Source organism: Medicago sativa, chromosome 8 (genome assembly GCF_051527215.1).
Source record: "Medicago sativa cultivar Bolivia chromosome 8, Bolivia_mono, whole genome shotgun sequence".
NCBI classification, from domain to species: Eukaryota; Viridiplantae; Streptophyta; class Magnoliopsida; order Fabales; family Fabaceae; genus Medicago; species Medicago sativa.
The window spans coordinates 81,755,705-81,895,922 of record NC_140756.1 but is presented as its reverse complement, the minus strand read 5'-3'; the positions used below and the strand labels follow the sequence as shown (position 1 = coordinate 81,895,922).

The window sequence follows — 140,218 nt, the reverse complement described above, 5'->3', positions numbered from 1 at the left end:
TCAAGGTCAAGTGAGTTTCACTCGACTCATTTTCAGCTCTAGTTGGAAGGCTTAAAGCATCTAAGTGTGTACCTATGTGTAACCTTATTGTGAAGGTACTCGACACCTCTTGGCACATCCAAGGCAATGAACGAGCCTATTATCCCAGTTAGATTAAATGGTTGGAGTCATCAGGTCTCTCAATCAAAAACATGTCTATTTAGAAGGAGCAAATAAATTAAAAAACCTCAAATCATGAACACTAAAATTAAAAATCACAACTTAGCAGGGAGAGGCGATGTGGTTTCAAGAGACATGGAGGGGTTCTTCGATGGGGTTTTCGTAAAGATGGGTTCACGTTGAGAGATAAGGGTTTCGAGAGAGATAGGTTAGAGGGAAAACAAGTGGGAGAGTGAGAAAAAAAGGGAAAGTTGGCTTCAATTTTGCGGAGGTTTTTGAAATGCTACAAGGTATAATGAACATTTGTCCGTAGTCATCACTTTTTAACTAAACTGCGGGATTTTTCTAAAACCACCTTTAAAAAATTGCCGCAATCAAGCGTATTTTTTGTAGTGATCTTGGTACCCCTTGATAGGCCAAACCGCAAGTGCACGGTCTATCGAAGTAATAGTAGTAAAAGAGTATCGTTCCGCTAGAGAGTTGGTCAATCTAATTAACTTTTAGAAAATGATTAGAGGAGATAAAATTAAAATAGTATTAGAAAACTTTATTTAAAATTAATATTGTCTCAACAAAGATTTTAAATCAAATGATTTTATCATCAATTTAAAAATAGTCTTAGGGACTTTAAAAATGCTTCATTTTGTTCATGTTAGTTAACTCGCTAATATGACAATGTATAATTTATGTATGAGTCGGGATTCGAACACCAAACATCTCATTTATTTGTTTTAAAAAGATAAATTTTTAACTACTAAACTACTTGATCAAGAAAAAATACATCATTTTTTAATTTGTCGTATTCCTCTCGATGTGTTCCATCGACCCCGCTCTAAATACACACCCTTGTTTTTTAAAAAAGAAAATACACGTTCTTGTAATAAGACATATGCTTTTGAGATTTTATTGTCTCATGATATAAAATAGATCATCAATTTAGTTTTAAAATTATCCTTATTTCATCATTTTTCCTAAATTAGTACTCTCTCCAATCATTTTTATTATAGACGAGTGGATTAGTCAAAATTGATGTATTTGGTCCATAAATTTTTATTGACTCGTAATACATCACTTATAAAAAGAACTAAATATATTCTCTTTGATCTCAAATATAAACAAAAGCTGGTAAAAGAAAGTTGATGGATTTGACACGAACTTTGAGCAAACGACTTACTTTTTTAAACAAAAAATTGGACAATTTTAAATGTGTTTGAAATATTATATGATCATTTATCGTATTGCTTTTTTATTTTTTTCAATAACAAATATATTTTAAAATATAGATTTAACCCTCCAAAATACTTGAAAACCCTCTCTCGAGCATATCCTTATCCTTATATTTTAGATCGGAAAGACTAATAAGTAGTCCTTCTTGGTCAAAGATAACAAAATCATAAGTAGTGTAAGTCATAGTTTTCACATAATATTCTTAATCAAGAAAACTAACATAATTAAAAGACATACATTCATTCATGATGATGGGAAGTTGAAGTAATAATTCCCTAAATTTCAATCTATCTCTTTCTCATTCGTTCTTTCTCGCAAACCGTTTTTGATGATTTTGTAAATTAGCTTATAGAAGAGTAGGGCTCATAATGAACGAAGCCAACTCCAACAAATTTCCTAGTTCGAGACGATAATTAATGCGTTCAATTTGGTTCATGAACCAAATAAGCTTAATTTTAGCTGAAAAATTAAGTTCATTAACAAAATGGGTTCAACTTTAATTGTGTGTGTGTGAAATCACATGTACTAATTTTGTATTTTTTTTTTTTTGCACATTTATGTATGTATGAACTTTGTATTTGTGTTTGTACTTTAAACAATAATATGTTTGTGCTAAATTTTATTTTAATTCATTTTTTTCTTTTTAAAAGAAAAATTAAAAGGTCAAAAAGAAGATTTTTGCGTTATATGATTCGAACATACGTATTGAACCTAACGAGCCTAAGCTGAAATTTGCTTGTGAACTTTAAACGAGCCGATCAATCTAAATAAAAAATGCTTGAACTCAAGTCGAGTTTACTCAAGTCGAGTTTCACTCGACTCATTTTCAGCTCTAGTTGGAAGGCTTAAAGCATCTAAGTGTGTACCTATGTGTAACCTTATTGTGAAGGTACTCGACACCTCTTGGCACATCCAAGGCAATGAACAACCTATTATCCCAGTTAGATTAAATGGTTGGAGTCATCAGGTCTCCCAATCAAAAACATGTCTATTTAGAAGGAGCAAATAAATTAAAAAACCTCAAATCATAAACACTAAAATTAAAAATCACAACTTAGCAGGGAGAGGCGATGTGGTTTCAAGGGGAGGGATTCTTCGATGGGGTTTTCGTAAAGATGGGTTCACGTTGAGAGATAAGGGTTTCGAGAGAGATAGGTTAGAGGGAAAACAAGTGGGAGAGTGAGAAAAAAAAAGGGAAAGTTGGCTTCAATTTTGCGGAGGTTTTTTTAAATGCTACGGTATAATGAACATTTGTACGTAGTCATCACTTTTTATGCGGGATTTTTCTAAAACCACCTTCAAAAAACTACCGCAATCGAGCGTACTTTTTGTAGTGATCTTGGTGCCCCTCTCGTAGCCGAGAAAGAGCAAAATGATGTTAGTAATTTTCCCGAGTTAAGAGGGACATGTGGGAATCAATTCGTAAGTACAAACCAAAATTTGTAGCCGTTCTACATACTTTCAATTTTCACTAAAAAAGATGAAACATAATAGACCTTTTTTTTAATGAAGGAATACTAGACCTGCTATTTATGATAATATAGATCTGCTATTTATGATAAGATAGATCGTGCAAACGAAAAATAAAAAAATAAAAAGGTTATCTAGTCCCCGTCCTTTTCCCGCTCCCCATTATCATTCTTGTTCTGCTCCCGTTCTACATATCATTCTTATTGAGTTTGGAGGGAGGAGTTGAATTTTGCTTAGTTTTGAAACACAATGGGTATATTGGGTTGCTATTTTGTTGTAAAACGAGACCATAGTGTGAGTTAACTCACGCCGGTACCGAGCGGGAGTTAACTTGCGTTGGATTTCTATGTATGTTAAGTCACGATAGGTCTATTAAGCATGAGTTAACTTGCGTTAGAGTTATTTTTTAAACTCTAGGGTGAGAATGAGCAAAATGATTCGAGAGAATAGTAATTTTCCCGAGTTAAGAGGGACATGTGGGAATCAATTCGTACGTACGGACCAAAATTTGTATTCGTTCTACATACTTTCAATTTTAACTAAAATAGAGGAAACATAATAGACTATTTATGATACGCTAGATCGTACAAACAGGAAGAAAAAAAAGGGTATATAGTACCCATCCAAAATTTTTTTATTATACATTATTTGTTTTTTTTATAATGCTTTTATCATTGGTTTTTTTTTTTGCAAAGCTAAAGATTATAATTAGTGGGCCTTAAAGCCCTTGTCACTAAGCCCAAAAAAACTTAATTTTCGTGGGTTGGGGCCAAACAAATTAATTTTAGACAAAATTACTTCAAGGGTCCTTTATCTTATTTATTTGTAACGCTTGAGTCCTTTATCTTTTTATTTTTCCACATTGGTCCTTTATTTTATTTATTTGTAACACTTAAGCTTTTTTTTCATTTTTTATTAAAAACTGATGAGTTGGCAAGCCATGGAATCATTTTTAATTTTTTTTATGAGTAATATGATAAAACCCAAAAATAATAACGAACATTCATCTTCATTTTCTTCTTGTTTTTTTTTTTTTTTTTTTTGATAAGGCAAAAGAAAGCAATAAAATTTAAGAGAGGGCTTGAACCCTTATACAGCCAGAGTATAAAGTTCATCTTCATTTTCTTCATCTTCATAAAGTTCATCTTCTTCCTAAAACAAAAAATAATCCACTCAAACCCACTTCAAAATTGCATGAATCTTTGTATTTTATTTACTTCAATCTTAATCTAAACTCTAAAATCAAAAACACAATTAGAGCACAGCTGATTTATTTACACCTCTACTTCTGGGTGGTTGTTATCAACTGATTTTCTTTCGATTATCAGCTTTATCAATATGACATCAAAGTTGTACACGTCAAAACTAGGTGCAACACGACCTTCAGGTGCAATAAGATATGATTCATGAAAATATCACGGTTATAAAGTTCTTTTGTTTTTTATTATTCATTCTACATAAGTGGAACATTTAGGGCAGGGCCGGCCCATAGCCCGTCGAGGCTGGGCTACGGCACCGGGCCTCCAATTTTTTGGGGCCCAAAATTTTTTAAAATATTTAAGACACTAAATAATGGTTATATATGTATTAAAAGCAAATAATATCAATCTAGCAGCGTGCTTCTGTGGCGTGGGTAGCTTTTGGTGAATGACATGTCATGTGTTCAAGTCCCACCAAAGTAAGTGTAATTTTTAATTTTTTTTTAAATGATAATTTTTTTTAAATGATTTTTAAATGACTTGTGTAATTTTTTTTTTTTTAAAAGATTTTTAAATGACTTGTGTAATTTTTTTTTTCGGGCCCATAATTTAATTTTTTTTGCATCCCTTATAAAACTAAACGGGGCTATGAATTTGTTAAGACGGCCCCGATTTAGGGTAAATAACAGAGTGAAAATGGGTTGTAGATTTTTGTCCGTGTAGCTTTAATCACAAAATTAGTAAGTTTTATGATATGTGTTATACTTCAAAGTCAGAAAACTGTTTCCGGTTGAATATATCTTTCCATGTATTCCCTTCCATTTTTGTTTACTCATTGATCATTTTAAAAAAGAAAACAACTTAATGCTGACTTAAAATTATGATTAATACAACAACTTTCTTCAAAAACTAGTACACTAAATGCAAAGATCATTTTAAAAAGAAAAAAAAAGATAAAATCAACGTATCAGTTAATTTTGCCATAAAAAGATGCATATGCATATTCTGGCGCCAAATATCCAAAATTTTCTCGTTGGTTTATGAGTTATTTTATTTATGATAAAACAAATTAAGAAATTCAATACCTGATGTATCTACTGGTAGTTCTTCCACAGCCAAAACACCACCACCAAGCAGAATGTAGAAAGACCCACGGCCAACATAGGGCCCGCTACCTCCAAGGCTGATTCCGTTTGCGTGCGATTGGATCAGTGATAGTCGTAGTGGGAAAGGTTACGTCTGTTTCAGGCGGGGTTGGCGGAGCCAACACGGGGCGTGGAAACCCCGGTCCTGCGTGCAAAACAAAATTATATCAAGGTCGCAGATAAGCTGAAAATCAAACTCATAAACCAAATGAGCTAAACTTAAATTATATATAGTTCGGCTCGTTTGGTTCACAAGTTAGCTCAATTATATGTATATGTAGATGCGCGTGTGTGTGCATGCACGGTGGCGGAGCCCTTCATGGGCCGAGGTGGGCCACGGCCCACCCTCAAAAATTAAAAAATCAACGATTATAGGTCTACTTTGCGAGATTTTATACAATTTTGTGTTGGTTTTAGGTTTCGGTTGATCCAAATTCCCGTAAAGTGGTGTAGTGGCTCACCCAAAAATTTAAATAATTCAATTATAGGTGTATTTTGCGAGATTTTATACAATTTTATGTCGATTTTAGGTTTTGGTTGATCCAAAAATAAAACTCCTTTACGCGGTAAATTTGCACATGAAATAATTGGTCACTTGAATGGATAAAAAATAATTTGGCCCACCCCCAGAATATTTTCTAGCTCCGCCACTGCGCATGCATGCACGTGCGTGCGTGTTTATGAAATTACATGAACTAGTTTTAGTGTGCATCTTGTATTATTGTTTTTGTTTATTTGTAGTTTGCTATATGATTAATATAAACCCATCATATTTTACTACACGGGTTCTGCTTGCACCTTTTGCACAGTCGGTATAAACTTCAATTTTACTCCCTTACCAGTTTAAGTGTTTGCATGGGTTCACAAAAATGGTTTTTGACATGTCTATTTTCAGTATGCTATTCAAGAATGCCTATAAAAATAATATACAAACTTTTATGAAGGCATTAACCTTATTGACTTATTTTATCTTTGAATATAAAAATAGCTTAAATTTATGTATAAGTTCTTGTATGACAACAATTATCAAATAAGAACTTAATTAAATTGTTTATCTAAACTCACCTTAAATGTCTAAATTAGGTTACTACACTTATGTAAGAAATTATGCCCAGTAAATCAAATCACACCAATGAAATTAGGTTCTCTCTATGTGTTTTCTAACATGTAAAACGACTTTAGTCAACATAAATTAATACGAGGGACAACTTACTTCAATTCTATTTTTCATTTTTCTACTAACTTTTCATTTGGTCACGCGAGAATGAGAAACACTTTTCCATATTCCACAATGTATGGATAAATCGGCAGGTATATATATATCTTAGCAAATGTAACATGTGTCCCAAAGACATGTCAAAGTTTTGTTCTTTTCCATGAAAAATCTAGGGTCATGTTAACCCGTGTCTCAAGATTGGTTAAGGGAGTTAAAAGAAGAAATTGCAAGTCAAAAAAGACACTTTTTAAGATTTTTATGCATTGATTACACAACTTTCAATGCAAAAATTACTATATTTGCTCTCTTAACCGGTGCCCCCGGGCATTAGTTAACATTTTCTAAAATTTATAGTTTTAGATTTCTTAACTTCGCGCCTTTAAGACACAAGATAACAAGACTCATATATGATACAATGTCATACTTGCTAACCAATAGCTATTAATGCTTTCATAGTGCTATAGGACAAGTTGAAATGATCAAGTAAGAAACTGACAAGTTCAACACACACTTTTTTAATATTTAAGGTTTGTAACATAAGGTTATATTTACCGACCAAAATGGTTCAACAACATAAATAGAGGCAATACAAGAAATTTGTTTTCTCCTTGTGACTTATGAGACTTTTTATTAAACGTATACAATGAATTGATGTAGAGTGAAAAGGACAAGGTAAAACATGTGACAATTAGAGCAAAGATAGATAAAATTTAAAGCGCGGTGCTATGTTGCACGACGCCCTTTCCCCCACGAATTTGTACGACAGGCACAAACAACACAGAATTTGCTCTATTATTAAGCTTGGAATATTGATTCTAGTTTATCCTTTTAAAAATACAACAATAAACTAAATATACTAAAACAAAAAGGTAAGCATAAGATAAACAAGGATGCTACAATCACCGTCACAGTTGGTATCACTACAGTCCAAAGCAGTGTCTTCTCCAATGGGATAAAGATTAAAATGTAACCCATTGAAAAGTTTATTTAAATATATTATATTATAGGATTCATATGTTGTAGTACACAACACCCCTAGAAAAGATACGTTTGCAATTTCTCATCAAATAAGAGAGAAAAATTCTGTCGTGCAACATGCACGAAAAATATGTCGTGCATTATATCATTTTCCAAATTTAAAAATACTGCAACAAGTAATCAAAACAAAGAAAAACATATATGAAATTTGCTCGCCTTTGAACCTTGGAAGAGCAGTGAATTGATGCTCACCTTTGGACCTTGGAAGAGCAGTGAATTTATTTTCACAATTAGCACACATACATCATGTATAAATAACGAGGAATATGCGATAAATTCATAAAATCTTCACAAAATTGTTCTTCAGAAGAAAGTTTAAGGTCGAAGTGACATAAATTAAAGAAATAAGAATAAAAAAAGTAATGGAAAATGAAGAAATTGAAAGCTTGGAGTTATGGCCATTGACCAAGTAGGTAATTACCTGCCACTTTGGCAATTGAAGACTTGATTGGTAAAATACTTTGAAAGTGGAGAAAAAATGTTAGTCCAAATTGATGTATCCTCTTTATATATCACTATCATTCAGACACACACTCTGTGTTTGTCGGATTCATCTGTCTGTTCTTTTGATTGCGCTAGCACGTGTAAATTATGAACAATGTATTTTTTTTAATAAAATTTATATATCAGTTAAAATTATATGTATAGATGATTGTTTAAAGGTTCTCTCAAAAAAACGATTGCTTAAGGACATAATTTGAATATTTAAAATTCAGCCCAAAATATCATATTCCCTTCATATTTTGCTATGGATAATATTTTTTTTTTGTTTTTGCTATAGATAATATTGTTTTTAATGGTATTTAACTATTTTTAATCACTAATTTAAATAGTATACAAAAAGGTTAAAATAGTAAATAAAATACTTTAAATGAAAGGTAAAATTTTAAAGGAAGAAATAAGTCTTAAATTCATGTATTTTTTATATATATAATTATAGTGTAACACCTTAGATTTTGATCCAAAATATTACTTAAAAAATATTTATTCTATTGAAAAATGAGGCTATTTATTTAATTTTTAGATAAATTATTAAAAGGAAACAATTAGAAAACTGTCTAGAAGAAAACTGTTAATTGAAAATTATTCTTTAAAGTTGATTATTTTCAAATGAAAGAAGTCCACATATGGATTTTCTAATGAGTTAACGCTAAAAAAATAATACACTTCAAAAATATTTTAAATTTCAATTACATTACATTTCAATACAAACTCATTTTCTCTTTTTATTTTTTTTGAAGAGACTAAAATGATATATATTACCTCAAAAAGGCCTTCCTAGCAAAAAATGTGCCTAGAAAGAAACACCCAAGTCAATACAAAGTTTTGCCAATATTTACAAAACGGAACCAACACCAAATCACAAAACCGTAAAATGACAAACATTAACCTATGCCTAATAAAGTAAACGGGCTAAGCCACCATCCATGATAGTTTAGAGGAAGCGTAACAACTTTCTCTTTCAACCACTTGTATGATAATAACTTAACCTTGTCCACCACCTCGCATAGTTGTGATTTCTTTTTATTTGAAAAACCCAAGTTGCTCATGTTCGCGAGTTCATTATTGATCAAACTTCAAATCTCATCTTTTGTACCTACAACATCAACATTAATGTAAGGGTAAAGTCCCTTATACAAATTGATTTATATTCAAAGCACGAAAAATCATGTCATAAAATATATGATATAAAAACTTCTCGATCAAAAAGAAATATAAACACAAGCAAGTTTATATTTTAAGAGAAATTCATATATTTTTCCTTTTCAATAAAAGAGTGGGTGAGTGTGGTGGAGTGGCCATCATGTTGGTCAAATGAAATTGTGAGAGACAATAAAAATGATATTCATGGCTTATTATTTAGTGTATCAAAACTTGTTGAATTTTTTTAGAGAAACTATAATTGAAATTTGAGATTAGGGGTGTTCGCGGTGCGGTTTGGTTCGGTTTTGAGCATAAAAGTCATCCAAACCGCGACATAAAAAAGCATGCGGTTTGGTTCGGTTCGGTTGATTTTTAAAAAGTCATCCAAACCAAACCAAACCAAACCATTGCGGTTTGGATTGGTTCGGTTGGTGCGGTTTATCGGAAGATAAAAAAATATTACATTAACTCTAATATTGCAAACTTGTTACAAAATAAACATAGGTCATTTTATTTTGTTGTTTACATGATAAAATATGATTTTACATGAATTGCATAGATCCTAAACTTTTAGTTTCAATACCAACATTATATTGTTACTCGCCTTAATATAATCATGTATTACCTATGTCATAAACTGGCGTAACATACCACCAAAGTTATATGACCGATCAAAATAGGTAAAATTATAACTAACCAGATTAAAATCAAACACAACTTATGTCAAAAATCAAATACGACCGATTGAAGCATAATTAAAAAAAATCATGGAATCATTGTCATTCATCACTCAAAAGAGGAAACAAAACAAGTGTATAAAGTTACATACAAATTATAAAGTCACTCATCACAACATATATAGACAATACATAAAGTTACATACAAATTACAACTAACCAGGATTAAAAACCAAGCAAATCTTATATCAAAATAGGTAAAATTGAGAAGAAACATAAGCATGAAACAAATTACCGGGAAGAAAAGAAAACTAATTCACCGAAAATGAATTGAAGGAGATGGAAAGGAATTAGAATCGAACACGATGGTGCAACAATGAGAAAATCGAAATAAAAGAGATTATTCTTGGGCTATGTAATTGGGCTAGTACAAGTTTAAGTAATATTGATTATTCTTGCGGTTTGGTTTGGTTTGGTTCGGTTGTTGAGATGCAAACCGCAAACTAAACCAAACCGCGCGGTTCGGTTCAAAAGTCATCCGAATTCATCCGAACCAAGTGCGGTTTTTTGCGGTTTCGATTTGGATTGGTTTGGTTTGCGGTTTTTCTATTGGGTTAGTTCGGTTTTGAACACCCCTATTTGAGATATTCATAAGGATCGAAAACTTATTTATCCCTTACTATTAGGACTATTAAGTGTACAAATTTGACTATTTTCCCCTACATTTTTTTCTTTTTTGACTGTTCAATACATAAACTCTGTTAGTATTTTAAAAAATAAAATAAAATACAAGAACGTTGTCATATCTCTATTAGATCAACCCAAAATCGTTTAGATGAGATGACCCACATCTTTTTTCGTTTAACAAAGATACCGAATTCGAAATCCAACCTTCAATACGTAACGTTAATACCCACCAATTTGAATCTATAAAACTCGATAGATTAATCTCCACATTTAGGATATTTAAAAAAAAAAAATCTCTACTAGATCCAAGCTATTGGGTATCAAACAAGAAAGCCCAAAATAATGATAAGTTACCAAGTGTCACAATTTAATAAGTATCCCTCACTCTCAATCTCAACTCAAAGTGAGAGAGTCTAGATCTAAAATCCAAAAAACAATACAAAAACGCATCTCTAATCTCAATTACTCCATTATTCCTCAAATTCAATTCAACTTCATCCCTTCCATTTCAACCTTTCGTAGGGTTAGGGTTAGGGTTGACCTTCAAAAATGGCGGTTTCCGATGGCGTTGTGAAGAAGGTTATCCTCTCATACACCTACGTCGCAATCTGGATCTTCCTCAGCTTCACCGTTATCGTTTACAACAAATACATCTTAGATCGTAAGATGTACAATTGGCCTTACCCGATCTCTCTAACCATGATTCACATGGCTTTTTGTTCTTCACTCGCTTACGTTCTCGTTCGTGTTTTCAAGCTTGTTGAACCTGTTTCAATGTCACGCGATCTGTATCTCAAATCTGTTGTTCCAATCGGTGCACTTTACTCGCTTTCGTTATGGTTTTCCAATTCTGCGTATATTTATCTATCTGTTTCGTTTATTCAGATGCTGAAAGCGCTTATGCCTGTTGCTGTTTATTCGATTGGTGTTTTGTTTAAGAAAGAAGGTTTTAAGAATGAAACTATGGCCAATATGATTTCCATTTCTCTTGGTGTTGCTGTTGCTGCTTATGGGGAAGCTAAATTTGATACTTGGGGTGTTACACTTCAGCTTATGGCTGTTGCTTTTGAAGCAACACGTTTGGTTTTGATTCAGATTTTGCTTAATTCGAAGGGGATTTCGTTGAATCCGATTACTTCGTTGTATTACATTGCGCCATGTTGTTTGGTGTTTTTGTCTGTTCCTTGGCTTATTGTTGAGTATCCTTCGTTGAGGGATAACTCAAGTTTCCATTTGGATTTCGCGATTTTTGGGACAAATTCGCTATGTGCTTTTGCTTTGAATCTTGCCGTGTTTTTGTTGGTTGGGAAGACGTCGGCTTTGACTATGAATGTTGCTGGGGTTGTTAAGGATTGGTTGTTGATTGCATTCTCGTGGTCGGTGATTAAGGATACTGTTACACCGATTAATTTGATTGGTTATGGGTTGGCGTTTTTGGGGGTTGCGTATTATAATCATTCGAAGTTGCAGGCTCTTAAGGCTTCCGAGACGCAGAAGAAGGCTCAACAGAGTGATGAAGAGGCTGGAAGGTTGTTGGAACAGAGAGATGGAGAAGGGACTGGAAGGAAGAGCGACAGCCAGAACTGATTCAACTCGATCTCATTTTTGAATACAAAATTTGTTACTTTTGGATGATGCACAATTTGTTTTTGGGTATATGTGGTGGTGTGATGTACTACTATTAGGTAATTTATTAATTATTGTTACTAGTACTATTATCTTTATTTTTATATTACTTTTTTTCTGCCTGTTTCATTTCAGTTTTTTGTTTCATAGTAGTTGTGTATTGTGTCTGAGATTGACTTTTGTCTCGTATATGCTGATTCAGTGTATTGTATTTATGATTAGATAATGAATTTAGCTTCCTTGATGCTATGGAAATTTGTTATTGAATTGCAGTTGTTGATGGTTTTACTGGTTTAACATTGAAAAACTATAAGGATTGCAGTTTTTCATTGTTATTGTCTTACTGAACATACTAAATTTGTGCTGATACTTGTCGCCATTGCTGCATTGGTTTCTGCTGGTGCATGGATCGTTCTATCTGTCTTTCTTATAGATTTCGTTAGATACTTTTGATGGAATTATCTAAAATTTTATAAACCTTGATCAATCATATTACAAGATCATAGTATATTAAACACATTTGATTCAAGAGATATGTAAAAGATGTGTCTATAGATTCCACGAGCACACTGTTATTTAGTGATATGATTAATAGATTTCATTGTACGAGACAAAACCCTGCCAAAATGCTTTGCTCATGCTCAAGAGAATTTTGTCATTGAAGAATGGTTCCAAACATATGACAATGCTCTGATTAATTAGAGATATACATAATAAAAGTGGTATCATAATGCAATAAGCAAGATGTTTAATGTTCTTGTGTGATTAACTAAATCGCATGAGTTGCGTGATTAAGATAATTTTCACGAGGGGCCTTTAGTTATTGAATTAGTTAACATTTTTAATGTAACACAAGATGCTCAATTCAAAATTGAAAAACCTTTTCTCTTGAACAAAAATGCTTTGAGCGAGGAAAGTTCTGATTGCTTGGAGAGAAATGAACTGTAACGATATTGTCACAATATATTATTATAAGTGGTCTAGATGTGCTAAGCGTAAGTCAGAGATTAAGTAGTATAGTCTTTGGGTTTTATTACTTGTTGTTTAAGAAAGTATACGTATCTATGCCGGTGTATGTTTATGATATCTATCAATGGATTACTCTTTCTCATTTACACTAATGAAATGCATCTCATTGTGGGAGTGGTGGAGAAATTTTAGTATGTAAATGCATCTTTGGTTTTGGTTTAGCTCTACACTCTCCATGATATCAACTACTCATTTCTTTTAGAACCACCATTTACATTGTTTCAAATATCAAATAAATTTTAAAGTACAGATTCTAGCCGCTCCTTTGAAGAAGACGAAGAATCTCCTTGTTTGATAGTAATTTTCTTGTTTCTTCACTGTTTTATGTGCATATGATATGCTCATACAAATTTACTCAACTTGTGTGACCTTTGATATACATGCATGATTTTAGCTTTTTTTCTACCGATTGCCATTGATATACATGCATGATTTTAGCTTTTTTTCTACCGATTGCCAGTAAGTAGTAGAAGCAATACATGTGACGACTGACGTGCAATCACCTCTGCTCATTTCCACACGTATATCTTGTTAGTTGTTACCTCTATTGGCTGGTATTGATTGCAACCATTTCACGCTTCATTGTGTTTATCTTGATATGTTGCTTTTCTGAGTATGCAATACTCTGCAATTTACCTGAAGGCACATCTCTCTTTATTTGAACTAAGTGAATTTCATTAATTGTTCTATGAGAGAAATCCAATGTTCTTTTATCATCTCGTCTAGGCAGTTAGTAATCTTATCGCAGTTAGTGATCCTACATGTTTCATTACAATTACTAAAGTATTTTTATCTTATCTTTTGTTAAGCATAGTGGAAAATATTCAAACCTTTTCAATTAAAACCAGGGGATTTACGAAAATTACATCCACGTAATTAAGCAAGGCTAATCTATTAGTTAAAACTTAAAAAGGGGTCAATTCCGTACATTGATTATTTACGATATGATGGACGTACCTTATAAGATTGTTTGGAAAAGGACATGGCTTTAATTAAAGTGGTGGGTAGAGACGTCAAACAATTAATGAAAATCTAATTGTTGTGTCGATTTTTTTTTTTTTTTATTTCCACCGGTTTTGAATACTATCAGTAAATCTTTTAAAATTGACAACCTTTCCAATTTTTTTTCATGGAATTGACAAATTTCTCCAGAATTCACTTTTCTATCTATTTCGAGACACTTGCTCAACACTTAACATACCAGCAAAACCTCCTTTTTGGCGGTTCAAATTCATACATATATTTCATATGAATGACAGCGACAATAAGCAGATATGCAATTTTATTTTAGCTTTGACCTAAATCATTGAAAGAGTTAACTAAACCTACATGAGTTGTTGATTATGAAAAGTTTCAAGAGGGGCATTTAGTTATTGGATCTGATCATTTAGCTAGATGCTTGATTCGAGTTTGAAACTTCAGAATTTTCTCTCTAACAAACATATTTAATATCAAAATGCTTTTAGCAAAAACAGTTCTGCTTGTTTGGAGAGAAATTCACAGCAAGAAGTGCTCTAGATGTGCTCTATGAAAGTCAGAGAGTAAGCATAGTCTGTGTTTTATTATTTATTGACAAAGGATATGCATCAATGCTAGTTTATGTTTCTTATGTCGATTAATATTGTTTCATTCGCACTCTTATGAAATACATTTTATTGTGGGAGTAGTGCAGAATTTCTACATTATCACCGTTTCAATGTTTCTATTTTTGTTTCATTTACACTCTTATCAAATCGATTTTCAAACCCAGACGAAGAAGAAAAAATTAATCTAACAACTAACTACTAATGTTTATCATTCAGAAAATAAATAAGTCGATTTTCAAGTTTGGACTTCCGGTCACAGTTTTATGTGGATTTGCTTTACTCATTCAAATTCAGTGGACTTGTGTGAACTTGACTCATGCATGATTTTAGCTATCTTTTTAGCGATCACCAGCAAGTAGTAGCAATACATGTGACGAGCATTCACCTCAACTCATTTCCTCACGTATATCTTGTTACCTCTATTGGTTGGTAGTGACTGCAACTTTTCACGCTTCATTGTGTTTATCTTGATATGTTGCTTTTCTGAGTATGCGTTGCATATTATGCCCTGCAATCTCATTGTCATTCTTCTAGGAAAGAAATTCAAAGTTTTATCATCATCTCATCTAGGCATCAGTGATCTTGCTACAAGCTTACAAGAAATTCAATAGTACATTTTTTTCGAAATTGACAACCATTCCGCTTTTATACATTTCCATAAAATCGACAAATTTCTCACATCAATTAACGAAAATATCACGGAGACAAAATCTATCTTGAGACTCTTATTCATACTTGATATATGAACAAAATCTTCTCGTTTTTTGTTGTACAAATTCTTTTTTTGACGAAAATTATTGTACAAATTCTTGACACACATGACACATCCTCACCCCCTCTGTTTTGATAGTGGAACCGATTTTCGTGCTGCTAGCTTAGCTTCTAACTTGGATAGGAGCAGTGTTTTGTTGGAGCCTGATTGTCTTTATCTTGTAGAGGAGGGATTCAATCTGGAAGATAAGTTTCCTCACAGGACCGGCAAAGCTTCTATGATATATCTTTTCAATATTTTTCTTTAAATTTGTAGTAACTCTGGTGCTCTTTCTTCTGGAGTTTGAGTTGTAACTTGTAAGCCTCTATAATTTGCCTTAAAACATTTTTTTCTTGCCGATCCTGTTTTTGATCCAAATTATCAGTTCTACGATGATTAATCTTTACCAAAAATTAATTTACTAGGTTTAGTGTGGTCTTTCCTTCCAAGTGCGTTCTATTTTAATCCACAAGCTATCATTGTTAAATAAGCGTTCTATTTTAATCCACAAGCTATCATTGTTAAATAATTTGATTATAGTTTAACTCGAATCAACATAAAGTTGCCTTCAAGCATTTAATAAATCCATAGGAAAAATTGTAAATTATGCCAAGTAAATCATTTTCTTGTAGAGAATCCATTTGGTAAGGTAATTTAAAAGCTGAACATATATACATTTGGTTATGGGATCCTAATATCACTATTGTTGAGTTAAGTGTGAGTGGTCAGTCTTACTTCAATTATAAATGAGCTAAAAGTTCGATATATAGACAAACAATTCATATTTTAATGTTTCATGTTTTTGCATGGAGATGAAGTGTCACAATCTCTTAATGGTCGTGGATCATTAGGCTATTGTTACTCTTGCCACTTCTCAAGACTCCCAACAAATGGTATCATAGTCTTTGTTAGGCTTGATGGGAGAGCGGGATTCGATCCTATTATATTGAATACTTGTATCAAAAGTATTCTTAGTATTGTAGTCGGGAGGTGTATACGACAATTATAAGAAGTGAGAGACTCACACTTGAGAAAGATTGTTAGTCTACATCACTTATGAATGAATTAAATGTTGAATGTAAGATATATGACTCATATGTCCAATACTTTAAAATTATGAGAGCTGAAGTGATGTGGTATATCGATATTTTAAGAGAAATGATATTTGTACAACCATTTGTGACAACTTTTTTGACAACTTTCTCTTTCATACTCACATGATATTCTTTTTCTCCCTCTTCCTTTTTCTCTCTATTGTTTTTGACCAATAAGAGAAGAGAAAAGTAAGGTTGTCATGAAAGTTGTCTTGAAATAAATGTACATATCACTACTCATATTTTAATGGTTTTCAATCATCAACATGTTGTTGCCTTTCTGATGCTGTCTCAAACCCCTCAACAACTATGAATAAGTAACTTGAATTTCGGGTAAAAATGCTAAATTTTATTTGTAAGTTTTTAATATGCAAATATGAGCATAATAACCAAATAAAACTAATTTAAAAAAAAATGAAACTAATAATATGATAAACAATACTCCCTCTTTAAGATATCAATGAAACATTAATCTCTTTTCACCGAAATACCATTATTTTTTGTATTTTGATTCATCTAGCTAATCAATCAACTATAATTAATAAAAAAATTAGTATGTCCCCGTGAGTTTAACTCTGTTGATAAGAACAATGCATAATATATGCAAGGTCCGTGGTTCGAATCCCGGACACCACCAAAAAAAATAAAAAAATTAGCATATAAAATTCATTTTCTCATTAAAATCAACACAACTAACTATTTTATTAAGAATCTTACACAACTCAAATGAGACATTCACGATGAGATGCGTGGACTAAAAAACTATTTGTAAAAAGTATGGTGAGCTATTTTGGTGTAAATGGTAGTAAGGTAGTTCTTGTATTGAAGTCAAATTTGAATTCAATTGCATACGTTTTCATAAAAATTGTATTCGTTTACATTTGTTTTTATATTACATTTGATGATACGTGCTGATAATTAAAAAGCCAATAAAACATAGGTGAAAATTTGACTTGATCATTAATTTAGTGAACTTAGACCATCCACAATAGTGAGTGCTTAACCTATTTAGCACCACATTAAATAGGCATCCCCATTGTGGAGTAAAATATATGGGTGCCTATGGAGAAGGATGGTTATGGAAGCACCCTCTCTCTCTTCATTTTTTGATGGTCATATTTATTAAATCTTAATAAATTAAATAAATTTTGTTGAAATGTAACGATATATAATTATTTGTGGGACCTATTTAATAATTTCTTTTGAGGTGTTGGGTTGGAGAAAATTTGTGCTTATTAAGTATTAGAGTAATATTAATGATGTAGACACATAAGACCCATTTAAGCACCCAATTTGGGGTGCTTTGTTGTGGATGATCTTAGTTCATGAACCAAACAAGATGAGCATAAGCCGAAACTTAAATTTGTTAATTAAATGAGTTGAATTTGAGTTATATACAGTTCAACAAGTTTGATTCATAAGTTGACTCGATTATGTATATAGTACACACACACACCGAGGAGGAATCATATCACACCGATAAAAGTTATACCTGTTAATTAAATGAGTTCCATATTTTTAAAATTGGATCGTTAGATTGTAAGTTATATCATATAGATTAACTAGATAAAACTTTACACAAATCCAAAACCATTTGTTTTTTTTTTTTTGGTGTTAACCATCCGGTTATGAGAGGAAAGAAGCCCCTAATAACTGGAGTTTGATTCGGAGGTATGTAAAGTCTAACCAACAATTATTTCTACCGTAAATCAAACTTAGGTTCTCCCGAACGATTTGTCCTAGAGGGAGCTCATTAACCATTTGGACCTAATCTGGTTAAAATAATTTGAAGATGTTATTTAAACTCACCAAAATTAAGGGTTTTACGTATTTATTCACGTCTAAACTTTGAATTTATTCTATCATTTATACATGTCATTGTTGAGACAACTTCTATTTTAATTCAATATTATTTATCATTTCAGAAAGAATTAATTTAAAATGTCAAAGATCTAAATATTTTTACCTTTTTACAAACAAAAAAAAATTGAATTATGTTATTTGAACAAACAAACTGAATAATTGTTGGTGAAATTAAAACGAGAACGAGATGAGTTTGAGTTAAAAAGATACTCATATCGATTTTAAGTTGAGTTTTGAGCTGAATCGGTTTTTATCGAGTTGAGTTGATCCGAGGCGAGTTCTAATCGACTCCTTATTTTTTTCCCTACATAAGTGCTACCTATATTTGACTTTCTTCCTCTCTCCTCTTTCCCTAAAAGGAAAGTTTTCCCACGACCACAGTCACCAGATACCAAAGCAATGGTTGAGAATAAACGTGCGGCCAATTATGAAATGTCAAATGTGGCTGTTATTTACAACCAGTACTTCGATACATCCCCACATATCATTTCATATATTTCTTCAGTCTCATAACTGAAATGATGCCTATACCGAAGAGTAGAAAATTTGGACCTTATATTATATGAATGTGATGATAAGTATGTTCCTTTCAGATTCTGATCATATCATAGAAAAGCAAAAATGGAAGTTATGTATACCATATCATACCATGCATGTTACTTTGAACCTATGGATATATATTGCTGCGACACTTAAAGTTGAAAGATAAATCAATAAAGTAGCGTGGAAGAAAGAACTGGTGGTCGTAAGAGTATACCAACAAAAGTCGGTGGACCAGCTCGTCTTACATAATTAGAGTTGGATTCCAATCTCTATTTCGATTTTGTTTCTAGCATTCCGTTTATTGCACATTCCAAAATTATTTATTTTTGTTAGAATTATTAATTGTAATTATAATGTGAAAGTTGCCATATAAATTAAAAACATTAGATGATCCGACAATTCTAAAATGTTTTGATTGGTATTGTTTTGGTCCGCCAACCCACCAACATTAAACTCGTCAGTTTTTGGTAAATTCACGAATATTTTTTCTTGAGGGAAATTCCTAGATACCTTAAAGTTTGATTGAGTATCGGTATCCCGTTGGCAAAATTCATTCAATTTTTTCTAAATAAATAAATACAAAAATATAATATGACATTGAATAATTGGATAATGTCCGCATATCAAACGAGCCTTCAAGATATCATTGTGTTCACCTTAACTTTTATGTATTGATAGTGTAATTTTTTTTATTCATGCATTCAATCAAATCACATATTATTAAGCATTTTTTTCTCTTCGGTTTTATCTCTCTATAATTTTTTCTCCTCTCGACCTCTCTCTAGAAATTACATGCTCCTCCCTCCTCAAATCCAAATCTCTTTTTTCCGATGTAGAGCCTTGAGTAGTGGTGCAACGAGGTTCAACCTCCGCACCACCGTAACACCCTTTCCTTTTCGGTGGGTTCGGTCCCTTATCTTCGTCGGATTCGACGATCCGTCAACGGTGTCTCTCTTTTCGTGTGGGTGTGGTCCGAGAGTGTTAGGCGGCGGTGCCTCCACCTCGCGGAGGGTTTGTGGAGTTACAGAAGGCGCGCCGCCGCCGGGCTTTGTAGTTGGTGGTCGCGCCGCCGCATCGGTTTTGGTCCGGTTGTGGTTTGTTCTTCCCTATTGTAAGACTTTGTACGCTTTCCGCCGTTCCATTTTCACCAATATCCGATTCTTCCATTATTTGATCGGCCTTTTCGTATTGGAATCGATTGAAGAGTTAGGTTTTTCGGGATCGTTTTATGGAAAATTGCTTCCATTAACTGTCTTGCGTGGACTTCCTCCTATCTTGTTGTCCGAGCTCGGTGTTTTCGGGTTCGCTAACCTCATTTTTTATGAGATTGTGAGAACTTTCCAACCACCTCTTTCCGTTTCGCTTCACCTACACCAAATTGGTGAGATCGATTGTTTGGTGGTAACGAGGTGGTGTTGGTGAGGAGTTATTGCGTCCGCGGTAACGAGGTTGTTTAGTGGTGATGGTGGCGGCGTGGTGGTGATGTGTGGTGGTGGTGGTTATGTGGTGGTGGTGATGTGTGGCGATGGTGAGGTCGGGTGGTGGTGACGGATGTGTGGTGTAGAGGGGGTGATGTGTGGTGCCGATATGTGTGACATGATTCCGATGGTTGCGGGTGTGGCGGTACCTCTTTCATTCACAATTAATCCTCCTTCAACGAACTCCCGGATCGTTTGTCGTCGTAAGGATCGTGGTGATTGTGGTTGTTCATGCAGGTGGCCGTGGTGTTTCGCATTTCGCTTGTTTTGGTGGCGTACTTCCCCGAGTCACCGTATGTTTGTTATTTTTACCATTTCGATGTTGTTTTATGTTCGTGTGGTGGTGTTGTGGTGCCGGTGGTGGTGGTGTTGTTTCGGTGGAGGTGGTGGATTTAGGTGGGGATCGTGGGATTGTCTTGGTGAGGCTTGGATGGGTGGTTGGGTATTTTTGGTCTTGAATTTGGTGTCGGAACGGTTTACGTACGAGAGCTTTTAGGGGGTCGGTGTTGTTTAGATGAGGAGGCGGGTGTTTGTCGGGGTTAATTTCTTTTGAAGGCCGCTTCGTTACTCGGGTCCTTGTTCGTCGTCACTAGCTTTGTTTGTGTTTTTGGGGTTTTAAGGTGTTTGGAGGAAGCAGGTCTCGTTGAACCGAGCCTTTTTCTTTTGATCTTTTGTTGTTTGCACCACCGCATATCATGTCGTACCGTCATACTTTTTGTGCCGGTTTCCGTGGGCCGGTTAACTTTGCTTCGAGATTGGGAGTCGGTGGCTAGCTGCAATCTTGTTTGGCGTGATTTGGTGTTTCTCTCGGTGTACCGGAATGAGGGGTGCCCTTCGATTTGGTCCTAAAGTCCGGTGGGCCGATCACTTTTGATTCGAGATCGGGAGTCGCTCTTTGGCTCAAGTCCGGTCTTGGGCTTTTTATGGTTTTTTCATGGATCGAGGTCGATAGGTGGTGGAAGCCGAATGATCTTTCGGATAGGAGCTTTTCGAAGGTGGCTCAACTTTGGTGTTCGGGATTGGGAGTTAATTTTGATGAGTGTTTTGTCTTTGGGGTGAGTAGTGACGATGAGCGTTTTTGGATATCGTTTTTACAGATGTCATTTTCGTGAAGGAGTTTGTTTTAGGTGGTGACGTGAGTTTTGGTGGGTGATCTCCTCATGGGTGTTTTTTAGGGTGTTTATTTTCGGGTGTTCCGCCTACATACGACGCCTTTTGTTTGTATGCTCGTTTCACCAATCTCTCGTTCGTCTTGAGCGGGGATGGTTGGTTAATAAAATTTGCCGTTTCAAAAAAAAAAAAATCAAATCACATCAAATCGATATATTTAGACATATTTTTTTATTCATGCTTACTCGTGATATATTCGCTAGATATAGCACTGCCCTTCTTGAAAATATGCAGATTTCAATTTTGTTTTATAATTCAAAATATTGAACTTAAACTAGGACCATCTAATCTTGATCGAATTCCTTCACAAAAAAAAATCTTGATCGAATGATCATCGACATCTAAAATCTATGAATGCATGAATCCCTCCCTATATTTCAAAGAGACGTCTATGTGAATTTGGTGTGCTTATTAATGATTGCAGAGACATTCTTCGGTTCAAACCGGTTTTTTTGGGTAGGTTTGTTACTCCCTCCGTTTCAAAATGAATGTCGCTTTAGCCAATTGCACACAAATTAAGAAATGAAATAAAGTAGTCAAATGTCGTAGTAATTTTACCAAATTATCCTAATCAACTATTGGTTTGTTTTTCATTAAAGAAAAAATAATACTTTGGAAGTAGTGTAACATAGTATTAATTGAAGGGTACAATTGGAAAGAAAAACTTATTATTGCATTGAAAATCGAAAGTGACATTCATTTTGAAACAATTTTTTTTGGCTAAAGCGACACTCATTTTGAAATAGAAGGATTAAGAATCAAGCCAATATGGTTGCCCATAATTAGTTATTGTGGTCATATATTTGTCTAGTCGCTAATCGCTATGATTTTAATTAGTTAAAAACGGAAAAGAATATGTTGACCATGGTTCTAGTGTCCCTTCATTCCTTTCATTTAATTGGAGCTAATTACCGATTATGTCCCCGACCGCACCCCTAAAAGCAATGCTTGATTCATAGTTGCTTTCCTCATTCAATCATTTTTTTTATGTACACTGTTTTTTGTGGATTTGCTCGGTTCCTTCAAACTGATGACTTTATGAGAATAGGAAATCAGATTGCTCGCCGATAAAAATTGGGCATTCATCCACTGTTACATCCGTGTGTCAATGTCGAATGATCCAAGTTTTAATAGAATTTTTTTTTTCGTACAAGTTTTAATAGAAATTTAACTCGATCTAAAGATACTTACATCCGTGTGTCAAGATTGAATGATCCAAATTTTAATAGAGATTTAACTCGATCTAAAGATACAAATGTGGAGAAAACGTATACGCATCTAATATTTGACTACATGCGATCTATGTTCCAAATATATAGTTGACGAGAAACTCTTGTGTGACACAACATTGGACATAAGATTTGGGCACTCTAAAAAAAGGGTAGAAATAAAAAAGAATTATATTTTTTGAAATAATTAAATAATTTGTGTGTCCAAAAACTTGTGTCCATTCAAGTATTTTTCATTGTTAACACTCATAAGAAATGAAATATTGTTGTAATGACAAATAAATTTAATATAAAATTATTTATGTCTGGATACATCCAGATAAAAATGAATTAAACAATTATTAATGTAAAAATCAAGTTTCTAACCTCAAAAGCTACCGTTCATAACTTCAAGTTAGAATTAATTTTAAAGATAAAATAATTCTACGATAAAACAAGCAACTATCAAAATTAATTTTACAAACGAATCAAATATAAACTTCAGAGTCTTCCAACGGCATATAACTGTTTTGGAATGCTTTATTATGAATAGTTATATTCCTTTGATTTGGTCAAAAAAAATAGTTTTATTCCTTTGATGTGATGAAAGAGAAGACACCAAAACATGAATACCATGCCATGCCACTGTAACTATCTTTTGACTCAATAGTAATTGAACTTGAACCATGGAACTAAAGTGGAATCACCTGCAACTGTAGTTTGATATTGATGAGTATTCCAGCACCTTAGGACTATGGAGAGTTTGTCATCATTATTATAATTTGATCCAAACCCCGTCCTCAATTGTGCGCCCCCCCCCCCCCCCCCAAACACCTCATATACCGGTGCATATGTAGAAAGATAGATACTCAAAATTTGACTAATTTCTAGCCTGATTTTATAATAGCTCAAATGTAAATGCACTACAGTACATGCAATACAGTGATACTTTGTAACAAAACAAAAAACTGTGTTAGAACCATGTACTTTGAGATTAGGGTGCGTATGGTCTGATCACTAACCTAACCAACCATGTGTCATAATACGTTAGTAAAATATAACGCCCGTGTTAATCGGTGTTACAAACTCGAAGAAATTGTTTACTTACATCATATGACATGAGTTTCTCTATAAATAGAAACATTTTTCAGGTACAAACATATATGAATTTGACACATTGTAATCTTAAATTCCACCAAAATATTATTTTAATATGTATATTTTTTTCTTTCTAAAGTATGAGAGTAATCAATGAAACTTAAAATATCATTGATTGATACGGTTGAAGTGAATGTGCAATTCACTTTAAGAATTTCAAAGTCTTCTTTGTTGTTATCGTTATTTGTATACACCGGTGGGACGAATCAAACTTAAAGGTTAATGTGGTACATGTTTTGAAATTATTTGTGCAACCATTATCTTGATTTTCTTGTTCAAGTTTGTTAAACATTCCCTAACACAACTTCTAACTGTTTTGCTTTCATAAATATTTCCATTTTACAACATATCCCCCTTAATACTTGCATGTAAATTTGTAAAGCTATCAAATTTTAATCCTTTCGTGAAAATACAAGCTTCTCGTATTATTTTTCATTTTATAATACTAATGTAATATTAATTACATTTACCACTAATATACCTCTATTTATTATATTTCAACTCACCTTTAAGATGAAAAGGAGGTATACTTGACTATCACTTTTATCAAATTGGAACCTTGTATGTGTTTACTTCGGTCATAGAAGTAGAACACATGCTTCTTCCCTAGTTAAATAGATTTGTTATCCATGAAAAAAAGAGTAGCTGCAAAATTTGCTGTGAGAATGTTCTCATTATAAATTGAAACTATATCCCTTAATAATTCATAAGGGAAATATTGCAAAGCAAGCTTGATCGAGAAGAAACAAAAAGTAACAAAGGGCTTTGAAAAGACCATATAATATGTTACAATTTTACACATTGAAGCCAACCTAAACATTATTTCTTTAGTATCATCACCAAGAGTACTAAATCAAACTCAACCCATTCTTTGGATGCATACACATAACTTCCTACCTAGAAATCAAGAAAAGTACCCATAACAATAATAATGATGATGGGACTAATTCCCAATCCTAAGACACTTTTAGCACTTCTCTTCAACTGAGGATCCATTGATTGCCCCCATTTGCATAGATGGCTTAGGTTTCTTAGGCTTATACCAAAATGCACATACCAAAAATGCTACAAAGTTGATGAAACTAAGTATGGTAAGAAGTGCATAGAACAAGTCAAGCCTGCCCTTGTTTATATGGTCAGCTAACCATCCTTGTCCATCTCTAGTCCCAGTTACTTTCTTCACAACTGACACAAGGAAACTGCTGACAAAGAAACCGAGGGATAAAGTTGTTAGGAAGAGACCAGTGCTCATTGTTTTCATTCCTTTCGGTGATTGTGTTATGAAGAAATCAAGTTGTCCTGTGTATATGAATGCTTCACCAGAACCAACCAAGAAGAATTGTGGGACTAGAAGGAAAACACTAATTGGTAGTGTTGTTTGGTTGCCTTTTACGCCTTTTGCCACTGACAACCGTTTCACTTCAATCAGAGAAGCAGCTGCCATTCCTAATGCCGACAACAAAAGTCCAATGGCGATCCTTTGTAGGTTGGAGAAACCTGCGATACATAGAAAACAGGCAGGTCAGTTGGTATAAACTGAGGAACATCAAAGGAGTACTAACTAGCAGGTCCAAGATTTAAACCTCAAAATTAACAGAATCCACTAACATTTGTCATACATATACATATATATGTAATATGTTAGTTTTTATTTTTTCAAAAAGCCAAAATGCAATAAATATTGAGAAAAAAGTGAGTAACATCGGCCGTTGATAATATTAGAATATAAAATATTCATTGTATAAATTATTAAATTAATAGTTGATGTTATATGCATAACAGATCGAGTAGTTTTAAACCTGTTTTTCCATTCAATTTCTTCCAAAGGGGCATGATGATTCGGTCATTGACAGCAAGAGTGAGTAGGATTGCGATGACAAAGAAGACTGTAAGAGATCCTGCAGGGATTTGAAAATTCCCAACATTCCTTTCCATGGTGGTGGCTTGTTCAACTGAAAAGGTGATCATCTGTGCATATGTGGTCCAAAATATAATGGTTGTGGCCCATATTGGTAGAAGTCTAACCATCATTTTCACCTCTTCTACCCTTGTTAGGGAGCATAGCTTCCAAGGGTTTGGACCAGAACCATATAAATCCTTGTCAAAATCACCTTCTACCACAATTGCTGCTTTCTCCAAAAAACTGTAAAAAATTCAAAGTATTAGAAACAGAAAAGAAGAGTGATCCTAACTGTAAAAAAGTCTCCAACTATATCTAACTGAAGGGAGTAATTGATATGCAGTGAATCGTGATAGTGTAAATAGTTATGAGCTTACCGGAACTGTTCAGTGTGTTCTATTCTTGAATCCTCTGGAGTGTCATCATACAAAGATCCAACATTGTATGGAAGTTCCATCTTCCTTTTCTTTATCGATGCAACAATAACTTGGAAAATGTGGACAATAGGGCTTCCCAAACTCTTCTTGTATCTGTATCTTGTAGTTCCTGATAGGAATATCAAAATGGCTATGACCATAGAAATAGAACATATTCCATAAGCCCAACTTCTACTTACTTCATCTTGTATGTAAACAAGTATTGTGACAGCTGCAAGAGTTCCCAAACTGATGAAGAAGAAGAATCTATTGAAGAAAAAAGTCATTTGTGATTTCTCCTTCTCATCTTTCTCATCAAATTGATCAGAACCAAATCCTGAAATACTAGATTTAAGGCCACCAGTTCCTAGTGCAATAAGGTATAGCGACAAGTATAAGACTCCCATTTGGATTCCATTCGCTGGCTTGCAACTTTCACCGGCATGGCAAGGTGGTGGCCTTAGGGATGGCAGTTTTGTTGAGATTGCTAATGCTGCAGTACCCTGAAATCACCATACCCTCCAAGTTAAATTTAATATAGTGAGAAACTAATAACACATACATTGATACTAATGTTTGGTTCGAGTAACCATCAATTTAGTATCTAAACTTAAAATAATAAATGGTCTCGTACATTTTGTCACATGTGTCCTATCTATCAGTCTTTGATGTTACATATTGTCAAAGTATAAGGAACTAATCGCTTCGAAATGTTTGGAACAAATAGTAGAAACTATTTATTGTTTTGACTGAATTTCAGTTTTGGTCCCCTGACTTATTTTTGTCAAATAGTATTTCGGTCTCATATTTTTAATTTCGCAATTTTGGTCCCCTAAGTAGGAGAGACGGTGTAAGTTTATTTCGGTGGAATATAAATGAAGCTTAGAACTAGTAGTAATGTAACTAACCAGTGTTTGTATTGCAGAAAAGATTCCAATTGTTTTATATCTTCCAAGGAAGGAATCTGCTAGAAAACCTCCAAGCAAACAAAGGAGAAATGATGTGCCCATGAAGTCAGTCACAGTATTAGCTGCAGTTGAGCTTGGCAGATGCATGACTCCCATCAGATATGTCACCAAGTTGACTGCAATCCCCATGGTGGAGAGCCTCTCAACAATTTCAATCCCTGTAACAGTTTTGACAAGTCCATTATACTCTAAGATTTCATCATTCACAGTAACTTTTTATTTATTCTAACAACCTCTTCTTAAGAAGATAAAATTGATCTCTTATATTAGGCTTATTGATTCTCCTATTTTATTAAATTCACGAAAATAGTCCTCAATCGAACTTTTTGGTGTCTTTATTTTTACATTTATTGCAATTTTAGTCCCAACCCATGTTTCTTGCCCTATAAATAATGACTTTAGACGCCAAAAAATGTGAATTTCGGTCTCAAAAGTGATATTTTATCCTTAGAATCAATATTTGGCAAATATATCACCTTCTTCTGAGAAAAAAAAATAGACTAACAAGTGAAAAAAAACGAATATTGAAGGACCAACAAGTTCAATTTTTTAAAAGGGACTATTCTTTTTAGCAACCAAAAGTGCAAATATGCCATTATATTATTAACACGGGATATTTTCTTAAGCTTTTCAGTTTTAATGCTCTTTGTTGAGAATCAGGGTGATTAGCTCAGTGCAATATAGTAAGATATTTGTGTTGGTAAGCAGATATTGTAAGTAAAAAGTGAATATTAATCTATTGAAAAAGGACAAAATGTAGGAACAAAGTAGTCCATGCTAAAAGCCACCTAAAGTAAAACTAAATTTTTAGAAAGTGGAACAATAAGATAAGATAAAAAAATAGTGATGATTAAGGTATATTGGTATCTTAATTCACATCTAAAAAGCTTAAATATAATATTATGCTCTTTCCCCCCAATCCAAACAGAAAGTGACAGAAATTGTTTCATGTGCTATAAGACTGTAATTGATACTATTTCACATGGTTTGTCCTTCAATATTCGTTTGGTTTGTCTTCTTCCTCAGATGCAATCATAACCCCCAAAATCATTGCACCCATGTTATCTATTATTAGTAAAATAATTTACATATGATAACAAAATTACTGTCCATAAACAAAAACATTATTATTGGATCAAAAAATAATTGTAATTTTCTGATGTTGTAAAGTCATAAACAGTTTAAGAGAAATCAAAATTATATAAATGTAACACATGTACTAAAACCTTGTTACAGTTAGTTAGTAGCAATTAAAATCATTTATGAGATCCAACTACCTCCTAAAACTTTTTAGGAAAGTTCATGATAATCATGTGTATTAAAGTCAAGCCTTGTCTATGTCTATGTCTCAGGCTACTGTTGCAATGAAGGAGGATTTTTAGAGAAGGAAAAGTTCTCCAAAAAAATGGATCATACATGTAACACCATCACCAAATACACACCGTGTTTCTAATTCTACACCCCCTCATGAACTATAAAGAGTTTGAGTGGTTAACAAACCTAAAATGAGAGCAGCTGGAACCCAGCCACCAGTTTTGGACCTATCAGCAGGGGAGCCTTTATAGTCCACAGCATCTCCAACAGTCCAACTCATTTTCTTCTCCTGAAATATTGAGGACATAAAATATTTTTATATAAAAAAAAGAGAAAATCTCATAAGTTTGTTAAAGCTTCCATTGACCAAAAACTAACCATGTTATGAAGTTTCAGAAAGAAAAGAACTCTAGGTGCTAATGTAGAAAGAAGGTATACTCTTGAGATTCTTGTATATACACTTCAACTCACTTGCTTAGGTTTGTTGTGAGAGCTTTCCTATTTATAGGCAAAAAGTGGACTCAACAAATACCAATAAGAATATGAAAGTGACATGTCCACTATATTCATTTGAGACAGATCACTCTTTCAAATAAAGTTAGGGATTAGGTTTGACACAAAATATACAGTGGAAGGTTCTAGGATAGATTTAAACCATTTATTTTCTGAAATGAGTAAAAAATAAAATAAAAGGTAATGTGGATTGATTGATGAAGAGAGAACAAGAGAAATTAGTGGAATATGGGACATGCAACAATAATAACAACAACATTGCAATATCAATCTGTGATCTCTTCTTTTGTGTTATGAAGTCTGTGATTGTGAGCCACTACATCATTGGACGACTCCTTCAAAGTGCTTTTTATACCCCACATTTGAAAAGGATCCTTAATCTTTACCTTTATTTTTTTGTTGTCAATTGTCATTGTAGTTAGAAATGTAAGGACTCAATTGTGCCTTTGCCAATGGTTAATGTTTTCAATTGAAAACCTTATAAAGTTATAACTGCGTGTGTGATTAACATTATTATGTGGCTTTAACTATAAAGGGCCACATCTTACCCAAATGTCGATTTTTTTCATGTCATAAATGGGGTTACCTGCACTCACATTGCTAATGTGAGGAATAAACTACAATAATTGATTGTTGCATACAGAACACTTTAGTTACTTTAGATTATATTGATGCATGTACATTTTCACTTTTGGAGCAAGTCTTTTTTGTTTTGTTTTGTTTTTTGCCGTACCTCTCATCTCTTTTTAGTTTGGTTTAAAATGTTAAGGTTGGCTGATTTCTTCATATTCCATTACTATACAAACCACAAAAGCATATATGATCAGGTGGTATTTTTAGAATTAACCACTTTAAAGAAAATTCAGAATATTAACTTTTTAAAAAATGGACCAACCATATAAAAGGTATATGTGTTTAATCAAAGAGAATGACTAATAATACACTATCTTGTTTGGTAAAAAAGTGTGAGTTGATACTCCAATGTTGATTATGAATAAGTTACATGTTGGATATATAAGAGATGTGATTTATATACTCACTGTCTTTATATTTTGGGTGGAGTTGTGGAGTCAAGGTCTTTTATGGGTCCTAGAACCTTTAGCCCGTTATTGTTCCCGGTGCTCCCCTAGGTTCCTCAACAAGTGGTATAAAATCCCTAGTTTTTCTTGATGGGGGTGCGAAATTGGATACCGATATTGAATCCTTCTATCAAAAGTCTTCCTCACGGACTAAGATATATGAAAACTCACACTTAAAGTATAGATTGTTGGATTCAAATGTGAGTGGTTAATCTCACATTGATTTTAAATGAGCTTAAATATGTTGAATATACAAAGGAAATTGCTACTTGTCGGGAGAGATATCCTCACGATAATTCCAGAATCAATTGGCCAATAGTGAATAACATTTCTCTCATAATTCACACACCCATCTACTCCATGTTTTGTGGGCCAACAACTCATAAGTCGGTTACTCGATACCATCTCTTATAAACTACACCGCCGTATACCGTGTTTTCGTGCCATCGACAGATTTTATTGGATAAATACATTTCATGACCACTTCATGAAATAATCTCTCGGTGATGAATAACATTACTAATATACAAAAGGGGTGATGGTTATACCCAATGTCTTTAATATATATTTGGATGAAGATGCGGTGTTAATATCTCTTATCGTGCATTGATCGTTTAACTCGTTGTAGCTTTTGCTAAAAAAAAAAAATCTTGTTGTAGCTCCCACCCCTCACCAAAGCTCCCCAATATATCTAACATTTTCTTTCCAACACTCTCGCATTAAAAATTAGTATTACTTCATCATGAAGATGTTGTTCGTATTTAAGAGGATATTGTTCGTATTTAAGAGGATATAATGAGAAAGAAGCATCGTACAATGGAGAAGCGGCGAGAAAACTTTACATGTTAGTGTTTTGACGGATGCAAAGTCCTTGTGAACAATGGTAACTAAACTACTAATTGTTGTTTCATTTTCACATCTAATAATTTCTCACAGTCCCAATATCTTTCTTACCGTGATTTTGTTGAAGCTATATATTCAAGCTTCTCACTAAACGTGTGACATCGTTCAAACAACCTAGTCCAAACACATGCTAAAGTGACTAGCCGATTAAGCGTGTGTTTGGTTTCCCGTTTATAACACACAAAAGCACGTTTGCACTCTTCTCAATGTGTTTTTGTCGTGATTTCCGGAAGCTCTAAATACTAGCTTCTACATGGTTTTCTCGCCGTGATTCCTATCAAACTCAATTTCGCATACGCAGTATCAAACAGTGCACTAAATAATAGAAAATTAATTTGTGTTTTCACTAAAGTCAATGTGACAATGTGTTACACTTTTGAGTAAGTGTCAGAAGGAAGTATGAAAATGGTTGTTTGCCCTTTTCTTATGTTAATTCCCTCATCCTAGGTGATGGTGGATTGTCGTAACTTCCCTTTAGTTCTTTACTTGCTGCAAAAAAACATACAAAGGTTAATCACTATTCTTCCTTAATCGTATCTGATTTTCTTTCACTCAATCATATTGCAAGGTTCAGTACGTGGCGATATTCATCAAATACATTATTAGAAAACTACTACCAAATTAAATAATATGTGTTGACTAAAATAATTCATACCCAGTAGGTCCACAAAGTTGACACAAAATCATCTTTAATTAGCGCCTATATATATATATATATATATATATATATATATATATATATATATATATATATATATATATATATATATATATATATATATATATATATATAGGGTTATGTTACAAGCCACCCTTTGGTGGTGTCTTTTATCAAGTCACACCTTAAGGTGTGATTTTCACTTTTTAGTTATAACTTTGATAAAAGACACCTTCCTAAAAGTAAGTTGGTGTCTTTTCGCAAACGCTCATAGAGTAACTTGATAGAAGACACCTTCATAAAAGGTGTCTTCTATCATAACCCATATATATATAGATACATACATACACACACACATGTGTGTGTGTGTATATATATATATATATACACACACATATATATATAGAAGATATATCAACTTAAATTAATAATGTCCTAGCATTATAAATTTAATATAATAATAATTATTGTTATACCCAAATACCCACACCAGATCCATGTGCATTGTACTGCACGTGCAAAGCCAACAGACAGCACCAAAATATAATTGTGCCGTCCAGCCATTAGACCAACATGCAACATGCAAAAAATGGTTCTCCACTGTCTCAGATTGAGAGTAGTTGTTCAAACATGCTAGCACATAACCACTTTGTTCATAGCCATTCCTCTGCCCAAGCATTTTCTTATATATAAAACTTAGTTTTACCTTTTTATAGCTTCTCATGATTAAGTAGAACAATACTTTAACCCCGCACTTTCAACCTATCATTAACCTATACTCCCTCCGTCTCACAATAATAGTCGTTTAAGGTTTGTGCGCGGTAATTAAGGAAATGATTAATTGTGTTGATTTCAATGGTAAAATCAATATTATTTACTAATATACCCTTATTAATTGTAGTTAGTGGAGTAGTTAAGTTAGATGAAATTCAATAAATAAGGGTATGGTAGTGGAAAAAAGTAATAAATGATGCATTGGTATTCTAAAGTGACTATTATTTTGAGACAAGGAAAAAATGCTAAAGTGACAATTATTGTGAGACGGAGGGAGTAGTATTCTTACATATTATTCACAAAATATTGGTAATTTATTGTATCCACCCACAAATCGCAAAGATAGAGTATATACTAGTGCTTACTAGAATGTATCCTCTAATGATAGATTGATAGTGTACCTCTTTATGCGAAAAATGATTTGAATGATTATTTAAAAACAGGCTACTGCCGAATTAAAAATGAGTCAAATCAAAGACAGTTGAGTTTAGTATAGTCGAATTTTAGCAACTAAGGCTATTTAATTAGTCATTTTAATGCCAAAGTGAACTTCTACTCAAGGCAAGCAGATAATTCAACCCTATTAACTGCTTCCTCCGTTTTAAAATAAGTAACCTTGTTGACTATTGCACGCATATGCATATACGATGTTGTTGGATTTGTCTTGATAAATATTTTTTGAAAATATTAAATTTTTATAATTTTTTCTAATTCATAATTAAATATATTAAAGATTAAAGATGTTTATTGACATGTGTGCAACAGATCAACAAAGTCACTTATTTTAGTACCTTCAATATTCAACTGTTAAAAATTATAGTATATTTCACTCGCTCACGGTGGGAGACCTATCAAGCTCTCCCACCCTATACAGAGCCCGACGTTAGTCGTGTTCTGTTCTTCTAACATTTTTTAGCACGTTAACTTATTTTACTAACATGTATATTTCAAAAGAAAATTTATCAAGCAAACAGCTTAATTGAAAATTGAAAGTAAGCACAAATGAAATCAGGACAACATGAGAACTCATATTTGCAACAAACTCATTTAGAAAAATAATAACGAAGCATACAGTTGCATCCACCTATATAATTTATTTGCTTATTAGTTTTATAACTCCATCACAGTGTACCCCAATTTCCTCAGAAGATCTATCTACATTATTATCATGGCATGATGGGATAGTATATAAGATATCATGATTTTATGGGCAACCCTCATGTGTATATTTTTTTATCGATGACTTTATTGTTGATTTTTTTTTTCATTTACTCTGAAAAATAAGGGGATTTACAATCTTAACGATGATCTACATAACACTTTTTAAGAATCTTAAATAGTATATTTTTATGAAAAAAATTGTTTATGTAATAAATATATTTTTTAATCATGTCTATGTAATATATTAAAAATTGTAGCATTTGACGTTTTTAAAAAATAATTTTTTAATTTAAAATCCTTAAAAAATCCTTAAAAAATCCTACGACATTTGTCAACACAAACCTTTTTTGTTAGACCGTTGACTTTGCCCCATACCTGAGCGTGTGTTGTGGGTTCACTTGTTTTGTTCCCACATAATTCAAGCATGAAGAGTAATTTTGATATCATGGTTGCTAAGTTTTACTCCTATTTCTTATGAAAATTTCATTCTTGGGGGCGAAGAATGATTTTTTTCTTTCCCTTTTGGTCTATTAAAGAACCAATTTATTAAACTAAAGTATATTGATTAGAAATATCTGTGTTACTTAAAGCAGTGAGTTCTAAAGATTATTGTTTGAATAAAAGAAACCAATTGTGAATTAGATTTGTGCAAAAGGAAAGCAACCAGTCATCACCAAGTCTTAACAAGTTGGCATATAGTTGCCTATTATTACCGACATGTGGTTGAACCAAGTATTAAAAGGATTCTGATATCTTGAGTTAGTTTGGAGGGAGGATTTGTTTTGCTTTTCTACAATAAAAAAGTTGTAAAATTTTGCCTTAAATAGGTCTTTCGTCGTTGTAAATATAGACAATTTGAATTTTCGTCTCCGAAGTTACTAATCCTTCCAATCTGCCACCGCAAATATTAATCATTTGAAAAATGGTCCTTATTACATCCGATTAGTAACTTCGGGGACGAAAATTCAAATTATCTATATTTGCAGGGACGAAAGACCTATTTAAGTCAACCACCTCGCCCAATCATCACTTGCCACATGGGCACCACGTCGCTAATGACATGTCACCTCAGCAAAAAAACCTAATTAGGACCAAAAGTCAAATAATTAATATTTGCAAGTGGCGGATTGGAAAGATTAGTAACTTCAGGAACGAAAATTCAAATGACCTATATTTGCGGGGACAAAAGACCTATTTAAGCCTAAAATTTTTAATAAAATGAAGTGTGATTGAATTGCATGGAAAAATTAAATTGATCTCTCCTAAATTTTGTGAAATGTCTCACGCAAACTACTCTCTGATTTTGTAATAGATACCAACCTCTCCTAACACTAACTATGTTAATCAACCATTTTACAATAAAAATAAAGGACAGAAAATTGAATGTTACTTTTGAATTTGATTTGTGGGTTTGCTGCTATTGGTATACAAAACAATGTTTCTTTTTTGCCACAATGGTAGATTAAAAGAGATAGCTTTAATTATGTTAACAAACTTATGTTTAGGTGAGGGGTGGAATGTGACATTTATCACAAAAATAAATAAATAAATAAACAAAGATTTGAAAAGCTTACAGCAATGGCTGAAATATTAGATTCTTTAGCGGAGAATGGTTGTCTTCATCAATAAATAAAAAATGGTGATTTTAGTTTTAGCTTAACATTTATTTTTATTTTTTTTGTTGATGGTCGGAGTTTGAACCAAGACCTTGCATATATTATATATTGTCCTTACCAACTGAGTTAAGATCATGAAAACAACTTAACATTTATTTAACATAACATTAACGGTGTTAAGTTTGAAAGGGATGTGTCTATTTAAAAGATCTTTATAAGGGAGGTTATTGTCCACCGTAAGATTATAGAGAGTGTATATGATATACAAAGAGATTTTAAGGGTGATTAGTGTACTTTTCTTTCATATATATATTACGATATTCTTTCAATTTTTTTAAAATATTTTTTTTAAAGAACTTTTTTTTCTAAAATATAGTTTTGTCTCTCTAAAACTCATCCGAAAAATTTCCCTCAAACATACCCTTAGATAAATGATTAAATGTTCGATCTCTAGCTATTGCATACACAAGTCTTGACACCAAGGGCCGGCCCTGTGCAAGTGAATCTAGACCCTTGACACATGCCCCAAACTTAAAGGCCCCTCCAAATTTGGAAAAAGGAAGAAAAACTTGTCCCTACGGACAAAATCCGTCACTAAATGTCATTTTTCCGCGGGTAAATGTCCAAAATACAACTATTTTACCGTCAATTATACATTGTTTATAGGTAAATGTCTATTTGTCTCAGGTAAAAGTCATGTTTGAACCATTGCTCATATGTTTAACTATAACGTAGATGTGTGTCACTCTAAGTGATGTTCATTTATTTATTTTTTAATACTTTTTAAATTAAAATTCTCAGGATTACAACGGGGCCTCCGAATTGTCGGAGAGATGTACTCGTTGACACTTAAAAGATATCTCAAAGAAAAGAAAAACAAATGGTGCTTATGAAGTAGACATGTTACCTCACATGTTTTAAATATTAAAATAAGCATTCAATGTTAAAATGTGATAAGATAGAGTGGTTTGTGGAATCCACTTAATCGTTTTTACATGTACATGATTGAAGTGATTAGATATTTATTAAAATTATTAAAAACTATAAATGAAAAATATGTATATGTGAGATCTACTCCCTCCGTTTCAAAATGAGTGTCGTTTTAGCAAAAAAAATTGTTTCAAAATAAATGTCACTTTCGGTTTTCAATGCAATAATAACTTTTTCTTTTCAATTGTACCCTTCAATTAATACTATGTTACACTACTTCCAAAGTATTATTTTTTCTTTTATGAAAAACAAATCAATAGTTAATTAGGATAATTTGGTAAAATTGCTATGACATTTGACTACTTTATTCCATTCCTTAATCTGTGTGCAATTGGCTAAAACGACACTCATTTTGAAACGGAGGGAGTACTTTTTTTTTGACAGAATATGTGAGATCTACTTAAATATCCAAAAATGAAGAATTCAATTATAATTACTCTAGATCCACTTAAACATCCAAAAATCAGTTGCATTTCTTTTTATTACCTTTTCGCCAGACCGGCCCCTCTGCTATTATGGAAGCCATTTTTGTTTTTGCTGGAGGATAAATTATCACAACATGGCTAAAAATTAAAATCCAGTATCTTACTGAAATAAAATCCAACATGTTGCCACTCGAATAACAAACATACCTACTTGGTATAGTTGTCTGAATATTCTTCTTTAATTCCGTAAAATAAACAACTATATATACACGATATTTTTTTTTCTTTTCTAAATTATATATACACGATATGCCTAATCACAGTTGGAGACAATGTGTTAGATATTTCTATTTCTATTTCGCATTTACAAGAGTATATCCTTCCAAATCTCTTAATAAAAAAAAGGAGAAATAATATTTGTATAACTATTTTTTTTTAAACTTTTGGACAATTTTTTTGGGGATAAAAATGAAAGAGTTGTCCTAAGAGTTGTCCGTAAAATAAACAACTATATCATTTTTTATTAAAAAAATATATGGTAAGTATACTTTATCCAATCATTCAATATCATGTCACATTTTTATTTGAACTTATTTTAAAACAAATCAAAACGATAAATGAATTTTGGCTATAAAATACCGATACTCAACTAAACTCTAAAGTATATAAGAATTTGTCAAAAAATGACAAAAATGACATTTGTATAACTATTTTGGGATGACTTCCTCTTTCATACTTTCATTGTGTTCTTTCTTTTTATTGTTTTTTATCAATAAAAATAAAGAACAATAATGTTGTCGCAAAATTTATCACAAGATGATCGTACAAATATCATTATTAAAATAAGTACCATTCCAAATTTTTCAATAAAAGATTGGTTCAAATTCCCTCAAAAAAAAGATTTGTTCAAATGTAAATGACGGTAAAAACTCCATACATACATCACGCATCAAGATAAAAAAAAACAAAAAAAAACAAAAGACAATCCTTCTACGTCTATTTCTTTCTTTAGCGTGCATTCATTTATATCTATGGTGGCTGAATATTATATTTAATTATCCACCATTCATCTATTCATCCATAACTACTTTATTGGAAGATTGGAAGAACACAAGTAATTCACGCAGGCAATAGGAGTACTCGTAATTCTGATTAACCAGAAACTAATACTGAAACCATCCACAGGTGGTCGAAACCATCACAAGGCCGTTATAAGTGTAACATTGATGGTTCATTCTCAACCTCATTTAAGAAGGTTGAACTCGGTATTTTCACAAGAGATAATGAAGCACAATTTGTACTGCTGTTTTGTGTTGTTAAAGTGGGAGAAACCATTGGTTTGCACGCCACCTTAGAGTGAGTGGCGGATTTTCAATTTGATAGTGTAGACTTTATTTTGGATTCTAGGAAGATCGTTGAGTATTTTCAGACATGTATATAACAGAATTTGGTTGTACAATGCATGTCTGTAAACAATTGTTCCAAATTTCTTTTCAAAACTCTCGTGTTGAGTTTAGCTAAAGATAAACTAATGAGATCGATCACACATTAGCGAATATAGCCCTATCTTATGTTAACTCTCACTTGTTAACCAATGTACCATCATTTTTTTTAAGGAACCAGTGTACCATCATGTATATATACTTTGATCGCCGATGAAATGAATTGAGTTTGTTTCCTAATTTTTTTTATCTAATTCATCCACATTATTATATATTTTTTAATGGGTTCTATCTAATTCATCTATTTAACAGTAACGATGTTTTTTTGACAAAAATAATAACGACGGTTACTTTCATCCTTTTTTTTTTAAATCCAATGATTTTTTTGTGATTAAATTCAATGGATTATTTTATTTATTTTAAAGAAATTAATCACTTTTATATAAAGACAAAAACTAGTTATTAAGATTTTTTAAAATTAATTATTTTTATTAAATTGAAAACCACATGTGACCGGCAAAAGTTATGGTGCATAAGTCCTTTCCTTATGCACCATGCATAAACATATCACAACCGTCGATCGTGGACACGTGTTATAATCTTGTGCTTAAGCTCTTTGCCTTTGTTTTGCATCACAATCGGATCGCGGCTTCGGCTCTTCCTCTCTCAACCGACCCTCCGGCGATGTCGACGATGAGCGTACCAATCTGTTTCGAACAATTCCGCGACAACGACATGCTTCGTTCTCTCCCATGTTTCCACGCTTCGTTCTCTCTGCCGCGACGTCCTCTCCGATTCCAACACCGACCTCTTGGCCATTCTTCGGTCACGTCCGTTTGACAGTATCACCATCCAAATAGGAAACGTGAGCCTCCGGCGCGAAACCACCACCAATCTCGAATCCGTTTGACGGAGCCATCGGAAGTTCCGTTAAGTGCAACGGCGTCGTTTGGTTGCGGTTTGCAGGTTTGAGGAACTTGACGTAAACAAGTGAAGAGATAAGCGTTTCATTAAAGCTCAGTGAGCTTTGCATTTTCGGATTACGCCACGTCGGACAAATTAGTGCAAAGGAACGTTTGATTTTTCATTTTTGAAGTGTTGGAACCTTGTAAATGGCCGAGTACTTTATGGTTAATGCTTAATACTTGACATGACTTTGGTATCGTATCAAGTGTATGTTTGTTTTAATTGGTTTTGATTCATTTGATTATGATTAAAAATGGATTGAAGATAAAATAATTTGTCTTTAAATGTATGTATTCATATGAATTATAAAATTTTGTATAAAAATCAATTTTAAAATAAAAAGCTTCAAATTTAACATCAATTCATTTCTTGAATTATTCAATTGTTGTGAATTGATGAAAAAGAAAATTCAAAACCATTAAGTACATCTAATGGTTTTGGAGTACAACTCGCGTAAATTATTTCCACAAAGAAATGGTTTTGGAGTACAACTCACGTAAACCATACTCATAGCAAAACCATTAGACAATTATTTTGGTTTCTCATAGAAGACTATCAAAACCATTAAACCATAATTATGGTTTCGGTAATAATTTCAAGTGTATAACATCTTAATCATTATTCAAAACCATCTAACAATAATAATTTCATTAAAAACCATTACACAATTATTTTGGTTTCACATACATGACTATCAAAACCATTAAATCATACTTATGATTTCCTAGAATCGAGCCATTGGTGATAACTAAAACCATTAGACAATTAGTTTGGTTTCGCAATTAAACCGATTCATATCAAGTCTTAGATTCTAAACCAAACAAAGAAATTATTAAAAACAGTTCCAAAGCAAATCAACGCTCCGAAACCATTTCCACAAAGAAATGGTTTCGTAGTAAAACTTGCTAAAGCCATTTACACAAGATATTGGTTTTCGCAGTTAAATGGTTTTCTATATGATTTTTACACAAAGAAATGTATCTGTTGAAGAGATACAAAACTTTGTGTGTACTCGCTTCAAGGCCGAGTTTCCCGTTTTTGACAAGGTAAACTTCGCTCATGGTTTTATTCTATGTATAATCATTAATTTCCATGCCGCTAGAACAAATGCTCGATCATGGCATTGGCCCATTCAATACCTACTTTTTGGGTGTAGCTCAAACACAAATCATGTTTTTGAGGCACATGTGTTTTATGTTAACTCTAAATCTTCGCTTAGGTTCCCTTATACATATTCCGAATTATTACCGCATTCAAATTTATGTGGATATTAGATATAAAATAGGTGATTTGTTTCATGATTTTCCACATGTTCACCCCGGTTGTGTAATGCTTGAAATTTATGTAGATATTAGATATAGAACAGGTGATTTGTTCCATGATTTTCCACATGTTCACCCCGTCGTGTAATGCTTGAAAACCAATGTTATAAGCATAAACGAAATTCTCGCTACGCCGCCGTTAGCTTAATAGATTCTGCATTATATCGCTTTCGGACCTTGTATGAACCACAAACTATGCGAAAAGAATAAACCGATTTCAAGCCTTTGTAGTCAAGCCTTACCCTTATTGCATGAAACTAATTTCGGTAATATGATGATGAATGAACTGTAATGGAAGAGGGGACAGGGTGCTAAAGAGTGGAAGGTTGAAAATCATCTAAACTACGAATTTTTCGGTTATATGTTAGGTCATATTGAAGTATTTTATTGTCACCGGCTTCCCTCAAATCCTATACAAATAAGATTAAACTCAAATGGCGTGGTTTTGAACACGGTCCGGCTAGAACAATATTCCACTTTCCTCTCGTATGTTTTTTGCCGTAATGTTATAAACGCATACTCGGATGATGTTTATTTGGTTTTTAATTAGGTTGATGTGAATGGTGCCACTCTGCTCCAATCTACAAGTATGTGAATGGTGCCAATTTTCTTTGTTTTCGGTTTTGGGGGGTGTAGGAAGCAAATTTGTTGGGCTACATATTAATGGGCCATATTAGCAATCCTTATGCGGCATAAGGAAAATCCTTATGCACCATAACCAGACCCCATGTGACCACTACTACCGTTGACCATCGATATACGGGGGCATGGAAATCGAATCAATGATCCGATGAACTAGTAGATTTAAATCAAATGAATTGAATCGCTTAGGTTTTTTCTTGTTCGTATGTAAACCAATTCAATCAAACTTAACCTCTATTAGTTTAAGTATCGCTTTTGTGTCATTCATAATCGATCATCCGAGACCCAACCAAACCATTAAATTTTCTTATTATGTTTATTATTTCCCATTATATTAGTAACTTTATCTTTAAAGATATTGTAATTTTATATTTAATAATTAAATCTTTTTTTCATTATAAATTATGTACTCATTTTGATTGTATTAAAAGTATATAGTGTTAAAATAAAAGTTACTTTTTTAAGATTTTTTAAATAAATTTTAAAAAAAATTTAAAATATCAAAATCGAACCAAACCAACTCGTTTATTAGCAATTTGTTTTGGTTCGGTTTTGTGACTAAAGATTGTAAATATTGAACAAAATCAATCCGATTAACTTTTATAATTAGTTTGGATTTATGTTTCCTCGCATATCAAATCAAAATGACTTGTTAACCTGCCACCACAGTAGTTCACTACCATTTGATGCCGCCGGACTCCATCGGCACCCTCGGCCACCTCCACTTCCGTAATCATTTATTCAAATTATTAATCAATACATAATTTAAAAACAGATATTTTGAAAATAAAATAAACAAAAGTATTTTTGAAAATAATAAGTTATATTTTTAGTATGATTTTATGAATGAGATGGATATTCATCCACTTAAAAAATATAATAAGTTGCTCAGAAAAAAATATGATAATTGCTAGATTTGATGCTTTTTATGTTTAATGGGACTTGATTTGATTTTTAAAAAAGAAAAACAGTAGATTGAAAATAGATTATTTTAATGCATATTATGATCAAAATCCATTTAATTCATCATCATCGATTTTACGGCTTCTACGACTATATAGCTCCATAATGTTGTCGATATTAACACACGCTAACAAGCTTAGAGAACATTCGATATTGGGTGCCTCGTTATTTACAAGTATTTGTGTATATTAATTTATAATTACGGTGAGTTAAGCAAAATCACGATGATATCTTGATTTTATTAAAGTTTCAAAGTATAATTTTTGCAAAATGATATTTTTTACAAACTAATCTAAACCTACACTAGATAAAAGGCTTCACAAAATAAAATAAAAAATAAAAAATCACTCGATTAAAGGAGTTCTCTTTAACCCATTTAGGTAGGTGTATTGCCTTGACACATTAGAGTTTGTTTTTCTCAAGTTTTCAAATTTGATTTTTCCTTGTACCAATTGCAATGTCAGTGGGCTAATTCTATATAGGATTTTCATCTTCCTTTAAATGGTGCCCTACAAGTGGACAGTAAAATTAAATATTTTTAATTAGTCGATCCTTATACCGATATCAAGTTTAAAAAATAAAATATCTATTTGCTATATTTATATGGCAAATGTTAAAATGTGCCCCAAGGGCATATGCTAAGGAATTTAAAATAGAAATAATTGTCTTAAAAGTTGTGCATTCAACTTTATTCAACTTGTACCCTAAAGGAACAAGATAACAAGACCCTATTTATGTTGTAAAAAAAAAAAAAAGACCCTATTTATATATACACGCGGAAAGTGGTTACCATAAACAATATTATAAATTCATTTAGCTGTGTTGATTTACATACTTCTTCTCATTAGTGTCATGCAAATATCTTTTAATGTGATAAGATTCCCCGTGTTGAGTATCGATCATGCAGAATATGAACAAATGGGGATGGTATAACAAAAAGAAATGATATTTTGACAACCACTTTTCGACAATTTTTGGACAACTTTCTCTCTCATACTCACATGATGTTGTTATCCTCTCTCTTCCTTTTTCTCTCTACATTGTTTTTGACCAATAAGAAGTGAGAAAAACAAGGTTGTCAACAATGTTGTCATCAAATGGATGTCAAAATATCATTACTCTAACAAAAATTGCAATTATAAAAGATAAGATTGATTTCTTTGATTAAGTTGATGATTATGACTTGGTTTTGTCGCAGGTCATGACTATCATAAAAAGTTGAATTAGTGAAGAATGCACTCTCGAGGTTTATCATATGCATAACATTATTTTATTGCCACCGCAAAGGAGTGTGTATTAAATATAAAAATGTCAAATTTGATCTCTAAAATTGTAATGTTGTATCAACCTAATCTCTTTATTAATAATAATACAAAGTGATTTATGAAATTACAAAATGCTAACATATTTGTCCCTCTCTTGGTATTTGTATTGCATTATCAATTTGAAATATAGTGTTGCGCATATTTTTGATACAATAAGATATAGGGCCTCTTTGAAATACTTCTCAAAAACTCTTTTCTAGTTTTTAAAAACTTTAAAATTAAAAATTTGTTTGATAAACTATTTTTAAAGAGAAATTCTTGTGTAGGAACGAACCTAACTATCATTCTTACAAACAACAAATTAAAACATGACACGTTATTTTTATTTCTTTTAACCATGATTGGTGGTGGTGAATACTAACCGCAAATAATGGTTGAGAGAGAGGAGGAGCAGTTATTTTTCATTTACTTAAATTATTTCCAAATTATTTTAAAATAAAACAATGATGTGTCGTGTTTTAATTTGTTGTTTGTAAGAATAATATGTTAGGTTCGTTCCTACACAAGAATTTCTCATTTTTAAAATATAAATTTTGAAAAGAGTTTTGGATTTTTAAGTTTTCGGGACTAAAAACCGAAACAGTAAATTGTGTTTTGGTTTTTAATTTTTGAAACATATTTCGAAAACTAAAAATAAAAAGTGTTTCAAACAGACCTTAAGAATTTGTTTCCTAATAATAATATTTCAATTTGTCACACTATTCATGAAATAAACAACCGAGCAGATTTCATGGGTAATATGGAAGCTTTCGCCGATACATATCTACTTATTTCATGCTTCTTCTTCGAAGGATGTCTTTGATCTTCTTAAGAATGATGCGGTTGGAACTTTCTTCCCAAAAGAGTAGTTTTATGCTTTAGTTTCTTTTTTCTCTATTGTTTGTCTTTTGTTTTGTTCTTTAGCATTGCAACCAAAAAATAATAACACGTTAATGATTATATAGTCAGTTAGACCAACTAACTCCTAACTAATCTAATTAATCTGTAACTAACTTTTACATCTCTAATAAATGAAACATCTCACTTTACAAGTTGGTTTTAGAAGAATGAGTTAAACACAATATATAACCATAATATGATATTAATATTAGAGAATCTTGATTCCGGTTTCGTAAGTAGAAATTAGACGTGTTATATAAAGATATAATAGTGCATAAGCTTATCAATTAGTTGAGATTGGAGCAAGGTGTCTCTATTCATAAGTTATCTTGATGAGAAAAGTCACTTTTAAAAGTCATCTTCAAAATTTTAACTTCAAAAAGTTTATGAAAGTGCATGCAATATTTTTTTCGTGAATATTTAATTGAATCCGTTATTGCTGCAGTAATGGAATGATGTTATCTCGGAAGCGGATTCAGTGCCTTTGGCACTCAGTACCTTTGTGACTTTGACAAACAAAAATTTGACACATGTCAAAAACTTCTAAAACCAGTCCTAGCAAAAACTGACTTAAAAAGTCTAAAATAAAATAAATGCAAAAACATTGGTATATTCAGAATCCAAAAGGAAGAGTTGTTATTCAACCTTGGTATTTAGTCCCAAATTACCAAGATATTACAATAATAAAAGCACAAATTAGATGGTGTGAAGATACGGCAAAATATTATTTAAAAGAAGATTTTGATTATTTTCTTTTCAAATACTTCATAGAAATGACTGAGGCGCTAAGAATAGAACTCAAAAGATTAGCTAGATAAATCATGGATGGTCTTATAAATCCATTTGGAAAAATAATACCACAACCATTTATATTAGAACCTAATTACAATAATATAATTAGAATGAAAAACCAAATTAATTGGTTAAGAGAAACAACATATTGGTTTCTAATAATTGAAAATGATTATTCCACATATTGGGAATATGAAAACTTTGCAAATCTTTTAAGCCTTAAAATACAAAAGTTTATACATGGCTAATAAGGGTGTAAGTGAAAAAATACAAGATATTTTTGAGAATCTAATAGCACTTCGAAACAGTTAGATAAAATAGTAGAGGTTCTACTAGAAAAAGAGTTTGAAGATAAACTCAATGAAAAATTATCTAGTCTAGAGGAGAACCAAAGATTACTAGACGAAAAACTTTGTATAAAAATAGATGATTTAATTGATCTATTAAAACTCTTACCGACAAGAGATAAATGTCTAACCCTAGAACAATTACAAACTTTTGTCAAAAAAGAGAGGGGAGACATGATAGAAATTTCAGAAAATATTGAAAAACCGTAAAAAGAAATTAACTTTTTCGCGCCATTACCCTAATATGGACGAAACGAAGAAGAAATAGCAAACCGGCTAAATGAATTACAAACATTAATGGCTCCTCTAGACATTAATAGGAAAAATCAAATAACCGAAGAATCGATGATGAAAACAAGTTTGTTTACGACTTTGATTCGTAAAGTTCTTTCGGTATGGAAGAAGAACCACAAGTAGGACTTGTAAAAACTAATGAGCAACCGGAATCATCGAACAAGGACGTAAAAGAGGACGTCAAGAGGATAGTGAAAAATTTATTGATCAACAAATCATTCAAAATAAAATGGATGAAAGAAAATTTAAACAAATACCACCTAAATATGTACCGACAATAAATCGCCACAAAGAAGATGATGTTTTAAACATTGACCGTAGTGAGGATGTTAAAAGAGAGTTAAGAAGTTGGTATCATGATCACATGGTAACAATCCAATTAGACCCTACACTTGGGAAACTAAGTCCAAAGAGTATTTTTAACTACTTAAAAACTAAAACCATAGGAAATGCTTGGAGTTTTATGTCCGAACAATCGTATTCGAGCTTCCATCAACAACCGAAGATGTGATAAATCATGTCTATTCAATTTTAAAAAAGAATTTTTAGGTTTTGATGCACCGAAGCTTAATCGGACCTAAAATATACAAACATTCATAGAATCCTTAATTTAAGAATCCGTGATATGTGTTATGTTGAACCATTCATATGCGAGTTTAGCAAATATTACTATGCAATATCTCCACAAGAAAGATTACAATATAATCTTTTAGGATTATTCTACAATAAACTTCCATCATCCGTAGGAACAATAATGGAAAAAGTAATCCAAGAACATCTAGAAAGAATCGTAGGATTAGAAGATACTCTAGGAACAAGAATAACCGCATTAAGGAGATGGATATCCGAAAAATGCATGGAAAAGACTGCTAAAAGAGAAGCAAAAATAAATGTTTGCCGTGATAGAATTCGAGACAAAGTAGGAAACTACGGTTGTAGTAAACCTAGAAGAAAGAAAAAGAAAAAAGTTTTTAGGAAAATAGATCGTTACGAATATAAAAGAAAAAAGAAATTTCCTAAAAAATTCAATAAACAAAAATACTTTAGGAGAAATAAAAAATATCCTAAAAAGAATTCATGTCCTAAAGGAAAGAAAACATGCACATGTTGGTTGTGTAATGAAGAAGGACATTATGCAAATGAATGTCCTAAAAAGAAAGATTCCAAAAAGAAACCTTGAAATTAATTTGGGAAGTAGGTTTTGAACCAATAGAATCGTATATAGATTCCGACGAAAGTAGTATTTTTGAATATACTACCGAAGAAGAAATTGAAGAATGAGTAGGAAAATTTTAAAAAATGGAAATCCTAATGCAACATTTATCCAGGTAACACCGAATAAAAAGAAAATTATGGGTTACATTGATACGAGTGCTACTTTATGTTTTGGTAGAAGATCCATAATTAAGGAAGGATGGATTAGACTACAAAAACCAAAAGAAATTATCTTTGCTGATAAGAAAAAACACCAAATCTGGTTTGTTTTAAAACATGTTTTTATAAAAATTGAACATAGATATTTCTATGTAAAATCAATCTATGAACATGACTCGGAATAGATGCGATAATAGGAAATAACTTTTTAAAGTTATATAATCCTTTTATTCAAAAACTGACACCATAACATTAAATTGGTTTGATGTCAATAACCCGTAAGAAAATGAATTTGTTACAACAAACATTATAACAAAAAATGAAATTTTAAAAGCAATTTCAGAAAATCTTAATATACTTAGATGTATGTGGGATAAGAGAAAGTTTTATTTAACAACCGAACAAAATCTAGGATATCATCTAGATCAAGTTTGTTACGAAAATCCATTAGATACTATAATAAATAAAATACAAGATTTAATTATTGTAAAACTTAAAGATCCTAAAAAGGAAGTCAAGGTCCTATACAAAATCCCTTATTCAGAGAAGATAAGGAAGAATTTAAAAAAGAAATAGCGAGAACTATTAGAGAAAGGATTAATAAGTCCTTCTATTAGTCCACATTCAGCGCCGGCTTTTTATGTCGTGAAACACAATGAGATAAAAAGAGGAAAAGCTCGAATGGTAATCAATTATAAAAAACTTAATGAGGCAACTATAAGTGACTCATATAAGTTACCAAGAAAAGATTACATTTTTGAAAAAATAAGAGGATGTAATTGGTTTTCATCTCTAGATGCAAAATCCGGATACCGGCAAGCTAAGGTTATCGAAGAAACTAAACCTTTAACGGCTTTCGGTTGTCCAAGGACATTTTGAATGGAATGTTTTACCATTTGGTTTAAAACAAGCACCATCAATATACCAAAGATTTATGGACAATACTCTTAAAGGTCTTGATCATATTTGTTTTGTATATATCAATGACATATTAATTTTTACCAAAGGTAGTAAAGAACAACATGTTAAAGATGTTATGACTGTTTTAAACGAATAAAGGATAGAGGAATTGTTCTATCTAGAAAAAAGTCAATACTTTTGAAACAAGAAATCGAATTCCTTGGTCTTATCATAAGAGAAGGAGGAAAACTCGATTTGTCACCGCATGTTCAAGAAAAAAATTTACTTTTTCCCCGATCAATTAGCGGATAGAAAACAGATCCAAAGATTTTTGGGATGTTTAAATTATATTGCTAATGAAGGATTTCTTCAAGATTTAGCAAATGATAGAAAAATTTTACGAAGAAGATATCCGAAAAAGTGTCATGGTCATGGACACAAAAAGATATCGAGGCCGTAAAATCTTTAAAAGAAAAATTAAAAGTTTTACCACAACTATACATCCCAACGAGAAAATGATTTTTTGGTTGTAAATGTTGATGCAAATCGCCTTACTTGGGCTGGTGTTATGAGAGCACTACCTAATGGTAAACAAAAAACCGGATTAAATCTCGGTGGATATGTTGAGGATGAAACCCCACAACAATCCTATACCATTGTGGGCGCAACCCCACGCTTAAAATCGATATCCCTAATGGGCGATCGTATAAAATATCGCCTTCAACCGATACAAAACTTGATTATTCAAGTAATAACATCCGAATTAAGGATAAAAATCTTGTTTTATGCAAGTATGTTTCAGGTTCTTTTAAAGATGCCGAAACAAGATATCATATCAATGAGAAAGAAACTCTTTCTTGTTTAAATGTTTTAGAAAAATGGAGAATGGATTTAATTCCATCAAGATTTTTATTACGAATCGATTCAACTTATGCTAGCGGATTTTGGCGCTACAATTTAAAAGTTGATCATAAACAAGGAAGACTTGTTAGATGGCAAATGCGCATCCAACAATTCTATCCTTATATTCAACTAATAAAATCGTAAAACAATTGTTTTGCGAGATACTTTGACAAGAGAATGGAGCAAGCTCTAAAAGTTCTCTCGCAATAGCTTGAAGCAAAAAGATGAACAGATTGAAATTCATAGCCAAAAGCTAAAACAACTCTCTTCGAGAGGGGGAGATGATTAAAATGATCGAAAGCCTAACCAAGATCATAAATGTTGAAACTCCAACAACAACAGAAGAACCAACAAAAACTTTGAATGAACAACAAAGTTTTTCATCAACATCTTCAAGAAGTTCTATGCCGAGAGGAAAATACAAAAAAGTCATGGGCCGACAAAGTTGAACAAGAAGATGAAGAGTCAAAAAATGGTTCAGACCAACCAAGCGATGCCGTCGATCTACAACCGAAAAGAATGTGTATGTCATCTTTGATGGTCCAATGAAAGGCATCTACAACAACCGGGCAATTGCAAGCCTTCATATTAATGGAAAAAATGTCGACACAAAGCTTATCCAACAATGGAGAAAGCAAAAGAAGCTTACAAAGCCTCCTATAAAGAAATGACCATTGCTAAAGAAATTGGCCAACCATCAAAAATGGAGTCAAAGAAAAGATCTCAGTGGGATCCATAATAAATCTCCAAAAAGAAAAAAATAAGCTAAAAACCCTTGATGATTTCATGGGAAAGTGGAGATGGCTAGCCAACTTCAAAGAAGAGTTAGCACTTGAATGTTTTTATCCAAATTAATACTACACATGGGGTAAAAGCTAATACGGTTCCAGGAATATCCAAGGAATTGATCAAAGAATTTTATGACTATGGAATGCTTAAGACCGTGTATCTTGAAGAAGGAGAAGGTCGAAGATTCCAAGAACTCGCCGATCTTCCAAAAGAGATTGGTGATACAAGAAAGAGATTTAATGATTTCCTTGCTAAAGGAAGAGAAATTTATCTCCGGTTCGAACAAACCTATCCATGGTTTTTTGAAGAAAATAATTTTATGGCCGTAAAACCAAGAACAAATATCAAAATAGGAATTTCAAATAAAACTTATCTACCTCCAAATTTAGAAAGCATTGGATGGACGGTAGATTCGTTTATTTATCAAATGAAACGTTTTTATGATAACCTTATTAGATATGGTTCTACCATTATTAATTATAAGGTCCTTTATACTACGAAACTGTCTTATGGTCTCGTGATTCCAAGAAGAAGGTTTCGAAGAACATCTCAAGCAAACACTTCATTATGAAGAACTATTCTCAAAGTTTGAGAATGCTCTTGACAAAGTCCCAAATGAAGTCCAACAGAGTGCCGTCAACACTTCTCAAAATACAAAGGGCATATCCGTAAATGGTGTGCAAAAGAAAGTGTCGGCGAGAAGAAGACAAAATACCGACAATCACGGGCAAGGCAAAAGAAAAAGCCTAAACACGCGTCATGTAGGTGGCCGTGGGAATAAAGTTGTAATAATGGAACCTTATCATCCGAGTCGGATGGGGTCCATTTAGTTGAAAATCTTATCACCTTATGTGATAATGCTTCTACTTTTTCCTTTGCGTGTTTTGTTTGTTTTTCCTTTTAGCCGGCAAGACAGAGACATGTGACCAACTTGTGAGTCTCATCTCGCCTATAAATAAGAGCCTCGATGCTCACTTGTAAATTACAACTTGAATCAATGAAGTAAGTACCTTAGTTTGTGAAAAACGTTGTGGGAAAGGACTTCGCAGATTTGAGGTTGTCAAAAACAAATCAAGAGATTTTAATTCTCAAATATCAATAATCGAAAGATTATTTCAATCCAAAGGATCGGAAAGATCGTAATCATCAAAAATCCAAGACAAAGTCGTGTATGATTTTAAATATTTTATAATTTTTACATTTTCATAATGGAATATAGTATGAAAAAAGAAAATTCATCCGGTTTTATGGCAGATGTATTAATAGATCATATAGAAAAGGTAGATTTTACCTTAAAACCAAGAAAACTTCAAACATAAAAGTATTTTTTCTTTAATAAAAGAAAAATTATCTAGAGAAAATATTCTAAAATATGGATTGATGGTAGGAGAAGTTCCGGTACCAATGGAATCAACAGATGGATCCGTTGTAATATCCATAATAGACGAAGAACAAATTAACAATAGATTAAAACATCTATCGTTAGAAAAAAGACAAGATATGATATATTCATATATCAACTATCCAGATAATCATAAAAAGTACTTTTATGAAAGGAGTAGATTCGTAACTAGAACTTCTCATAGAAGATGGTAGAATGAATAAAAAACATTCATTAATAGCTGAAGGTAAAGGAAATTTAATAGGTGGAAAAATAAAATTTGATATAAATTTACAAATAGGTTTAAGTCTAAACGATATAGATCTAGGCAGTGTCTTTAGTAATTCATTATAAACTTAAAGATCAAGAACTTATGAGACCAGGAAACCATCCTTTTAGTATAAGTTACAAAATGAATTATGCACTAAGTAACTCTCATTATAGTATAGAATTTAGTGGAAGAGAAAAAATACAAATAGATGAACTATTTGCACCACTAGTAAATTTAGAATCACCAATTCTAAAACCACTAAAAAGGTCAAAATCAATTATGACTATAGAAAGAACACCTCTTCTAAAACAAGAAGAAAGTACTAGTGAACCAAAGTTTCTACCAGCAAGAACTTCATTAGATAGTTATGAAAAAAGAAAGCTTAATAAAGCTTTATCGAAATAAAACCGAACTTTCAGTATTAATAGAAAATTATAATGCCGGGAATAACAATAAAAAATGAACTAAGATTATTCGTAACAAAACTAGATAACCTAGTTAATAAAATAGAAGAAAATTTCTTAAGAATAGAAATGAAGAACACAATTTGGGGAATTCATGACTTAATGATTTTACAAATCTCATATATAGATGAAATGATAGAAGAATTAGAAGAAACAGAAAATATTTCGCTATACAAAGAAAGAGCCACAACCCCGTTATGGCCATCTCAAAAACTAATTGAATTTGAACAATCATTAGAAAAAATTCTATAATGCCTGGTTTAGGTTTAATAACGTAATTAAAGCTTTTTAAAGAAAGATTAGAGAATATAATCTCCGATATAGAATTTTATCATAGAAGAATTGTATTAAGACAAATTCTTTTTCATTCTAAAGAATTCATACAATACCATATAGAATATATTGAAGATTTCCTAAGGGAAATAGAAGATTTAGAAAATCTTACTAATACACAAAGAGAAAGAGCTAAAACACTTAAAACCATTTCAAGGGTTAATTAAAATCGAACAAATGTTAAATCAAGTTCGAGAAAATTCCGCCGGCGACTCGCGCGCAACCCGGTATCGAGCCGTAATACAATCCTAAGGGGTAAAAATGAAAATAAAGATAAAAGTAAAAATATCTTATTTTCAAAAAGACAAAAACTTTTTAAAATCACTTTTTTAAATAACCGATTTAAAAGGTTAAGTGCTATATGACACAATCTAGTACGTTAAAAAATCTTCAACGGACAAGATTTGTTGAAAGTCACATGACTTTTCCCGCCCAAAAGTCATGGAATCCTGGTCCGTTCATCTCATACAGGTGTGAGGTGTGAATCGAAATGTTGGATACATATAATTTGTGGCAAAAGGAAATCCAATCCCCTTTATGTCGACTTTTTTAATCTAAATTTTAGTTTTTAGCATGTATTTTGTTGCCCAAATCAAATCACACATTGCTAGTTTTTATGGATAAACATAAAGATTTGATGCAATCATTGATCTCCAAAGCACCAAAATAGCTTGTAACCTTGTGTACATAATAAAGAATGATATCTTGAATTTTTAGTGCACAACAATAGGAGATGAAATCCAGAGAACAATAACACGTTTGTTATTTGGTAGGCTGATAAGACATTTAATGTTCACCACAGAAAAAAAGTTAAATTTGAATTGTTTGTATTCATCAAATCCAAATATAATAGTATATCATATATCATAAAAAGAACAAAAACAAAAGGTGTAGAAAAAACACGTTTGTTATTTGGTAGGCTGATAAGACATTTAATGTTCACCACAGAAAAAAAGTTAAATTTGAATTGTTTGTATTCACATGTGAAGCCCGATACTTCAAAATAGATGATGTATCGTATCTCCCGCGTATCCCGCACCGATACCTCGCCCGATACTTCGATACGTATCCGGAGAGTATCTAAATATTAAATTTTATTTTTTTTAAAAATAATTATCCGATACTTCCCGATACACACGGATACTTGTGTTTTTTATATTATTTTGATTTCGTTTTTTTTTTTAAAAATAAGAATAAAAACATTATGGTACTATAATATATATACATTTCATTTATCTTTCTTTGGTGCCAAGTACGACCCACACCACACCACACAAACAATTGCATCTTTCCCTTTCTAAAAAAGTAGGGTTTCAACTTTTTCTTCCAAAGTGGTCGTCGTCCACTTTGGCCACCGTCGAATCGCTCGGCCATTTTCTTGTCAAGGAAAGAAGATGGATATAAGGAAGGACAATCAAGAATGTGGGACATTAGTAGAGATGCGCATGAACCGCTTGATGATGTTGGAATTAAGTTAGCAGAGTTGTCTTTGGATGAACCGGATTTGGAAGCCGATTTGTATCTTGATGATGGGAATGAAGGAGAGGAGATGTAAAAGTTAGTTACATGTTAGTGTTAACTCTTGGCACCGATGTGTTCTTTTTTGGATATAGTGCTTTTTTGGATCGATATAGTATAGCACTAAAAATGTTCCTTTTGGATATAGTGTAACATTGATGTATAGCACCGATGGTGCTCTTTTTGGTATATATTGCGTATGTAATTGATCGATGACCACTCTCTTAATCGTCAATATTATTTATATTTATGTTAATGTGCTACGAGTACTGGTTTCTTGTGTTTGTTAATATATTTGCATATTAAAAAAATGGTTATAATTATATTGTACATTTAATTATATAATTTTTTTTATTAACGTATCTCACCCGTATCGTATCTTGATTTTTGAAATTTTTCCGTATCGGCGTATCGGTGCGGTATCGTATCCGTATCGTATCTCGTATCCGGGCTTCACAGTATTCATCAAATCCAAATATAATAGTATATCCAAATATAATAGTATATCATATATCATAAAAAGAACAAAAACAAAAGGTGTAGAAAAAACGTGGACGGCAGGATTCGAACACTGCGCGGGCAAAGCCCACATGATTTCTAGTCATGCCCGATAACCACTCCGGCACGTCCACGATGTGACATTTCACTTCGAATTAATATATTCCTTTTGTTGCTATTCGACTCGCTAATAACCATAAGAGCATCTCCAATGGGGGGTCCTTACTTAACAAGGACCACTCCCCGTTAAAGACCCTCCATTGGAGGAAGAAAAATTGAGTCCCCGTTAAGGAACGGACAACTATATAAGGACCTCTCTCTCCTAGGTAACTAACGGGTCCCACGTTTAAAAAGTAATAAAATGTGTACTACTTGGTCCCACTTGCATAAAGAATTAATAAAATGTGTACTACTTGGTCCCACTTGCATAAAGAAGTAATAAAATGTGTACTACTTGGTCCCACTTGTAAAAATGAGTAATAGATAAATTATTTTTGTTTAATATGTAAAGATTGTTGAGATATTGTTTTATTCTTGCTGCATAATCTAAGGGATTTAATTCATGTAAAATAGGAAAGGTGTAAATATGAGATTTCCTATTCCTATTTGTTAGGAGTAACAAGACGATCACAAACTCGTATCTCTATGTAATTATAGGCTATATAATCCTTGTACATGTTCAATGAAAAATATATCAATCAAAGAGAAAATATTCTTCTCAAATCAAACTTGGTACCGTAGCTAGGTCTAAACCTAGTGCCATGAGCAAATCAGTATTCGAAGATGTTGAAACATCAAAAAGGAATCATGAAATCTCTACCACTAAGTCTCGCTCTGCTCCAATTATTATTCCGCCGTAAAGTTCATCCTTCAATGCGGGGATTATACTCAATGAAACGAATTACGACATGTGGTCTCGGATCATGGAGATGCATCTTGCCGAAAAGGAGAAGCTATCGTTTGTTCGTGGTAACACTCAACCACCCACAGAGAAAGATGATGGATACGAGAAGTGGTACACCGACAATCGAAAGTTAAACGGTGGCCGCCGATGTCTATGTCTCCGGATATTATGAAGCGGTATATTCGCCTAAAACCGCCCGAGATATTTGGAAAGCTTTATCAAAGGCCTTTTATGATGGAGCAGATGAATTGCAAGTTTTCACATTGAATCAAAGGGCTTTCTCTTCCAAACGAACGGAAAATCGCTTCGTTTATTATGGAGAATTGGTTGAAATTTTCGCAGAACCGGATCATCGAGACAAGGTGATTATGGAATGTGAAAAAGATGTTGCGGCTTATCACAAGTCGGTTCGGCGACAACGAGTGCACATATTCCTTACCGGTTTGGATGGTGAATTCGAACAGATCCGTGGTGAAATCTTGCGCAAAGATCCGGTTCCCGAGTTAGAAGAATGCTACTCAATGGTCCGCCGCGAGTTTGTTCGACAAACAACAATGAGTGGAGAATTTGAATAGCCCGAGGCTTCAGCCATGGTGAGCAGGAACAAAACGAATCAAAATGTTTTTCCTCAAAAACAAGATCGGACAAGGAGCAACAAGTCCAACCTTAAGTGTAGTCATTGTGGCCAATTTGGTCATATTAAAGATCGTTGTTTTGAGATTGTAGGGTATCCGTAATGGTGGGATCATAACCGTGACCGAAAGAAGCATTCATACAAAAATTCTCGTTGCCAGTTGTAGAAACAAAGACCGATATGGAAGATGCGGCCGAAAAAGCTCGGCTTTGATAACAACAGGAGGTAATGGTGGTAAGGTTTTAAATTCAGTTGCCTTTGTTTCTAATAGTACATGGATAATTGATTCCGGAGCCACCGATCATATGACTTTTGATTCTAGACAAATCTCACATCTAACATCTTCCTCGCAAAAATTTATTTCCACCGCTAATGGTTCCTCGGCACTTTGTTATTGGTGAAGGGGATGTATCTCTCGATCGATACTTTGAACTTAAATTTCGTTTTAGTTGTCCCGTCTTTAGCATACAACCTTTTGTCAGCTTCTAAAATTACTACCGCTTTATCTTGTGTTGTGATTTTTTGGCCCGAATATTGTGTTTTTAAGGACATCCAAACGAAGCGTACGATTGGTTATGGTACTAGACAAGGGAATCCGTATTACACGAACTTGGAGCCACATAGCTCAACTCAATTACAATGAGCCTTGACAGCAGACGGTATTGAAGGAAAAGGGAGAAAATCGTAGATTTGGCTATGGCATCGACGTTTGGGGCATGCTTCCTTTGGATACCTTAGAAAATTATTTAAAAATTTTGATGTTTCAAGTTTCAAGTGTGATGTTTGTGAACTTGCAAAGAGTCACCGTGTTTCATTTCCATTAAGCATGAATAAAAGTTCAATTCCTTTTATGGTTTTACACTCGATGTTTGGGGTCCATCAAAGGTGGCTACCTTAGGTGGATCCCGTTGGTTTGTTACTTTTATTGACGATTGTACTAGAATGACTTGGGTATGTTTAATGAAATCCAAAAGTGAGGTTAATTTGTTGTTTCAAAAATTTCATAAAATGATATGTACACAATATAATGTCAAGGTGCGAGTTCTACGCAAAGGACAATGGGGGGAATATTTAAGTTACGAATTTAGGCGTACTTAGAAGCACAAGGAATTGTTCACCAAACTACTTGTCCCGACACACCCCAACAAAATGGAGTAGCCGAAAGAAAAACCGTCATTTGTTGGAAGTTGTCCGTGCTTTATTGATCGAATCTCATATGCCGCCGTCATATTGGGGTGAAGCTCTTACCTCAAAGATATTTGATTAATAGGGTTCCTTCTAGCACTATTGCTTTTCAAACACCATTACAGGCTCTTGCTGAAGCTTATTGCACCGGCTGTCCCAAACTTGACTCCTCATGTATTTGGTTGTGTAGCATATGTTCACCTTCATAAGCATCAACGAAGCAAACTAACCCCTCGCGCATTGAGATGTGTCTTTCTAGGATATGCTGCCCATAAAAAAGGATACCGATGCTATCATCCTCCAACTAAGAGAATGTTTATTACATTAGATGTTGTTTTCCATGAAAACTCTATTTTTTTTGCCTACGAGTCGACCTTCGGGGGAAAAACAAAAGGAAGTTCTAACTCTAGATCATGATACTCACGTACATGAGGAAATAGAACTAACACCACTAGAAGTGGTAGGTAGTATTAGTGATGATAATCAAGAAAAGGAAATAGAGGTTCCAAGACTCTCTCGAGATATCAACAACATCACAAGATCTTCATGAAGAAATGGGTAATGAAGTAATAGGTAATGAAGAAGAACCACCCCAAGAAATTGTCGTACCAAACCAATCGTTAGCCGAGGATGCCCTTGATTTAGTGTCCGAACCATCCGTAAAGCAACTTCCACCACGACAAAATAGAGGTATCCCTAAATCTAGTTATGAACCCGAAATTTCTAGTAAAGCTAGATATCCATTGAACCATTATGTTTCTAACCATCGTTTGTCGAATCAAACCAGTCATTTGCAAATCAATTATCCGCCGTATCTATTCCTAACAATGTGCGGGAAGCCTTATTAGATCCAAGGTGGACAGCGGCTATGAATGAGGAGATGAAGTCCTTAATTAAGAATAATACTTGGGAACTCGTTGACGGTCCACCGGGAAAGAAAATAGTTGGATGTCAATGGGTTTATACGGTTAAATACAATGCCGATGGTACGATAGAGCGCTTCAAAGCAAGGTTGGTGGCTAAGGGATATACCCAAACGTACGGAGTTGACTATACGTACACATTTGCACCCGTAGCTAAAGTAAATACAATTCGAGTTTTGTTATCTCTAGCAGCAAACATGGATTGGCCATTACAACAATTCGATGTGAAGAATGCATTTCTTCATGGAGAATTGACCGAACAAGTCTACATGGAACTTCCTCCGGGTGCAAAACACCGAAGCATATGATAAAAGTGTGTGTAAGTTAAAGAAGGCGCTATATGGGCTAAAACAATCTCCAAGAGCATGGTTTGGAAGGTTCACAAAATCTATGAAAGAGTTTGGCTATAGTCAAAGTAACGAGACCACACTTTATTCATAAAGAAACACCAAGGTAAAATCACCGCACTTATTGTTTATGTTGATGACATGGTAGTTACCGGGAATGATGATGAAGAAAGAAAAGCTCTTCAAAGCTACTTATCTAAGGAATTTGAAATGAAAGATCTTGGCCCCTTAAAATATTTCCTTGGTATTGAAGTATCTAGATCAACTAAGGGAATTTTTTTGTCACGAGAAAATATACTTTAGATTTGTTGGAGGAAACCGGTATGTCGGCTTGTCAACCAATTGATACACCTCTTGACGGAGGACCGAAATTGTTCTTTGAACCTAATCAAGTTCCGGTTGATAAACAGAGATATCGTAGACTTGTAGGAAGGTTAATGTATCTAGCACATACAAGACCGGACCTTGCTTATGCATTGAGTGTCATAAGTCAATTTATGCATAATCCGGGAGAGCAACACATGAGTGCGGTCATGCGTATTCTAAGATATTTGAAATCAGCTCCAGAAAGGGAATTTTGTTTGCAAAAAATGAAAATCGGCAAAATGTGAGAGTATATACGGATGCCGATTGGCCGGATCTATAGATGATAGAAGATCTACTTCGGGTTACTTCACCTTTGTAGGAGGTAACCTTGTTACATGGAGAAGCAAGAAACAGAATGTCGTTGCACGCTCAAGTGCGAGGCCGAATTTAGAGGAATGGCACTCGGGTTATGTGAAGCATTATGGTTAAAATTACTACTTTCGTATTTGGGATATCCACCGAAACTACCAATTTCGCTATATTGTGACAATAAAGCCGCATGTGACATAGCTCATAATCCGGTTCAACATGATCGCACTAAGCATGTGGAAGTAGACAGATTTTTCATCAAGGAGAAATTGGATGAAAAGATATTGGAGTTACCTATGATTCGTTCGGAGGATCAATTGGCCGATATTCTAACTAAAGCAGCTTTCAAGTCAAGTGTTCTCAAAGGTTGTGAGCAAGTTGGGCATGTGGGATATCTATGCACCAACTTGAGGGGGACTGTTGAGATATTGTTTTATTCTTGCTGCATAATCTAAGGGATTTAATTCATGTAAAATAGGAAAGGTGTAAATATGAGATTTCCTATTCCTATTTGTTAGGAGTAACAAGACGATCACAGCTGTATCTCTATGTAATTATAGGCTATATAATCCTTGTACATGTTCAATGAAAAATATATCAATCAAAGAGAAAATATTCTTCTCAAATCAAACTAAGATTGTGGGACATATTTAAGTATTTTTCATTGGAGTCCTTATTAGTGTATTGTCATTGGAGTCATTGAGTCCTTAATAGGTACTTTTATTAAAAAATTATAAATAAGTGATGTGTCACGTGGGGTCTATTTAAGGAGTCCTTGTTAGGGAACTACCATTATGGATGCTCTAAGTTTCGATTCTATTAAAAATATATGCCTTTTATTTGTTTTCATCTGGAATAATGATATTGCTATAAGCCTTGTGAGTATATCTTAAATTAAATGATAGATGTAAGAACATTTGATGTGTTGAAGCGCATATTCAAATCCGTAATTTAACTTCTCCACATTAACTATAAGATTATCGTCACTATTATTTGACAAAAAATTAATTATATTGTTATGCAAACATGAATCCTCTAAACCTCAACAGTTAAAAATTCTTCACAGCATTTCCAAATGTACGAATAATTTTCTGAAATATAAATTTATATAAATGAATGCATGTTTTGTATGTATAATGCATTTTAATTGTAGTGTTAAAATGCTGCTCGTCCAAAAACTTGTATACGTAGCACTTGACACTTCACAGTTGACAGAGATATATATTTAGTGCATTTGAAAAATCACGTTTAAACGCACTAATTGATCTCGATTATTGATTTAAATCAGTCAACTCACATTACAATTTTTTTGTGAAAAACTCATTACATTTTTATTGAATCACTTTTTTATTTTTTATTTTTTTTTTAATTTCAAACATCTTCATTAGATAAAAGAAGAGATACAAACAGTGCTGGATACAGTAGTAAGGAAGGCATATCCATTCCAGGAATTACCACCATTTTGCATAGCATAGCCAACAAGCCTATGAGCTAGCTCATTTAAATTTCTAGAAACATAGTTAACAGACACACTACCAAATTCATTCATAAGAGACTTACAGTCAGCAATTATCAAATCATTACAAGCAAGAGAATTTGAGCCTCTAAAGCACTCAACTAGAGCAAGAGCATCGGATTGGATTCTAAAGTCATGAAGACCTTTTTCCTTTGCTAATTGGAGACACCAACGGATAGCTAAAGCTTCAGCCACGACAGGATCGGTTGTCAGTTCCTCTTTCTTACAAGCGGAGAAATAGACATTGGCTGGACCATCCTTAAAAACACATCCAAATGTGGTGAAACCATCTGGGAAACAACCTGCATCAACCTGTAGAGTATGAGCATTCAAAACTGAGATTGGAACGGCTGCACTGAGCTGCTGCCTTTGATTCCTCTTGGCAGGCACTGTGATTAAAATCTATAATAAATTCAAGGGCATCATTTGCAACATCAGGGGGTTATGGGGTGTTAATTTGAAATCGGACAACTAAAATCTAGATGTTACACTTGGTGAAATCCAATTCCCATTTGACAAAGGTTTTCAAAAATAATAGGATAATTTTTAGAATTTTGATCATGAAGTTATGGGGAATTAATTTTTTTTATTATCTGTACAGTCGTTGTTGGGCAAGGCTGGTGTGAACTATTGGCAAAAAGGTTCACATATAGACTAATAAAACTATCGATTTTTGAAGGTTACATTTTTAGATTTAGAATTATTGATTTTTATCTCATGCTTAATGCTTTTAATTGAGACGATAAAAAGTGATAGACGAATACAAGTCAGGTTTGTATCACAGAAAAACTTAAGCAGATGTAAGAAAGAATTTGAGAATAAGAAGACACTGTCATATCAAACGAACAACGTAACAGCTTATCTAAAGCAAAGATATACATGCAAGCGAGCCAGTGCAAACAAGTTCTTAGACAAATGAGCAAACAAGTTCTTGCTATAATGTTACTGAAAAGCTTTTTAATTTGTCTAGAATTTGTAAGAAATTTACCAAGGGTTGGCAATTAAATTATTCGTAGAGCCTTGAACAATGATAACAAATGAAAAATTGAAAGAGGCAAAAACTGATTTATATACCTTAACTTTTGATTATTGAAAGTTTTGATTTTAGTCCTTAAAAATAAAAACGCAATGTTTTCACCTCTCAAAAAATTTATTCATTTTTGGAATGGACATAATTTAGACATGTTCTTGGCATTTTTTTTTGTTCGTTAATGGATATAATTGGACAAGTTCTAGGCATTTTTTGAACATAACAAGACTATACAAGGATTGGAAGACTATACAAGGATTGGAAGCTAATTTTGACATGTTCTTGCCACTTTTTGGACACAACTTCTATCTGCCTTAAGTTTTGATTATATAGAGAGCTTCTATATACGATAATAGTAATAGGTTAAATATGATTCAGAAGCCTTAACTTCTGTTTATAGAGACCACTTCTATATATTTAAGAAATAGTGGAAATAAAGAAAGATAAGCTTTAAACTAATTGAGTAGCTCAACAAGTTTGAGCCTCGGGTTAAACAAGTTGTATGATCTGGGTTCAAACCCAGTGAAAGCCAAAATATGAACCTAACAACTAATTAATATTTGGCCATTTCAAATAAAAAATCAAACAATAACTTGTAACACTCATGCATCATACAGGTCTAATTTTCTAATAACAATCAATATAAAATTCTTATAAATAAAGCACAAGTGCAGTAAACAATTTTTCAACATAAAACTGAATTTACTAGTCAAAGGATCACTGAATGTTTTTTTTTCCTTCATAAAAAGGTTCAAAACATAACTCACTAAAACAAAAATACCACACAATAACAACCTTCGGCGGTAAAAAGAAAATTAAAATAGGTTAACATAGCGTATAGAATAGCACAACAAGTCGTCCAGTCAAGGCCTCCGAAGACGCTTTCAGCACAACTCAAGAAGCCCATCATACCATCATACGGATAATGAAGTTTTCAGATTAGCAGCTTCTCAATAGCATCCTGCATACCAACCAAATATTCAGAATTCATTTTCAATTAAAGTAACATATAACAATTACAATAAATAGTGAAAATGAAAATCATGAAAACGAAGCATAGTGCATACCTTGAGTTGCTGAATCTGAGACTTCAATTGACTACCTTCATTAGTTGTCACAGAACAAGCAATCACTGGTCGGGTGACACCACAAGCACGCCCAAGTGCCTGTTTTGATGTGACGAACACATAGGGAACATTCTAAAAATTTCAAACAGATAGTGCACATGATTAATAATCTATACATTGCTGATAGACAAAAACCAGAAAAATATTGAAATAAAATGAATCGGATGAAATGGCTAAGACAAAATACATTTACAAATTGCAATGCAACACACGCAAGAAAGATTAGCAGAGACAAAAACTATACTGATACTGTGACAGTTCATAGTAATATTACTTGAAGACATGGTTTATCACACTTGTTTGGTTTATGAGTAAGTTACAACAAACTCATCGAGACCTAACAACATTCAGAGGAAAGAAATTTCACAACCTTGACATTTCAAAGCAACTAGGCTACATAACAATAACAATAAGCTACATAAACATATCATAACACAAACATACCATAACCCTGTTTTAAAAGTCAGCGATCAGCAGCAAATGCAATTACAGCCTTATTATAAATTGTGTAAATTAGTATTAGTATAGGAGACCACAACCCAAACATCTGTATGGATACAAATGATTGTACCAATAAGATGCTATGCATAACAAATAGCGGGGTCGATTTCTTTGTTTGTGAACTACGAAAAAGCATAGCATAATCATATATATTCACAAATAAAACATTTATTTCCAAGTCATGAAAAAACTAAAATTGTTTAACTTTTAATTTGTGACAGATTTAGTTAACATAGCTAGTCATTTCATTTCATTATATGAAGATCATACATTACATAAACAAAACCCTAATATACCTTATCCTCAGCAAGTAACGGAAGATGGAGAAGAATCTCAAGAGGTTCAGCATCAGCAGCCATAACAACAAATTCAGAAATACCCCTATTCAAGGTCTTAGTAGCTGCAACACAACAAAAATCAATTAATCAATCAATAATGAAAGGACAAAAAAGACATTAAACAAAAAATGAATAAGAAATTAGGGTTACCTTCATTAGCACCCTTTTTGAGTTGCTTATAGTTAGCAGCTTGTTGAACAAGATCCATTATGGTGATTGTTAGCTGAGCATCAGCCAAAGGGTATGCCTTAGGGTTAACTGCTTCTCCAGTCTGCAAATTTTTCATCATATACAAAAAAACAAGTATTAATCATTAATCAATTAACACTGAATCAAATTAAGAGTTAAACATAGGGAAAAATTAACAAGAAGATATAAAACGGTACCATTGTTAATTGAGGATTGAACGAAGAGAATGAAAGCGGCTAGGGTTTATGGTTAGAGAGTCTTCGAAGCCGTTATTATAAGAAACGAAGACTTTATATATATAATTGGTTGATTAATTAATTTATTAATATTGATGATGGATATAGGTTTCTATAAGGTTGAACCGGAAGCCCAATCTCATCTCATCTCATTCAAATAAACCCCCCACATTTATACTCCTACCTCCCAAAATATTAACAAATTAAATCAAACTCGTTAACCTCCTCGTCTTTAAAAGTAGCTTAGACAAACAACTTGATCATGCATGATTAAATCTTAACATTTCATGATAGTAATCAAGGAAAAATGTCAAACTTAAAAGACCACATATGTAATTTAACATAACATAATTAAAAGGCTAAAGGTGAAAAAGAAGGTAAAATGATGGGAACTATGATTTGTTTCATGTCCTAAAATCAACTTTTGTAGTGAACGTAACAAAAAAACAAAACTTTTGTTGTAACTTGTGAGTGTCTCTAAGTTTTATCTATGTGACTGTCTCTAAATTTAACCTCAAATTTATCCAAATTTTGTAGCCAGCAATGAACTTGATAAATAATAATCCAATAAAAAGAAAAAACAGGATAATTTGTATATGACTTAAAAATTTAAAATAACTAAAGACAAGTTAAGATAGCATTGAAAACTACACACCCTCTATTTCTCTCTTCACATAAGGATATACCTCCCCTATCCAATGAATATTTTCAACTTCAATTTTATATATTCCACGTTTCGATATCCATTTTGGTTTGGTTTTCATGTCTCTCTTTGAACCATTCGTTTTTTTTTTCTTCAGCTTCTCCTATGTTGGACAGAGCATATTCTTTCTTATTCCACATTTGTCCCAAAATATCTTTACCTTTTAAGGTTGAAGCTATTCCATACATTACTACAAACTTGAAATGAAAATAACTTGTGTTGGAGCTTAGGATCAATGGCTACTGAATCTGGTTATAGAGATATAGTAATATGCAATTCTGGAATAAAGTTTGATTATGGGACTAATCTTCATCCAACTACCTTATTTGCAAGCATTGGTCAAGCTGGATTTGGATTTGTGGCTTCACCAAATCCTCCAACTCTTATTACTAAAAGAGATAGTGCCACAAAACGTCCAATACTTAACTCTTCGATGAAATATGCTTTAATACCTGAACCAACTTTTCAAATTCCAAATTTTCAAGGGTTACTTAATGGTGCGGCATTGAAAGTTGTTGAGGAAGGCCTTGGCATGATGAAAGGAAAAAATTTGAAGGGGTTTAACGTGAAATTCAAGATTGGGAATCCATCACTGAGAAGATTGATAAGTGGGGCAATTGCTGGTGCAGTGTCAAGAACAGTTGTGGCACCGTTAGAGACCATAAGGACACATTTGATGGTGGGGAGTTGTGGACATAATACAACCCATGAAGTGTTTCAATCCATTATGGAAGTTGATGGATGGAAGGGATTGTTCAGGGGAAATTTGGTGAATATCATCCGAGTTGCGCCAAGCAAGGCTATTGAGGTGAGTACGACAATTTATGTATGTTTTGTAATCTTGGATTAGAAGATATCATGATAGATGTATGTGATCATTTGAGTTTTTGCAAGTTTATATCAGGTTAGTTTAATTCATGTCCTTTGTGAGTGTAAAAATATTATACACAATCAATCGTAATCGTCAAATCATTAAAAACGTTTGAATTTAATCGTCACTATTTCTAAAGTCGCACATATCGTCATATCATTATAACTAAAAAATATGTAACTTTTGGCATGAGTTCAACATATTGACACTGTGATTACGTGTTAATGACGTGCAGTTATTTGCATATGATACTGTCAAGAAGCAATTGTCTCCTAAACTTGGAGAACAGCCGAAAATTCCGATTCCTGCCTCGTCAATTGCAGGTGCTGTAGCTGGAGTTAGCTCTACCCTATGCACATACCCTCTAGAGCTACTCAAAACTCGTCTAACTGTTCAGGTGTGCACTCAATGATAGAAACTTGATAATTTTGCTCTCACATGGAACTTTTGTAACATAAACAATGGTGTAATACATTGATGATCCCACCACTGATACGAGTTTATGCTTAATTGTAGAGAGGGGTGTACAAGAATTTTGTGGATGCATTTGTGAGAATTGTTAGAGAAGAAGGTCCAGCAGAGTTGTACAGAGGACTGACACCGAGTTTAATCGGTGTAATCCCTTATGCTGCAACAAATTATCTAGCTTATGACACACTTAGAAAAGCTTACAAGAAAGCTTTTAATAAAGAGGAAGTTGGGAATGTGATGACTCTACTAATGGGATCAGCTGCTGGAGCATTTTCATGCAGTGCAACATTCCCACTCGAGGTGGCTCGTAAGCATATGCAAGCTGGGGCACTAAATGGAAGACAATACAGTAATATGCTTCAAGCACTCATGAGTATACTTGAAAAGGAAGGGCTTGTAGGCTTATATAGAGGTTTGGGACCAAGCTGCTTAAAATTAGTTCCAGCTGCTGGGATCTCTTTCATGTGTTACGAAGCTTGCAAGAGGTTACTTGTTGAAAATGAAGAAAATTAGTAGTAGATACTAGTGGTGTTCCATATATTATTTCCAAAGGATATAATATTTTTTGTTCTTAGGAAGAGAAAACAGATACGGCATTATAACTTTAGGCTCTGCGCATATTGCTTTACCTTGACTATTTTCCAGTTTCGACCAGGGTGATATTAGTACATTGAGTTCTTTTATACAAATACTTGTAATAGTGCTAGATCTGTTACTTAATTACGTGACGTGAGACCTTTATAGATGAAAACAAATGTGTCCCATATTATGGTACAAAAAAAATGGCATTTCATATAAAATATAGATTTCTTTTGCAACTTTACGTTCAAATCTTTCCTACCTATTTATTGTACTGACGACTGTGCCACATGACTTGGATATTTTTCAAATATACAGTACGCATATTGTATTTAATATATAAAAAAAATTATCATTTTAGCGAAACATCAAACCTGCATATAAACTAATAGGAATGGCATATAGAATAGTTTATATAACAGCTATGACCATAAAAGAGCAAGATATAAATGGTAACACTTCAAACCATAAATGTTCCAATCCACAAATATAGATCATCTTTCATATTACTTGTAAGATTCAAAATAGCAAATGATCTATCCACAGTTTGAGCACACCCGTTGAATTATAAGTTCCAAAAAATCAAGGGGCTCAGGCCAAAAAATATTCAATACCACAAAGGGCTGCAAATTCTAAACTATCTTATAGTTAGGGGACAAACTATTTGCTCTTCGGCATCACTGTATACAAGGTTTCCTTATCCATCAAAATCAAAAGCAAAAAGGATGCAATGAGCGAGATATTAGCCTAGTTAATCCCATCCAGTGGGCACAACAGATGCATAACCGCATGGCCCATTTGTACCATCACTACCTTCTAATAAACCAGCATCGGTGTAATTGTAACCACCAGCAACCACAGTATTAGTGTTATCAAAAGAGCAATCGTTGTTAGAGTTTGTAACATCTAAAGAGGCATCAGTATATGAGTTGGCAGCATGGTCTCCATTGTTGTAGGTGCCGTTGTAGTTGTAATTCTGCACCTGTTCAGGAACATTGTGGAATCCATTATCACCATAATTGCTGTAATTACTGTTATAGTTGTTATAATTCTCCACCATTCCAGGTTCCGTAGCATTCCGAAAATCACGGCCTCCATAATTGCCTCTCCAGGGTGACCGTTGAGATCCAATGCTGCTGCGTCCACTAGGTGCTGAACACTCGGAATATTGGACAAGCCATGCAGGTACTTCTTGTTTTGCTTCCTGTAAAAGACCAACAAGAGACTTTGCCATAGGCATGTTCTTGGTGCTAAAGAAAGCTGTTGCTAAACCAGATTGACCAGCACGGCCTGTCCTACCAATTCTATGTACATAGTCATCTATGTCCCTTGGCAAGTCAAAGTTAATAACATGAGCCACATGAGGGATATCCAATCCTCGAGAAGCGACATCAGTTGCAACCATTATTGGAGTAAGACCACGTTTAAAAGATCTCAAGGCTCGTTCCCGCTCCTAAAATACAATGCACCAATAAATTAAACAACGTATGTTCGTGTAATATAACAAACAACAACTTTATATTCAGTAAAGTTGAAATTAATCTTAGTGGTGCAATAATAAAAAAGATGTCATTAATATTTCAGAAAAGTTTAAATCCATCTTAGTGGCGCAATAATAAAAAGTAGATGTCAACACCAAAACACTAGATTTCAGATTGTATCATCAAAATGTTGCATAAAAATGGACGAGGGACCACAAATACCATAATAAATAATGACTAATTTAAATAATGACTAATTTACTGCAACAGTAGCTAATACAACATAACATGCATAAGGGACCACAAACAGCATAACAAATATAGCCTAAGCCACTGCAACAGTAGCTAATACAACAAACAGACAGATGACTCATATTGAATACACTTAAAGAATATGGAAGAAATAAAGCAAAAGAACAAAAGATACAATGTACTAACCATTTGAACCTTGTCACCATGTATAGCTATAGCTGGAAAGTTACATCTGCATAACCAGTTTTCTAAAGCATCAGCTCCTTTCTTTGTTTCAACAAATACAAGAGTTAAGGCAAGCTGCATTGCATTAAAAAACAAATTGTCACACACATAATACTTCAAAAACAGCTGGTATACTAGCTACAATAATTATAGTTATACGCATCAACAGTCTAAAAACGAGCTTTTACCTTCCCATTGACTACATTACATCGGAGAAGATCCACAAGACGATTTCTTTTCTCCATATCCTGTACAGATTCAATCTTCTGTACAATCAGTTCAGTGCTTGAACCAACCCTTCCAACAGCCAGGAACACGTAGTTTGATAAAAAATCAGATGCAAGCTTCTGCAGTAAGCAACATACAATGAAATCATTATCATTATACAACTACCAAACCAATTGAATACTACATAACAAGACATACAAACTAGAGATTATACAATAAACTATAAACAATTCTTGAATCATTTAGAACATTATTACAAATGAAATAGTAGCAAACACTAAATCACAAATGTAACCAACCTGTATATTATCAGGAAATGTAGCACTGAAAAGCAATGTCTGTCTATCACCAGGAGGAGGCATGTGCATCTGTTGAACAATATTACGAATCTGATGCTCAAAACCCATGTCCAGCATCCGATCAGCCTCATCCAACGCAAGATACTTAATCTTCTTCAAAGAAACCCTTTCCCTCTCAATCAAATCCACCAAACGCCCCGGAGTTGCAACCAAAATATCAACACCCCTCTCCAAAATCGTCAACTACTTACACATACAAACAATAAATCACAATCAACACTATCAAAACACAAACCAGCAAACAAAAAAAAAAAAAAAAAACAGAACACAAACCTGTTGTCCAATAGGAGCACCCCCATAAACAACCGCAATCTTCACTCCTGTTTGGTGTGCAAACTTACACGCCTCAGCATGTATCTGGCAATTCCATTTTCAAAACATAATTAAAAAAAGACAAATTAGGTTTAAGCAATTTTGTAATAAACACCTATGAAGCTAAAAATGACATAATAAAATGTATTCACATGTGTTGGTGTTATGTCATATATATATCTTCAATCACAAGTTTCGGTGCTACGAAGCTAAACACACAGTGTAAATTTAAAGACCAATAAAAAATAGAGGAGTAAGAAGAAAAACCTGGCAAGACAACTCTCTAGTTGGAGACAAGATGAGTGCGGTGGGAAAAGCAACATCAGAACCACCACCACCACCGCCACGTGGCAACAAACCAGAAGCTAAACGTTCCTTCATGATCCCAGATATGATCGGAAAACAAAACGCCGCCGTTTTACCCGAGCCAGTCTGAGCACAAGCCATAAGGTCTCTACCAGCAACAGCAATGGGGATCGCGTAACGCTGAACCGGAGTAGGTTTCACATACCTACATCTCTCAATATTATTCTTCAAATCCTCATGAAGCTCCGTTTCCGCAAATAGATTCACCGGCGGTGGAACATTCTCTCCCGTCGCTTCCACCGGTATCGATTCATACGCTTCAAAATTCGCAACGACGCCGTTTTCAACCTTTTCACCGTTTGTTTCAAAGGGTGACCGGTTATGAGAAGGATCGTAGTAGCGTGGTGGTTGTGGTTGGTATTGGTCAGGACGAGAGTAATGACGTGGCGGAGCATGGCTGTGAGCAAAACCGTAACCGCCTCTGCCACGTGTTGGTCTGGGAGTGGGGCGATTGAAAGTGTTGTAGTGAGGTGAATCGTTGGATGGAAAATGGGTTCGATTATTGTTGTAATAAGGAGATGGATGAATGTTGTTGTTGTTGTTGTTGTTTGGGTTTGAACGGAATTGTGGAACGTATAGTTGTTGAGATGGACGATTTTGTTTTTGAGTAGTTGAATCAGCCCATGTTGCTGCCATATTGAATGAATGAATGTGTAAAAACAGTTTTGGCTTTGGTTATGATTTTAGGTTAGAAAAAGAGAAGAAGACATGAAAATGTGATGTAGTAGAAGAGTAGGAAGATGAAGAGTGTAAATAGTGAGTGAGTGATGTTCGAAATGAAATGAAAATGAAAATGACGCGTGAGATCGATCAAGAAAGTGGTGTGTAGTAGTACTAAGCGTTTGATTAATTAAATAAATAAAATTACTATTAATTAGAGTAGTTATTAATACAAGCTTCCTTTCCTCTCTCTCCGGTTCGATGGGAAAGGGAAAAGGTTGTGATCGTGTTGTGTTGTTGTTGGTCATTTTCAAGGATGGGACCCAACAGGACACGTGTCGAGTAGGGGTTCGACGAAAAGCTGATGGTAGGGTATTTGCAGGGATTGAGAAGGAAGAGGTGAGGTGAGAGACGAAGGTGTGTGTATGAAAAGTGGATTCATAAGAAACGCGTGGATCACACTTGCTTTAATATTCGCTACTTTATGCGGCCATTCTATTCTCGTCTCGATTTTACAATGTTTTCTTTCTTTTTCTCTTTGTTTCGGAAAACCCAACCAACGTAAACAATTCTTCCACATTTTCAATATTCCACTTTCATTTTCTACTTTCCTTTTCTTTTTTACGAACGTTCATTCATGTACTCTGCCATATTTTAAATTCTTTTGGTTTGTAAATGGAGTTGCAACCATAGAAAAGCTCACGTACTACTCTATTCTCCTTCTCAAGAGAAAGTTAATTTTTTATAGTATGACAACGAGAATCTAACGCATACATAACGATGAAAATGTGTGCAAATCCATTTTATAATTAAAATTCGAATCATATTTATATACAATATCATTAGCATATTAGTTTCAAGAATTATGAAAAAAATATGATATAGTACAAAATAAATCACTTTTTTAAAATGACTAAAACAATGAAATATGGGTAATCAAAAATAAATTTTATATTCTATATCATTAAGTTAATAATAAAATAATCAATTTTTTATCATTCATATTGAAATTAAAAAGAAACGAAATATTTTTTCTTGAATGGTGGAATAAAAATTGTAGATATCATAAAAAAATTATTTATGTACAAATGGGTTAAAATGTACTACATAAATAATTCTTAAGGGATACGATTGTAATCCAAACACCTCTTAGGGATGGGAGTATTATTTATTTTAAGAGTGAGGGGAGTGTAATTCAAGTTTCTCTTAGGAGATTGGAGTGTGATTTGCTTTTACGTTAAATATTATTCTCTCGGTCACTATTATAAGTAAAAGTTCACTTTTTGGATTTTTTCAATAAAAGATGTATGTAGTCTATATATAGGCCACATACATCATTTATTGAATGAACTTAAAAAGTCAACTTTTGCTTATAATAGTGACCGTAGGAATATAATATAATAATCTTGACATTGTCGATTGAATTAGTGTGTGTTTGGTTCAAATTTTTGGATATAATTGATTCTAATATAATTGATTCGATAGAATTGATTTTGACAAATTGATTTTGAGAGAATTGATTTATGTTTGGATACAATAATGCAGTAATTGATTAAACAACCGAATGTTGTTTGGATAGTTTTTATCAAAATTGTTTTTGAATGTATAATTACTAAAATGGACATAGCTAAATTCAAGTAAATGTGCTTAGTCGAATGTATATGTAGATCAATACTAAATGTAGATATATTATTTAATTTAAATAAATAAATTTTCTATATATTAATTTAAAACATAATAAATACGATCATTAAACTAATTTTTTTACAAAATATTTGTTCATATATTTTACATTTTTTGATAAAATATATTTAAGTTAAATAATACTAGAGTTAGTTGCCAAAAATGATAAAATATAGCGTAAAAGAAATGTAAAAAGAAGAAGAATTGATAAAATTTGGTTCGTTAAGTTTTCTAATTAAATTTGGTTCATCAAATTAAATTACAAAGCAAAAAGAAGGAGAATTGATGAAGGGCAATAAAGGAAAATAATAGGTTGTAATAATCAAAATAGAAAATTTTATGTAGAATTGATTCTAGAAAGCTATAAGCTAGGATTTGTAGCTTTAAGGATAATTGTTTTTGGAGGATAGAATCAATTCTTAAAAGCCAAACCAAACACCATTAAAAACTCAGTTTTTCACTTTTGAAGGTTGTAGAATCACTTCTTGGTGTTGAAAAGCCAAACCAAACAGTGCTCTTAAACCTTTCAAAAATATTAATAAAATGTTGAACCAAAATGAGTTTGGTACAATGCCTACGAAGTTTTGATGATATTGATAACAATGTATAAAGGAACAGTTTGTTGTGTGTTCAAGTGTGCATGATCATATTATTAAAATTCGTATTGATAAATCAAGTTTTTGTTATGGAAGAACAAGTTTATGAGCACATTTAAAAGCATTAGATACAATGAGAAGTTGAAGACCATGAAGTAACACTAAAGATGTCTAGACTCTCAAGGTCGAGGACTACGAAGAAGTGGAGCTTCTTAAGACTATCGGCCTCTAAAGGTCACGCCGCCTTCGTAACCCTCTCGATCGGTTTTGTCATCTTCGTATGGAAGATCGCCATAAGATCGTGATAGTACCGTTTATCTTCTTCGACCACGTGCGTAAAACAAACAAAGAACTTCAAGGACAAAGAGAATGAAGTAGACTATTCCAATTGTTGCAAAGTAATTTTAAATGATCTTTCATCGACATTAACCAAATCAAGAAATATTCTAATGTCTCTAATCAAGCTTCTCAAAGACTCAAATTTATGTGTTAACACTCTCCAACGTCTCTCATATTTTCCTCTATATAAGGAGCCGATAACTTGAAGAGTAAATACAACTCTTTGAATTTTTACAGTGTCATTACGTTGTCAAAATCAAAAGCGCACGTACACTTAGAGAATTTCTTATAAACTTTCATATCTTAGAAACTCTTAACTTTTAGAGTCCAACATGAACTTCATTATATTACACCTCGACTTTATATCGAGTGTAAAACCAAACAATCTTTTATTTAATTAAGTTAGATTGTAAAGAGTCTCTTTCAGTTGTGATTCATCGAGGAAATTTGTTGATTGTGTTATTGAGCAATATAAGTCTTTTGCTTGTGTGCTTGAACATTTGTAATCTTAGTGATTATAGTAAAAATCTATTGGAAGTCCAAGCGGACTAGACTACTCTTAATTTATGAGATGAACTAGTATAGATTGCTCCTGTCATCTCTCTCTCTCTCTCTCTCTCTCTCTCTCTCTCTATATATATATATATATATATATATATATATATATATATATATATATATCAAGTTCTTTATGGTTTAATTTAGCTTCGTTATCCCTATCTCAAATGAAGTTTAATCCTTCGATAGGACACATGTTTATCTAAATCTTTAAAGAAAAGCACTTGATGAAAAGATTTTAAATTGCAATGGATAATCAACGATTTTTTGAATCATAAACGCAATTCAAGTGCTTCCACCTTTGAATGTTCCTCCCATTTATTACCGAGACGAGCACCATCGGTGCCTAACGTGCCTATAACCTTTCATCCCATTTATATTTTTTATTTCTATATTTTGTAATTTTCATTGGTTGTAAGAAAATACCTTTTATTTTACTTTTATTATATCAAGTTTTTGCTTAAGGATGAAAGGTTCTATGCACATTGGGCACCAACGGTGCTCATCTCGCTCATAAATGGGAGAATTTTTTTAGGGTGGAGGAAACACAATAAGGGTTGAATAGTGTTTCGATTAAAAAAAAACGTTCATTAAATAAACACATGTTCCATTAAAAGATCTAACTTCTTTTGAGACAAGAATAACAAAGCTAAATTAAACCATAAAGAACTTGAAATATAAAAGAAATGAGAGAGAGAGAGAGAGAGAGAGAGAGAGAGAGAGAGAGAGAGAGAGAGAGAGAGAGAGAGAGAGAGAGAGAGAGAGAGAGAGAGAGGGGGGGGGGGAGAGAGATAGATTGTATGTTTATCCTAGTTCAACATCAACCCGATTAGGACCGTGTTTGGTAACACAAATAAGGTAGTTTATAATTTGTTGGACTAACTAACTTATAAGCTTGTTTTGATATAATAAGATGTGTTTGGTAAAAAGTTTTTCGTGCTAGCTTATAGCGTTTTTTGAGAAACTATTTCAAGTAGTTTTTGAGCTTTTAATTTGTAGTTTTTTATATTTTCTTCCAATTTTAACCTTATTAATTTAATTATTTTTTAATAAAACAACTACCTATGTTCATATTTCATAACTGCCACGTTTTTTCCCTTAAAAAAGGAAAAACTGCCATGCTTTTATTTTTAAGGAATGCTTTATATATTTTATTTAAAGAAATGCTTTATATTTTGTTACTGTACGTTGAAATTTTTTAAAGAATGCTTTTATTTAAAGAAATGCTACTGTACGTTGAAAAATATTATATACTATTTTTTTGAAAGAAAAAATATTATATACTCTTGCTCACCTTTTCGTTCCACCTCACTCTTATTTTTGGGATTCATAAAAGCATATATCAAAATTATCGGTGAAATCTTTTTGAAGGATTAAAAATCAAAGAATTTTTATGGAGACTAAGACTAAAAGTTAGAATATTTTTAGGGACCAAAGACATATTTAATCATAAATTAAAATATTAAAAAATAAATACATTAGGAAAAAATGTCCTTTTATATCATTTTATACTTATCACCACTTTCAACAGCCTAATTTTACCAAACACTTCAATTTTAATAAACCAACTTTTCAACTATAAACTACTCCCTCCGTTTTTAAATATAAGCAAAAGTCACTTTTTAGGTTCATTCATTTAATGATGTATATGGTTCATAATATGGACCACATACATCATTAAATGAATGAACTTAAAAAATGACTTTTGCTTATATTTAAAAACAGAGGAGTATCAATTATAAGACATCGCTATAAGCTAACTTATCACCATCGCCTAGCTTATAGCTTATTTTTACCAAACACACCCTAGTTAGTCCACTTCATCTTATCCAGATTGATTTTATCTTCACTTTAAAAAGGACTTAATCCACTATGACTCGATATCACGATAATCGAAGTATCTCATGTCACCTTAACTATACTTTGACGTCCACAAGTTATGAATATTTTCCAATTCCAACGCCATCCATCATATCTAATTCGCCAAACATGATGTGTTCCAAGCAAAGATCTTGACTTAGATAAAGTTTGCATTATCTTCTTATACAGGACGTCCATAAGTACAGTGACGTCCAAATGTTTAGGCTATGTTTGGCCCAACTTAATTTAGACTTTTTTACTCCTTAAAAGATAAGTAAAAGTTCTTAACCAGAAAAGTAGCTTTCCAAAAAAAAAACAAGAAAAGTAGCTTATTTACTGCGTGTAAAACTAGCTTCTCGGCAAAGGGGATATATGAGCTTTTTTTATTATGGAAAACTAGCTTCTCGGCAAACATACCACTTCGAATCCCACTGGCGGTGGTGAAATGTATTCTTGATTTTTTTACTAAAGAAAATGTTTGATTTCAATTTTTTTTGGGTGACCATTGATTTATTTTTAAGGTAACCACCATTGATTTATATACTTTACGTAAGGAAAAAAATGTCATTATCTACTCTTTTTCTTTGGTTACATCCTTTTTTTTTTTAAACAATCCATTCAACTTCTTTTTTAAAAAATAAAAAATCTACTCAGCTATCGTGCTTCTTTTGTTTTCATTTTTCTATTCCACTTATAATTTATAAAATAACCGTTAGTTATATTTGAATGCCAATCTTTATAATTCACCTCACAAAATATATCAAATGTTTATGTTTCAAAATAAAAACAATAGTTTTTAAATTAACTTACATATGATATTATATTATAATAATTTTTTACAAAATTATTTTATAATATATGCGTGTATCTTAATATATATCACACACACACACACACATATATATAAATTAAGATAATTCTACAATATAAGATATAACTTTATGATATATTAAATCAATGTTTAAAATAAATTTATTAAAAAATAAAGTAATACAAAAAAATATGATTATCTATTGTATCAATACAAATTGTTATAATTTTAATAAAAAAATTATTATCATTTAGTTTTTAAGTTTTAATTATAGTTTTGTTCTCCCTATTATAAAATCATTTAGTTTTGTCCTCATGAGCTTAGCTCAATTGGTATGGACAATGCATAAAAAATATGCAAGGTTCGTGCTCAAACCCCGCCACCACAAAAAAAAATCATTTAGTTTTGGTCACTTGCTTTTAAACTTCAAATCAATTCAAATTGCCAAACAACTTTAACTTTTTTTGAAAAGCCCTTGTATTTAACTTTAGTTGTAAAGTAGCTCTTATATCAAAAATAAGCTGGACCAAACGGTACCTTAAAGTCTTTGCAGACCATCTTCTTTTGACTAAAGGCTGGTGCCACTAACGAACGTAGTACATAAAGTGTTTGAGTTTGTATCCGACTTCCTCTTTCGACTAAAGGTTGGTGCCACTACTGAAATATGATTACTCTCTAAAATTATTTTTCTCCCATGCAAACGCACAGGTGTAAATACTAGTCCTATAATTCAAGTGTACTGAGACTTATAATTGATCCAATCCAAACAACTCAAATGTAAAATGATCTATCGCTATTCATTCCCCTCCAACCAAACACATCTTAAGCTATACCACAACCTCTTAACAAAGTAGTTTTTTGTGGTAGCTTGTGAATTGATTCACCTAGTATGGTTGGTTGCATATTATAATGTTTACTTCTTTTTTCTTACTTTTTTTTAACCATTTGGTCAGTTTTTGTTCATTCTTCCATCAAAGGCGTTATAAAGTATAAACTACCGCACTGCTATTCGAGTGAGCGATGAAGTGCAAGACAATAACGATAACATGTATATGTTTTCAGATATAATAAAAATTATAAAATTATTTTTTAGCTAAAAATGAGTTAAATGTAAAATAGTTTATGTTTGAATATATAATGTAAAAGTAAGTTAAACAATAAAATCACAATTGGATTCAAAGGGTACAAATCCTAGCTTCAATTTAAAACAGAGAAAAAAAGTCATCACAAATAAATGGAGGGAGGTCATAAGACTAAGACAACAAATTTGAGACAATAAGTTAAGATAGAAATAAAAAATGAAGACAGTATTGAAAACAAAATGGGAGAAAAGTCATCAAACTTTGAGGCATTCTGAGGCAGCTACAATATGAGAAACTATGTTAGATCTTCAATGGAAAAAGAACACGAGAGAAAATGGTTGGTGAAGAAATGAGTTACTTTCTGTCAAGGACAATATTATCCTTTTAAAATTATTGTCAGATACCAAATTGTTCCTAAAAATAATTGCAATAACATATTCAATATGAATACACGCTAGACAGCCATGTTGAATAAACAAGCCTACAAGTCAACACAAAAAGTCCAATATTGAGGTACAAAAAAAGTCAGCACAAAATTGCAGAGACTGCATTATTTTATTTCAGGAACCAAATTGAGTGCCATATTTTTTTATCTCAAAATCATTTCAGAGTCTTCAGTTCCCTCCTAACAATTCCACTTTGAGACAAATTCAGCTGAGGCATTAAGCACCTAACCTAACCTAATGCATTGTTTTGCATATCTAACGGCTGAAGACACCCACTTAAACATCACTAAAAAAAGTCATTCACCCACAAAGAAGAGATCAGCAGATATCTAAATGTGTTGAAATTGAAATTAAATACCAACCAACCTATATGTTGACATGTTGTTCAGCCTCAAGTTGAAAACAGTTTTCACTTTTTGCAAGAAAATATATATCTAGATTCACTGATTTTTGCCCAACACAGTTCAGTTTTAGACTTGATCACTTTCAAACACAATCCAATCAAAGTTTTCTCAAACATGATAGTAAATTTTTGAACACTCGAAACTACACTTTGGGGTGCAATATTTCATCCAAACAGACTAGTGTCTATTTGATCATACAGGACAAAACATAAAGCTAAACAACTTGTACATGTATAAGAATCTGCGATGCAAGACTTATAAATATTTAGAGTTGATGAAACAGTCGGTAGTCTCTGCAGAAAATGAGGGTGAAAAATTCAGAGATGAGTTTCACATGAAAATTTATATTCAAAACCTGTTCTTGAATTTTTCACCCTCAATTTTATGAGAATACCAAGCTGACTCCAAGTCTTCTTGTGTTATACATTGTTTGCAGCAACATAAAACAAAAGGCAATTAAAAAACCACGAGACATGGTAACCAGCCTACTAAATCTTCAAAATGCAACAGTTGTGTATCAATAACTGTAGCGCTATAAGATTAATAAACATGTCATCTATATATCACCTCTTGTGCAAGGGTTTGAGATGGAACGTGACGTTGAGCTGCACTATAGTGTTCTGGTAAGATTTGGCCCACCTTTTCATAAACATGTATAAAATCGAGATATGTTTTTAACTCGTGACGAAATTCCTCATCAATTTTTCAGCACTATACACAACCTTTAAGCTTGAAGAACCTGACAGTGAACTATGTGAGTTTTGAGTCGGTTTCTACCAGCAAGGCTAGACAACAGATTTGAGAACAATGTCTTGAACTGTCCTTTCCCTGCAATAGTTTCCCATAACTGTTCAGCGGAAGATCCTTTCAAATCTTCAAGTTTAGAAACATCAACCAGAGAAATGCTCATATTATTTCGGATAATACAGAGTTTCCCATTGAGGGGGACGAGGGCAGCAGCCTCCAAGGCCCGTGAGCTCCCCAAATGCATTTTGCTGTCAATATGCTTGCTCCATGAATCAGTAGCGTCATCGTAAACCCTAAGTTTGCAGCCATCCTTGCACTCTAAAGCATAAAGCTTTCCATTAAGGGTTGTGCTAGGGTTCCTCCAGCCAGAAATCATTCCATTTTGAACAGGGCACCAACTATCATTTGCTGGCTGATAGACCTCGCTCAGAACTTGTCGATGAGAACCAAGTCCCTTCAGGAACCACTTCCCATCATAGACAACTCCAATGAAAGGAACCATTGCAGTGCTCATATCTGAAATAAATGACCATCGATTTTTGTTGGGATCATAAATTTCAGCTGATCTCAAGGAACGATGCACACCTTCATTCTCCCCACCAGCCACATACAGACAATTGTTTATAACACAGGAGCCAAAGAAGTGCCGCCTACGAAGCATGTCTGGGGCACGGTGCCATTTATTTGTTCTAGTACTATAAAAAATGACACGTCTCATGGACCCCTTTAGCGGGTCCTTCCCACCAAACAAGTATAGGTGACAGCCATTTAAAACAGCACATCCAAAACCAAGAGCTCCAGAATATTCCTTAGGAACAGGAGGCAGGGGCTGCCATTGTTGGTATACAGGATCAAAAGCATGCCATGAGATTTTCCCGTCTCGGTCTCTCTTAATGACATATATCCACTCTTCTGCAAGTCCAAGACTCTTGCGCAGAGAGTAAAAAGTTACCAATCAAAAGCCTATACCATCTTTTGCAGACTAGCCGAAGTTTACGGTGCTCAACCCGTGGGACTCGGATTAGGCAAGCAATAGCAAGATCATCAGGGAGACCTGGGAGCAGTGGTGATTGATTGCGGCTTCTGTCACCACGCGCTGGCTTGTTTCTAGTCGGGTGGATGGAATGTTTAATGTCAGGCCGAAGACAGAGCTTTGTTCCAGGAACATACTTCTTTGCTCCAGCAACAGTTCTCAGGCCTGTATCTACTCTACATAAACATGCAGTAGTATCAACCTGCACAGACAAATGAAGTTATGATTTATGAACTCAAATCAAACACGAGATATCTATATCTCTGTATCTCATACGAACAAACTAAAAGAATCAGCAGATAGAGAATCTTGTTCACTAATAAATTGGACATCAGTTGATGAGGACAGTCATTCCAGTTCAGATAAAATACATACATATCAGCTCATCATTAATAGATAAACCATGAGAAATAAAAACTATAATCAGTTTTGTGACATTTTGATGAAAATTGATCTGCATGTGTTTACGTGCACAATGTGAAACACAATATGAAAAGGCATTTACACAAGACCTGCATTAAGTCCATGCAAATACTCCACATGATAGCATAGCACACAGACCTCAAGCCCCACAAATGACCAGTTGGACTTAGTTTTAAGTCTAACAATCCCGAAAATACAGAATGAACATTGCACTTAAGCATGGCTCATGAACCATCTCAAATTTCCGAGAATTTGGCAGTAGGATTAAGCAAAACATTATCCCTATCTGAACACCTCGATTATAACATAAATTTAATTGTAAGCATTTCTCATCAATTAAAAGTCCAGAAACCTAAAGGAACATGCATCACAATGATTCAAAGAACATGATACATATTGAACATAGGAGGGTAACGGAAGGAAAATTCAATGAGTAATGGCACTAAAATTTCAATAGAACAAAATCTCAACACCTTAAAACAATCAACTTCTTCAAGAACAACCCCTAAACTCTTTCCTTCATCCCCACAACAACCTTAAAAAAGTCATTACTACAGCTCATTTTAAGATCATTTTTTTTTTTTTTTATCTAAAGCTCTTTCTAAACAGCACATTAAGCAAGGCAAAACTCAACAATTAGATCAGTAAGTAACATGAAATGACATATATAAACTAGTAATAAAATGGATTAGAAAAGAGTAAAAGAAAATTACCAAAGGTGGTTGAAGAACTCTATCCATCTTCCTATGCTGCAATGATTCAAGCAAAACAAAAAAAAAAACTCAAAAATCAAGTCTTTATCCCTCAAACACCATACCCAATACGAAATTTTAGAGAATCAATTCTCATATAGAAAACCCATGTGGGGAATCAAACAAAAACTCCAAATTGAAATGAAATGCCCTAAATCTTATCTTCAGAGTTAAAAAATGCGATACAGCAGGAAATTGGGAACAAAGGGTAAGCACTGAAAGAGGTAAAGATACTCTTTTGATTCTAAGAATGAAAAATTCAGTGGAATTTAGGGCCCATCAACTCAAAGGGCATAATAAGAGTGTGTGTTGAACAAGAGAAGAGAGGGTAAAAATAGAAAATTGGAAAGTAAAAGGATTAAAGGATGAGAGAAGAAAGTTATGAGAGCTTGAAGATTGTGGAAAAGAAGAACATTTGACAAAGTTGGGTTTTTTTTTGGAGGATAGCTAATGTTTTGTTCGGAGGGTGAGGGGCCTTGGGATGGGAAGTCAAAACTCTAAGTAACAAAATACAACAACTACTACATTGAGTGCTTTGTGTTTGAACATTAGGACAAATGCAAAAGACTAACAAAGGGAAGAATAGACAGTGTGACACCAATATTCATAACAAATTAATATGGGCCCGCCTTTTAAGAAAAAACTCTTTATACATAAAAAAAATTAGTAAATAGGCAATTTCCCCGAAATTGTAAGCCATTAATTACCCCTCCGAAATTAACAAAACTTCAATTATCCCCCGAAATTGCATAATGTTAATCAATTTACCCTCCGTCAATTTTTACGTTAACTTGTTTACGGTTATGATCAAATATCCCCGAAATTTTGCACTTATGTGCAAAATGCCCCCTAAACTTAAAATTTTATATTTTTTTCCTTACCAAAAATCATACATTCAGTTCTTCAAGTAATATATTGTACCTATTGTCATCAAAATTCTATTCACAAGAACATGAATGAATATATGCCAAAGAAATAATGGTTTTGTCATGTGCAGCATTTTCATTCATATTTCATATTTATCAACAAGGAGCAAGATAATTTTTTTACCAAGAAGGTAAAACTAAAAACCAAACATTAAAAAGATATCAAGCGGTTGAAATAAACCAAGACAAGAATGTCGTAGCGCAAAAAATTGATATCTATCACATAACTTTGTAGGACAATGTGATCTACCACCTTCATGCAGTAAGATCCGTGACACAATCTATTTAACATGCCGTGCCTAATAAATATGACATTTCGTGCATTATAAAAATTATATCATTAATTAAGTTGCAAATTCACAAACCTAAGCCTTGTTTCTTCTTCCTTGCAGATTTTAACCTATGATTTTTCTTTATGGACACACAATTATCAAAGACTTGTGTACTTTATGACCGCATACTCTAACATAATTACCAACTTGTGTAAAAAAAGTCTTCTATATATGTATATATTTAAAACACATGAAAGTAAAATACCTTCCATAAAGATTTATATTGTAACACCCCGTTTTCCCAACATAAAAATTTCATAATAAAAAAAATCGTAGTTTCTCAATCATAAACGGAATGTCACATTCTTTTCTTAAAATCATAAACCGAATAAATAAATATTTATCCTTCAAAATCCAACAACGTAATTATTTTAAACTTCGCAGCGGAATAGTTTTCAACAATAGAAATAGTCTCGGCACGCATGCCTCATCATAAAAGTCTCATAAATCTTAGTTCAATAATAATTCTTAAACTTCAAAAGCAATACGTAAAGGAAACGTAAAATAGTATTAAAATCCCCATCCCGTTACGTATTAGAGCATCTAAGGACACGGTGAGAGATAGTCACCCACGACCGCAAACCTAATCTTGATTACCCGCAAGTTACCCATACGAAGATCAACATTTTTCAAGCGAAGGGGTGAGATCTCTCAAACAATGATATTAAGCTTATAAATCATAAATTACATTTAACAACTTAAATATCATCACATATCTTAACAATAATCATGTAACATCATAGGATTATCTAAACATAGCATTGTCATAAACATAACATTATCATAATCAACTTCATAAACAACTTCGTATTCAAATTCACAATCAATTTCATATTCGTTCAAAGAACATCACTTGATAAATTGACTTAGCACTTGACTCGACAAAGGCAACTCAACTCGACTATGCAACTCAACTCGACTATGCAACTCTTACTCATCGTAAATCATCTTGATATGCAAATGCATGTGGTACCAATCCGGGGCATCAAGCCCTCAACATAATTGAGCGTAAAAAGGCTCCAGGGCATCGAAGCCCCCAACATATTTGTGAAGGTGAGAAAAACACAAGAAGGGGGTTGAATTGTGTTTTGAAAAATTCTTCGTTTCTCCTAAAACCGAATACACCGATCGAAGCTAAGTGAAACGGCTTCGAAGTGGTAATCGAATCTAAATGCGGCGGAATAAAACACAGAGAGAGAAAAAGAACAACACAAAACAATTATACTCGGTTCCTTCCACAATCCGAAGTAGTCCAAATCCCCTTGCACTTCCAAGGAGATTTCACTAAGAGTAATATCTCGATTACAATTGCTCAAGCACACCCGCAAGAGACTTCCTTTGCTCAAGCACACTTTGCAAGAGTCTTCCTATGCTCAAGAACACAATCAAGAGACTTCCCTGCTCAAGCACACTTTGGCACTTGTAAGAATGTTGTGAGTCTTTCGTTCAAAGATTACCAAATCTCTAAGTATTCACTCCTTTATATAGAGGTGTGAAAGAGACGTTGTGAAATTGCAAAGACATCAAAGAGTCGTTGTTGAAGCTTGATCTTTCACCAATGATCTTTTGCCTCGATTTGGTTGTTGTCTTATGAAGAACCAATTTGAAATCCATTCCTTATCCAAAGGAACATCTATGTGCGAAGCAAGATTCGGAGCCGTTTTCTTGTCTTGTAGCGTGGACACAAAACACGGTAGTGGAGAAGGTGGTTGTACAGGTTCGTACAATGTCAACGCTTTCGTCCAAAATTGCAACCACATGTCTTCAAACACCTTTGAAATGACCGTTGCAAAATTCCACTCGATCTTTTGTTGTCCTTTGATGAATTTCGATCCATGACACAGCCTCTTAAATCATTGAATTTCTCAAATTCGGTTGATCTTCACTTCGGTGAAATGGCTTCGATGAGGCAGCTTCGATAACGCAGCTTCGATAATGCGGCTTCGATGACGCAGCCTTCGATGATGTGGCGCTTCGGACCTCTTGTCTTCGGGAGCACTTTACTTTCTTCAGAGCGGCTTTACTTCAGAGCGCTTTTTCTCTTCAGAGCAAGTTGCCTTCAGTGAGCGTCTAAGCTTCAATTTTGTTGGTTCCTTTTGCTCTTTATTTGCTCATTCGTAACCAATAAATGATGTAACTTTTAATTATGGTCCCGTACACTTGAACAAATATTATCTAGTCCAATTTACAATTTTTAATACCTTGTTATCATCAAAACTCTTTAAGGTTCATTGTTAAACACATTTTGTTCCAACAATTTGAGCGTAAAGGCTCCAGGGCATCAAGCCCCCAACATAATTGAGCAAAAGCTCCAGTGGCATCAAGCCCCCAACATATTTGAGCGTAAAAAGGCTCCAGGGCATCAAGCCCCCAACGTAATTGAGCAAAAGCTCCAGTGGCATCAAGCCCTCAACTTTGAATGAGTATGCATGGACTCAACATCTTACGTCTTAAAAACTTCATGAACATCTTACAACTTTTTGACGTAGACCGACATTTACATCTTAAATAAGACTCAAGAAGATATGCGCATATAAATAATTCATCTCATATCGCATCATAGTACAACAACATCAAATGATAATCAACAACATCTTAAACATCGCATCATCATAAGCATCATAATTAACACATATAGTGCATAAATAACAAGATCACATCTTTATATAACCCATCTTTAAATCACACATCTTTATATAACACTTCAGTTATACATCGTTAGTTAACACGTCAATTTCACATCATCAAATAATTCACAAATTACACTTAGTCAAATAATTAATCAATTGCACTTTGTTAAATAACTCATCAATTACACATCATTAAATAATTCATCTTTTTCAATTCACCATCTAAAACATTATTTTAGAGATGTCAGTTTCCGACAATTATCCTTGCTTAACTAACATTGAAAGTAAATTCCTCAAAGTTATCGCCCTCTTACCTTTTATTAAGGACTTCGTAGATATTAAATTTTAGGGTCTTGTTAAACAAAGGCCCCCGGCACCGGTTAAAGAATCCAAAAGTAGAAAAATTGTCTTGGAAATATAAACCGTTACTTTTGACTAAGTAATTATTACACCACTTTTTAATAAAATCTTACATCTTTTAACTTCTTAACCAATGCCCCGGGGCACCGGTTAACATTTTCCTAAATTTTATCAATTCAGCTGTCGAATTAAAAGTTCCTACTGAAAATATAGTGTACAAATTCTCATAATTTTAAAACTTATACTTTACCAAAGGACTTCAATTTAACAAATAACTACAAACTTTACTAAATAAAAACGTTAAAAACATCACATAACTATAGTCAATAGTTGGGTGGGGCTATGAAATCTAATGAGTACAAAGAGGATAAACTAGGTAACTGACACAAGATTTACTCCTAAATGAATTCCAAGCTTATATGTGCGATTGAAACATACATGGCCGAGAGTTGCAAGAGAATTAACCAAGAAACATGCATTGAAACAAAACACACAGGACAACAATCACAATATCAAATTCAACGACACTACATTGCCAAGCAAATTATTCATTTATAAAGTTAATAAAAGGATTCGTGAATTCAATCAAAGATTATCAATTCTAAAACACGTTACGAATTCAATTATCTATATATCTTAATCACATAAATCAATAACATGAATTTAGAGAGATCATATACCTAAAATCATAGCAACAATTAGAGCACGGATTTAACATGAATTCGTTAAAAGATCGTAAGAAAAATAATAGAAACAAAACCCTTCACTACCCGATGTTCATGCAACCCTTATGGTGAATAGAGACTCCCCTCTTACAAACTCATCCTAAAGCATGTTAGATGCAATCTAATGATTCACAAACCTAATATTAGTGAAACCCTTACCTTAGATTGTTTTTCGGAATCAAAAGCAATGCCGTTCTTCGTTCCTAGGGTTCTATCTCTCCGAGTTATCATCTTTCTCCAAAAGCGGTTTAACGTAAAAACTCTTTCTAATCTAAGCTTCCTTATTTATAATACCAATCACTCTTCCTAAATCTATTTAGGCCCAATAACATATTCTTCTTTCTATTTTAACCTCCAATTCTACTTACACTAATAATTCTCATATTCTAATAAATAATAGAATAATGCCACATAATAAAATACTAACACCTCATATATATAAATAAATCACATAAATAAATTCTAACTTAATAAAAATAATTAAATAAAAGGAGGGTGTTACATATATGACCAATAGCCGCATAAACATACATTCCATAAAGATTTATATGATCAATAATTGTTAATTGTTTGCCTTTAATATCTTTTGAGTCAATGATAAAAAATAATATAAATTTTCAAGTTCAGGGGCATTTTGCACATAAGTGCAAAATTTCGTGGGGATATTTGATCATAACCGTAAACAAGCACGTAAAAATTTGACGGAGGGTGTAAATTGATTAACGTTATACAATTTCAGGGGGTAATTGAAGTTTTGTTAATTTCAGGGGGTAATTGACGAAACTTACAATTTCGTGGGGAAGTTGCCTATTTACTCTAAAAATCTTGCTAACCAAAGGTGCCCTCAGAGAAATAGTTAATGAAACTATAAATAGAAATTTTGTCTTAAAAATATAAGTTTTTACTTTTGATTAAGTAATAATTACACAACTTTTTATAAAAAACTACTTATTTTAGTTGTTTAACCAATACCCCGAGGGCACCGTTTAACATTTTAAAAAATATTATGCTATGTGAACATCAAAATATTACTCTTTTGAAATAAAATATAAGGAAAAATAATAGTTGAAAAGTGGATGTATGTAGTTAAAAATTTAATTTGTATACATTAACCTTTTAACTATTATTTTTGTTTATATTTCATTATGAGGTAGTAATCAATATCTTGACAAAAAAATATTATATAATAAATGTTATCTTTAGACAATTTCTATTGCACACACACTAATTCGATTTATAACGATACATTTTATCTTTAAATTAATAGTTAGATAATTATTTTTGATTGAAAAAAATATTTTCTATTATTTAAAAAATTGTAATAACTAGATATTATCTATGAAAAGTGTTAGCGAAATCATTTTTTTCTTTTAAATTTTTATTACTTATAACAATGAATATCAAATATTTTTTGCTATAAAAAATTAATATTAAATATTTTTTAAATAGGATGTAAAATACTAGTATAATGCTTATAAACAATGAAATGATATTTTATGTTATAAAATTATTTTTTTCTCTAAAATACAGAAGTCAACAAATAACTTTTTAATTTATTACTCCCTCCGTCCCTATATCTAACCACCTATTTGACTTTATTTTTGTCCCTAAATCTAAACCTCTTTTCAAAGGGAAATACTTGGGTGCCATAGTTTTTTTGGTGACATAGGTTCATTTTATACGAGAGAGAATGATTAAAATAAATATATGAGAAAGAATGATTAAAATAAATTATTTATATGAGAGAGAATGAGTTGTTAAGAAAGAGATAGACACAAAGTTACCTATGGCACTAATGGCACCAAAAAACTATGGCACCCAAGTGCTACCCCTTTTCAAATTACTAGATGCATTTATTATTTTTTTTCTAAACATACCCCTAATTAATACTACTAACTTATCTTGAAATTTAAAAAGTCAAATTTAATACATATACAAACAAAGGACAATATGGTAATATTAACACACAAAACGTACATAATAATTACACCGACAACTTTTCTTAAGAAATGTGAAAAAAGCAAAGGGAGGTTACATTAAGAGACGGAGGGAGTAGTTGAGAGTAAATGCATCAATCCTTTGTAAATGCATCATAGAAGCTTCCTCGTCAATATTTCTCAATTACATACACCCTCGGTCATTAATATAAGCAAAAGTTTGATTTTTAGATTCATTCATTAAATGATGTATGTAATCTTTATTATATACTACATACATCATTTAATGAATGAATCTAAAAATCAAATTTTTGCTTATATTAGTGACTGGATGGTGTATAAAAACTCAAAGGACAGGTTATGTCAAAATTTCATTTCTCACATTTCAAGCATCAATAAAATACATACATTTTTGTCTATGTGAGTATAACTCAGGTTGGTAGGGACATGCATTGTCATATGCAGTGGCCGAGGTATGAACCACATACACCTCACTTATTCACTTTAAAAAGGTGAATTCTAACCACCGAACTACTTCGACAAAAAAATACATACATTTTTTTAAAGAATAAAATACATTCAAAATGACGTAAAGATTCTTACTCCATCAAAGCAAACGTAGAACCTTTAAAACAGTGGTGCGAAATTTGAGAAAAAAATTAAAGTGATTTATATTTTTCAATTAAAGGAATTAGATTGTTATTTTGCAAAGATTGAGACTATGTTGACCGACTATTATAATTCAAAGACTAATATGTCTATTTACTCTTTTTTTGAAGGAATGTCTATTTTACTCTTTTAAAAGTGTACTTTTGAATTATACCAAATTCACTTTTTTCTGTGAATAAAATGTTGGGTGAAATATTTCTTAACCGTACTTTACTTATCTTTCCGTCGAACTTTAACTTACCCCTTTTTCTAAGAACTTGACAGTTAACGCAAAAAATGTTGGGTGTGGAAAGTTTGTTCACATATTTTTATAAGTAATTAATTAACAGAATACAAGATTTTGCAGGTATTTTTGCTCGACTGAAGGGCAACTTGGTGTTCCGATGGATTGGTTGGTGGTTCTTTGGTTGGTGTCCTATCATTCTATGCATATATGATTAGAAATGACCCATGTTGAAGGTTTTACAATTTACTGCTAAGTTGCTAATTTCCTCCCTGCTGTACTCATAATTATTCTTTTTCTGATTGGACTATCATAATTCATAACAGGGATATCAACATTAATATAGTACATACTCATTCATACATATATGATTTTGCCATTTGATTTCCTTTTCTAAATGAATAAATTGCTCAGAATTTGGTGGGGGTGGGGGAGAGGGGTCCATAATCCATTTGTTGTGTATTTTAGTTTCAATTGCAATGCCTTTTTTGTTTAAGTCATCTATCACTAATGGAAAACATCAAGCTTATTGTCAATTAATTAAATATTAACATATTATTGTGATAAAATTATTGAATAAGTGAATCTGTTTTAATAATAAGATTGCATCCCATTATTTATCAACAATGTAGTATTTTAATCCCAACTTTACCCTATTTAATTGATGAGAACTAACATCAGTATCAGTATAAATAACATTTCTAGATAGTAGCAAGTTGATAAGTGAGCTTAATCACATTAGCTTCAAAATTATAAAGTAATGTTGCAAGTAGAACTGGATACCTCAATTAAGAGAAATGAAGGTTTAACCTATGAAGCACGGACACATACACGTACACAAGACACGACACGGACATTGACACGCCGACACGGATAATAATTTAAGATAATGACATATTTTAGTGTAATTATACGTGTCGTATCGGTGTCGGACACCAACACGTATCTAACCCTAGAACACGCCTAATCCGAGGAATATTTGTGCTTCATAGGGTTTAACTAAGCAAATATTATTCAACCAGTGTTAAACTGTTTTTTTTTTTATCTTTTCATCATGAATATTAGAATCCGAGACTAGGAGATTTTAATTGATGCTTGTGAATGGAATTTAAGAATTTCATGGGCGTGGTCTCCTATGATCATGCACAAAGTGTGTTTGCTCTCATTGCAAATTTGCTAGAGGTCCTACCATTGGGGGACAACCAGGGGAAGTCACGTTACTTTTTTGTTTTTTTTAGAAATGGTAGTTTGACATCAAAATTTTGATGTTAAATACGGTGTCATTTTATTTTGATGTATATTTTTGAAATGCATGTAAATCATAAAAGATTAAAAGGTAAAAGAGAGATAGAGATACATAATAATTGTTTCAATCTGAATTTAAACTCGAGTTCTCCAAACGATTCATCTTTTACAAAAAATAATTAATCATTTGAGTTGAACACTTATACAAATTCTATTAAATGTTAAGCAAAAGGAGCACTTTAAAATCCTATTTGCACTTAGAAGCTGAAGTATTTAGCTTGCTAATTTTTCCAAAATCTGCAACTACTCCAATAGTGACCTAAGTCTCAACTACTAATAACTAATGACATATGGATGCATCAAAATATCTTATTTTAAAAGATACGTATCTATAGAGTGTGCCATACCTTTCCAGCTGGATACTCCTTGTCATATGTTAGAGCTCTTCAAGACTTTATAAGCAAAGTGAAAGTGTAATCTAATCTTTCAAACTCCATGGCCATTAAGCAGACAATCTCTTTTTTATATTCTCATTTGAAGTAATAATTCCAGTTACATGACGTAATTAAAATGGGCCTACCAAAACTCATATAAAGTTTGAGACAAATCAGCTACTGGAATATGATATTGATTAAACCCCACCTTTCAGTAACATTTTGTTCATCATGAATGACTTTCTTTGACACATAAGTAAGTTAATACAGTAGAGTAATTAGTAATCACAATTGATCTCTACCTGATACAACTTAATGAAAGAGAGAAAAATATATTGTTTTTGCTTAGATTATTAGATAGTTGAAATTCTAGCATTTAGCAACGGTGGGTCAAATCAAGAAACTTCAATGAATATTATGAATATTTCATGTATAACCATAATACCATATTGTATGTTTCATTTGAACTTATTAGTGGAATTAGACATATACTATAACAACACATCAAATGTAAGGCATGTGCACTGCACTCTTCAAAAAGATGCATTATTCAACTCATGGTTAATATCTGTCTGTTGCCCACCCTTAAAAAAAACTAGATATTTGTCAATAAATGAAGTAGGGTGCAGACTATGTAGATGAATTAACGTAATTAGTCACAATCATATTTAGCTATCCATTTCACCAAATCAATGTCCATTTTAGTGCCACATATTGGTTAAATCCTCCCTATCAGAAATAGTTAGCTTTATTTTAAAAAATTCAATGTATACTAATAATGGTATACACAAATTTGGTGAGCACTAAAGATGAGAAGGGTCAATCAAGCAAACCACTTTCCCTTTTATTGAAGTTGATATTGATGTATTGAAGTGGAAAGATGTCATTCTCATATCCCTCTGGCTGGGGACAAGAGATGGTTGTGTACTATCAATGACCACTTCTTTGTGGCTCAGGCTTCCCCTTGCAACTCCCCCATCATTTCAAGGTAACATGAAATGTCGCAAAAATACAAATTCAACTCGTTGGTACATTCTCTATTTAGGCTCTGCCCTAAAGTGGTTTGAGACAATCCGTTTTATTTTTTGTTTGATAGAATTGATTTTGAAAATAATTTATTTTAATAAAATTTGAACAAAAGAATTAATGTGTATTTGGTACCATTTTATGTGATATAAAAAACTAAGGCAAAATTACACAGGGGTTTTTATCTTATTTAATCGTGCCGCATTAGTCTTTTACGAACTACTTACATCATGATATTAAAACTACTGGTATAGATTTCCACTTCACTTAAAAGTCAATTCTACTCGCTCCAAAAATAATATTTCTCTATCATAATTTGATCCAAACAACCAAGTTACTTCCTCTCTGAAAACAAAAGAGAGTTGGTCTGTAACAATTGATTCATCCACAGGTTTCTGACAAGCGTTACTTCAGATGTAATCAAACATACAATTATACATATTTACAATTAGTTTGTTTCGAATCATATCAGTTCATTCATCAAAGTAGCACCAAAAAGGTTCACTCATCAACTTACAGCTTACAGGCATCCTAAAAAATGCCAGTAAAGAGACTAATTTAGTGCCTTGCCAAATCCAGAAAGCTGTCATTATAACATGCCTTTGATGTATTTTTTCATAAGTGCCTATTGATAATAGGCTAATCCGAGTCTTAAAAACTGGCTAAATAATTGCCTCTTAAAGATTTAAAACAAGAGCCATTCTGCACTAAGAGTAGCTAAAGCTTTACAATTCACGTTCTGTTGTTTAAGTTTCTCAGAAGTAAAAAAGACTTGACTGAAGTATCAGACAAGAATAGCGAGTTTTGGTGCATAAATTAGAACAAAATAATTTCTCTATCAATTCGTTTGAAACAAGTATTCTTTGAGATGAATCAAACAGACATTAAACAAAAAAGGTTGGAGGCGGCGATAAATAAAACATGCATAACCAGAAAATGTAAAATGCTGTTATGATATCATCAAACTGAAGGCATCCAATTGATAAAGCTAAACACTTTTATCTACCAACAAACAAGTCCTATATCTCTCTACCTGTAGCAACTAAGACCAGCCGCGTCACCATCACTCAACACTGATGTAATTGTAAGGATTAAAAGAATTTTAGTTCTTACTGTTAGTACCAGTTTAGGAAAGCACATCATGCTAATTTGAGACAAAACTTCAAACCACATAACAAAGCTACCAATCAACCATTGGTGTATGTTAGAAACTTTTTATCTAAGTCAGTACTATTCCTCAATCAAACTGTGAAAAAGCTTAATCTGTACGGAATTCATCATTCTGAGGCCGGCCAAGAATCCCAAAAATGAGATAAGGGATTACCACCATGCATGCCATGAATAGTGTAAACTGCACAACATAAGAGGATAACGTTAGTTATCACAATTTCAATTTTTGGCAGTAAACAAAACAAGTAATAAAACATAGTAAGTGGAAAGAAATTATTGTTGATACATACCAGAAGAGGAATCGTCAAGAAACTCCAAATTGGCCACAAAGCAAAGGTGAACCTAGAGATACCAAAGATAGGGAGTAAGCAAAACAGGGACACGCTTATACGTTTAATGCAATTGAAATAAAAATAGATGAGAGTTTGTTTCTTACAAGCAAAAGGAGGTGATTCCGAATCCAGTGGCGAATGGCAACACTGTGATACTTGTTATTTCCCATTTCTTTAATCCCCATTTTTCATCAAACCTTCGAACGCTCCAAGCCAAGATACTTGTATAAATGAAAATCAACGCGTTCAAACCAATACCTATCATCCCAAGATATAGAGGCAGTCTGCAATAGAACTAAGGAGAAGATTATGAAAATTCCGATATTGGTATGAAGTCAAGTATTAGATCTCTAAGCATCACAATAAAAATAAATTAGAAGATTCATTCATTATTTCAAATTTCGATATCGTCAAACAGGTGCGGAAACACTCATCTTAAATTTCATCAAACCGGGTACTTATATAATAGGAAAGAGGGAAGGTACATATATACACCGATTCACTTCAAAACATCCGTTGGATACTGTTTATCTTAATGTATACATAGTAGATATGCACAAGCTGATAACTCATATCTGATTAAACCAGGAACTGACATCATGTTTTGAGTTATGAACTGATTTTATGTTTAGGATAGATGATTAATGATTTAGTCGTTGCACACGTGCCCTGCCTCATGGTCTGGTCTTATGACCCATAATTTCCATTTCCAATCAACAAGGGCATCAATCAATAAGGTGTTTAAAAATCCAAATTTAGAGGAAAAATAACAGGGTAAACAGACAAATAAATAGTTACGACATCATATTTGAAAAGCAACAAAACACTGGAATTTCTCCAAGCAAATGGTGGAAATAAATCTCATCCTCTCCTTCATTAAAGGCTGGCCTGATGTTTTTTGTCGAGTTATAAATGAGAAGCATGTGCTACTTATAATGTTTTGATTTCCCTTTAATTTTATTTTTGTCGTGTTATAAATGAATGTCGACAATTATTCTTACACATCCGCCAACGTTGATAACTTGCAATGCTGGGAGCTTCACAGTTGGCAAGACATTCAACTTATAAGTAACGCAAGGCTATAACAGTTAAGCAGCTCTATATAACTAAAATATTCAACATGTTCCTAAACACCTAAACAAACAAATTCCTGCTACCATCTTTAGCACAAAAAAGAAAAACCATCAATAAATGAACATCGAGACAAATTAACTACCAGCAGCCGTTTATAAATACAACTAAAAAAAACCGTTACACATTAAAGTGAACTTGGAATATTGTTACCTTCTAATACGATCGTCATGGCACAGGAGATATATGAAATTGGAATGCTGATCACCAAAGTATAAAATAAAAGCAGCTGAAGCAAGCCAAAGAAAATTCTCGAGCATCTCGATCCATGTCCTTTTAGGAGGACTCGGAGGCAGAAAAGCACGCTGCCTCGAACATGCATCGTCTTCCAAGTCATCACCACTACTAGCATAACCCTGGCTATGTCTCTGCCTCATTAAACCACCTGCCCCAACCGGTGTTCCCCCAGACATTGCAATGCAACTGATTATTACACAAAAAACCCACCAAGTTCCAACAACAAAAATCACCAAAACCCGAAAACTAACCAAACAATTATGTGACAAAAGCAATAATTTTTCTGCAAATTAACAAATAAAAACCTTTGATCTCCAAAACCCAGAAACAAAATTGAATCTCTCAAAGAATTATGCAGTGATCTAGAGTAGAACACTTCCCAATTATCCAGAATCCAGCTAATACTTCATGGATAAATTTCAATCTAAGGCATAGAAATCATCGCTAAACATCAAAAACTCAACCTAGGAATCATCATAACCTCCAAAACTCTTCAAATAATAATTAAAAAAAAATTCAAAAAAAAAATACCAATTGGGATTTGAATAAGAATCTAGCGAAACTGATGAAGCATTACTCGAAATTGGAGGGAACCCAGTTGGAGGAAGGGAATCTTGAAGGATGATTTTGTTGAAAGAGTGAACGAACCTTCGATTTGAATTAGATTGAAAGAAAGGAAAAAACAGAGAAGAGGGTTACGCATGTGACATGCGTAAGCGTTGTTCAGAAAGAGTACCAAACTAAGTTCCAAGGTATAGTATATCATATCAGAGAGACCTGTTAAGTTACGGTACTACTTTTCTTTTCTAAGGTTTGATTATAATGAAAAATAAAATTAATATTTGATGCAATGAAGATTCTTTTCCTATTTAGGTAGTCTTCGAATCTTCATGTAGTAATTTTTTTGTCTGAAATAATTATTTTGATTTTGTGACTTCTTTTAACAAGATTATGATTTTGTTTCCTTTAAAATAATTGATTTTGTATCCTTAAATAAAATGTTATTTTGCTAAAAAAAGTCATAAGCATTTTGCTTCCTTAAAAAATACTAATAATAAGCATTTTGCTAATTTGAGATGCGATCATGATTCGAATTTGATTTTCTATGAGCAACTTCGTGCTCAAATTAATTCTTTACTTTATGTTGATATTTTCGGTGTTGCTATCCTGGAGATAGTTACTTTGTAATCTTCTTTGCGGACTTAGAGTTCATATGATTCTACTAAACCAAATAGGAAAATTAATGTCTGTTTTTTTGACTATTTTGCCCTTATGAGGGTATTATGGTAAATTACAAATTCCTGCCTTTCCCATATATATATATATATATATATATATATATATATATATATATATATATATATATATATGTATTGATAGAAAAAAAAAACAGAAGAGCTGAAAGAGAGAGAGGGTCGCGGGAGAGGAGAGGGTCGCCGGGAGAGAAAGGGTCGCCGCCGTCGACCTCGCCGTCCAACACTCCGATCTGCACCGATTTGCATTAGAAGCAAAGGAAATTAAGGTAAGCTTATTATATCATTTTCCTCTCTTTTCTTACTCAACCAAACCCTAACCCTTTTCAGCCCCAATTTCAATTTCTTAATGAAGGGTTAATTAAAGTTGCTGCATGTGTGTCTCTTATTCAAAGAAAGCTTAATTGAAAGTATGGGGGCTGGGTTTGCAATTGGAGGAAGAAACAAGAAGAATTGGAGGTAAATTTTTGTACAAGTGATGGTAAATCATTTCTGTTTGATGGTTTCTGTGAACTTGATCATATATTATGTCTTATCTACCATATTGATATATCTCATGTGTTTATGAAATATCTAAATCTTGTGAATTGTTTTTTTATTGTTGTTCTTAGAATAAAAAGGAGATTTAAGAAGATATGAAGGTGAGTTCACTTTTAAGCTTGAATTTAATGTTGATGATAATTGGATGAAATAGTTGTTTAAGCACCTTAAAATGGATTTTTCGTGACACTGTACTGTTTTATATATAAGGTGATTTTGATCTGGTCATATGATTACTACTTCTGTTGCAGGAAACATTGGTTTGGTTCCATAATTCTTTGGATTGAATGTTAGAGGTGAGTAAATTTTTGTAAGTTTGGATTTAAATTTCTGTAAAATTTGAGTGTGGTTTAGAGTAGCATTTTAATCATGAAACTAGCTCTATGGGTTTTTGTGCTGCATAATTTGAGTCTCTGTTGTGTGTTTTATAAGGTTTTCTTTGGTCTCTAATGCAATAGCAGATGTGTTGCAGGAAGGAGAAGCTATTGAGGCAATTCTCTTTTTAATATCTTTTATCTTGCACTTACTTTTTTTTTGAAAATTTAACTAAATTTTCATAATACATAAACAATCCAATATGAAGTATACTTCATTTATGTAGCTTGAGAAAATATAACTAAATTTGCTGTTGTAGTTGAGACTAATTCTGATAATTTTAGACGAGTTTTTGAACCTTTTTATCCAGAAAATTTAACCAAAACTTGAAGCTGTAGTTGAGACTGATTAATAATTATGATCATTTTGGATTAGTTTTTTTGATGATTTTGTGTATGAAATTATGCAGAAAATTATGCAGCTGCAAGTGGGACTATTTGTGTTTGTTTCAAATGAGTTTTTACATATTTTTATGTAGAAAATCTGCAGTCGAAATTGTGACTGGTGTTTGTTTTAAATGAGTTTTTACATCCTTTTATGCATATACAATGCTGCTGCAATTGAAATTAGTTGTGTGTCTTAAATGAGGTTTTATTATTTGGATCATTTTGAAACGTTGAGCGATTCGTCATAGTTCCGATGGTTTCAAAACAATTCCAATACTTATCATCACCATTCTTCAAACTTGTAGGAATGATGAGTGGATCATAAAGAAGGTGAAAATTACATGAGTTAGACATATGATCTAATAGTTGAATTATATGCAATGATTATGGATTGATTGCAGTTCTGAATAATATTTGATTTTGGTTTTGGCTTGGTGTTCCTCTTTTGTTGTTTGAATTTATGAGATGTTAATCTGTTTGTTTTTGTGTTTGGTATTACTTATATTGCTTTTGTTGAAATGTTGAAAACTTGGAACAGATTAGAGGGAGTTTTTACTTGAAAAATTGGCAGAAACTCATGAGAGAAATTGAACAATTTCAAATTCAATATATGGAAAGAGCTTCTGGTAATGATTTTGTAAAGGAAGATATTTCCAACTATGAATCCTTGAAGAAAATTATAAATGACCAAATCAAGGTTAGTTATAGATTAATATTGGCTTTGACTCAGTATTAGCTTATTCATGTCTTAAAGGTGTTATCAATGAGTCTGATAGATTTTTTTTCTATTTTCTGCTAGCTTATGTGATGAATCTTTTGAAAAGAGAAGAGAATGGATGGAATGTGCCACCAAAGTAAGGCATGGTGTGAAAGAACTAGAAGACATAAATGGAGAACTATATTATTTGAGAGAAAAGTTGACAGAGAATCATAAGAAAAAGGGTGAAGCATATCAAAGGATTTTAAAATTGAAAAATTTGCATCATGAGGAGGTAAGATGTTAAAAACCATCATTATGCATTCAATATATATTTCCGTGTAATAGTTATCATTTTCCTTTGTAATAGTTTATGCTTTTTACATATACAAATCGTCCATAGCTATGAGTCTATGTTAATTATACACTGGAGACTATATAGGTAGAGAATTAGAATTACCAAAGTTGCTTAATTACTTCAAAAATAAGTGAAGTGAACTTTAAACAAAATGAGAGATGTATCTTTACTTGAAAGCTGCGCCTTAATATCAATTTGTTTGATTTGTGATTTTTTTTGAAATTTTGCGCTGGGTTTTGATTATTGATTTTTGATCGGTGGAAAAAATTGAGAATTGGTTTAGTGGGTCGGTGAAAGTTTGTTTTTGGATGATTTTGTATTATCGGTGTTGGTTTGAATATTTTTTGGTTTGAATATGAATTTGGTTTTATGGGTTTCTTTTTTTGATGTATGGTTTTATGGGTTTCATGTGTTTGTTGGTTTGTTCGTCAGATTTGATGAAATTGGGTGTTCTTATTGAGGTTATGTTGTTTGTTAGATTTGATGAAGATAATTTTTTTTTTGGTAGCTGGAATTTTGAATTCTGTGTTTTTAGGATTTGTTTAGTTTTAGGTATCAATCATATAAAATGGTTAGGGGAAAGAGTGGTGAAGCTTAAATGTTTTATTCTCTATGAATCAGTTGATATGGTTGACAATGATATAAGTAAATTCCAGATTTCAATTACTTTATGATGATAGGACTTTTTAGTGAAAGTAGCTTAGAGATTAAGAAAAACTATTAAGAAAGATATAGAGATTAGTGGAATTTGTTCAGATTTGTTTGGATGAAGTTTCTGTCATATTTTGTTAATTGCTATATGGCTGCGTTTGATATCTTCCAAAACTATAGAAAGGAACTTCAGTTCCCGTTTTAAACTCAACAACAACAGCCACCTCCATGAAAAATAACATCAACCAAAAATCATGATTTCAGATATAACAAAATACAATATGTTTCTCTTTATTGATTTTACATGATTTTTTTAACACAATGGTTCTTAGAAATTCTAATTCTATTTTTTGTCTGCCATTCTTATAGGCATGGTTTGTAAATCCATATACTGGTTATTACTTCTTTTCCTGGTATATAATGATAGAAATTATGTCCTTAGATGCTTTTTATGGAAAATGTCGTCGGATTCTTTACATTTGATTTTATTCTTTAGGTTGTCTCTTCTCTATGCATTCATAGCCTTGCTTATATCAATGCTATATTCTGAACTAATAGACATCATTTGTTTATCAGTCAAATTGCCCACTATTTCTGCATCAAATTCTGAAAATCCAGCCCTGCACATAAATTTAAAATTAGTTACTTCCCTCTGGGTCTGTACTTTCAGGCATATCAGTTGGTCTTAACATGGCTTAAGCTTTGGTGCAGGCTCCATCTCGATCTCAGTCAATTCCTCAGGTAGTTGAGCTAGCTGTCCGTCGCTTTCTGTATCATTCTTTTAAATATAATGGTTTCATTTATTTAAATGACCAGCTAATAATGTGTATATCCATTGTAGGTTTCGGTCAAAACCCAAAGGCTTGAAGAACTTGCTATTAAGCAGTCAAGACAATGGATTCCAGTGACACCGTCAATACCTAAGGCTTTGGTGAGTAAACTGTCTTTTGAAATATTTTTTTATCAGTTTGAATTGCGAAAATTAGCCGACTCCACTTAGTGGGATAAGACTTGGTTGTTGTTGTTTGAATTGCGAAAATTGGTCTGTTTTAGCTTTTACCAGGGTATAGGATTTCCTGAAGTGGTTTTGCACTTGGGTTCGATCCATTTCTTTTTCTTGCTATGGCGCGTTATTTAATGGCAAACAACTGAGTTGAAGTAGAAAATTTGAAAAGTATCAAAAGTTTTAAAATCGATGCTTTACTGAGGGTGGGTTTCTAGGGAGGACACTAGACTTAGAATGAGCACAATGTCAGAAATTTACGACATGAAGTTTGTTAGTGTTTATTTCTTACTGCGTTTATAATGCATGTGGTAAATGTAAATAACTTATCAACATGATGATTGCAATGTTTGTCTCTTTTATTTGATTGCTTCTTGCTTAAATTTATGGTGCTATTATAGAAGCCATATGTTGTTTAGTATTTATTACCCTCTCTTAGCCACCCTCTATCAGTGGCACATATTTGGCATTTTCCCATCCCTCTTTTTTTATTGTTTCATTAACTGTTATATTTCTATGCAATTAAGTATATGAATGAATTTTGTCATAATCAAACCTGAAATCTAGGCGTTGCTTTCTTAGTAGTCCCCAACGACACTATGGCGGGTTGTGGTGGCAGATTTTAAGTTCTGTTATGGTAAATGGCGGCTGATATCCTGCCATTTCTGCTATAATTATGTCATACAGAACTGTAATTGCGTCATATAATGAGGTATGAATTAAAGTCTTTATGCTTGAAAAATATTGGTTATTGCATATTTGACATGACTGCTATTTGGAAATAACTTTCCAACAAACTTAAAAAAAAACGAATGAAAACTTAAGCAACTTGGTTTTATGTTTCTCTTGAAACTGATTTGTGATTTGTGATATTTCAGCACTAAAAACCCTTTCTCATTAGTAGCAATGTTGAGCATATTGAGTTCTTGATCTTGGATAAATAGGTAATTACTCAAACCTTGAATGATTCTAATTAGTCGATGTTCAATTTTAGTCTTCATACTTAATCTAATGTGCGCTGTGTCTGCTGTTCTTACGTCAAATGATGCCGCTGAGATTAAGGTAAGCTGAATCATGTTTAGGGATCCGTCATGGTTTTGAATTATGATCACAGCCACAGGTGCTGGTCCGCGTTGCGAAAGAGTTAAATAATGGAACTGAGATGATAGTAACGACGAAACTTGTGAAAATCGTGATTGAACTATTTTCTGTTTTTTTACATACATACATTTCTCTTCCATATGATTTATTCTTTGCATGAAATAAAACCACAAATTTAGAATAAAAAAAGTATGTTGAAAGCCTGGCAAGTTTGCATTACTGAGAATAAGTGAATAACTTTTTTACACTGAAACCTACAAGATTAATTTTGTTTTAAGCTTTGATTATGTCTCTTGGACTGTCATGTTTTGTTTAAATTTTGTATTTGTTTTTCCTTGTGCAGGAACGGGGGACCATACATTTGAAAGAAGACTACGTCTTGGTGGTCCATTGGTGAAGGAAAACATCGCAACCATGGTTCTTGAGAGGTTAGAGTCACTTTTTAACGATCTTTACTTTGAAACTAAATGAACCAACCTATTTATTTAAACAAGGTCATTTAATATATGTTATGTATTACTGAAATATGCAATTGCAGTCAATTCTCTGTACAAGGACAGCATGTGCTGCAGGGTGGTGCAAAACTTGTGTTAGTGACTTGCTTCTATTAGAAAGAGCAACCATTGAAGAGGCACGCAGTCTGTTACACTGGTTGGACTGAGGCAGGTTTCGGCAAGATGGGTGTTTCGGCAACGTGCTTTTATAATTTTGGCTAATATGTAATTGTAATTTGTGCATTATTGGTTCCTTCATTGGTTCCAATTAGTTTCATCTTAATTATTATGTTGTTTTCCTTGGTCTCATGAACAAAATATATGCTCCTTTGATGCTTTGATAAATACTTTAGAAAGGTGCACATTTCAAATGTTTGTGCAATATGGTTACTTAATTCTCACATTTAAAATCAACGACAATCTCTTAGAAAAAATGGAATTATCTCCCATAATTTAAACATCTCTCCTTTAGAACAATTTTTTTAAAAAATACGTAATTCAACCCAACATTTCCTGCAGTTTCTGCATTTCCATGCACAACATTTTCTGGCACAGTTTAGTCTTAATCACAAACAAAGCAACATCAAAATACAAACTCTCTTCAGAAATTGTTTTATTCAACTCTGTAATTTCCTTCATTACTTTAAAAAGTTTTTAGCACAATAGTTTTTCGATTGGATCGAGGTCCACTTCGAGGTCCACTTCGGAACCCCACCCGCATTAGTAGATGCAATGATCCTTTTAGTTTATAAATGTGCAACTTTGACTGTTTATCATTTTAGAGTTATCGGTTTTAGTAATAAATAGATTTTCTAAATTATAACTTATTCAAACATATAATAAAGAATTTCAAAACCATAGTATTCTAAATGCCCACGGGTACCCGTGGGTAAAATCCGTCACGGGCATGGAGCGTGTAGCTAAACGGGTATCCACGGGTATAATAAACGGGTATTTGACTACCCATTATTATATGGACACGTACACGGATTTGATTGTATCCATAACCACGGGTACCCATATCCGATAATAAATTAAGTAAATGACTAAAATATCTTTATATATCATATCTTTACCGCCCACCTAAAAATCCTCAATAATGACCTATTTTTATTTTAATTTTTTTTAATTCATCTTATTAGGTTCACCGTTTCCACTTCATTCACTTCATAAAACATATAGGTTATCTAAGAATCATGAATTTCCTATGGATTATGTATGAACTATGAAATTTTGAACGGATTATGTATGGATGTTTAAAAGTTGAGGTTTTTTGGTAATTAAAAAAAAATTTATTTGTACCAAAAAATAAATAAATTCAAAACTCCATGAGTACCCATGGATACTCGAATACCCACGAGTACCCATATAGTGGGTACCCACGAGGTTAGATTGACTCGCATAGTGCGGGGGTGGTGGATCGGATCAAGTACACGGTTCACAATTATTCTACTAAATTAACTTTACGGTTATTGAGTTGTTGAAAGCCACTACTTTTCCAATGCACGTTTAGCCTTCTCAATTGTTGTCTTCGCCGCAACTTGCTTTGTATCTCTCTACATAAAAAGTCCTTGACGTTTTCATTTGTTACTCGTGATAAGCCGTTTTGAACATTTCATTTTCTAACCCGTGATGCGGGGAGTGCTCTAAATATTGTGTCATGGTTTATAATTATCTCGTCATTTCGCAATCTATCCGTCCGATATAATATTTTGTCAAAAAAGTAGCTAACCCTCGTGCGAAGCACGGGTTTGTAACTAGTTTCTTTATAAATTTTTTGAAATTTTAATAATTTAAATTAAAGGACATCAATTAGATAATTCACACAAAAAAAAAAAAACTAAAAATACCAACTATCAAAGCTAATAAGAGACAATTTTTCTTGAATAAATTCATACTGCATAATTACAAAATATTACCTTTAAAATTATGATAGGAAATTTTAGAAATTACTGAATTGAGTGATATATATATTCTTTAATTTAAGAGAATAGCTTTTATTTCATAAACTTTAAAGGAATTTGTATCAAATTACTCCCTCCGTCCCACAATAGATGACCCATTTGAAAATATGCAATTTTGACCTAGCTTACTTTGACCATATTTTTCTACTAATATACAAAGATAAATAATATCATATAAGATGTCGTTAAATTCGTCTCAATGAATATTTTCAAAATATCAAATTTTCATAATTTTTTCTAATATATGATTCAAGATATTTAAGCTCAAAATTATGCGTTGGTGTGCGTAATAAGCGTCAACCGCGTCATGTATCATGGAAGGGAGGGAGTATATAATATTGAGGACAGAACTTTTTGATTGCGTCACTAAAAAGTTAAAACTATTTGGTCTGGTGTTCAGTTTTTGGATTAAAAAATCTTTGCACGGATACACGTGGACCTTTATATTCTAGCTGAGATCAAAGGTTTTTTTGGGTAATAGTCACTTTGGTCCCCGAATGTGTAGTAAGTAGTCACAATGGTCCTTCAATGTATCAAAATTTCAAAATAGTCTCGATTGGCCACTTTGTTAGTCAAAATAGTCCCTAAAGCTTAAATAACCCCTTAATACTCACAATAACTCTTTTGATATAAGGACTAAAATGACAATAAGTAAGTACGTGTAAGGACTAATATGACAATAAGTAAGTCTATTGAAGGACTAATATGACAATATTAACGAAATATTTTAATATCAAGGACTATTTTGACTAACAAAGTGCACAATCGGGGACTATTTTGCTATTTCGATACATTGCGGGACTATTATGACTACTCGTCACTCATTCAAGGACCAAAGTGACTATTTTCCCTTCTTTTTTCTTTTGATGTGAGATCAAAGGCTCTCTACTCCCTCATCTTTGTGAATAACAAACATAGCTTTATCAACTTATAAAATTTCCAACAGATTAATATGTTACGATGAATAATATAGTTGATGCGAAGAATGAGAAAATTTAATAAATAAAAAGTACATATATGGTTATGTTTGATTGTTGCCCAAAGACCTCGAAGATCTTCTCTTCAACCTGACAATGCAAGAAAAAAACATACATACATACATTCATACAGCCTCCAACTTTGAGACCGAAGAGAGTATATACAACTTCATTGGCCACCGCCACCGCCGCTAACAAAGGCAATCAAATCTATCAGGGTAGCATATAACAGCTCAAGAGACAAGGGACCTAGGAATTTCCTATATTCAGATGCACCATCGGTGATGTTGGTATGAAGCTTTTGCACCTCCGCAAAACTATCCTCCATGACCAACGACCAAGATATACAACCATCACTATCTTTTGGATCCACATTTGCAACCAGGCCCAGTGTTTCACCCTGCTCCAGCTCAAATGACAAGCATAGAAAGTCCCGGTTTGCCTTTATCCCAACCATAAGAGCTTCATGATATAGCCAATTAATAATTTGGCTAGCCACCTGTAAGATTTCAATTAAGGTAGTAAGCATGCATGAATATGTGTAAGATTTGCAAGATTATGTAAATCAGCGACATAAATGCAATCCTTCTCTTACGAATCACTTTTACCTGCTGCAAAATAATCACAGGAAGATCAGCTAAGTTGCACTCATATTTGTTTATTGAGTGAGTATCCTCAGACTTTCCCTTGAACAGACCAGACACATTAGGAGAACCTTCTGCTTTAACACTGATGCAATCATCGATTACCACGACCTTAGTCCAAAACTGACGCTTGATAGTGTTATTCTCAAAATGATCTGATGTTTTGACTTGGCAACCGCGAAGAATAGATGGAGGAACCTCCACGAATAAGGTCCATGATGACCCCCGAGAATGCCATGTGGGATTGGAAATCAGTTGGAGATATGGGACCTTGAAGACCTGCAGATGTCAAATATATTAAACAAAATGTCTACTTTACAAGCAGCTGTAGTCTAATTCAAAAGAGCAATACCACATTTTCCAGCTCTGCGAGAATTTTAGTCGAAAAGATCCTATGAGCCAAAGACATAAAAAAATGACTAAGAAGATTCGATCCATCTTTTGCCTGTGCACCAGATAAACGATTACCAGAGGAAATTGGTTTTTCGCTGCCTCGTCCAAATATATGCTCGTGATAAATCTGTTGAATATATATCTCATAACAGGTAGAATTAGAATTCCGCCCTTTCTTAAGGGTGTTTTGTTGGGCATCATGCATCAATATGTCAGATGATTCCAAAGGTGAAAATGCATTATCATCTGCATTATTGGTAAGTTCACCTTCAACTGTAGGATTATCTTGACCAGTGGACACTAGTGATAAGTACACAGAGGTTCCTTGACCTAAACTTAATTGTAAATAATTTTCCCTTATTCCTGTCAGAGTGAAACCGGTAGATGTGTTAAATGCTTCGCGATTCACTAGATCAAACACCTGGAAGAACAAGTAAAAAGCAGCAATATTAAAACAGGGAGATGCACTATCAGTGGCAAAGCTAGCAAATTTTTTACGAGGGGGCTAAATATTAAAAAAAATAAAATAAATTTTTAAAACTATTATATTAAACATAATCAATAAGCAAAATAATTTCGCAGTATTTTTTACTTATATAAAATGAAATGACAACAAATAAAAACAAAAAATAATTATTTATAAAAGTTGAGCTTGATGGAGTTTTAAGAAGTTAAATTTATCCATAATTGACTCTACTAAATAAATTATCAATATTTTATTTAATATTATATCTCTTTGAACCAATAAAATTGTTTGGAGTAGCCAAATATATATTAATGGGGTAGCTACATGTAAAAACTAAGCTGGTTATTCAAGATTTTTTTCCTCTTGGGACCCCATTTTCATGAAACCCTTCGCCCCTGTGCACTATGCAAGAAAACTGGACAAACTAGACACAGCAATCTACCTGCTCATTGAAAATTGCTTGATGTACATCACGAAGGAGAGAATGTGTTTTCTTCACACACTCCTCATCACTTGAAGATTCTATGCGAGTTTCTCCCAAGCAATCTTCACCAGGTAAGTGGGATTGGTTTTCATTTGATTTCTTCTGCATATCATCTGGTTGTGCACTGACAAAACCAAATTGGAGAGAATGACATAACTCAGGAGACACATTTATTGCCAGCATCCCAGCTGCATCGTGATTGACACGAACAGTGGACATAGGCGAAGACCGAACAATAGCCCCTTGGTCATATGAGTTATCAAAGAGATCAAAAGTGAAGCCTTCATTCCCTGGAACTAAAGATGTCTGCCGTTGCCGTTTTACTTTCCAGTTTTGCTGCAACCTGCCCTTATCAGGAAATGTGATAAGTAGTTGAGTAAGGTAGAAACAAGACATTCTCCAAAAGTAAGCTGGTTATGAAACAATTAGAGGCATGTGCTAAATTATTTCATAGCCAAATGCAATTCAATGTAGTTTTTTATTTTTTTGACAGGACAATGAAATGTAGTTATGTAAGATCTAACCATGTTTTCAAATTTCTTGCCAGCAGCATTAGCCCAAAAGGTATATTAAAGTTCAAAGACGAGAATGGAAAATCACCTGATAAGGGCACCATAAAACCTAGCTTCCCGAGCAACCTGCTGTTCAAAAGCCTTGGCAGATTGCTTGAAATATTTCCCAACTTGCTGCACAGAAGAATGTTTGTAGAAAAACGTTATTCCATATTACAGGCCCGTAAAAGTCATACAAATTGTGCTTGTCACTCAAGGACAAGTTATTAGAGACTCAAGATGATCCATGTTTTCAGTTTTGTTTTTTAGTTTGAGCAAACAAGCTATAAATTCAGTGAAAAGGGAACTTACTTAATGTTATGAACATAAATAAACTGGAAACAAACTACCGTAAAAACAAAATTAACTACAAAAGAAGATAGAAGAGTACTTACACGGTAGCATTGAAGCTTGGTGGCTGCAGATACAGCAAGGTCGGACAAAGCTTCATTTGGTAATGATTTTGGCCTTGTCATGCTAGCCACAGTTACTGCATCGTTTGTTTCCACCTAAGAAGAATAATTTCAACAAAACAACATACCTTTATTGTCAGTCTGCACATATCATGCATTATAATGAAATGTGCCATAGGAAAAAAAATCTTGAAAAAAATCTAAAGCATAGTTTCTACTCATAATGCCAAAAACTTGGTCATTTGCAAATAGATTCATTAAGACTATATGAAGTGATACATTTCTTGATGAACCCGGAACTGCTACTTCTCAAAGCATTGTAAGTTGACATTTTCTCGACACTTAATTTCATCCCTGGATGAATGACACAACATAATTTTCTTAAGCCACACACTGTTTCTTTTTTTGGAGCAAGTTCCAAATGGAGCTTTTATAAAAGATAAATGAAAAATGGAGCTTTTTTACAGACCTTTTTCAGAAACCAAATAACTTCAAGCAATTATCTTTCATTTTTGCGAACAGATATGCGGATAGAAATTTGAACTTGACATGAAGATTTCTGAATGGAAATGAAATCATAAAAAGCGGTGATTCATTGTAGAAAGAAACATGCACTACTAACAGTGTTGATGAAATCTATGATAACAGAGAGCTCCTGGTGAGCCAACTGCAAATTCTCCACCATGCCCTGCCATTGCCATGGTGTTGTCTCCTTTGAGCTCTTCTTCTGCTTCTTCTTTTCCTCGTCCTTCTCAATGGCCCAAGCGAAGTCAATTCTCCTGATTAGAGAAACTCGCTTTTCATCGTAATCCACATCTCTGCAACAATACGGAGGGAGTTACAAAAAGCAAGCGCAAATAGAAATTAGGGTTCAACATTCTTACGAGAGATAGCATAACTCTAGGATTTTTCCCCGAGCGTTGCACAGGTTCTCTATACTAGTTGAGAAATAAAAAGGAGGAGGAGAGGAAGAAGCTTACAAAGGGAATCGTTCATTTCCATTTTCTTCAATGGAATCCAAGCGCTTGATCGGCAGCTTGTCGAGGGAGAGTTGCAACTCCATGCCCTCTTCCATCTTCTGGAAAAGTTTGTTTGCCCGATATATTTTTTACAAAACCTTATCACTGTCCGTGTCTGCAAGAAAATGTGGGTGAGACCAGACAGTAGCTTTAAGTCCAAGCCTAACTGAATAATAAAATAGTTTAAAAACTTATAATCAAACAATAGAAATAATTAGAAAAATAAATCTTTACAGAGTTTGAAAACAAGAATTTTATTTAATTTTTAACATGTTTATGCAATCAATAGATAATTACACTTGCAAGCATTTAAAATAAAAATTCATTTTAGGGTAAATTAGCCACCAAATTATCCTTCGAATATATAATTTGAATATTTTCTTACAGGCAATAAAATATTTGACAACCTGTTAGCAGTTAACCAGTGAATATGTTATAATCCATCAGCATGCAAATGCACGTACAAGTTTAAACCCAATGAATCAATTTTTTATGCCTATTAAATTAACACTTGAGAATGGCGACCAGTCATGCAAGAAGAGAACAACACTAGCAATTGATTAAAATAAAATCGAAAGAAAGACAATGGTTTCCACAAACAGCATTTTCACATCACAGAAAACTGAAATCAGAGTAAACACAGCAGTCCAACCATCCACAAAGGATTGCCACACCAAGCACCGAGTACCACTGACGTCAAAGTATTAATAAATTTCCAAAACATAGATCAGTCTTCATACCAACATTAACAAAAATTAGCCTCAGGTGCAAACAAAATGGTTAAGCAATTCAAAATGAAATTCAGCACTTTTGTCAAATACTTGAGGGGTATCCAAAACAGCAGGTACTCCTAAAATCAAAATAAGACAAGTATTCACATATTTCAAGCAGTTTATAAAAATGGAAAATATCACAAAGGTGAGTGATTTGGAGATATAAAGTTGGTTTGGTAGTTGAGGTGGGGGAATTAACGAGTGAAAAAACATTAAGTTGGGTCTATAAGGTTGACTGGGTTGTGGGAATTAAGGAGTGTAATGAAAAGGAGATCGAAACTTCGATCCCCACCCCAAACAGGGGCGGAGGGTAGTGTCTCTTTGAAGATAAGGTGATAGTTCAGGGACAAAATTGATGGTTTATTATTTGTTTGTTCTAATACGTTCTATTTTTTCTTTTACCCCCTTTTAAAATTGTAGTTTTTCCACGGTTGCTCGATACTGACACCACTATAATAAAATCGTTTATTTACAACAAAAGGATTGCAGTGGTTCTTGCACAACTACCGCTGCTTATTTTTTTGCGGCAATTAACCGTTTTACTTAACCACCACAAAGTTACAACGATGGGCTGTGACTCAAAATGCTGCAAAATGTCCCGCCGCAATATAAAAGCAGATTTGGCTCCCCCAAATAAGTCAATTTGTGAAAAATTAGAACAAACAGGAAGGACAAAAAATGATGAGATTAATGGAGGTGCATCAACTGTGTAAAATAGTTTTACACCGTCAATCAATAAATACCCATCATCTTGCCAAGTAAAGATAGAATATAACTCTAGTTGAATAAATTAGATGCAATGTGATGGAATCATCAACACAAACTGATAATTCAAGCCCTTCAGAAGACTATAGGTTGTGTGAGTATTTGTGTCAAACATTTGGTGGGCAACAAAAAAAGAATAAAAGTACTTGAATTGATGAGCAATGATAACAATTTGTGGTAACAAACTAGAACCCAGAAAAGGCACAAATCGAAGGAGAGAGAAAGGGACACATACCTTGGAGAACTGTGAGTGAGACGAGATGTGTGCGTTTCGTAACAATGGAGGTGAGAAAGGGATTTAGAGTAATTGTTTAGTGTGCAACCAGAGAATTGTCACTGAGACCCGCTGCTTTTCAATTTCAGGGTCTTCGCAATTGTAATGAGAGGAAGAAAGAAACGGAGAACTGAGAGAATTGAGACAAGAAATCATATTTTATTTTTATTTTTTTAGGTTAAAAATGTCTTCTTTTTTCAACTATAAATATATCATATTTTCGTTTTAATTTTCTAAAATTTCTCTTCCACTTTTAGCACTTTGAAAATTTCCCATCACTTTTTTGTTTCATAATTTTAAGTCAACTAATGTATAGCTTTTATGTTTTTGAATGAAATTATGCAAAAATGTGTATAATATTATAACAATCACTTTAAAAAAAATTATAATTTTTTAACAAAACATGAATTAAATATGAATTTTTAAATGTTAAAAATATAAAAAATTATATTTAATTCATGTTTTGTTAAAAAATCTAATTTTTTTAAGAGATCCTTATAATATTCTAAACAATAATGTAAAATTTCATTAAAAAAATTATGAAGTCTACACATAAGTTAACTTAAAAGGAGGAAAGAAAGTGGTGATGAAAAACTTTTGAGGACTAAAAGTTAAAGACAGATTTTAGAGGAACTAAAACGAAAAGTTGATATATTTACGATTGACAAAACATATTTAACCCTTATTTTTTCGGTATAAAAGAAGGCCAAAGAAACCCTAATGATCAATCCTAAGAAAAAAGTGCATCATCAACTAGGAAAATCTTCAAGACTTCAACTCATCTTAAAATGAGTAAATTCATATTGTTTTAGTTGAGATCGACGTTTACAAGTCAATCTACATAATGATTTCTCTCGCGACAAATATGGTTGAATTTAGCGTGCCAATCCATTTTCACCAACTCTCGAAGAATAAAGTTGACAATGTGTGATCGACCGCAATCTCATGCGTAATTATATCAATTATGACTTTAAAGTCCCTCTACACCACAAGGTTTATGACTTTATCACCCCAAACTATCTCAATTTCATGCCACATTAGAGATCTTCTCCGTTTGTTAAAACAAATGAAGGACACAAAATGTTGATAGTGGGTCCTACGGTTAAGTGATGCTCACCATCAATATTTTTTTTTTTTTTTAAAATTTTGTGTCTTTATCTCCAAATTGAAAAAACCCATAGGTTCCAAAATCTACCTACATCTTGACACTAAGAGCATGAGAATGACCGATTTTTTTTTTGCATATCCTTTGTTCCAACCAACACACTCACCCACCCACTCACTAGTACATAAATTGGGTTTGAAGACTCCATCACAATTGAACTTGATCATATATCGAATAATATATCAAATCTATTTTATTAATATTTAATTTCTCATTATGTTTCTCTAATTGGTGATCTTTCTCTTTATTCATTCAATAACTTTTTTTTATCAACAAGGTCTGAGTTTTATTCTTGTTCATAGAAAGATACTTTCATTTTTTTTTATTTGGTATAAAGTCTCTCCATCCCTAATATACTCTATTCGTTTTAAAATAAATGAAAGAAAATTTCATAAATAGACAGGGAAAATAATAATTTTATCCAATGATCCAAATTAATTATTAATGTGCTTTCCACTATTATAAATTCGAAGTGAAATATGATATTTTAAGAGTAACATACACATTATTAATTAGATGATACAAATGAAAAAATAATTAATCTTACACCGTCATTAAAAAAAATAACAATTTAATATTATGTTTTTTTTTTCTATATTAATATTATGCTGAAAATTGAAAAATAATATTCATTTTGAAATGTTTTTCTTAAAGTGATACTAATTGTAAAACAAAAAATCTACTAAAACGTTCAAATTCTCACTTTAGAATTCAAAAAATGTTTTGAACATGACATTAATTTATATACGATGATGGTGTAACTTTTTTACACATACATCCAATCATATCATATCGTAGTACCATTTTTATAAGTTTGTCCATAAGGTATCTCAATAAATATCTCCGTAAAGTATCTTAACTTACAAAATTTAATATCGTCGATATTAAATGATCTTTTAAACAGTATGCTCAAAAAGTACCCCAAACACTCTTTTCCTTCAAACTAACTAATTAAAATATCAAAATTTAACTCAAAGTTAAATTTTCTGCCAAAATGAAACTCAAAATTAAGTTTCTAAAAAGGAAAACTTAATTTTTTTCCTTTGACCGTGTACTCCCACATCTTACACGGTCTTCCGCATCCTACCTTTTTTTTTTAAGAAGACACATTCTACCAATTTTTTGGGTTAGAGCTGTCAAAACGGGCGGCTCGGCCCGTTTAGGCCCGGCCCGGTCGGGCAACAAGTTTAGGGCCGGGCTAAAAGCCCGGTTCGAATATGGGCTGGAAAATTGGGGCCCGAGCCCGGCCCCGCACGGGCTCCCGGCTAACGGGCCGGCCACGGCCCGTATCTTTTTTTTTCCTTTCAAAAATCAAAAAATAATTTTATTAAAATAAGTTGAAAATGAAATATTGAGGCAATCACTTGGATGTAATTAACATGGGTGTGATGTTGAACGGTTGAAGTTTATAAGTGTTGCACTTTTGCACATCTAATGTCACCAAAAAAAAAAAAAAACTAACATTAATACGAAAAAAGGGTTCTCAATTGACCGAATATTATTTTATATTAATTACGAGACGTGAGTGAGCTTGCGAAGATGGTATTGTCCGGCGCCCGTGTGAGAACTAAGAACCGAATTTCATATACACACAAAGACAAAAAAAATTGTATTTTTTGGCGGGCTTGCGGGCCGCCCGCGGCCCTACCGGGCTCCGGGCTTTTTGGGCCGGGCCAAAAGCCCCGAATCGATTCGGGCTCCAAATTTTCGGTCCAGAGCCTTGCATTTAATTCGGCTTTCGGCCGGCCGTAAGGCCCGACCCGTTTTGACGGCTCTAGTTATGTTAGCCGGTGGAGTGCTGGTTAAGGAAACAAAAAAAGTTTTAAATTAAAAGAAATACTTTTTAAACTTTTAATGACTTCATTGCACAAGTTCCAATATGATGTTGCTATAATTGCTTCCTTAACGAGTGTCTCGGGGCATCGGTTAACATTACCTTTTTTACATAACATTCTACTAATTTTTAAAACACACACGTTGAACATAAGGTTTAGTCAAAAAGAAAAAATTCGAACATATGATTATCATTGAGATTCTTCAATTGTCAATAATTATCTTAACCTCTTACCTTTATTTTTAATAATAGCAATGTCTAAAAATATATCCGCTTAATTTTATTTAATTTTTATAAACTTCATACTTCACAAGATGAGAATTAGTAGTTCATAGAAAATTCCTAGTTGGTAGTTTTACGACCTAATTGCAAGTTTCCTCCATAGAGGATTAATGCTTATCTTTAGTGTTTTTGATCCCTGGGCAGTGACACATGCATTTTGATTTTCTCAGTTGCTAAACAAAACTTGTAAAAATAGACCAAGACAAACACGGCCTTACGTGTCATGAAGCCAGATAAGAATTGCTTGTCGAGTCCTGTTTCACGAATACGACATCTACGTGTAACAACATAGTTGTCTTTGTCCTCATCCAAATCCAAACTATAAACATGAAACTTCCAAAACGTACCAAAGAAAGTATCAGACTCTTCTTACCAAATAACTCCCTATAAATACATTCATTTCTCTACTATATTGCATATATCATATCCAATTAATCAAACATTCTATCAATAAGCCTAAACTCCTAGAACCGACATTAATTATTATAGTATTTCATTTCTCCAAATCCAAAAAAAGCATTTCATTCAGTTATTTGTGACATAAGGATAAAAGAAAATCAAGAAGGAATGGGCAATCCCCTACAACTCAAATCATTGAATCACATCTCATTGGTGTGTAGATCATTAGACAAGTCAGTTGATTTTTACGTCAATGTTCTTGGCTTCTTTCCTATTAAGAGACCTACCTCCTTAGCCTTCAATGGTGCATGGTACGTATATTTAATCATTTTATGATACACTTTTGTAAATATTATTAAGTTGATGAATCATATTTGTTTCCATTGTTAGAATAACTTATGTTTACATTTTTGGTTTGATTAGGTTGTTTAATTATGGCATTGGCATACATCTTCTCCAATCAGATGATGATCCAGAAAGTATGACCAAGAATAATGTGCACATTAATCCAAAGGACAACCATATTTCTTTCCAAGTATATCTCTCTCCCTCTATTTGTGTAGATTATTTCAACTTTAAAAGCATATGTGCCTATATACTTATTATGTGATTTCGCATCGTTGCTAGTGTGAAAGTATGGCAGTAGTGGAGAATAAACTGCAGCAAATGAAGATAGAGTATGTGAAGAACAGAGTAGAGGAAAATGGAATCTACGTTGATCAGTTGTTCTTCCATGATCCAGATGGCACTATGATTGAAATCTGCAATTGTGACAATATTCCAATTGTACCTTTATCAGAGAACACAATTTGGTCATGCTCGCGCTTCAACTGCAATATTCAAAATCAGCAGCAGCAAATTCAACAAATGATCTCAATGTAGTAATCAATTAATAACAAGTGATAGTGACATGTATATCCTCAATCACCGTGAGTTCTTGTATATAATACTGTAGCATAAAAACTTTACTATTGTATGTTAGTTGTAGCGATGAACTTTTTTATGGAAGTATAATTTGTGAAACTATTATTTCATTGTTTTTCAAAGCATCATTGACTTATTGGCGGATGTTTTGGGGTGCAAGGATTCCCATTTTTGAACCTTTCATAATTCTGAAGCACGTGGATAAAAAATGGAGGTAAAAGGATAAACAAACTCTTTATGTGAACACAATTTAAGTTTGGTTAAAAATAATTGATCAAAAAATTTAGTTCAATTATTCTAAGTTTGTTGTCATAAGATATACAATGTGCCTGCTTTTTTACATGCTTTTGCTTGTCCCTCAAGCAATGTTTGTAGAGAGCAATTATTTCAAGATAGGCGTGGCAGGGAAATTGTTCATGACCATGATTTTGTTCTAGTCTTCTGACTACCAAGTAGAACATAAACATTTGATTTTACATTTAAAAGAGAACAACCATTACCACATTTGTATTCTATCATCAATTAAGAATTAACAACATTTTCGGCGATAGTGATTATGCACAATTGTAGTTGGTCAAACGTCCTTAAGGATGAGATTGCAGACTTGCCGTGTGATAGGAACTATATTTGTTATAAGATTGAACTAATTACTAACTAGCATCCTTGCAAGTTCAATTTGCTGTTTAAGGTATCAAAAACAAAAATATATCGGTTATTTAAAACTGTAACCAACACAATCTTTTCTGTTGTATGTCAAAAAGAGACATATGGTTTTCTGTTTCCCACCATTTCAAGAATTTGATTAATCTACTATTCTCCGCCTCTGGTGGCTAGTGATTAGTTTTAGCTATGGTTGTGTACTTTGGTGGCTTTCATCGGATTACAAGGCCATAACTTGTTACTGTCACAGTTTTGTTTTGTTTGGGCGGTGTTAGTGTTGTTTTGTTTTAGGGATGGGATGTACCGTGTCATTGTGGCCCTTTTTGTATCTCTATTCCGTCCTTTCCTCGTGTCTTGCGGGGTCGGGGTTAATAAAATTTGCTGTTTAAAAAAAAAAAAAGGTGATCCAGGCAAAACTCTGCTCCAAGGGTTTCTCCCTATGAAGCACTAACACAACACTAGACACGATACCGCACATTAATATCCGTGATAATTTAAGAAAATAAATTAATTGAACGTAATTACATGTGTCAATAGCACATGTCACACATATCGCACATTAATATCCGTGATAATTTAAGAAAATAAATTAATTGAACGTAATTACATGTGTCAATAGCACATGTCACACACATTTGATAAGAGGTGTTAGTGCTATAAAGGTTTCCACTTCTACAATAGTCACATAATAAAAAATGGCATTAGTATTCACGTGCTCTCCCATTTATACATAATATTTTCTAACTAATTAAATAACTATGAAGCTTCCTTCAAAAAAACTAACTATGAACCTTCCTTTTTAAGCACAATGTGCCTATATTTTTTTTGTTGACATTTGTTCTTTTACTTGTCCCTCAAGCAATGTTTTATAGTTATCAAAATAGAGGTTTAAATCGCAAAATTGTCAAGTTTACAATTTCTTTGTCTCATCAATCCAGATTGTGCATAAAATCACATTTTAGGTAAAATCGTATCAAAATCGGAAAATGGTGTGACTTCTATATCTAAAGCATGACTTCGAGAACATAATCATGAGGTTGAAGAAGTTGTGGAACCAGGTCGGGTCGTGAGAGCAGATTGTGTCTCTCAAAACCCTATTTCGGTATTTGCAACCAAATCTTGGTTTTGCAAGCAGATTGTGTTTTGGCTTGTGAAGAAGAAGAAAGAACAAGAAATTACAAAAAAAAATACACAAAAGAAAGACATAAGACATTATGGTTGCAACTACTAGTGAGTAGTGACACAAAACTAGGGATAGGGTTAGTGTAAATGGCACTAAATATTTATTTATTTATTTTTTTAAAAAAATTAACCTTTTCTCCAAAAACACCCTTTTTTCTAACTACATCAGTTTTTTCCTTGAAAAATACCTCTGTTCTAGAATTACTATATGTAATATATACTAGTATTGTTTATTTTTATTTGGTAGGATCCTTCATTGTTGCGATTTTATGTTTTATGATTTTGTCACCCCCTTTCAATCCTACAAAATTAATTGGATAAGATCCTTCGATCTTAGTTGCAAAATTATGTTTTACAACCTTTCTACCCCTTTCAATCTTATGCAAGATCTCGATCCTAACAACCTTAACTATGTAATGAGAAATCAGCCATGATAGGCATGGCTGAAAAATTGTTCATGAGTCATGAATTTGTTCTAGCCTCTTAACTACCGAAGCAGAACATAGATGTTTGATACTAATATTAAAATAGTAAGGCTACAACCTTTTTTTTATATAAAAAAAGTAAGGCTACAAACAATACAATGTGTATTGAATTATTGATCGAGACGGAGCCGTTCTTTTGGGAGTGCAAAGTATTTAATCGAAATTTGGGCCTCCTAAAGTGATGGGCCTCGAAAAAATTATTGCTCAATATCCCCACATCCACTCAAAAGAAATAGAAACATGTCTCATGTTTCTATTTCTAAGTTAAAAAACATGTTTTTAGTAAAAAAATAATTGCTAATTTTGATTTTGGTGGCTAATAATCATTATATGAGTGTTATTTTCAATTTAAATAGAAGATTAATCTTTTAAAAATATTGTGAGTTTTTTTATTAGGAGGCTATTTTTATGATGAGGAGGCCTCTAGTTTCATAGGGACGGCCCTGGATGGAGAACTAACACGTACTGCATAGTTGTCATCTTTCTCTCTAAGTGGTTGCAAACAATTGTGCTTGGTCAACAAGTCTTTCTGATTGGTATACAACTATTGATTATTTAAAACTTTGACCATTGTCACAAGGGTTCTAATTGCTAACATTTTCTTATGCTGCATATCCAAAAGACATTTGTGTTAGTGATAACTACTCTTGATAATTAGTTCTTTCTCTTATTTTTCTGCGAGTTCGTTAATCTCTTTGTAATTCTCTTATTTTTCATTTATTTGGTTAATCTTCTCATTAACCCTTCATATATAAGGGTTTTCCTTTTGTATTTATCATTAAGTTTTGTAGTTTATTCAGTAGTTCAATATTTTTTTCCCTTTTCATTTTTCTCTCTCATTCTATGAAATCAAATCTTCTAAGCTTTTACATCTTAATAATTTATGTTGATGTTGAATGAAAGAGAATGAAAGATGTTCATGCACATGATCCAAAGCCATTTCTGTATGCTTTCTATTTTCTGGTCCAGATCATTTTTCCACATAAGACAATGTTTTTTTTGACGGACCACATAAAACAATGTTAGCCATACAAAATATTGTGGAATTATTCCCATGTCAAGGAACTAAAATCCAATACCAACCATCACTGTCATCAACAAACATGCCTTCCCCACAATTAATATGACATTCATTTCCAAACCAATGCAGCAATTTTATTACTAAATATTCCTATACTTCATCTAAATGCCTCTTGAATTTTTAAAGCAATGCATTCAAACTGAGTAATTTCATAAAATGGTTATGAAATAACTAGGTCATAGTTTTTTGTACATATCTCTATTACTCCCTCCGTTTCAAAATGAGTGTCGTTTTAGGTGTTTACACACATATTAAGAAATGCAATGATTAAAAGAAGAGAATGGTTATTTTACCAAATTATCCTTATTAACTATTGGTTAGTTTTAAAAGTAATACTTTGGAAGTAGTGTGCGAGAATATTAATTGGAGGGTATAATTGAAAAGAAAAAGTTATTATTGCATTGGAAACTGAAAGCCGACATTCATTTTGAAACAATTTTTTTGGGTAAAAGCGACACTCATTTTGAAACGGAGGGAGTATAACAAATGAAGACATAAAAGTTGCAGGAACTATGACTAGATAATTTTAAGTGGCCCTTATTCTTTTTTGTGGTTTATGTTCAATGAAAAATGTGAAGAACTTGAATCCTCACATTGCTCAGTGGTAGCTAATTAATTCTCATTGAGGATGTGGGGTTTTGCTTAGTAATGACATTGCTCAGTGGTGGTTCCCTCAATTTATGAAACCTTTTAAACATCCCTGACCTTAACTTCATGTATATATTAGCTGCAGTTATTTCCCACTATGAACACTCTTTATTTGGTGTGTAAATGCAAGAGGTGTTCTATTTGCTTTATGTGGATTCACTGTTTTTGTGTTTGGCCTTCTCAACAATAGTGCATTCTTTTCAGTCTCTTCAACTCTCTCTAGTAGCTATTTCTTGATGTAGGTGTAGAAAATTTCAATATTTTTGAAATAATGCACATCAGAACAAGTAATCTAGAGATATTTTTTATTAGAACTATATTTAATAATGCTAAAGCTTAAGCTTAATAATAAAACAATTAGTTAGTTTTTCAAATTATGCCAAAACCTTTTCTTTTTTGAGTAAGACTATACATTGGAGTAATAAGTACATTAGTATGTTAAAATAGTAGTTTGATTAGGAGAGGTTCAATCAAGAGTAAACATCTACCACCATTTTCATTCTATCTAATTTAACTTGTGGCACCTCATCTACAAATTAGAAAATCATATTATTTTATGTTTATTCTATTTATTTTTATAAATATAAATACAGTTTTCCATTGACTCAATAAAATTACATAATGGTCAATGACTCTCAGCATGATAATAAAATCTCATACACAGAAAACCAAACTAGTATAGATTTTAAAAATATAAATATATTTTTAAAATTTCATTACAAATACTTCACATTTTTTATGTAAAAAAATAAAAACAAAAACAAAAAACAAAATCCTGGTTGCTTTTACCTACTACTTATGGACTAATAGTTGATGAACACAGCAAAATCATAGAGCAGCAGAGCAACAAAAATAGAGTCAGTTGTGGGGTAATGTAACCATGTCTACCATAGACATATTCTGAACACAGAACAAAATCAAAACGTACATATTAATTGCAGTGCCCTCTTCTGGATATTCAAATCTCAATACCATAAAAGTATTCTTAGTCTGGTGGTGTACCACTCACATTTTAACACTAATCTTTTTAAGATATTGGAATTGATGTATAAACCATAATATCATATTAATAACAAGGACAAAATTATACAGAGGGGAATAGAAATGCTGTGTTGTCATTACATTAATGATAATCCTATTTTAAACAGTAGTAGCATACTCTAGTACACCTACAATTTCGTGGTCCTCACTTATTCTAACTTATAACTTATTTTCAATTTTTGTTTTTATGTTATCTATATATAGGTTGTTGCATAGAAATTTAAAACTACCTGTAAAATGTAAATCATGTCTGTTGGAATACTGTTCACAATTATTTTTTGGGCATCTATGCCTTTATTATAAATTAATATAATTTAATCATTAAACTTATTTCATTGTGCGGTTAAGCGGCTCAAGTCCTTTTAATATGTGATCGGGAGTTCGATCCTAATTCAGCTATGAAAATTCTCTATTTAAGAAAATGAGACCTTAATACATTTTCTTAAGTTGTTAAGGAGTTCAGTTAAGGATGAATCGTTTGGAATAATCCGAATTCGAACCATATTTGAAACAAATCATTCATCAAGTTGCACTTATTTTTCGGGCTAAACTGCGAATTATTTGAATCTCTTTCCTTTAAGAACCAATGATTAAAAACAAAATATTGCCATAATCGACTTAAGATTCTTGAAAAAATTAGCCTCTACCGTTGCGTACGGAGAATAATGCACTAAAATATATTGTAATAATTGACAGGAGTGGGCGAATCTACCTCAACCACAACATTTGCATATGCTGTGCTAGCATACAAAAAAACTTAACAACTAATTAATCAACTTGTTTCTCATAAATGTTTAGTTTCTCAAATGATTTACATCCAGTAAATTACAAGTTTTAATTCATACTTGGTTGCAAAAGAATGAGGAAAAATTATAGCTAGCTACAAAGTAGTAGATAATAGATTGTGACCACATTAGGGGGGTACCCCAACATTAGAAGATGGCAAGGGTAGGGGTCCGTAGATGTTGGCTGTCTAGAAGCAAACTCACTGGGGACAAATATACCCCTCATATTAATGATTAGTCCCACTTCACAATCACCATTATTCACTAAACCAATATATATCAAATCTCATATAACTATATTAACACAACCATTTGTTTTGTTATATATCTTTCATTCATTGCTCTAACAAAAACACATGGGTTTGCCTTTATTAATGTGTCAGCTTCTTCTCAATAACCATTAGATTATTCTAATAATTGGTCTTCCTCGTTCTTGTGATTCCAAACATTTTTGTGTATATATGTTTATTATACATTTCTCAATGCTTTATTATTAGTCCAAAGTGGATCTAGTACTAATTATTCTGAAATGGCTAACCAAGAAAAACAACACAAGAAAGGGTTCATGTATATTTACAAAATTGGAACAGGAAACCAAAGAAAGAAAGATTTAGAGCAAGGTGTTGAGAAAGAAAAGAAATTATCAAGTTCAAGAAGTTGGTTGCAAAGGTTAAGAAATCCAACTAGAAGTTACAATCACAAAGAGTTGAACAATGGAGGATTTGTTGAGGCAAGGAATTCAACATCATGCTTTGAGTTAGAATCAATTAAAGGAGGGTATGTAGAAGGAAGAAATTCAGTGTCTTGCATAGAAGCATCATCATCACCAGCAATAACAAGAGGAATCATAGTTGAAGAAGGAAGAAAATCAGTGTCCTATGTTGAAACAAAGTTAGCAGCAGAAGGAAAGGTAGGTAAATTTGTTGAGGCAAGAAAATCAGTGTCCCATATTGAAACATTGTCTTCTGTTATTGAAAAACTTCAAGTGAAGGTTTTGGTCTCAGACATGCCAAGTTTCATGCAAGTGCATGCTTTTCGTTGTGCAAGAAGGACATATGATAGTCTTGAGGAGTTTAGCTCCAAACACATTGCTCATAACATAAAAAAGGTATGTTAATTATGCTTTAAATTTCACCTCTCTATTGATATATTATTACCATTAAATTAATTAAGATGTTAGTTTGTTCATTTCACTTCATCAAAGTTAACTTAGTATTTAATGTCAAAATATAAGATGATGATTATAGTAACATTGTAATCTATAATATTGCACATAATCGCAGTCAAATACTAATGATGCAAAATCAAACATAGACACTAAAAAAAGCATGATGTGGTAACTAGTGTTTATAGAATTGGACCGGACCGGATGATTGAACCATGAATCCGTCAGTTTGCTGGTTGGTTCAACCATGGTCCGTTCTTACTCTGCAAGAACTATATTGAACTACATCAAATCAAGGTGTTTGATTAACCTGTTTAATTTTTCTTCAAAAATATATATTTTTTTTAAGTGAACATGATGGTACCATGAAGTTTGGTTGTGGTCCCATATCATCTGATTATTTAATGACATGTTATATTTTTGTATTAATTTATTTAATTTAAAAATTAAATCAAATTTTGAATGAATTTTACTTACTTCATATCGGTTTCCAACTAAACTTTAGGTCTTAAGAATTTACCATTTTTAATACTTATTTATCTATTAGTATCAAATTCCATATGGTTCAACATTAAATCACAACTTGAAGATATCACCGGTTTGATCTCCGGTTCGATTTGTAAAACACTGGTTGCGAGTCACATTGCCATCTTTTTGGACTTTTTAAGACACTGGTTATTGTCTTGTAGGGGAATGGAGAAGGGTAGCACAGTTAGTTGAATATTGAGAAGCAAAAGCCATTAAAGGGAATGTGATTTTATTATCTTGGAGTTTTATTTTTTGGATTTTTGCTTGTTGGATGATTGAGCTTTATGCAATGAACCCCACAAAAGATTTAATAGGTGAAAGCCGACTTAACGAAACCATGTGTTTGACATTATGTGTCTCTATTTCATTGAAAAAAATAATTGAAACTGGTCCAATTCAATGAATTATATATATATCAATGATCTAGCAAACAACCCTATGACCAGATCTTTAGATCTTGACCATTCATAAGGTAAGATTAAGTTTAGTTTCTCATTTGTCTGGTTTGGCTAGATCAAATCTCAATCACAAAATTCTTCAACACCCCATGTGTTATTCTTCCATGCTCCTAATAATACATTATACTTAATCATTCACTAATTATATAAAAAAGTGTATTTAAGTAAGAATCTTACCGTCTCAACCCATGTGCACAACATCAGAAACAAGGTTTATTTATTTATTTACGTACGTATTTGCTTACTGGTCAGAAAAATTTATAAAATACAGTGTTTTCTATTAATTTTTTTATTTAACAAAAAAATAACAACATTGTTTTGATAAATTATTTATTTACAATATATTTCTGGTGTGTTCATGTGCAGGAGTTTGACAAAGCCTATGGTCCTGCCTGGCATTGCATTGTAGGCCCAAGTTTTGGTTCTTTTGTGACACATTCAACGGGGTGTTTTCTTTACTTTTCAATGGAAAATTTATATATTCTATTGTTCAAGACCAAAGTTAAGAAGGCAGTGGATTAATTAAGGTGCATATTATTATGTTTATTATTTATATACTTATACATATAAGATTTAGCAACAACTCTTTATGTTGCTGGCAAATTTTGTGTTCAAAGGACTTGTTTGTAATTAAAATGTAATCAAGTTTTTTAATTCATGCAAATTCATCACCTCTTTGGTCTTTCTGTTTTTGTTTTTGTTTTTTTTTATAAACATCAGAAATTGGCAAATAAATCAGCACATCAATTTGTTTTTTTCTTTCTTTCTTTCAGATGTGAGCAATTGAAACCGGTCAATGAAGAAGATTGAGAAGATAAATGACTTCTGAAGAGGTTGAATGAAAGCATGGAAGAAAGACCCTCTTCTAACCAAATCCACAGTAAAATCAAAATTAATCTCAAACATAATCCACCAAAACAAAAGATTCAAGGCTAATTTAATCTCAAACAAACTGCGTTACAAAAGGCCATGCTATTATAGAAAGGCTCGAAGCCACATTTATGCTCTTATCAATGTCCCTTGTATAAAGCATATGTAAAATTAATATAGTTTTTTCTCCATTTAAATATTTTGTTCTTTATCAAACATATTATAGGAAAGAAAACAAGAATTGACTTGTCCATGCTCGGATAGACTTGATATTTGAAATCACTTAAATATTTTTACTTATATAAGCATAAGTTTTATTCTTATTATTGTTGTGTTTAAACAAAATATTATTTTGTTGAAGTATAAAAATAAACTATTTGATTGTTACTATAATTTGAAGTATTCAATTTTATTTTTAAACCATGTCACTTTATGTTCATTGGCTTGAAATATTTTTCTTCCAACAATTGAGTTTGAAACATCAACCTAGGATTCAAGTTAGACTCATGACATGAGGTTTTAAGTTGATAGATTTAAGGCTACAAAAGTTAAATTTGTGACACAAGAAACATTGAATAAAAGAAAATGTAAACCGAAACGTAAAAGAAAGTAAGAAATAAGGATAAAAAAGTGATATTATTATAAATAGAATTGAATTATATACATCGTTCGTTTTTCACCAATCAATAAAATATTTATCATGTGCAGACAGATGCGTAGCAAGTTTTTATAGAACAGAAATGAACTTCTTTGCACGAAGTTAGATTTTACTATTTAATTTTAAGAAAAGAAAATAAACTAACTATGCATAAATGATACGTGTCTTCTTGCTTCCTTGGAGTTTTCTTCTGCAAGTTTTTCTTATACTTTGAATTTTGAATGTTGAAGAACTACATGTCTTTGCCAGAAAGACTTCTCTGATATACTTTAATATGACAGTTTATTAGAAATTATTCAACTAAGTTTTGAATGATGCCTAGATGTTTGTCTTTGAATTTCTTCATATTGATGTCTAATATGTGTTCCTTTTTTCAAATGGTTTAATGACAAAAATCACACATCTTAAATGAAAAGAAGTCAAAAATCGCAGGTTCGAATTAATGCTCCAACACATTAAATATTTTAATATTTTAGCAGCTATCAATTGAGTTGTACTTAAGAAACATATACATGCTCTTTTTTTTTTTTTTGAAGAAATGCTCTTTTTATTTATTCATCTATATTTCATGAGTTTATGACAGACTAAGGTCCACACTCAAAATTACCGTTTGATAGAAGCATATTATATTCATAAATGAAATAATCGTTGGTGAGATTATATTTAACTCACGATCAAGATTACTAAAATCCTCTTTCACAGTAAATCGGATAGTTAACACTAGAAATTATATACAGGACGGTAGGGTTTATCGTTTTGTTTGTGTTAGGCGATTAGTTTAAGACAAGTGCTTTCCAATCTTACGCTGGCTAACACTACAACGTTAGTTGGATACCGCCAATTGGAGCAAAATTACAAGATGCAGAGTTCAAGTATATGTTCAAAAGTTTCTTTGATTTTTCCACCGCCCACTAGACCGATACATTATTTCATGCTCTTGGATCATAATCCATTAATACTAGGTGGACATAATTAATTAAGAAAGTTAGGAATACTCTTTTTTTAACAATCATTTTTATTCAGTGAAATTCAAGTTTGTTTCATTATTTTATGTGTGATTTATTTTTAAAGTAGAGTAAGATGAGTTCCATCCAATAAAAAACGAGTGTTAAAACGAATATTCGAAATAGAATGTAGATAACATTTCTCTATTTAAGTTGAGATGGTTCAAGATTTCAAGTTTGAGAAAAATTGGATTCAAGTCACTTACATGTTTATTTTTTATTTTTCTTCAAATAAAAGGTTTAAGTGAGTTGGATTTTGATACTAATAAATAATCACGCATCAAAGAAGTTCTCACATCAATAGTGAGAGTCGAACGAACTATCTTACGGGTGAATTAACTTCTTTTCAACTCAATAAGCCTTTATTGATAATTAAATTTTTGTAAAGTAGATTTAGATTTTTTAAATGCTTAATTATGTTTTCAGCACTTGTAAATATACTTTTTAAACCCTATTAAAATATTTGGTTAATTTCAGTCCTTTCAAATTTAATCATGCAAATTAGTTTATATTGTAATTGATCCCAATAATATTTATTTTAGTTCTTATTTTGAGAATTTAAAATTAAATATTATTTTCTTCAAAAAAAATTAAATATTCTATATATTACAAGACCAAATTCAATATGATTTTTTTTGCAAAGATTAAAAACAAAAAAAATGTATTTACTAAGACTAAAATAAAAACAATGATATATTTGCAGGAGAAAACAAATTTTTAAACTTTTTTTTAATGAATGATCATGTTTAAGTTAGTCATTGGATTTAAAATGAAAATAAGTAAAGGTATAAAAAAAAATTGAATGAAAGATAAAAATTAGAGAAAACATATAATAAAATTATGAAAAAACATATTAAACAACATATAATCTTTTGAACTATTATTTTATTTGACATAGTCATTAATTTTAGATGTTGTGAATTTGTTCGCAAATTCGTCATTTTCATTTTCAGCAATGTTCAATTTGTGTATGTTTCTAGTCTGCTATATTAATTTGAATGAATGAATATCTCTATTTTTATTTGTAATACACAATAAAAAAAATAATTACAAATAGTAGAATTAATGTTTTGTTTCACAAATATATACACTGTATTTTTTTTTATTGTAGTTTATGAAACTAACCATAGAACTTTAGCTCTCACCATTTCATGAAATGAAGTATTGTTTCTACTAATTTTTTTTTTTGGTCAAGGTTTCTACTAAATTTATAATTTATAATTAAAAATAAAAAATTGCTCGACATTCAAGTTGGTTTAGATTCATTGGATTTCATTTTTCCCAACTTAAGTACTCAAACATTTTTTCGACAAGTCAAAATGAATTAAAATGCATTAAACTTAATACTTCGAGTTTGAAAAAATAAATACTCCTTGCAACATTTTTATTTTGATTAACAATTGAAGCAACCGAGTTAGGGGTGGAAATGAGCTAGGCCGGACCGGGCTTTGTAAGGCCTAAGTCCGGCCTACTTCAAAAATTATAGGCCTGGGCACGGCTTACTACTCTTCATAGGCTCATTTTCGAGGAATGACTTGGCCTTTTTAAAGGCCCGACGAAGCTTGAAAGCCTATTTAAAAGCATATTTTATGCCGAGGCCCGACAACACATGTAAGCCTACTCCTAAATAGGCCAAAACTTATTAAGACCTAAAGCACACAAATATGTTTGCTACTAAATAATGAATTCATATGAAGGTCTAATCACACCAATATATCGGCTACTAAATAACATATCATATGAAGGCTTGTGTTTATGAAAAATAAAACTTCAAAAATATCAATAATGGAAGATATAATATATATGAAAAACTTAATAGGCTGGCTCGATGGGCTTAATAGGTTTTTTTGCAAGCCTTAGCCTCGACCTCGTTTAATTAAATAGGCCTTATAAAAAGGTTGAGCACTGACCTTGTTAATAAACGAGCCGAGCCGAGCTAGGCTTTAAATAGACTAGGCCGTAGGCCCTTGTCGGACGGCCTGGCCTATTGATAGACGTTTGGCAAGTGCACCAAATACTATCGAAGTAGTTAAAATATCGATCCCACGAGGAATTTGTTTTTAACTTCAATAATTCAATTTCGTTATATAATTAGGATGTGTAAAGTTTATTTTTAGTTTGCCACTAGGCGAGAAGATTTGGTTTGATTTTATGAAATCAAATAAAAGAAATTAGATTTGATTAAGAAAATATGAGAGAAAGATGAGATCGAATCCGTCGAATCCTCTAAGTTCCCCTAATTGGTCTATCGCACCTATTTGTTATGAACCCTCTTCTAGTTTACGATGATTAACAAATTAGCCCTAATCAATCCCTTGAGTTAGGACCCTCTTCTTAAACTACAACCCCTAATTCCTTAGGTGGTCTAATAATTCTTGAAGGTTTTACCGAACGTTAACCTATTATCACTAACAAACGATTATCTATTCCTAGACTAACCCTGTTTATTAGAACAACTCAATTAGGTCTAAGTTGAAAGCCATGGTCGGTGGTCATTCATTCTCACGAAATCAAGTTATATGTGATCAAGATATAAAAAGCATTAAGAACAATTGAATTGAATAAACTAGAATTGAATTCATAAACAAAATAGAGTTTCACAGCAACATGTGCCAATTAGGGTTACAAAGATTCATCTCGGATCTAATCTCTAAGAGATTTAGCTACTCATAATCGAGTTTACCGATGTAAGATTTTTCCTACACGTCATATAACTATGTACACGTGAGTATATATAGGATCGTTTCCACAGGAGTTACATTTAATCATAAGCATTTACACAATCGTTCACATTAAGGGTTTGGATATAATTTGTTTGTTTGTAACACTATATCCATGTTTGACACTAAAGTAAAAACGAGAGGGGATCGAACTATTTCGCTTGCGGTATAAGATAACGAGCAAGCATAACAGCGGCAATCTCTCGATCGATTAACGTACTCTAGCTTTATAACCAATATTATCACAATCATTTCTACAATATCCTTCGTGTCCAAAGCGACATCGTTATTTCCAAGTTAGCGTTTAAACATTCGTGTCCAAATTCCTTAAACGATAACAAAGTCGATCGGATAACTTAATCGACCGTGTCCAGCCCGATTAAGTATCCGAAAGCATTAAAATCTTGATTAAAAGTAATTATCAAAGGTTTACAAACTTGTCAAGAGTGATATAACATAAGATAGATTGCTATTCTAGTTCTAGATTCAAGAGTTTGTGTCCAAATCATCTTGAATCTCTTTGAAAGCATTAAAAGCAAGAATAACAACAATATTGAATCATATAGCTAGAACCATATATATTAAAAGATCAAAAGATTACATAATAGCTTGATTGTTACCTCAATACTACAAAGAAGGTTAGTTACATATAGACATGTAAACTAATGCAAGGAATGAAGGAAAGATGAAGATTCCATGCCAAGATCCTTGATGTCTCAATGAATCTAAGGTTGAATCTACTCTTTAATCACTTGCTTTGTGTTTCTCTCTATGAAATAGCTCTAACCTCTCTCTAGAAATGTATAAAATGTTTCAATGGAATAGTGAATAGTCCTAGAGAGAGGGAAAACTTGTATTTAAATGGGCTAAAAACGTGTAATCTCGCTTAAGCGAGATACATCTCGCTCAAGCGAGAAGCCTAAATATCCAATCATGGCCAATGAAGTCTTGCCACGTAGCCCTGCTCCTTGATGAAGTTGCATCTCGCGTAAGCGAGTTAGACCTCGCGTAAGCGAGGTTGCTTGAAACTTAAACCGCCTTAGAATCCCGTCGAGCGACATGGAAGCGAGATGGAAAGCGAGATGCTCATCCGATCCCTGGAGAAATCTCGCGTAAGCGAGATGATCTCGCGTAAGCGAGTTTCTAAGATTGCACAAGCGACACGGAAGCGAGTTGTAAGCGAATGTTTAGTTTCTCCCTGGAAGAATCTCGCGTAAGCGAGATTACCTCGCGTAAGCGAGATTTGCTTGGTTCACACAATTGAGTTTTGGTCCTTGCTTGTCATTTCCTGCATAAATTGGGTAGAATTAGGCATATAAAGCATAAATGGTATAATTACAACAATTGATTGCTTTTCCGTAGATAACTTGCATAACAAGTCACTAAAAATGCCTCTTTTTCCACATGAAATATATTACTTTTGAGCACTTATCAAACTCTCCACAACTTAGCTTTTTGTTTGTCCTCAAACAAAAGAATAAAAAGGAAACTCACAAGGCTTTGGACAAGCTTTCTAGCACGGTACCAAGCAATTCAAATCAAATAAAAATTTTCAAGTGGTGATTCAAATGTGAATGCACCGGCAAGCCCGAAGTTCTCCATTATTCCTAGCACAATTATAAATGTGAAACAAGTCCTAAGCACAAAATACACATCATAAACTTCAAAGTATAAACATATCTATCTATGAACCACACCTAACACACTTCTTTGAAAGTAAATGCAATATAATGATAACAATGAATGAGGTAATGAACACACATCCAACAATCATGCTAACATACTATTTAAGTTAGGTGTCCATCCAAATATCATCTCAAAAAGCATAAAAGCATATGGATCAAAAGGTCTTGCAAGGGTTATAACTTGGCCGGGCTACAAAAGAAATGTCATATGTGGGGCAGTTGATCAAAAAGCCTAACAAAGAGGAACATTCTTTGTAATTCAACTTGAAATTCAAAATCTTCCCTACCAAAAATTACAACCTTTGATGATTAACAATCAAAACAATAACCTTGACAACTTATTCGTTTTTGATTTTTCTTTCTTTTTCTTCTTTTTCTTTTCTTTTCTTTTTCCAATGTACAACTTTTTCTTTGATTCAATGTTGTCGGGTTATTTTACAACTTCACCGAGAACTTAACATATAATGCCTCCTTTTTCTCCCCAACTTGAATACAACCAAACTCTAATTGAATGTTCCCCTATCCTAAGGCAAGGGACAAAGTACAAAAAGGTTAAGGGTTCAACAAAGTAACATTATCAAAGTCCTATAAAATTCAACCATGAACTGGATTATTGAAAAATTTCAGCAAATTCAACAAGCATTGTGCTTATGAATATTGACGGTTCATGTTTGAGGACTTGATTCATTTAGCTCGATTGGGGTATCGGATACTCACTCTTCTCACAGGTAGGCTTTATGTGGTCAAGTAGGTTACTCTCGATTCAAAAGTGCCTTGATCCTTTCCATGCTTTCAAACGGTTCAAAATAATTATCGATTTAACATAACTAAAACAAGTTAGACGATGATTATCGGTCTCCGGCATATATACAACAGATTGAAGCTACCTCACATTTAGGTTAAGTACTAAGTGGTTCAAAGATATTCATGTTTATGAAAAGACTTAAATGATCTATAATTTGTGCACAAGTACAAATTTCACATTCATAGTAACACCTAGAATAACAGAAACCAATACCTTGACATTGCGCTTTCTCACAATTCATATCATTATCACTCACCTCGCTTTTGCTCAATAATTGGCTCCATGGAGCACTTTAAACTTTGATGTTCATGAGCAATTTTTCTTTTAACGAAACACAAGCAAGATTAATCAAAAATTTCATCCAAAGCAATAAGTTAAAAACCAAACAACAAGCTAAGCTATTTTAACCCAAAACGAAATTAAAATTAAACCAAAGTATTGAACACCCAAAACCGTGCTCAAAAAGTATAAATTCAAAAGCAATAAATTGTTCCTATAAAAATAAAAACATAAACTAAAAAGTCAAAGCAGAAGTCAAAGTAAACTAAGCATCAAAAGAATGCGGTCGTTGTGCCGCATCATCATCCATATCATCCCGAGACAGGATGGACACCGGCTGTCCTCTCCGGATCATGAGCACCATGCAAGCTAGCAGTCCTATCTGGATCATGAGCACCATGCAAGCTAGCGGTCCTCTCCTGGGTGTGAGATGGTCTGCTCCACCGCCCCCTCCCGGGTAAATTGGCTGTCCCCGGGCCACATGCAAGAGTCATAGTCGTGTCTTGGAGTGAACATGAAACACCCGGGGTCCATGTGAGCATCGTAAAGATGCGCGTAGATGCCCCGGTTGCCGGGGAAGATAGCAGCCCGCTGATCCATTATGTGATTCTCTCTCGGCTCCCCGTGCTCGAGCTAACCGAAAGGCTTCTTCTGGCCGTGCCCGAGCTCTCTCAATCGCTCGCGTCGCTCATACCGAGCCATGTATGCCCGAAAAGAAGAAAAATCAAAAGTGCCGGGCTGCCGAGGTGGTGGCATAGTCCGGTGAGGATCTTCATGCTCTGGAAAGTCCTCGGGTTGGGGTACATCCTCGGGTTGGGGTACTTGAGAAGAAGAAGCGACACCCTTAGAAAGTGCTCTAGAAATGTAACCCCGAATGTACTTGTCATCAATGGGAGATACAAGCTCTTCGAAAAAGGCTCGGTGACGGGTACACCGATGATGCCTAAGTAAACCCATAATAAAGCCGGAAAAGCGAGTCCGGTCTCTCGGTCCTCGTTACACCACCGAGAGCTACATGCTTCACTCTCTTGAAATAATTGCGGCCACATCCACCGCCCTTCCTTTGCAAATATGCCGGATCGGAGGAGGCATCACTTTCTTTGGAGTTGTGGTGACATGGCTTTTTGGCCGGACATTATGAACCAAGAACTTAAAAATAATACCGGCTTTAGGCCTCATATCGTAGAAAGCCGCCAAATTGCGGTTACCCGCTTTGGACTCGGTGTATGTCCTTCCCGGTTGGAGAATCTCTCTCTCAATCTTACCAAGGTTCCAATCGGCAGCCTCTTCTCTTTCCGCATAAGGACACAAGGCGGGTGTGTCGGGGTCCTCGGGCTCGTGTAGGGTGTAAGGTTTGCCTAGGTAATCATTAATAGCATCCCTATCGAAGCGGATGGTTTTTCCTCTCACCATGGTGGTATAGGAAAATGCGGCTTGCATTTCCTTAGCATCACAATCCGGTAAGGCATTTGCATAAAACTCACAGAGAAGGTCCAGGTTGATTTTGGGGTATGGGTTAAGGAGTTTCTCCCATTTTCTCTCGGTGAAAACTGCTATGTCGGCATACTCTCCCTCGGGGTTAATCCGGAAAATTTTATCATGCCAGGTTTTCTCTTTTTTCAGCTCGAGAAACTGGCATAGGTTTTGTTGGATGTGTAGATGGTACGGTCCGGATTTCTAGGTAAGGGTGCGGGACGGTTTACAACACCGGATGAGGAAGCGGTGGTTTTTCGTTTCTTGGTTGGTTGATTTTTAGGTGCCATCTCGCAAAACAACCAGCAAAACCATATACAAGATAGAACAATAATCAAGACATGTATGGAATCAAAAAGGTTAAGGCAGAAAGACTTTAAAAACGAGGTACGAACAATCTCGCTTGTGGCTCGCTTAAGCGAGTTGCAAGCGAGATATTTCCAATTTTCTTTGAAGATTCGCTTGCGCGAGATTTCGCTCAAGAACCTCGCTTGCGCGAGATTTGTCCGTACCTGCGAAATTTCAGAACTTTTCCAGCATATTCAACACATTCAGCATTTCTAATCACAACATTCATATCCCTAGGTTTCTATAACGTACCAAAGTCCAAAAAGGAACCAAAATCACAACATTTTTCCAAGAACCACTCAAAACCCTAATTTATCAAAAATTTCAAAAATGGGTCTATGTTCCAAAAGTGAGTGTTCATGGTATTGAGTTGTGATTCTTGTTCATTAACATCCTATGGAAACAGTCTCTAGTCACAAACAACTACATCTTTCCCTAACCTAGCCATTTCTACACAAATTGAGAAAGTGAATTTGCAAAATGAAAACAAGAAATTGGAAAGGAAAACAAACCTGTTATGATGCAAAAGCAAGATTAATGGAATGGATGCAATGAAATGCTTGACTTGCTTAAACTAAGAATGAATTGAGGTTTGTGTTTGATGGTTGTGAGTGTGAGAGAAGAGAGAAAAAGAAATTTGAGGGGAAGAGATATGGAAACCGTAAAAGGGGAAAATGAGTGGATGGGGAGTGGTTAAGGGGAGTTAATCCCCTTGGAAACCGTTACCCTTTTTGAATTAAAACTCATCTCGCTTGCGCGAGATTAACTCGCTTAAGCGAGATTTCTCCCGAAACGAAAAGTCCAAACATGCAACAATCTCGCTTGAGCGAGATTAACTTCGCTTGAGCGAGATTTACCCAGATATGTTTCTTACTTTGCTTTGCAATGCTCATGATATTCTACATGCTATAAAACATAAAATTACTTACAAAGCTGGGTGTGCCTCCCGGCAAGAGCTTGTTTTACGTCCTTAGCTTGACGCATTTTGAAGAAATCATGGCTCGATTAGTGAAATCGTCGTCAAACACCGATCAATTTCACCACCGAAGTAGGGCTTAAGCCTTTGCCCATTCACAGTCCAGTTGGCTTTGGTGACTGGGTCCTCAAGTTCAACAGCTCCGTACGGTTTGACCTCTTTAACCATGAAAGGTCCGGACCACTTAGACTTCAATTTGCCCGGAAACAACCTCGGTCTTGAATTGAAAAGTAATACCATTTGTCCCGGCATGAATTGTCTCGAATGATCTTCTTGTCATGATACTTCTTGGTCCTTTCTTTGTAGAGCTTTGAAGATTCATAAGCTTGATTTCTCAATTCTTCAAGCTCATGCATTTGAACTTTTCTTCTTTCACCGGCTTTCTCTTGATCGAAGTTTAGGAACTTCAATGCCCAAAAGGCTTTATGTTCGAGCTCGACCGGTAAGTGACAAGATTTGCCATAAACCATTTGGAAAGGAGTGAGGCCTATAGGAGACTTGTATGCAGTCCTATATGCCCACAAAGCTTCATCAAGTTTAGCCGACCAATCCTTCCGAGATGTAGAGACCGTCTTCTCAAGTATGCGTTTGACCTCCCGGTTAGAAACTTCGGCTTGTCCATTCGTTTGCGGATGATACGGTGATGCTACTTTGTGCTTGACTCCATAATGATCTAGGGCCTTGGCAAGTTGTGTGTTGCAAAGTGTGACCCTCCATCACTAATGAGAACTCTTGGTGTACCAAACCGGGTGAAAATATTCTTCTTTAGGAACTTCACCACCGTCTTGCTATCGGCTTTAGGCGATGCTACGGCTTCCACCCACTTTGACACATAATCAACAGCGACCAAGATGTACTCATTTGAATATGATGAAGGAAAAGGGCCAACAAAATCTATACCCCAACAATCAAACACTTCCACTTCAAGGATGAGTTGTAGAGGCATCTCATTTCTTTTTGACATTGATCCGGTTCTTTGGCATTCATCACAATACTTGCAATGTAAATTGGCATCTTTGAATAAAGTTGGCCAATAGAACCCGGATTGAAGTACCTTGGTGGCTGTTCTCTCCCCGTTGAAGTGACCTCCATAGGGCGAATTATGACATTGCCACAGGATCTTCTTTGCCTCTTCATCATCCACACACCTACGCAAGAGATTGTCCGCTCCAATTTTGAACAAATAAGGCTCATCCCACACAAAGTGGTTAGCATCATGAAGGAACTTCTTGCGTTGTTGCCATTCAAAATCTTCCGGAATGAACCCGGTTGCTTTGTAGTTCACCATGTCGGCAAACCACGGTCTCACATTGATTGCTAGCAACCGTTCATCCGGAAATTCTTCACGAACCTCCGGTTCATTCTTGGTTACCTCATTGTTTGTCAACCTTGAAAGGTGATCAGCTACAAGATTCTCCGTGCCTTTCTTATCCTTGATCTCTAAGTCAAACTCTTGAAGCAACAACATCCACCGGATGAGTCTAGGCTTTGAGTCGGACTTAGTAAGGAGATACTTGATAGCCGCATGGTCGGTATAAACAACAATTTTGGAACCTACAAAGTAAGAACGAAATTTCTCCATTGCATAAACTATTGCAAGTAACTCTTTTTCAGTTGTGGCATAATTGATTTGTGCCTCATTTAAAACCTTACTTGCATAGTGAATAGCATGAAAAATTTTATCCTTACGTTGACCCAAGACCGCACCAACAGCATAATCACTTGCATCACACATTAATTCAAAATTTAAATCCCAATTAGGAGCAATGATTATTGGTGCGGTGGTCAACTTTTCTTTTAAAGATTCAAATGCATCAAGACATTCATTATCAAAAACAAAAGACTTATCTTTGTTGAGCAAGTTGCTCATAGGCTTTGCAATCTTTGAGAAGTCTTTGATGAATCTCCGGTAGAAACCGGCATGACCAAGAAAACTCCGAACACCTTTGACATTCACCGGTGGTGGAAGCTTTCCTATGACATCGACCTTTGCTTGGTCTACCTCAATACCCTTAGCAGAAATCTTATGACCAAGGACAATACCCTCGGTAACCATGAAGTGACATTTCTCCCAATTGAGCACCAAGCTAGTTTCAATACACCGCTTCATCACGGTATCCAAGCTATTCAAACACGTATCAAATGACGAACCGAAAACTGAGAAATCATCCATGAACACCTCCATGCATTTTCCAATAAGTTTGGAGAAGATTGCTTGAACACACCGTTGAAAAGTTGCGGGTGCATTACACAAGCCAAATGGCATTCTTCGATAAGCAAAAATACCAAAGGGGCAAGTGAAAGCCGTCTTCTCGTGATCATCCGGGTTCATGGCGATTTGATTGTAACCGGAGTAACCATCTAGGAAGCAATAAAAGGACTGACCGGAGAGTCTCTCAAGCATTTGATCCATGAAGGGCAAGGGAAAGTGATCCTTCCTTGTTGCTTGATTGAGTCTTCTATAATCTATACACATCCTCCATCCGGTGACGGTTCTAGTTGGGATCAACTCATCTTTATCATTAGTGATCACCGTCATTCCTCCTTTCTTGGGAACTACTTGAACCGGGCTTACCCAAGCACTATCCGAGATAGGATAGATCATGCCGGCTTCAAGCAACTTCACTACTTCCTTTCGCACCACCTCTTTCATGTTTGGATTCAAGCGGCGTTGCGGTTGTGCTACCGGTTTAAAGTTTTCTTCCATCATGATCTTGTGCATACAATAAGATGGGCTTATCCCTTTCAAATCGGATAACTTCCACCCTATCGCTTCCTTGTTGGCCTTGAGAACCTCAACCAACTTTGTTTCTTCATTGATGGACAAGGAGTTACTAATGATCACCGGTTTTGTACCATCTTTCTCAAGAAAAACATATTTCAAATTAGATGGTAAAACTTTTAATTCTACCTTGGTGTCATCAACTTTGGCTTCTTCCTTGGATTCTTCTTTCAAATCTTCAAGTATGGCTTGATTAGGAAGAACCTCCTTCAAGGAATCTAGCTCCTTTAAACACTCTTCAATGGCACTTGCTTCGTCTTCATCAATAGCATTGAGTGCGTCCACCAAAGCACTCTCAAGGGGTGTTCTATTGTGCATTTGCTTCCGAGTAGTCAAGATGACTTCTTCGGTTGCATCCATTTTGAAACATGCACCCTTGTCTTTCGAGTACTTCAAAGCTTCTCGGATGTTGAAGGTAACCTCTTCATCATTTACCTTGACCTTCATGATATTATCATCAAGATCAATCATCATCCGAGCCGTTTGCATGAAATTCCTTCCCATTAAGATAGGCACATCCTCATCTTCTTCGACATCCATAACCACAAAATCAGCCGGAAAAATAAATTTGTCCACTTTTACAAGAACATCTTCGGCCATACCTAGTGGTTTTGCAAAGGATTTGTCGGCCAATTGCAACATCATCCTAGTCCGCTTTATACAAAGGTCACCAACTCTTTTGGCAACGGACAAAGGCATGAGATTGATGCTTGATCCAAGATCAAGTAGTGCTTTACCTACATGTGTTGTGCCAATAGCTACCGGTAGAGTGACTCTTCCCGGATCTTGCTCTTTCTTTGGCATTGTTCTTTGAATAATAGCACTACAATTGGCATCGATTTGGATCGTCTCTTCATCGTTGATTCTTCTTTTCTTGGAAAGGATATCTTTCATGAACTTTGCATAGACCGGCATTTGCTCCAAGGCTTCCGAGAATGGTATATCAATTTGCAACTTCTTGAAGAGTTCAAGAAACCTTGCGTATTGCCGCTCTTTGTCTTTCTTCGATGGAGCATGTGGGTATGGTAAGCGTTGAGCCACCACTTGCTTCTCAACTACTTGTTTCTTCCCTTTATCTCTCCCCACATCTTTATTCTTCCTCTCCATCTCCTCTTGTAACTCTAGATCTCTTTTTTGATTTTTTTCTTTTTCAACTAATGCTTCTTTATTCTTTATATACACTTCCTCCTCTATCTCTACACTATCCTCCTCGAACTCCTCTTTGTCCTCCTTATTGACAACTTCATCATCCTTTTCCTCAACAACAATATCATCACCTACCCCTATACCTACTACTCTCCCACTCCTTGTAGCTATAGCTTTTGACTGCTATGCCTTGTTGTGCTCCTTAGGATTTGGTTGAGTGTTAGCGGTGAAAGCTCCACCTTGCGGAGGACCTTGAGCCATTTGTTGAGCTAACTGACCAACTTGCGTTTCAAGGCCTTTGATGGACGCGTCGGTGTTTTTCGGTTAGCCATGGACACTTGCATGAATTGTTTCAAGACCTCCTCGGTGCTTTGGGAATTATTCGGTTGTTGGGGGTTATTTGGTGGTGGATTTTGGTATTGATTATTGAATGGTTGTTGGTAAGGTTGTTGGTAGTAGTTTGATGGTGGATATTGATAGTTATAATTGTACGGTGTTCTCCAAGGTCTTTGTTGGTTTTGGTTGGCCGGATACCTTCCTTGGAAGTTGGAAGTACCCGGATTTTGTTGTGAGGTTCCGGCTTGTTGTGATTGGTTAGGCCTTTGTTGGTTTCCCACATAGTTGACCTCTTCCCCTTCAAAAGAACCGGGCTCGGGACAATAGCCGGTGGGATGATCCCCGTACAAAGTCCACAAGTAAAGACTTGAGCGGTTCCTCCTTCTTGCTTGAGAGATTCAAGAATTTGTTTAGGCATAGCTTTCATCTCCTTTTGCATAGCTTCTAATTGTTGAGTGAGAAGCTTATTTTGAGCTAAGACCGCATCATTTGCTTCAAGCTCAAGAATACCGGCTTTCCTTTGATTAGGATTCCGATTGTGAGAAGATTTTCTTGTGTTGAGCGCCATTTGGTTAATGATTCCGACGGCTTTTCTGGGTTTTTCAAAGCAATAGAACCTCCAGCACTTGCATCTAGCATCGTCTTGGACATGTCTTGAAGCCCTTGACGAAAAAGATATAGTTGCATTTGGCTATCAAAACCATGCTTTGGACAATTCCTTAGCAATGATTTATAGCGCTCCCAAGCTTCACAAAGAGTCTCACTTTGGCCTTGAGCAAAAGTTGTAATTGAAGTTTTAGCCTCAAGATGCCTATCTTCCGGAAAGAACCTTTCTTGAAATGCTTTCTCTAGCTCACCCCAATTTTCCATCAAAGAAGTTGGTTGATCAAGATACCACTCCTTAGCCTTCCCGATCAAAGAATGAGGAAACAATTGCACAAACACACCCTCTTCCTCATCTTCTTTCATACCAAGTGTACCGGCGGTAACATAGAAGTTGGTAAGATGTCTATATGGATCCTCATGATCCATACCGGTAAACCGGTTATGAGTTATCAAGTTTATCAACCCGGACTTCAGCTCAAAAGATTTGGCATTACGGTTGCCAAGATTAGCTAGCCTCCTCGGACTAACCCACATAGGTAGAGCATTCTCATCTTCATTAGCCATGACTACTTCGGATCACTCCTCGGAGATGAATGTGCAGAAGAATGTGATGAAGAATCACCTAGTGATATAGTATGCACCGAACCCGACGGAGAAGGAATAAAAAGTAAAGATTCCGGCTGAGCCGGCTGGCTAATCTCCTAGCTTCCTTTGCTTGCTTTCTAAGTAACCTAGCAGTTTTCTCAATTTCAGATCAAATTGTAGGTCTTCCTTATCAACGGTACCTCGCATAAACAAAGTTCACCAAGACTATACCTGTGTGGTTAGCATAAAAAATAATGAATGACATAAGTGTATAAGTATATGCATGAAAGAATTTTGTGCAAAATTGACTTAACATGACAAAATTGTTTCAATACTTATGATAAAAATTTCCGTTACTCCCCGGCAACGGCGCCATTTTGATGTAAGATTTTTCCTACACGTCATATAACTATGTACACGTGAGTATATATAGGATCGTTTCCACAGGGAGTTACGTTTAATCATAAGCATTTACACAATCGTTCACATTAAGGGTTTGGATATAATTTGTTTGTTTGTAACACTATATCCATGTTTGACACTAAAGTAAAAACGAGAGGGGATCGAACTATTTCGCTTGCGGTATAAGATAACGAGCAAGCATAACAAAGAATCTCTCGATCGATTAACGTACTCTAGCTTTATAACCAATATTATCACAATCATTTCTACAATATCCTTCGTGTCCAAAGGGACATCGTTATTTCCAAGTTAGCGTTTAAACATTCGTGTCCAAATTCCTTAAACGATAACAAAGTCGATCGGATAACTTAATTGACCGTGTCCAAACTCGATTAAGTATCCGAAAGCATTAAAATCTTGATTAAAAGTAATTATCAAAGGTTTACAAACTTGTCAAGAGTGATATAACATAAGATAGATTGCTATTCTAGTTCTAGATTCAAGAGTTTGTGTCCAAATCATCTTGAATCTCTTTGAAAGCATTAAAAGCAAGAATAACAACAATATTGAATCATATAGCTAGAACCATATATATTAAAAGATCAAAAGATTACATAATAGCTTGATTGTTACCTCAATACTACAAAGAAGGTTAGTTACATATAGACATGTAAACTAATGCAAGGAATGAAGGAAAGATGAAGATTCCATGCCAAGATCCTTGATGTCTCAATGAATCTAGGGTTGAATCTACTCTTTAATCACTTGCTTTGTGTTTCTCTCTATGAAATAGCTCTAACCTCTCTCTAGAAATGTATAAAATGTTTCAATGGAATAGTGAATAGTCCTAGAGAGAGGGAAAACTTGTATTTAAATGGGCTAAAAACGTGTAATCTCGCTTAAGCGAGATACATCTCGCTCAAGCGAGAAGCCTAAATATCCAATCATGGCCAATGAAGTCTTGCCACGTAGCCCTGCTCCTTGATGAAGTTGCATCTCGCGTAAGCGAGTTAG

General features: G+C 33.4%; 9 protein-coding genes, 1 non-coding gene and 3 pseudogenes across 70 annotated transcripts; 6 read left to right on the top strand and 7 right to left on the bottom strand.

Moving 5' to 3' along the window:
- Positions 1-10,774: 10,774 nt before the first annotated feature.
- LOC146902227 (putative sugar phosphate/phosphate translocator At5g25400 pseudogene) lies at positions 10,775-12,337 on the top strand (annotated as a pseudogene). The gene has a single exon (XR_015021248.1). The product of XR_015021248.1 is annotated as a putative sugar phosphate/phosphate translocator At5g25400 pseudogene (transcript).
- Positions 12,338-24,626: 12,289 nt separating this feature from the next.
- Positions 24,627-29,043, bottom strand: LOC146902226 (Major facilitator superfamily protein). 2 transcript variants are annotated; one of them, XM_085731723.1, is made up of 6 exons: positions 28,945-29,043; positions 28,753-28,855; positions 27,193-27,410; positions 26,246-26,787; positions 25,768-26,111; positions 24,627-25,465 (listed from the first exon to the last, which is right to left on the bottom strand). In XM_085731723.1, the coding sequence occupies exons 1-6, from the start codon at positions 28,945-28,947 to the stop codon at positions 24,936-24,938; spliced, it is 1,740 nt and encodes a 579-aa protein (XP_085587849.1). In that variant the 5' UTR covers positions 28,948-29,043; the 3' UTR covers positions 24,627-24,935. The 2 variants fall into 2 exon arrangements, with proteins under 2 accessions (XP_085587849.1, XP_085587848.1); XM_085731722.1 differs by lacking the exon at positions 28,945-29,043 and having other exon boundaries at positions 28,753-28,873.
- A 24,449-nt stretch (positions 29,044-53,492) lies between these two features.
- LOC146902224 (uncharacterized) lies at positions 53,493-55,792 on the top strand (annotated as a pseudogene).
- TRNAS-AGA (transfer RNA serine (anticodon AGA)) lies at positions 54,140-54,222 on the bottom strand. Its single transcript has one exon. It is a non-coding gene; the product is annotated as a tRNA-Ser (tRNA).
- A 6,133-nt stretch (positions 55,793-61,925) lies between the features above and the next one.
- On the bottom strand, positions 61,926-63,724 carry LOC146902223 (Ribosomal protein L7Ae/L30e/S12e/Gadd45 family protein). The gene is made up of 5 exons (XM_085731721.1): positions 63,655-63,724; positions 63,419-63,539; positions 63,227-63,330; positions 62,370-62,501; positions 61,926-62,263 (listed from the first exon to the last, which is right to left on the bottom strand). The coding sequence occupies exons 1-5, from the start codon at positions 63,655-63,657 to the stop codon at positions 62,237-62,239; spliced, it is 387 nt and encodes a 128-aa protein (XP_085587847.1). The 5' UTR covers positions 63,658-63,724; the 3' UTR covers positions 61,926-62,236.
- Positions 63,725-64,448: 724 nt separating this feature from the next.
- LOC146902222 (adenine nucleotide transporter BT1, chloroplastic/mitochondrial-like) lies at positions 64,449-66,556 on the top strand. The gene is made up of 3 exons (XM_085731720.1): positions 64,449-65,204; positions 65,503-65,664; positions 65,784-66,556. The coding sequence occupies exons 1-3, from the start codon at positions 64,632-64,634 to the stop codon at positions 66,249-66,251; spliced, it is 1,203 nt and encodes a 400-aa protein (XP_085587846.1). The 5' UTR covers positions 64,449-64,631; the 3' UTR covers positions 66,252-66,556.
- Positions 66,557-66,789: 233 nt separating this feature from the next.
- Positions 66,790-70,342, bottom strand: LOC146902221 (DEAD-box ATP-dependent RNA helicase 52B-like). The gene is made up of 6 exons (XM_085731719.1): positions 69,442-70,342; positions 69,136-69,219; positions 68,803-69,045; positions 68,464-68,622; positions 68,237-68,350; positions 66,790-67,770 (listed from the first exon to the last, which is right to left on the bottom strand). The coding sequence occupies exons 1-6, from the start codon at positions 70,174-70,176 to the stop codon at positions 67,069-67,071; spliced, it is 2,037 nt and encodes a 678-aa protein (XP_085587845.1). The 5' UTR covers positions 70,177-70,342; the 3' UTR covers positions 66,790-67,068.
- Positions 70,343-78,082: 7,740 nt separating this feature from the next.
- LOC146902220 (F-box/kelch-repeat protein At1g55270 pseudogene) lies at positions 78,083-81,506 on the bottom strand (annotated as a pseudogene). The gene is made up of 2 exons (XR_015021247.1): positions 80,896-81,506; positions 78,083-79,961 (listed from the first exon to the last, which is right to left on the bottom strand). The product of XR_015021247.1 is annotated as an F-box/kelch-repeat protein At1g55270 pseudogene (transcript).
- A 10,872-nt stretch (positions 81,507-92,378) lies between these two features.
- Positions 92,379-95,036, bottom strand: LOC146902219 (testis- and ovary-specific PAZ domain protein). Of its 4 annotated transcripts, none has more exons than XM_085731715.1 (5): positions 94,843-95,036; positions 94,228-94,735; positions 93,048-93,227; positions 92,902-92,953; positions 92,379-92,792 (listed from the first exon to the last, which is right to left on the bottom strand). In XM_085731715.1, the coding sequence occupies exons 2-5, from the start codon at positions 94,485-94,487 to the stop codon at positions 92,700-92,702; spliced, it is 585 nt and encodes a 194-aa protein (XP_085587841.1). In that variant the 5' UTR covers positions 94,488-94,735; positions 94,843-95,036; the 3' UTR covers positions 92,379-92,699. The 4 variants fall into 4 exon arrangements, with proteins under 4 accessions (XP_085587841.1, XP_085587842.1, XP_085587843.1 ...); XM_085731716.1 differs by having other exon boundaries at positions 94,228-94,459; XM_085731717.1 differs by having other exon boundaries at positions 94,228-94,459; positions 94,889-95,036.
- A 666-nt stretch (positions 95,037-95,702) lies between these two features.
- On the top strand, positions 95,703-101,540 carry LOC146902218 (uncharacterized). Of its 50 annotated transcripts, none has more exons than XR_015021203.1 (12): positions 95,703-95,833; positions 95,920-96,023; positions 96,176-96,205; positions 96,356-96,400; positions 97,404-97,562; positions 97,692-97,857; positions 99,283-99,312; positions 99,413-99,502; positions 100,160-100,286; positions 100,453-100,518; positions 101,019-101,103; positions 101,214-101,540. XR_015021203.1 is itself a non-coding variant. In XM_085731711.1 (10 exons), exons 5-9 carry the CDS (start codon positions 97,549-97,551, stop codon positions 101,070-101,072), a joined length of 381 nt encoding a protein of 126 aa, XP_085587837.1. In that variant the 5' UTR covers positions 95,703-95,833; positions 95,920-96,023; positions 96,176-96,205; positions 96,356-96,400; positions 97,404-97,548; the 3' UTR covers positions 101,073-101,103; positions 101,214-101,540. The 50 variants fall into 50 exon arrangements, 1 of the variants encoding a protein (XP_085587837.1); XR_015021245.1 differs by having other exon boundaries at positions 100,142-100,286; XR_015021237.1 differs by having other exon boundaries at positions 99,242-99,312.
- Positions 101,541-104,106: 2,566 nt separating this feature from the next.
- On the bottom strand, positions 104,107-110,024 carry LOC146902217 (RNA polymerase II transcription mediator). 6 transcript variants are annotated; one of them, XM_085739229.1, is made up of 10 exons: positions 109,854-110,024; positions 108,733-108,770; positions 108,042-108,195; positions 107,684-107,879; positions 107,044-107,157; positions 106,698-106,783; positions 106,056-106,440; positions 105,107-105,568; positions 104,719-105,033; positions 104,107-104,609 (listed from the first exon to the last, which is right to left on the bottom strand). In XM_085739229.1, exons 3-10 carry the CDS (start codon positions 108,134-108,136, stop codon positions 104,280-104,282), a joined length of 1,983 nt encoding a protein of 660 aa, XP_085595355.1. In that variant the 5' UTR covers positions 108,137-108,195; positions 108,733-108,770; positions 109,854-110,024; the 3' UTR covers positions 104,107-104,279. The 6 variants fall into 6 exon arrangements, with proteins under 6 accessions (XP_085595355.1, XP_085595354.1, XP_085595352.1 ...); XM_085739228.1 differs by lacking the exon at positions 108,733-108,770 and having other exon boundaries at positions 108,042-108,246; XM_085739226.1 differs by lacking the exon at positions 108,733-108,770 and having other exon boundaries at positions 108,042-108,242.
- A 3,572-nt stretch (positions 110,025-113,596) lies between these two features.
- Positions 113,597-114,618, top strand: LOC146902216 (glyoxylase I 4-like). The gene is made up of 3 exons (XM_085731710.1): positions 113,597-113,883; positions 113,996-114,107; positions 114,200-114,618. Exons 1-3 carry the CDS (start codon positions 113,741-113,743, stop codon positions 114,452-114,454), a joined length of 510 nt encoding a protein of 169 aa, XP_085587836.1. The 5' UTR covers positions 113,597-113,740; the 3' UTR covers positions 114,455-114,618.
- A 5,879-nt stretch (positions 114,619-120,497) lies between these two features.
- Positions 120,498-123,722, top strand: LOC146902215 (Dynein light chain type 1 family protein). The gene is made up of 3 exons (XM_085731709.1): positions 120,498-121,486; positions 122,896-123,056; positions 123,303-123,722. Exons 1-2 carry the CDS (start codon positions 120,908-120,910, stop codon positions 123,049-123,051), a joined length of 735 nt encoding a protein of 244 aa, XP_085587835.1. The 5' UTR covers positions 120,498-120,907; the 3' UTR covers positions 123,052-123,056; positions 123,303-123,722.
- The last annotated feature ends 16,496 nt before the right edge of the window (positions 123,723-140,218 follow it).

Coding starts and splice junctions, on each gene's coding strand:
- LOC146902226 (XM_085731722.1), bottom strand. CDS start 28,873: ATGTCCTCAATATTTCAGGAGAAGAAAATGAGTTGGACTGTTGGAGAT. Junction 26,788..27,192: donor TTTCTGCAATACAAACACTG/GTTAGTTACATT, acceptor TGGTGATTTCAG/GGTACTGCAGCATTAGCAAT. Junction 26,112..26,245: donor GAACACACTGAACAGTTCCG/GTAAGCTCATAA, acceptor AATTTTTTACAG/TTTTTTGGAGAAAGCAGCAA.
- LOC146902223 (XM_085731721.1), bottom strand. Junction 63,331..63,418: donor CAAAAAGGGTGCTAATGAAG/GTAACCCTAATT, acceptor GTTGTGTTGCAG/CTACTAAGACCTTGAATAGG. Junction 62,502..63,226: donor CGTTACTTGCTGAGGATAAG/GTATATTAGGGT, acceptor TGAAATTTTTAG/AATGTTCCCTATGTGTTCGT.
- LOC146902222 (XM_085731720.1), top strand. CDS start 64,632: ATGGCTACTGAATCTGGTTATAGAGATATAGTAATATGCAATTCTGGA. Junction 65,205..65,502: donor CGCCAAGCAAGGCTATTGAG/GTGAGTACGACA, acceptor AATGACGTGCAG/TTATTTGCATATGATACTGT. Junction 65,665..65,783: donor AAACTCGTCTAACTGTTCAG/GTGTGCACTCAA, acceptor GCTTAATTGTAG/AGAGGGGTGTACAAGAATTT.
- LOC146902221 (XM_085731719.1), bottom strand. CDS start 70,176: ATGGCAGCAACATGGGCTGATTCAACTACTCAAAAACAAAATCGTCCA. Junction 69,046..69,135: donor GTGCTCCTATTGGACAACAG/GTTTGTGTTCTG, acceptor ATGTGTAAGTAG/TTGACGATTTTGGAGAGGGG. Junction 68,623..68,802: donor CATTTCCTGATAATATACAG/GTTGGTTACATT, acceptor TGCTTACTGCAG/AAGCTTGCATCTGATTTTTT.
- LOC146902219 (XM_085731714.1), bottom strand. CDS start 94,487: ATGTCTGGGGGAACACCGGTTGGGGCAGGTGGTTTAATGAGGCAGAGA. Junction 93,228..94,227: donor CATGACGATCGTATTAGAAG/GTAACAATATTC, acceptor GTTCTATTGCAG/ACTGCCTCTATATCTTGGGA. Junction 92,954..93,047: donor GGAATCACCTCCTTTTGCTT/GTAAGAAACAAA, acceptor TGGTATCTCTAG/GTTCACCTTTGCTTTGTGGC.
- LOC146902218 (XM_085731711.1), top strand. Junction 97,858..99,282: donor AAAATTTGCATCATGAGGAG/GTAAGATGTTAA, acceptor GCTTTGGTGCAG/GCTCCATCTCGATCTCAGTC. Junction 99,313..99,412: donor GATCTCAGTCAATTCCTCAG/GTAGTTGAGCTA, acceptor TATCCATTGTAG/GTTTCGGTCAAAACCCAAAG.
- LOC146902217 (XM_085739229.1), bottom strand. CDS start 108,136: ATGGAAGAGGGCATGGAGTTGCAACTCTCCCTCGACAAGCTGCCGATC. Junction 107,158..107,683: donor TCATAGATTTCATCAACACT/GTTAGTAGTGCA, acceptor TATTCTTCTTAG/GTGGAAACAAACGATGCAGT. Junction 106,784..107,043: donor CCAAGCTTCAATGCTACCGT/GTAAGTACTCTT, acceptor TCTTCTGTGCAG/CAAGTTGGGAAATATTTCAA.
- LOC146902216 (XM_085731710.1), top strand. CDS start 113,741: ATGGGCAATCCCCTACAACTCAAATCATTGAATCACATCTCATTGGTG. Junction 113,884..113,995: donor TTAGCCTTCAATGGTGCATG/GTACGTATATTT, acceptor TGGTTTGATTAG/GTTGTTTAATTATGGCATTG. Junction 114,108..114,199: donor ACAACCATATTTCTTTCCAA/GTATATCTCTCT, acceptor CATCGTTGCTAG/TGTGAAAGTATGGCAGTAGT.
- LOC146902215 (XM_085731709.1), top strand. CDS start 120,908: ATGGCTAACCAAGAAAAACAACACAAGAAAGGGTTCATGTATATTTAC. Junction 121,487..122,895: donor TTGCTCATAACATAAAAAAG/GTATGTTAATTA, acceptor GTTCATGTGCAG/GAGTTTGACAAAGCCTATGG.